The following is a 131,416-nucleotide window of genomic DNA, read 5'->3' on the forward strand; positions in this document are numbered from 1 at the left end:
TAGAAGAATTCCGAATAGACATCTCGAAATTCTTTGTGGTATCTGAATCTAATAACTTAAGACCCAGGTGAATGAAAATAAAGTCACTTAAGTTTTCGAGCTTGAGTTGTCTTATTGCTGAAATAGTAGCAGCAAACGAATCAATTATTTTTTCTAAATTAGATGCCGAAGGACCGTTGATGTTGACAGGTTTCATCGAAAACAGCTGGTTTAAATATGACGTAGCTAATGCGCGTTTATCATCATATTTCGCGATCAATGCTTCCCAAACTGTGTTGTAATTTTCTGCGGCAGGTATAACTCCCGCACAGATCGACTTTGCCTTTCCTGTCAAATGACTAAACAAATAATGAACACGCTCAGAATCCGTAAGTTTTTTATTCTCATGTATGACACGCTTAAATGTTTCATAGAAGAATGGGAAGTTTTGAATATCTCCATCGAAAGAAGGAAGTTCAATCCGAGGGATTTTAATGGAGTCGTCCTTACATGAATGGCTCGAATCCCTGGATGTCGAAGGGCTCGGAGCAGGTGCATCAATTTTTGAAATTTGACATTTGATTACGCAGTAGAGATCTTCAAACGCATTCATTGCGTTGTAGTTGACGATGTACTCCGGGTCCAACTCCAAGTTCAGAAGATTGACTTCATCCATCAACTCTATAAATTCTTTTCTCAGTTGATCGACCAATCGAGCTTGCGCGATGAACTGCGAGAAAGCCTTCTTGTCACTGCTTAACTTTGGAATCATGTCATAAATATTTTGTAAACGCATGAAACATTGAGCACGTTTTGCTTCCGCGAGCTTAAGTCGCGTTGCCATGGTTACCTAGTTATTACTATGACAGCACGAAAAAATATGAACAATTTGTGCTAAGATGCACAAATAATTATAAATTATATTCAACTTGTATAATACCTTAATGCAAGTCGAAGGAAAATGAAGTAAATACGAACGTTACGCTTGTATAATACCTTAATACAAGTGTAACCTTCGCAATAGGTTAATTACAGTTTATGAAAAACTGAGGCTTTTAGAAATAATTTACCCGTAGCTTTCAGTTTAGTAGAGTGTATTTAGTAACTTAAAATACACTGAAATTATATACTTAACGAATATGGTGTGCAAAAATGTTCCGTGAAAATTATGTCACAATATGACAGTTACAAAATACGAAAATTATTTGTAACGCATTTATAAGGTAGCGTGATGAATAATCCCACACGCTACGCGTAAATGAAATATGAAATAAAAATAACAGACAATAAAAATAAATTAGTTTACTGACCGTACTTTGAAATAGAATTATGACGGGAACATTTTTTTGAAAATTAAGAAACCGAAAGGAAATCCGAAATTATATTTTGTACCTACGCGATTCAGTGAGCAACAAGGTTATTATGTAATATTTTTAAAGGTAAATTTGGAATCCGGTTCGAAGGACCAAAAAATGGGGATGCGGAAAAACTTACATGCACTGGTTCTGCGTTTTCCTCCTTATAGAGTCTCCAGTCTCCACTGATTCGGCGGCACTTTATTTTGTTGTATGTATACTTAATTATAGGGATCCCTTTGGTTTCATTTTCTTCAACACACAATATATCGAATCGAGTTTTATTTTACTTTTTATTATCGCCTTGCCGTCTATATTGAAAACCCGACAAGGAGGTCAGAATTCATAGGTTAAGTATTTAATACGTGGCGCAAACATACCTATTTACTATTGTTTGAAAATGTATATGTAAATACGGCATACGAATAAATAAAAAAGTAAAACCTTTTTAAAAATTAATATATTTCTTATAAAAAAGGGAAGTTACAGTCATTATTGTTACCTAATCATCTGCCAATATTATTGCTACCTATTTAATGCACGCTTATGACACAACTGCAGCTGCAAACATCTGCAAGCTGCGGTGTCGCCGTATTTATGAACAATTAGAATTTGCGCAATAGTTTATTACTAACTCACATTTATACACGGGTCTATCGCGAATTTATTTTATTACCTACCTTTATTTACCGACGTTTCGACACAGAGGTTTCACTGGTCGTGATCGCGGCTAACTGATGTCCCAGCACAATGTCAAAACAAAATAAATTCGCGATAGACCCGTCTATAAATGTGAGTTAATATGTGTTCAAAACGCGCGAGCTTTTACTTAAGTATCTAAGTTTTTTAAAGTTGCATTTGGATAAGTAATATAAGTATGCAGTCCTTTAGTCTATCACGGAGAATAGAGAGTAAGATGACTTGACAATCTGAAACCAAATAAGTAGGTAGGTATAAACACATCGGTTAGATTTCTACTCCTTTCTCAAAATGTGCCTGGGATGGTATTCCACCCTATGTCATTTTGCAAACCCAGCGCCACGAGTTACCGACACGTTGCTCTAACCATCATCTTCTCGATCTCTCATCATTACACATTCCTCCCAGAGTCACAGCCAGGGTCTTCACCAGTTCTCTGACTTGCTTCTTGTAATAAACCAAACTGATATAAACAGCATACATGACCGCATGTGAAAGCGCGAATAAGAATTTATCTGTACTCTGCTTTTCCTTTTTCGGTTGCGTGAAAAGAGCCCCATTCAGAAATTATTAACGCAACTGCAGCAACTTCTAAGACACAAGATATCGCTTTGTAGATTCTCATAAACTTTGCAGGATATTTCATATCTTCAAACCAGAAATTCGTAGCGCAGCTGAGATATATGATTTTACAGATTGTGTGGAGCAGGTTAAATGGGGTCTCATTGTTTCCGTATAATGTATACCTACGTTGGATCTTTGCTGCCATAAAAACGTTAAGTAGTGCGTAGTAGTAAGTAGTGCTAATGATTCTACAAATCATGGTCTATATTCGGTAGGCATTTATGCTTTTACCTATATAACAATTCATTGCCGTAAATACGGAGGTAATAGGGATTAAAATGTAGGTGGAAATTGATGGCATAATGAAAGGCGTGGAAAATTTGACACGTGAATTTATTTTTCTTTCAATAGGTAAAGAAAAAATAAATTCGATTTTAAAGCGAAATTAATTTTTATTTTCTAAATAAATATGTACATACTGTTGATTATGTACTAATTTGACTGCTAGAGGAAAAAAAAAGACAAGCCAGAGGATATCAGATTTTGTGGTGGTTTATCCTTTCATAATATACAGCATACACTACGTTGATAATGAGATTTAATACACTTGCATTGATTAATTCCTGTCTATTATACAAGTCACACTGTAGCCAATTAAACCTGTAATTATTATAATAGTAACTTCCCTAATCGCTCTATTGAGGCAATTGTTGCGACTAATTGGAACAAAAAGGGATTTAAATAAGTGTTCCGTGAGCAAAATTTTGTACGGAACACTAAAAAAAACAAAAAAACTAAAATAAAAACTCAAATATTTATTTAAAACAGTCCAATATACAATTAGTAAATACAAATGCTTACAGCTACTAGATCCGTTCCGTGTCATGTTAGTACAGACAGTCGCCATCAGATATATCGGAGCGGCCAAGGTGCTCACAAATATCTGAGCACGCCTCTATTGTCAGGGCGTTAGAGTGCGTGTTCAGATATTGTGAACACCTTGCCCGCTCCGATATATCTGATGGCGACTGTACACTATAACTGGTCTTCCTGCATTGTCAAGAAGTAAATCAGCCTTTACTCGTTTATCGCACAATTTAATGCGATTCCGCTCGCCACTCTGGTGTGTGATCGAGACAACGCTATGTTCGTATATAGCGCTGCCCCGCTCGCACACTGGAGCGGCTTGCGGATCCGCATTTAATGTGAAAACCATCTTAGACATGGCTAAATTAAGCCGGCAAGATAATATTCTGAAACAAGACATGTGCATATGCAGACATGCTAAACTGCTTTTACACATATATGATATACAGGGTGCTTCCTGTAACAGGAGCAATAAATTAAACTGTAGGCTGTACTCCTCAAACTGACCAACATTTGTTCAGCAACTTTTGAAAATAACTCGTGTTTTGATTTTTATTACACTTTAAAATTTATTCTAAGACGCAATGTAGGTATTGCAAATTTTGTTATGTTTAAAGCGTGACAAGCAACGTCGAACACACTGATGTCAGCGTACATTGAAGGCAATATTTATTTTGTATGAAAAAGAGGAAGTCTAAAGGATTCGTAATTTTTAAAAGTTGCTGAACAAATGTTGGTCAGTTTGAGGAGTACAGCCTTTAGTTTAATTTATTGCTCCTGTTACAGGAAGCACCCTGTATATGTCTGTCTTATTCAGTTACCTTGATTTACTCTTGTTTTGTTTATGTCCAAAAAGGCCGCTTAAATTTTTTGACAGTATCCGTCACCCTAATGGAAGTCAGTAGAAGCCACAACCGAGAATAGACAGCTAAATTACTTAATTAATGCAATATAATAACACACATGTCTTTATTTCTATTCACATTTGTTTTTTGCTGTATCACTTTTTTGCGGCTATGCAATGTGCAGTTAAATGGGCATTTATTAAGAAATTATTGGGTCGGCGCGTAATGACCCATTTGCAAGATGTTCTTTGTGTATTTTGATTGCCCACAAATGCCTTTATTGCAAAACGTCTTCGTCCATAAAATGCCATATTTGCAAAATATCCCGTTTCAAATGTTCGCCATATTTGCAAAAAGTTCAGTTCAATAATTACGTTATAGTCGACTTTAATTTGTAAATTAGCTTCTATAATAAAGTTGTAACATCTTTTTAGACCTTTCAGTTTTCATTTTATATACCTAATAGATTTTTTTACAAACAGAACGTTTTGCGAAAGTGGCACTGAACGTAAAAAAGCCTGTTTTACATGTGTGGCAAGCCTCGACAAGCCTGAAGGGACGCAGCTATGCGATGGAATAAGATAGCAACATCGCTTGCTCCCTCTAACGCATAACTGCGTCCCTAACGCTTGTCGAGGCTTGCCAAGTTGCCACGCATGTCAAACAGGCATTTTACCACATTTCGTTGGTTTAAAGTTTACGAATGATCGGACATGTATTGACTTACATCAATTCATGATTCACACTTATTTTCTTATAAAAAATTCAAAAAAATTGTAATTTGTACTAAATCATGAAATAAATAAAGAGAAAAGGGATCTATATCTACATTATCTACACAAACAGTACAGTCAACGATAAAAATAATATGTTGTGCATAAAAAAGGTTATTCTTACGAATATTATATCATGCTGACTGAACAATATGACTAGACTAGAAGCACTAATAAATATAAATTTTGACACAATTTTCTAAATGTACAGACAAATGCAAAATTGGCTAAACGTACCGATTTTCAACAGAAAACGACTGGGATATACACAAACGCAGTCTTAAAACACAATACATATTAAACGTCAATCAATAGCCGAACAAACCAAGAAAAATATAGTAACTTACCTACATATTGAAATTATTGAACATTCATACATATTGATAAAAATGTGAGTTAGGTACTTCGAGCATTTCAGCACTACTCTCCTGGCCACTATACAATTAATTTTGGGCAGTATAAGTATAATAGCCAAAAACTACCGGTAGACCAATGAAATTAGATTTTTTTTCGAAAAATTAATTCCCTAAACGTTTTTTATGAATTTAATTTGATTGGCGCAGTTTGAACGTTTGTATCAATTGTTTATGAATATAGACAATCATAGAGGTTAGTGTTGCCAGCGGGTTTAAAAGAGACGTCCACATTATACAATTTATCTGTTATCCGCGACAAAACCCCGGTCTATTATTTTTTGTCACCGCGTCGATTATTGGGGATATTAATTAGGGTAGGTAATTAACGAGAAAAATTGTATTGTTTAAAGACTTTAAAGTATAGGTGAACCAGGATCTATTGAGGGTGCGCCATGTTACGGAAATTTGTTGGTACTAATTTCTAGCAATGGCAACAATTTTAATAATAGACAACATCTACCCTCTATGATAGTTGTCAATATTGACAATGTAAACATTGCTTTGTCTAGTTTCGTGTGAATTATTATTAGACTGCAATAATCATGCCGAAAGTTTTAGATTTTACAGAGAAAAAAGTTGTAAATAGTGTATATAGTTATTTATTGATTACATAACATAAATTAGAAATTAGAAAACATAACGAAATTAGCATTTGAATTGACGGGTAAGTTTCAAACTTATGGATAAATGTCACTATAGTCAGGTCGTCACGATTAGTTGATGTCTTGTAATAATTTGATTTGTGTATTAGGTGTATCGCATGCATCGGTATCACGGATTGCTAGCGAAGGGCGGCGTTTATCTAAATTGAGTCAGCCATTTAAGCGTAAAAACCGAAGAAATATCCAAACATCAAACTTCGCACTTATTAAACTTGTCGGAATAAAACAAAAATCATCTGCCAATTTCCATTGTCCCCACTATACAAATTGTTGCTATATAAAATTCAAAACGAGCGCCCTCTTGACAATACTCCCAAAGTTCTGGTTTACCTATATCTCCAGATATGAATCTACGGCAATTCTCATTTTGGACTTTAAAACCTATAAAACAAGGTTCAAAACCCTACTGTAACATAATCCGGCGGTACCAGGGTATCACGAGATGCGGAAGTAGGTCTGGTAGGCGAGGCCGAGCGCCGTGGTCGTGAACCACGCGAAGAGGGACCACCAAGTCGCGAACCCGAACACACCTCGGTATACTTCTTGAGTAAATACCTGCGAATACAATTAAGAATGTCAAATCAAAAAAAAATCATTCATAACCTATAGGTAATTTATTCGTAACCTAGTATTTTTAACACGCTTTTATTAGGTCGACCTGGGGCCCATTTCTCAGTCTAATATTATTAGTGTGTTGTCATGGCAACCCATACGATTTGACAGTTCGTGGACTAATATTATTAGTCTAATATCGTTTGAGAAATGCGCACCTGGGGCCCATTTCTCGAACGGTATTAGTCTAATATTATTAGTGTGTTGTCATGGCAACCCATACGATTTGACAGTTCGTGGACTAATAATATTAGTCTAATATCGTTTGAGAAATGCGCACCTGGGGCCCATTTCTCGAACGGTATTAGTCTAATATTATTAGAGTGTTGTCATGGCAACCCATACGATTTGACAGTTCGTGAACTAATAATATTAGTCTAATATCGTTTGAGAAATGCGCACCTGGGGCCCATTTCTCGAACGGTATTAGTCTAATATTATTAGTGTGTTGTCATGGCAACCCATACGATTTGACAGTTCGTGGATTAATAATATTAGTCTAATATCGTTTGAGAAATGCGCACCTGGGGCCCATTTCTCGAACGGTATTAGTCTAATATTATTAGTGTGTTGTCATGGCAACCCATACGATTTGACAGTTCGTGAACTAATAATATTAGTCTAATACCGTTCGAGAAATGGGCCCCTGTATGTAACTAATTATGTAATGGAATCATGTAAGATAAATTTGATCCACTTCCCGGTTTCCGATTGAGCTGAAACTTTGCATACACATTTAAGTCGGGTGACAATGCAATATTATGGTACCATCGAGCTGATCTGATGATGGAGACAGGAGGTGGCCGTAGGAACTCTGTGATGAAACAACGCAACCTAATTGTGTTAGGGGTTTTTAGAATTGTCTCGATGAGTATTAGTTGTCTGTCGTAAGAAAAGTACAGTCAGCGATAAAAGCTTGTATCAAAAATGAAATTTTTGCTAAAAACTTATTTACTCTAATGCATGTTAGTTATAAGATGAAATGTTTTGAAAAGATGTGTCCCGCCGAGTTTCTTGCGGGTCCCATATTGTTATATATCCACCTCCAATTTAAGGAGGGATTTAAATCTCAGGCCGACGTGTATGGTCAGAACCGGTGTAGCTTTATTTGACGTTCATAAGCGCATTCTAATATGCCTTACTTGAAAAATAAATCTTTATACCGAACACTTGCACCCTACTTACCTTACTTACTTACTTAATCTTAAGATTCTCCCAAGCCATCTGATACTGCTCTAAATCCAGTCCTTCTGGAAGGACCTTATGGTCCTCTGGACTGCACATTTCGTCCCTTTCATAGAACAGGTCGGACCATCCGTAGCCGCCTAATGTTTTGTACATGAGCGCGAAGTATCTTTATACCGAACACTTGCATTCTACTTACCATCTTAAGATTCTCCCAAGCCATCTGATACTGCTCTAAATCCAGTCCTTCTGGAAGGACCTTATTCTCTGGACTGCACATTTCGTCCCTTTCATAGAACAGGTCGGCCCAGCTGTACCCGCCTAGTGTTTTGTACATGAGCGCGAAGTAGAGACACATTATGATCGGGCAGATGTATTGGAGCGCGACTACGCAGAGATAGTAGAATACTGAGGCCACCTGCAGAAGCAAATATAATACAATTTAATATGAACCCGACTACAGTTTCCTTCCATACTTATGTATGATCATTGTGACCTACAGAAATCAGAAATTATTTATTTGCATTGATACAGTATGGGGATGTTATGTTACAATATAATTATAGTCTATCATGTACCTAGCTTGCATGCAAGCGTGCCAATTCATCATTATAATCATAAGTTTAAATAAATATAAAATGTCAAATTGAAATAATTGAAAAAAATTTACATAATAGGCATATCACAATACAATTAATAACTAAAGATCACTAATTTAAATATTGCTGGTATTCGAGATACGACTTTACGCTGTAAAAACAACGTTCTGAGAGCCAGTTTGTCAAACTGCGTTTAAAAGCGTTTCCCTCTAGCAGCTTTAGTTCCTCCGGGAGATTATTATATACAATGATGCACATATTAAAAACATTTTTCTTGTATATCATCTTGCGACTACGAGGGTGGTATAAACGGTTCATAACGTTTACCCTGGTTCGCCTTTCAAGGACTTCGCCACGTGTTTTAAAGTACGAGTGATGTGATCTGACAAATTTACATATTTCTCTTAGGTATAGACACGGTAAAGGAAGGATTTTTAGTTTCTTGAAAAGGGGACGCAGCTTTCGTCCTCCCACGAATTACTGATGACCCTGACACACTTTTTTTGTATTTTAAAGACACACTCACAGAATGACCCTTAAACCGTTTCGCAAAATGCCCTTGTTGTAAATAATCCTATCGCGAAACGTACCGTCTGCAAAATGCCCCATTTGCAAAAGTTTAATTTGCAAAACACCCCTTTTGCAAAATTACCATGTCTGTGTAATAACTTATCACTCCCTCCTTCCCCCACATACAACTTTACACTTTAGATTTTTGTTTTAAAATTCAGATATACTTTCCTGCGTCCTGTGCCTGAAATGTAAACCTTGTTGCAACGAAATAAGATCTATCGACGGTTTTATTTTATTTTACTGACCTGATTATACCTAGTCCAATTTCTATATCCAACATTTGAACAAATTTCTTTAAAGGAGACCCATTCTACTTATCCAATATATTGGCTCAAGTTTTTATACTACATATTTGCGTAGCCATTTTGTCGGTGGTTCTAATAAATTTGATGAAGTTACCCAATTTTTTTTACCAAATGCACATTCGACAAAGACATTGGACAGATGGAGTTGAGTCTTCGTTGCGTCATACCGAAGTACGGCATTAGCCAGTCAAATGTAGGACCAATGTTGCCACCAACGTCAGTCTAATCTAAACCTTCTTACAACTAGATAAGGTTGCTGTTACCTTTTTCTGCAAATCCACGTTAGTAATACGCCCAGCCTCTTTTTTCTGCGCGTCTAATCTTCTTTGCGCCATGTCTAAATACGCTTGCAGTTGTCGTGGCATCAGACATAGGCGTAGTACCACTGTTGCCACTAGCCAGTCAAATCTAAACCTTCTTACAACTAGATAAGGTTGCTGTTACCTTTTTCTGCAAATCCACGTTGGTAATACGCCCAGCCTCTTTTTTCTGCGCGTCTAATCTCCTTTGCGCCATATCTAAATACGCTTGTAGTTGTCGTGGCATCAGACATAGGCGTAAGACCACTGTTGCCGCTACTAGAGTCAAACGGAGGGTGTCGAACGCGGCCCCTGTCATTCTGTAAAGGAATTTAACACAAATTAACTCACATTTGAGGAGTGTCTTTTCAAAAGGGTTTATTTTTTCCTGGAATCTATTTCTAAATTGGACCTTAAGTTTTCTTGAGCAAGGTTCTCTCTAGAAGTACCGCTAAGAAAAAAATGAACCCTTTTGAAAAGACACTCCTCATTTATAGACGGGTCTATCGCGAAATTTATTTTATTACCTTTATTTACCGACGTTTCGACACAGGTTTCACTGGTCGTGGTCGCGGCTAACTAGCGCGATTCGCGAGATGTTCGCGATAGACCCGTCTATAAATGTGAGTTAATATGTGTTCAAAACGCGAAAGATTTAAATATTATTTTTAACACAAAGTTTAGCAAGAGAAAGTGGTTGAGTTAGATCATCTTTTCCTGTATCATGAAGTCTAGTGAACGTCAGCTCGCGTTCCGTCGAGTGTAAACAATACATCAACGGAGCGGCAGCTGACCTTCACAAGGCTTCGTCAGCTTCGTGATATATAGCCTTTACCAACACTAAGAGTTATCACAAGGGAGCTTAGGAAATGAGTAACTGATTTTGTAAATCTCTACTATGGTTATCGCATATTTTATTATAATACGCCTAATAACTTAATAATTTTGGCGATTTGACATACGGCAACTTCAATAGGGAACATTACGCGAAACTCTGCGTAGGGGGCGCCACTCCCACAATAAGTCACAATCTAAGGGTCTACCGCATATTCGAGCTGAGTTTCGATCTCGTGTTTCCCGGTAGGTTGTAAACAAACCGCCTTGATGTATCAATGTCATATTTGATTGTATGTGAAAACTTGTCAAAAAGTTTAAGGCACAGTATGTATAAGTTTAAGTTACTCTATGGTTTACGAAAGGCGCTAGTGCTGCACTCTGGCGGCAAAATATTGCAGTAAAACTCCCTATTGAAAAGTGTAAATGTGGCTTTCCATCAGCGAAGGGTCCTTATCCACACGGATCATAAGGACCCTTTAGGCATGGAACGACACAACCGGTACTCACAAAGGTTTATCCATGCCGCTGAAGATGCGTACGGTTAGATAGTGCCTCGTCACGGGCCGGACCCACAGTAGCGCTAGCACGAAAGGCATTGCGAAGTTTGCGTTCAGGAGGAAACTCTTCAGTTTGTTGTCGCCGTAGTATCTGGAATTAAACATTATTTTTAGGGTTCCGTGCCACAAAAACAAATAAACAGGTAGCAGTTATTAAAAAAACCGGCCAAGTGCGAGTCGGACTCGCGCACGGAGGGTTCCGCACCATCAACAAAAAATAGAGCAAAACAAGCAAAAAAAACGGTCACCCATCCAAGTACTGACCCCGCCCGACGGTGCTTAACTTAATTCGGTCTAAAATCACGTTTGTTGTATGGGTAGCCACACTTAAATCTTTATTTTATTCTGTTTTTAGTATTTGTTGTTATAGCGGCAACAGAAATACATCATCTGTGGAAATTTCAACTGTCTAGCTGTCACGGTTCGTGAGATACAGCCTGGTGACAGACGGACGGATGGACGGACGGACGGACAGCGGAGTCTTAGTAATAGGGTCCCATTTTTACCCTTTGGGTACGGAACCCTAAAAACGGAACTCTTTTAGGATCACTCGTGCGTCTGTCTATCGTCTGTCCGACCATTCCCCCCTTTATCTCCGAAACTACTGGATCTAAAATACACAAAATAGTTCTTTACCTATACATGACAGGAAAACCTATTAGAAATGTGCAGTCAAGCGTGAGTCGCACTTAATGTACGGAACCCTTGGAACGCGAGGACTCGCACTTGGCCGGTTTTTTGAGGTAAAGAACAGAATCAGTAAATTTGTAAATTTTAAATTTAAATGTATATTGTAATTAATAATAGTTTTAACTGTAATTAATTTATTTTATAAAGGTAACATATGCAAGACTAAATTATATTTTAGTTCTCTTTTACATTTGTATGCCAACCGGCAAAACATAGCGCTCAAATGTAACCTAAGACCCATGTATACCTATGTTTTACAAATAAAGCATTCTAATTCTGAACCTTACCATAGAGAAAAAAATACATAGAGTGCTCACTCCATACATCAGTTTTAGTACCAAAAAGACTATTAGCATCTAGCATCGAGTAGCGGAACTATCAGTACTGCTACTTGACAATAGATGTAGCACCGACCGGAAAGTCTTATCTCAACAGCATAAGACTTTCCGGTCGGTGCTACATCTATTGTCAAGTAGCAGTACTGATAGTTCCGCTACTCGATGCTAGATGTAGACACTGAAATTAATAGTCTGAACTGATGTATGGAGTGAGCACTCTTGTATTTTTTTCTCTATGACCTTACATAGAAATGTAAAAAGTTAACCTTAACGAGTCCCAATGCATCCTGGCCACTCGGAGACCAGGGAACGTGAACAGAGTCCCGATGATCGCTGCCCAGATGGCGAATGAAAACTTCAGGATCAACTTCGATGCTGGCCCCCTGAAATAAGAATAAAACTCTATTTTCTGGTGATATTCAATGATTTACAACCCGGTCTGATGCTGCAGGTGTCCATGGGCGACAGTAATCGCTTACCATCAGGCGATTCGTCTGTTCGTTTGCCTCCTATATCATAAAAAAAAAGATAATATTTGTATTCTAGTACTAGCGACCCGCCCTGGCTTCGCAAGGGCAAGGCACGGGTTAACAAATTATACATAAACCTTCCTCTTGAATCATTCTATCTGTTTAAAAAAACCGCATCAAAATTCGTTGAGTAGTTTTAAGGATCTAATCATACATAGGGATAGACAGACAGAGAAGCGGCTTTGTTTTATACTATGTAGTGATGATGTATGTATCCTCAATAACTCGGCAAAAGCTGGCGTGATACCGCTCTAGACCGAGCAAAGTGGCGTGCTCTTGTGTTGGAGGCCAAGACTCATTTTGGATCATCGCGCCAGCCAAGTAATAGTTATTTGTACAACAAGAGATCAAAGTTTGATATTTCTTCGAGTGCTTATTTTGAGTCCCGTGCAAGCGAAAGATTCTATACTAATTTAGAATCTTGAGCGTAGTAAGGGACTCAAAAGCGTACGAGATGTAAATAACTTTGATCTCGTGTAGTTCACAAAACTTTTCACCTCAGCAGTGAGAACATATTAGAGAACCCGAAAAATGTATTCCTTTTTCATCACTTACCTATTCACTCATGTTTTCTTAAGATATACCAACAATTAAGTTTTCACCTCAGCAGCTCGAACAAGGGTACTTTGCTACTTAATAACAGTGAGCAAAATCGCATTTTGTTCATTTTGTCTCACTCAGTGAGCAAAATGCGATTTTGCAAAGTACCCTTGTTCGAGCTGCTGAGGTGAAAATATTATTAAATAGAATAATACTCACACAGAAGAAAGTCCCTGGTTCTCCAGAAACCTATGCGCGTTCTCATAGAAGCTGTCATAAGCCGGGTCCACACCGACCTCCAGATGGCGCTCGTCCACGATCAGCACCATCATGGCGAGCAGCAGGAACACGCAGAACGCCACGATGCACGTGGAGCGCTCCCCGATAGACTCCTCGCTGGTGAAGTACTGCTTGGTTAGGGTCAGCAGAATCTTACTGGGTACGAGTTAAAGGTTGCTTTTTTAAGTTTTTCGTAGGATTTATCCCCAGTTTAGCTAACACAAATCAGGATCCAGGATTTAGTAAGGGAACGTATTGGTCTGGGGGCCTACCGCGAAAACAGATATTCGCATAATGCTAATTTACTCTCATTAAGACGTAATTAGAGTGACAGAGAAAAATGCCCGCAATTAACGAACTTTCGCGGTTATAGACCTGTACGCAATGTCGCTACACAAGTTATGGAATGTAGAAATTAACCCTTTTTAGGGTTCCGTAGCCAAATGGATAACAAAACGGAACCCTTATAGATTCGTCATGTCTGTCTGTCTGTCTGTCCGTCTGTCCGTCCGTATGTCACAGTCACTTTTCTCCGAAACTATAAGAACTATACTGTTGAAACTTGGTAAGTAGATGTATTCTGTGAACCGCATTAAGATTTTCACACAAGAATAGAAAAAAAAAACAATAAATTTTTCGGGTTCCCCATACTTAGAACTGAAACTCAAATTTTTTTCTATCCTAATATCATTTTTTTCTAAACTGAATAGTTTGCGCGAGAGACACTTCCAAAGTGGTAAAATGTGTCCCCCCCCCCCCTGTAACTTCTAAAATAACAGAATGATAAAACTAAAAAAAATATATGATGTACATTACCTTGTAAACTTCCACCGAAAATTGGTTTGAACGAGATCTAGTAAGTAGTTTTGTTTAATACGTCATAAATCGCCTAAATACGGAACCCTTCATGGGCGAGTCCGACTCGCACTTGGCCGCTTTTTAAGTTTTTCGTAGGATTTATCCCCAGTTTAGCTAACACAAATCAGGATTCAGGATTTAGTAAGGGAACGTATTGGTCTGGGGGCCTACCGCGAAAACAGATATTCGCATAATGCGGGGATCTTTCTCTTTTAGTCTCATTAGGACGTAATTAGAGTGACAGAGAAAAATGCCCGCAATTAACGAACTTTCGCGGTTGCAATGTCGCTACACAAGTTATGGAATGTAGAAATTAACCCTTTTTTCTGGCTTTTACTGCTAAAATTAACCCTTTCATGATGCGCGCGACTACAGCCCAATATCAACTTTTGTGCATTCCGACAAGGTTCACAATGGCGAGACGCACACGTTCAAAGGGTTTAAACAAACGGGGTATAAAATATTTGTTGTCCTACATCCTACAGACAAACTCCACATTTGTAATGATAAATGGCCAATATAAAGGCTTATGTGGCAGAATGAAATGGATGTAATGTTTGGTGATTCAACGATCATGGGAAAATACTTCCTACACCTACATATCTCAGTAAGCGCTGGTGGCCTAACGGTAAGAGCGTGCAACTTGCAATCAGGAGGTCGTGGGTTCAAACCCCGGCTCGTACCAATGAGTTTTTCGTACCTACGAAATATCATTTGAAATTTACCAGTCGCTTTTCGGTGAAGGAAAACATTGTTAGGAAACCGGACTAATCCCAATAAGAGCCTTGGTTCCCCTCTGGGTTTGAAGGTCAGATGGCAGTCGCTATCGTAAAAAATAGTGCCCCCGCCAATTCCTGGCCAATATGCCGGGACAATGCGAGGAAGATGACCTACATATACTCAGTGGCACTGTCAATGAATATGTTTTTATTTAGGTTTTTTCTTCAAGCTAATTGTTAAAGTGATATTAATTTCCAAAGGATACAATGAGAAGAGAACCACCAGCAAGCACCACACCATACTCAGGTTGAACTCATCCTTCAGCGGAAATATTGAAGTGTACATCTGAAATTGAAATATGCAAATTAGATTCATGGTTCAAAATATTGCTAATTGCTCAATGCACAGGGTGCGTTACGGAAGGAATTCCTTTAACAGGTTATTTTGCTAACAGGCTATCTGTCTATATCAGGGGATTTCAGTATATTTGGTAGTGTGACTTTCTTTTCTGGTCCTCTTTGTTTAATCCTTGAAAATAAAGATAATGCTCGAATCTAGAGTCAATAATTTGGTATAACGGTTCCCAATGTTCATGAAATAACACAGAGTTTGGGCATGCCTGGTCTATATCATACACTGTTGAATAATGTTCTCACTTTCTTTCGTTCTTTCTGCATTGTAAGAATATACTGACTGTTGTTTAGATTTAATTGAATAAATAAATATTATTTATTAATAATAGAAATCTCACCTCTGACAAAATATACACAATACTTGTGTAAAGTGAAAAATCTACTATCCACTGATACTCGGTGTAATATCTCAAGTGTATCACGTCCAGAGCCGTCACCGGTGCCGTCTCCAGCTGTATCTCAAGGCTTCGCGGAACATGAAACATCTCCGGCTTCCCATTCGGCTCATGTTTCCCCCCTTTCTTCCCCTTTGGCTTGTCTTTAGGCACACCCGCCAAAGCCTTCAACTCATTGTTATCAGGATACAAGTACCGGTACAACCCTGTCGAACATAATAGCCACCTCGCGAACGAATAATTCCCGAGTTTTTGAATCACTGAGACCATTATCAGAGTTATAACGAGTTGAGCGCCGAGCAGAGCCTAAAAATAAATAAAACGCTTGTTATAACATGAGCTAAACAGTGGAGAGCGATATGGTTTAACTAATGTACTGACCATTTTGGGCGGTTTTTCATTGAGCAGTTATTTATACCGTCTAAATTCAATAAATTATTTTTAATTCTATTCGCTATAACCTCAATATTCTACACCCACACAAGTATTATCCGACCATTTGGTAGAGCAACGTAGAAGTGACAGCAGTTGGCAGAGAAAAAGCAAGCTATATGCAATTTCATATGTGTAAAAAAGAGACAGCTGAAAATGACATTGACATTTATGCACTATTTAAACCGATCGGGTAAGAATAAAAGAAAGTGTTTACGACTATGGCTAGTCGTGACAATTTATGTAACAACGAAATATTTTAATGATAAAATTGTACAAAACATACATTTTTTTAAGGTAAAAGAGATTTAATTTTAAATTAAGTTATTTATTTTATATAGTATTAAAGTTTTTAGCCTAAAACAATATTAAAAACTAAGAAATATTTTCTTTAGAATCTAACTTCATAAACGAAATTAGATCAATTGAGCGAAAGAGATAGTGAATAAAAGAAAGAAATGGAAAATAAAATGTGACCAGTTAACATTTTCTCCCAATAATTGTGTTGTATTTTAACCACTTTTTAAGAGTGCTACACTGCTACATTTTTATAATTATTTTAAAATCTTTTTATTGAGTGTCTTCTTTATATTTATTTTCTTTGCTAACATATTTTGTTGAATTATTATAAAAAGTTTGCATATAATATTTTCTTTACCGTGTTTTCTATTTTGCATCATGTAAAATGGACAATCCTATACATGAATCTAGTATAACTGGATTGGGCATGAGTGGTGGGGATAACTGACAGAACGGGATAGTCTTATGTATCTTTCAGTAGGAGTAGCAGCGAAAGCGCTATTATTGTTTGTCCTTGTCACAGTCTCACATCTTGTTTTATTCCCCACCGTAAATTGACCACCGTGATTGGTCGAATCATGAAGTTATAATGTTTTAAACTGGAGGGAACTGTCACTTTTTTTGCCATACTAATTTGAACCTTATCACCGAGACAGAAAGTTGTTCGTACCAGACTAGAGAAAACGGTCCACTTGAGATAGAAAAACCAGAGCCCTGTGTCTCACTCGCACATGTTGCCAATGTTAAAAAGATACCACTGTGGTAGAAATCATATCAATATACTACTGAAATTAATTACCTTCTTATACAATTTTAGTGCTATATTCAGATTACAGTTCTGATAACTTTTAAGTAATTTGTAAATAATTATGATGTCAATATTATTAACTGATTAAACCAAACATGCGCACAACAAATAAAGCATTTAAATTTAACATGGTAGAAATCGTAGTAACTTTGAATATGAATTGGTATCCCAAACTTTTCGTGTATTTTCAAAATACGTAAATGGCGCCGCTCAGAATTTATTCGTAAAATATTAAAAAAAATGGTTAAAAAAATGTTGTGTGAGGGGTTGTAGAAGTGAAAGCTATGCTGATTGTGGAATATCTTTTCACAGGTAAGTCACAATTATTCAATTTTACGATAAAAATACAAAACGATATTGTCAAACTCATTAGGGTGACTATGATGTCGGCACGATGTGGATCGATCTTGCAGAATTATTATTACATACTTAATGTAAAAAAAGTTTACATAAATAGGTATATCTTTATTTCGGCATGTTTAATTATTTGAGTGACGTAATGAGAGCTATATAATTGCCAAAATTTAAATCCAAAGTCCTTAAACATTACAGATTCATATTTATGTGATTTAAACATAATATTTAATTACTGAAACGTTGGTTCAAACTATTTACATATATGTAATCGATTCTATATAGACTGAACACACATTTCCGTCTGTAGACAAAGGCGGCAAATTTGAAAATTTTGTTGCAATCACAGATCTACGATGAGTACGATGACGCTTACGCTTAATGAATAGCTGAAGTGTGGAAAAGGGAAGCCATCACGTATATGAACACACCATGAGTATGATATTGATAGTGATAGGTAGTTTGTAAAATTATTAAGAGCATAAATAGTGAACCAAAAGGGCCCTCCACACCCGTGCGCGATTCGCGGCGCGAAGCCGCGATTCACGCACATAGTCTAGAGGGGGCTAAAGAGAATTTAGAATTCTCTTTGATCTAACTCTAATATGCTTATCTTAGTGACAAGCGCCTTAGTTAAAAACTGTAATAGACGGGTATACCGGTCCGCGACCCTGGACATCTGTCTCGCTCTCACATATAGCTGTGTTTTTAATGGACGTACGGCGGACCACCTTCGTCACAATTATAGCTGGTCAACCAAATCTTGTCATTAAAAAAAGGCGCGAAATTCAAATTTTCTATGGGACGATATCCCTTCGCGCATAAATTTTTCAAATTTGCCGCCCTTTTTCTACTGTCAAGATCTGGTTGACCAAGTATAACAATGATCGCGATCCAATACGCTCATCCCATCTGTAACAGCTTTTATAACTGACTTACTTAATTAAAGTGGTATCCAGACGGGACTGATCAAATCAGTCGATTTGATCAGGAAATTTGCATTCCATAGATAATTACTATGAAAATTGGCATTTATGTGTCTGCACCTGCTGATTCGATTGGAGAATTTCATCAGATTGGCGAAAAATTGTCTTGTCTGGATACCACTTTAGTAAGGTTGTGTGAAGCGTTTTACAGAAGAGAAAAAAATCTATATCCATCCCTTTTCTGGAGCATTTATACTAGCATAGGGAAAAGACAGTATGATTCTCTACGACTATGCACGAATGAGAAAAATTTTTGGCCAAACTATACATTTAAACTTATCCTAATATCCCACATACATATGACTTATGGTCACCCTAATTAGAACGAGATGCAAGGCTCTGGTTTGACTTCTCATGTGGACACACTTTTTGGCCCGTGTACTCGATCCAGTTTATTCTCTAGGTCCGTGGGTCGAATTCATTTGTTGCCCACCATAATGCGACGCTATGATTGGTCGAATTTATATGTTTTGTCCCTCACTGAGGCACGCTTAGACCACTTCTATAGGATGCTACCTTCTATGATCCTATAGAATAGACATAGTGGACTTTCTAATCTTGAGCTGGCACTCCAAAACAGCTGTCGCATTGCGCATGGATGACGTGCCGCGCTGGAGATTCATCGATTGATTTCGTTGCCGTTTATTTCGTCGCCAAAGTCAGTCGCGACTGATGCGACGGAGCCGTGTGTAGTTATTTAGTTTAGCAGTGTGTGGTGACAAACGTGCAATATGGGGTCGTTGTTCCGGAGTGAGGAGATGACATTATGTCAGCTCTTCCTGCAGAGTGAAGCTGCGTATGCCTGCGTGTCCGAGTTGGGCGAGTTGGGGCTTGTGCAATTTCGCGATGTGAGTGTTCGAGCATTGTCATCCGTGTTCTGAGTAACCGTACGCCCCTTTTGTGCATGGTTCACATGGTTTACAGGTTTTCCTAAGTTATACGGGCTAATCTTTGACCTACTTTCGCTTACGACTATGCCTTCTAGATACGCTATGAGTATTTCGTACGGTAGATACAACAATGGTATACTATGCCACTTTTATTAGGTATGTGGGTAGGTAAATGAATTATGCAACAAGTATTTAAACATAAACAAATATTTATAGTGATTTTTTATGGAAATAATAAATTATTAGATCCACTTAAATCTATTTAATAATATCTCAATAGGTATACTACACCTACATAATAAATGTCAGTACATTTTACATTGTTGAGCAGAAAACCTATTTTTTTGAGATAGTGGGAAAACCACATGCATACATGTATGGAAATTATGCTAACCAGTTTCTGTTAGGATAGCTATAAATGTGGCCATACCAAACATGGTTATGACTTATGATAATGCATAAGAAGATGTCTCTATTATGAATACCTTAAAAGGAGGATAAAAAAATATGTGTTACTGGGATCAAATTACCATAGCTAGGGTGTTATTTTGCATTGAATTTACAGGCTACAGTGTATAAGGGAGGCCATGGGTTACAAAAATTACACAAAACTAAGAAAGTAGGATGAATATAGCAACAATATATTATTTACAGTCAAGTGTAAAAATATGGCTGCACAAATCATCTCAAAAATATATCCCATAGCTCTTATGTCAGCGAATTACGAACTATGGGCGTTTTTTTTGTTGTCCCCTACACTTTTTTTTTTCAAATTTGGAATTTTCTATGTTATTTCTACTCAGAATCACGAGCTCTTTCTATCCTAATAGGAGAAAAAAAGTGTCCCAAAATTTCCATACATTTTTCGATCTTTCCATTCCGCGAGCGCCATACAAAGTCCATGAAAAATGGTGACGGAATGGAAATAAAAACCTTAGGACACTTTTTTTCTCCTATTAGGATAGAAAGAGTAGAAATAACATAAAAAATCCCAAATTTGAAAAAAAGTGTAGTGGACAACAAAAAACAAATATATCACTGTATCTCATTTAAATAACACAATAGTTTCAGAAATTGTAAAGAGGTATATTTAACAATGTCTACAGTTTAGGTTGATATATTGTACATTGTAAATCTAATTTTAAAAATGCATTACTAAGCAAGATATTTCTATTATCTTCCCAAGTAATGGTCATTTTCTATAGCTTTTACAACCACTTTACTATTATGCCAAAAATGTCTATTGTGCTAGAAAAAGAATTGACTGTTTGTAATTCTTATTGTTTCCAAATAAGATCTACTAGTAATACATTACTAGCTTTTGCCCGCAACCTTGCCTGTATAGTATCTACTATCTTCATCTAAATCAATTCAGTGGTTAAAGTGTGAAGAAGTAACACAGAGATATTTATAATATTAGTATGGACTTGTATGGTTCAAATGAGCTTGGCTTATGACTGCTCCAAGCAGTTGTTGACACATTCAGTGCCAGCGCGAGCTACGCGCTTCAACCGCAGCCCATAAAACGGGAAAACCCGTATGTATCAAAAAGTGCCCACAAACAGAGAACCTGCCTAACCGGTCTCTAGCCATGAATGTTTTAAACGCACAGTCTAGTGAGCAAAAAAAAGACCATGCCATGCGTTAACCTGGTAAAAACCCACATGCTTGCGCAAGTACAGTCGCCATCAGATATATCGGAGCGGCCAAGGTGTTCACAATATCTGAACACGCACTCTAACGCCTTGACAACAGAGGCGTGTTCAGATATTTGTGAGCGCCTTGACCGCTCTGATATATCTGATGGCGACTGTACAAAACAAATTCAAATTGAGCTTTGAACTCTTATAGAAATAAAAGAAAGTTGCAAATTAAAAACACAAAAATTGCTCTGGGTCTTACAAGGAGAGGACAATGTGGATTTGTCATTGATTTTGTTAGACAGTAAAAATTCTGTAGGTATTAACTATTATCTATTCTGTGATATTAGTATGGAATATGGATAACAAGCCCTGCCCTAGCGCCTAGCCTTATCAATAATCAGTAAAGCTGTAATTTGATTGATCTTTTAGTTTCACTTATCCTTTGTAATCAATCAATTAATGATGATAACGCTTAATCAATATTTGATAACATCATAGAGGCATGTGACTTGTTACCAACATACATATAAATTGTTATATAATGATATACTTTATTTTGATTCTCAAGATTTTCTTAGGCATACAGAGTTTTCCAAAAACTGAAAACCTGCTTAAAATATTTTACGAGAATAGGTTGAGATATGGGAAAGGTAGAGGAGAACAGACAGACATACAAAAGCATTTTGGCCAAGCTGAAACCGAGATGCTTTGTGGTCGCTCTGTCATCTTATTTTTAAACTAGCCTAACTCCCTTGTTATAAATGGACTTTTCATCTCGAATAAAAGAACAATAACAGTAATATAATATATAAAAAACACGTTTTTTCTTAAAACAATACATATATCATAAAAATCATTAGTTTGCCAATAAAGTTTAATGATAACCAATACTTCAATGTAAATAAATCATAACTTTAAACTGTTAATGTCCGCATTTAACAGGCAATCTTTACACTTACATGCTAATGCTCAGTCATTCATTCATCACCAGTCATTGTATACCTTACTGCAAATACAATAAGGTGCATTAGTGGTCATTCATGACTTGTTATTAGTACCTTAATTCTGATGGCGCTAAAATAATTTTGAATATTATGTATTGGCTTAACACATTAATTGCCACCCAGCCAAACAAGACATCCGCGCCAGGACACAAAAAAATCTTCATATAAAGCTGTAGTACCACGATCCCGACTATCCGGTCGTCCGGCCTGGGAACGAAATCATAAAATACCCGATAGTCGGGTTTTCGACACTGAATGTGTTAAGTAAAACCATCCACCAACCACCAATCAACTTTTTGGGCATAAAGGTTCCTAAGTGGATGTTAGACATAAGCCTTGTCTCCTCAAACATTTTATTAAACTAAATAAAATTATTATACCTGACACTATACAGATAAAATTGAATACCCACAACCTCATGAATCTAGTATTAAACTGGATTGGGCATGAGTGGTGGGGATAACTGACAGAACGGGATAGTCTTATGTATCTTTCAGTAGGAGTAGCAACGAAAGCGCTATTATTGTTTGTCCTTGTCACAGTCTCACATATTTTTTGTTCCCCACCGTAAATTTAGTATGGATAATGGTGGGCAACAAATAAATTCGACCAATCATAGTGTCGCATTGCGTATATTTTGTCCCTCACGGAGGCACGCGTATACCACTTCTATAGGATGCTACCTTCTATGTACAACCTGCATCGGTACAAACTATTAATTTGGATGCGAGCAGTCAGATTGTCAAACCTGTTATGGTAATAGGACTAATAGGTATGGTAACGCTGACTAGTTTCACTCAATTGTCTAATTACGAGACCTGTTCAGCTGTCACGGCCAAGGCTAACAAATAGTTGCTATACTCACATTGCGTCTGAGGCATTTAGAGCTACAGATGCATTGCGTATTGTTTTCGATTTTCTCGAAAACGTTCGTATTTGTCATGCTACCTCTGTCAACCTCAGTACTTTTTGTACCGAGACCGACTGAAATAGCAAGACACGTTCGTACGTTTCCATGAAAATACGATGGAAGATAAATATGCACTACATCTGTATGGAAACGGTGGGGAAAGTTGGGGCTCCCTAGGATTCCTCGTAATCAAATGCTGCTTTCTGCATACGACCTTCAAACCGTCAAGAAAAAGAGCGTATTCCCATCTTAAAGGCCGGCAACGCACTTGTAACCCCTGTGGTATTGCACTTGCAGGTGTCATTGCTTACTATCAGGCGATATGTCTGCCCGTTTGCCTCCTATAAAAAAAACTTCCGTCCTTTCACAGAAATGACAAAAGTGACGCTCAGTAACTACGTAGTAGGTGTGATATAGCATTCGTAACATCACGTTGAAGTCAAGTGTCCTGTGATTTTACTTAAGATTACAGAATAGATCTCTTATCAGTATCACGGATCTAGTTCCTAATACATTCTTGTGAAATGTGGGTCGTGCTGGCAAATCTCAAGTGTCTCGACTTACTCGAGTCTCATCTTTTTCTTGCTACATCAATATTTGTTTCACTTTTCAGTCATCGAACTATGCTATACTTATAGGATTCATATGACAAGTTCTATTTGAAACGTCTAGAATTTAAACTTGAAATATATTTTTTATAGACTAGCTACCCGCTCAGGCTTCGCACGGGTTGTTTATATACCTAAACCTTCGTCAAGAATCACTCTATTGACAGGTGGAAACCGCATGAAAATCCATTCAGTAGTTTTTGAGTTTATCGCGAACATACAACCATACAGACAGACAGACGCGGCGGGGGACTTTGTTTTATAAGATGTACTAGTGATACAGAGTTCCAGACAGATCCCACTTCAAAGAAATTGATATTGATTTAAACATTATTACTGAGTATATTCAAGTTAAGTGACCTTCAATATCGTTCAGTTCAATCACTCCACCGCCCACATACATTTCCGACCTGTATAATACAAATCACAAGCAACATTTATTACCATTAGTGAGCTTTATGTTATTGTAATAAGGCTTAGGAATGACCACTTAGTTATGTATTTAATGGTCCAATTAGATCGTACTACGAAGTGACATCTCGTACTCGTAACGAAGTAATGAATTATTGGATATTGAAATGAATCATAATAAGTGGGCACTAGACGCGTCAAGTAGGCGTCTCTTTAGACTCAATCATTTACAAAATATATTTGTTTTAAAATTGCAACTTAATTCTTGGCTTGTTTAAAATTAAGATCCAATGAATGTACCTAAAGTGTCATTCTATGGAACTTGCTAACTATGTAAACAAACCGCCATATTAAAATTGTCCCTAAATGTCAATTTACTAGTGACATTTGTTTACATAGTTAGCAAGTTCTATAGAATGACACTTTACAGAGTCTATAATGTTTCTTGTCTAGTTTAGTCTTAGGCCTTAATACCTATCATCCTAATTAGAATTGGAAATGCGTGACTAATTTGGGATTGGAACATTATTCGAAGTCTAATACTAAGCTAATTATTTATTTCTCCCACAGTTAAACCCAGATGTCAATGCCTTCCAACGCAAGTTCGTCAACGAGGTCCGTCGCTGCGACGAGATGGAGCGCAAACTCCGGTACCTCGAGAAGGAGATCCGACGAGACGGGATCCCCATGTTGGAGATCCCAGGGGAATGCCCTGAAGCACCTCAGCCTAGGGAGATGATCGATCTTGAGGTAAGGACAACACAAATCATGATTCCACTTCTTTTATGTATTTTGTTGCTTAGAGAAGATGCGACGAGATGGAGCGTAAGATCCGCCTCGAGAAGGAGAATCGACGAGACGGGATCCCCATGTTGGAGATCCCAGGGGAATGCCCTGAAGCACCTCAGCCTAGGGAGATGATCGATCTTGAGGTAAGGACAATACAAAGCATGATTCCACTTCGTTTATGTATTTTGTTGCTTAGAGAAGATGCGACGAGATGGAGCGTAAGATCCGCCTCGAGAAGGAGAATCGACGAGACGGGATCCCCATGTTGGAGATCCCAGGGGAATGCCCTAAAGCACCTCAGCCTAGGGAGATGATCGATCTTGAGGTAAGCGTACACTTAGAGAAGATTTGACTAGATGGAGCGCAAACTCCGCTACCTCGAGAAGGAGATCCGACGAGACGGGATCCCGATGTTGGAGATCCCAGGTGAATGTCCAGAGGCACCTCAGCCTTAGGGAGATGATCGATCTTGAGGTAAGCGTACTCTTAGAGATCTGGCGATATGGAGCGCAAGCTACTGTATTTTAAAGCAATGGAATTTAATGTAACGGTTCGTAGAGACATTCTACCGCTTCAAATATCTTCGAAGGATGTTCGATATTGAGACAATGCACATTGCGCGCTTGTCTCAACTTCCTCCGTCCATTATAGTAGATAATTAGTTAATTACGTCCGTCGTCGGTACGTATTAGTTTCCCTTTCGCTATAAACAATACTACTGTGCTAGAGGCAACCTTTTTTAAGGTCGTTAGGTTAGGTTAGTAAAAACCAAAACCAAAAGCCATGTCAAGGACATCACTGTATTTATTTACAATTTGTCGTTCTTGCCATTAGTATTGAAGTACCTAAGTATAATTATATCGCATGATATACAGTGGAATATCTCGCGGTCTACGAAAACACAATATTAATTGCCTCTCAGTTATAACAATTATGCTGTGACGTCACGATGACGGTTTTTCTCAGCTAACAATACCTACTGCTGTCATTATTTTCACACGTGAGATTCGTATGAGATACGACAATTTTAACGTAGGCTAAATAAATACCTTGACGAGTAGAATATTTTTCTAATGCTACTGATTTATAGTAAGTCCGAAATACAAGTAGGTAAGTAGGTACGTGTCAGGCAGGAGGTTTCCCAAAATTAGCTACAAATGATCAAAGTTAAACAGGCGAAATCGCAATCATCGCTGAAAGTCTTGACGATTAAGACACTAACCGCCACTTGCACCATCTCACTCCCAAGGTTAACTGGTTAAATCTGGAGTTACCATGGTTACCAGTACAATTTGACACTGGGTTAACGGTTTAACCGGTTATCCCCGGGTTAGTGGGATGGCGCAAGTGGCGCTAAGTTAGATCGTTCTATTTATAGTTACCACTATTATTTACCGTAAAATGTATGCCCAATTGACACTTATACAAAAGTTACATCTTGATTCTTTTCACAGGCCACCTTTGAAAAGCTGGAGAACGAGCTGCGCGAGGTCAACCAAAACGCCGAGGCCCTCAAGAGGAATTACCTCGAGCTCACAGAGCTGAAGCACATCCTCAGGAAGACTCAGGTGTTCTTCGACGAGGTAAGAATCATCACATCCATCCTTTGCTGATAGGAGTGATAGGACAGGGACAGACTGACTTTGGGGCTGGCGTTAAATTAGACGAAACCAAAAAGGTGTTATTTGACTAAGGAAATACGGCTTTGTTGATTTTCCTACGTATTCCTTGCTGATAACCTTTGACTCGTTAAAAGACTTACATTTATTATTGAGCCCCTTATAGGTGACAGACCGATTAAGCACTTGCTAAATAGACTGACTTTGACGGGGACTATATACAGATAGTCAGAATAATTTGTTGAATAGGTTATAGATATTAAAAAATAAGATAATATGAAAACGTACAGAAAACCTGACGAGAATAAACTCTAAAGTATGACGAACACGACGACAAACACAATATCGTTTATAGTCATTTATAATCCATCCGTCCCTTTCTAAAATGAACCTGACAAAATGTAAAAAAATATATACGTTTTTAACAAGCGTTATATAACTATAATTATTATTCAGCAATTTGTTTAAATGACCGTAGTTTCTTGACGACCTCAGCGCCTTCACAATCACATTTTTTACCAATCACATCACATGACAAAAAAATCAGTTACCTACGTAACGTTTTTTGATATTGATTACACGTAATTACAGCTTGATAACTTTGATAAGATACAGTCTTGACACGAGACGTGGTAAACATGAAAATTGTAAAACATGTTTGATTTATAATTATACCTCCATAACATAAACTTAGTTCTTATAGATTTATGATCGTTTTAAGGCCTAAGAGGCTTATCTTCAAGCTGTTTATATGAATTTTCGTTTTTACAGCCATTTGACTATTGAGAGCTAAAAACAGATAACACAAAAAGTTTAATGACTTTAATACAAGGTCGGACTGTTGTAGAAAAAAACTAGCCCCACCTTCAGACTTTTATATTTATATTATTTTTACCATCTTCTATTTTATTAATTTTTTGGTTGGTCAGTGTTTCATAAAATCTATATTAATATAAACTTAAGATTCACAAGCACTCGACAGTTGTACTAATTGATTGTTCCACACTTTGGTACACTTGCGATTGTCTACTAATTGGCAATTAAAAGTTGTTCTACGTGAATTTCGTTGAAATCGGTTTACTATTTAATGTTAAGACAGAACAACAAACAACAATACTTTCCTACACTTGTTTTTCTTGATGAATCTTACCATTTTTCTTTAAAAAGGTTGTGGGTCTTAACAATGCCTTCGCCTTTGCTCAAGGAACATGAAAATTGGGCTTCAAAAACAATTTAAAATACGTATAGACGAAGGCGATGCTATACTGACTTAATAACACACGCAGTCAATGTCACATTCCTGTTTATTCTACGTCAGCGATAAACGCTCCATTGTTGCCAATTTGTCAAACAAAACTGTTTAAAAGGCTTGAAATCGATTCCAAAGCAAGGCCGCGCGATCAATCAAAGTTTAACGCTTATGTGACTCTGGTTGCGTGTCATTGACCTTGGCGCCATTTCGGCGCGTGTGTGTCCAAGATGGCGGACCCGTCGCGCGAGGAGGAACAAGTGACCCTGTTGGGGGAGGAGGGGCTCATGGCGGGCGGGCAAGCGCTCAAACTGGGGTATGCCTTAATTTAAACGCTCTCTATGCGCTGACTTCTACTTTTGATAACTCACTGCACTTGTCGAGGTCAACGCATACCAAAGCGATGTTGTTTTTCAGCGCTTGTACTGTGACGCTGACACAGGAGTCTACCGGTCACCACTCAGGCAAGCATTGGAGTCAGCCGGTTTATAGTACCTATATCATGAACGTAACACGACAACTGTGTGGAATGAGCTTAGTAGACCATCCAAACGGCCCTTTATAGAGCGTGCTAACCAAGCTGCCTGAGTGAGATACTAACTAAAACATACTTTATTTTTGAAGTCCATAGGTTCGTCAATTGGTTCCTTTTATTTCCATTCCGTCATGCTTTCTGTATCGTTTGTGCATGTCATTTATTTTATTCATGTCGTAGAACACGAGCGTTTTGATACACTGTATTTTAAACACAATCACGACTAACAGCAAACGCTTCGTAGCTAGGCACCGAGCTGGTGCTATTTTTTTACTACAACAGGAATCGGCGAGCCTGATCCCAAGGAACTCAAACATCCCCAATGCATACGGGTACCATCGCCCACACTGTTAACTGTAGCTTGGTAGACCTTATGCTTTTTGTAATAAGGTTCACGAACTGTCAGTTAACAGTGTGGTTGTGGGCGATGGTACAAGCAATTTTTAGGTTGTTTTTTGGGATAAAGTAGTCGCGAGTGCCGCGTATCGGCAACCTTCGGTTCAACAATTATCATCAGCTTCAGGGGTGTGTCCGTTGATGTGTATGTTTGTCCGCTAGCACGAGGGCGGGGCCGGTACCACTGAGTCCATGACGCGAGCGCTGATATCCGACGACCAGAACAGAAATGTCGGTCACGTCCAACTGGGGTACGTATGTGTACATACGGCACCAACGTTCTAATAAAGTTACACTTGATACTAAAGGCGGGTACACACCGAACGAGCCGCCTCGCGAGGAAACTGCCGCGCGAAGCAGCTCGGTCTGTGTGGACCCGCCTTAAGCCGAACGCAGCTTTTAAGACTTCTCTATCACATTAATGTGATTCGCATGCCGCTCCGGTGTGTGAGCAAGACAGCACTATGCACGCTAGAGATGTCCCGCTCGCACATCGAAGCGACTTTCTGATCCGCATCCAATGTGAATGCCTTAAGCCGAACGCAGCTTTTAAAAATACAGTCGCCATCAGATATATCGTAGCGGCCAAAGAGCTCACAAATATCTGAACACGCCTTTGTTATTAAGCCGTTAGAGTGCGTGTTCAGATATTTTAGAGCACCACGGCCGCTCCGATATATCTGATTGCGACTGTACTGCCACTTTTACTATACACATTTGATCATCTTTAAATCTTGCTTTTATATCCCAGAATAAGTTCAGTTACCTACTCCAATTTGTTCAAACGAACGTTCAAGCAATTAAATTTCAGTACAATAGTACGAGGTCTCTATCCCTCATATTGACTTTCATATTGATTGTAACGGTGACAAGGTACGAAAAGGTACGTAAATTAAATTATTTGACTGAAAAAAATTAGAATGAAATTGGCTAATCGAACTTTAATAATACAGTCTATTTAAACACAGCTTATTTTAAACTGCCATCAACACACTTACGTTATTTTATGTTTTTTCACAAAGCCTGTAAAAAAACCAAACAATCAGTAGACTCTTACGTAATTTACCTATTTTCACCAAACAGACCCAATTCACGTATTTATAAATCACACGTATTTCTGTTACAGTCCAAACACTCCAAGGCTTGGCAAATCACCAAAGTCTTGAAAGTTGCGTGGCGGTTGCTAGGGAACCGTATGATGGTTGTCGGTGGCTGTCAATGTTTGTGTTGTGACGTCAAAATCATGTTTAGATTAGAGAGCGCGACGAGACAATTAATTATACTGTGTTTAAGAAAATAATTATTTTCATGCCGCGATTTTCTATATGACGTCTCTGCAGAAATGAAATAAACCGAACGGTTTATTTCTGGCATAATGACACATGCCTCATTTAATTGCGAATAGGCTTACTAATGAAGAATTTAAAATTGTGTTTGTAAATGTATTTACATAATATATACATACATAAGTAAATGCTGCTTGTTTCGGGCGTTCTCGCTCTCTAGTCTTCACCCTGCTTTATCTTCAAGTGTCTGCATTCACGAAACCACCGAAAGGGGAAAAGTAATTAATTTTAAAACAACATATCATAAACAAATAGTAGTTTGTGTTACAAGGGATCAAAATGATATATTTCCGTCAAGGGCATACATTGAATTCTGAATGAAGCGATGGATTCTAAAGTAGAATCCTGAGCGTAATGACTAATGAGGGATTCAAGTGTTAACGCCCAAGACGAAATAATTTTGATACCGTGTGACACATACTGCTTTTCACATCAACTATGAGGAAAATAAAAAAATCTTAGTGTTGACACAATCTGATGCTTACACAGATTATTTAAGCTAAAAAAAGAATGTGCAAAAAATGTGAAAATTGTGCGCTTGAACAGAAAAGTGCCACTTTGATCCCTCCTAGCAGGGAAGAAAAAGCTCTTTTCTGAATAGGAGGTGTGAAAACGTAATTTAAACAGTTGGTATGTGTTATTGCCTTGATAGGCAACGTAGAAAAGAAAATAGAAAACTTACTTTCTGTTAAGAAAATTTCATACAACCATTTCATTGGTATCATTATTATGTCTACAGATGTAGTGCATAATTGTTTTCCACCGTATTTTCTCTGAGACGTTCGTATTTGTCATACTACTTCAGTCAACCTCAGTTTTGTACCGAGACTGACTGAAACAGCAATTGAGACACCTTCGTACGTTTCCGTGAAAATACGAAGGAAAATAATTATGCACTACATTTGTACGCTAGGCGATCTCCACAAGATAACGGTGTTATTTTGAGTTCACCTCACATCTGACGCGCCGACAATCAATCAGCCAGTTTACATAAACCTGACAGTTTTACTATTTGACGAAAGGTCGCGTGCACGTGCTAATATTTACCTTCTTAGATAGATAATCAGGTTTATGTGACGTATATTTAAAGCTAACTTGAACCTTGATTTAAATTTTGCGTCATTGTTTTGGAAAACTCGTGTTTAAAGTCCAAAAGTCAAAACTTATGTCCAAAAATGCACGAATGATCCAAACCTTCACGCTATTCTCTTTGGAAATGGAAACTTAAACTATGAATATTGTTATAGTCACTCTTAGATAGTTTATACAGAGATTTCATGTAAAATATTAGATAGAAAGGCTAAGATCTGCCAGTAGACTAAAATTAGGGCTAAGAAATATGTGTTTTAATTAGAAGAAAATTTGTAGTAATCTAGTGAACGTTAAAATTGATCCTCACTTGTGTGTGGCTACCACCAGGTTAGCACTGACATAAACGCTATCGAGAACGTAACTTTCTATGCATCTGACTCGTACTCGCATATTAGTGCGAGCGAGATGTATAGAAAGTAAATTACGTAGACGTTAGCGAAATATGTCAGTTTTGACACTGTCAGAGCCCTATATGGTACGACTACGAATCATCGACGTTTAATCGTAGATATTGTGACCTAGTTTAGTTGTATAGAAATATGAGTTTCCCAAAGTAATGACGACAGCATGTTAAACGTAATTTAGCTGTAAATAAGGACTAATTTTAATTGACAATGAATGATCAAAATAACAGCTACCAGTAGAAAAGAGCTAACTTTTTCTTGCTTGCTGTTTAGTATGCGGGATAAGCAGGAGTCATTGGAATTCTTACCGTGGTCAGTAATACATAATTTACACTGTAGTTGGGTAATGTGTGCTATGTTGTGGGTAGACACATTGAGAAATTTGAACAGTACAATAAAATGTCGATAAAGCCAGTGTCTACCGCGAAAATCGTTTTTATTTTATCAGCCTCTCTAGCGCTTGAATATATAGAAAAGTTAACGAAATGTTTCGTGGTAGGGCCTTCGGAACGACCCGCCTAAGAGGAACTTGCGGCGCGAGGCAGCTCGGTGTGTGAGAACGTGACTCTTTCGAGGCAAATGCACGCGCGGCCTCGATACCTCAGGCTGCAGTCAGCAGCAGAGATAGTTGACCCCCCCTGCAAACAAATTTCTATGCAGTGGGCTATTTTACTCTGGAGCTGACTGTACAGTGAGCAGCAGAAGTTGCTAAGCGGGCGAGGTGTTCAAAATGATCTTGACGCGACTTTATTGTTCAGAGAATAGAGCGTGTCAACTTAGCAACTTCTGCTGCTGACTGTACGTCTTCACGGACCGAGCTGCCTCGCGAGGCATATTCTTGCTAGGTGCCTCCTTCTTTATGGTCGCGCCTATTCTCAAATAGCGAGCGAGCGATTTCAGGTTTTTTTAAAAACTCTAATATGAGAAGGCTCTGAGTCATCTTTGGACATTTAGAGTATTAGACTGAATTAGGCTCAAATACATATATAATATATCTATCGATATTTGGATTGCTGATGAATTTCTCAATGCTGTCCGTACTGTGTCGCATTTTTATATGGTCTTAGATTATATTATATAAGTACTACAATTATAAAACTGTGAACTACTCACTGCTTACTAACACTTCACTGTATGTATAATTTTATATACGTGTATATTTCTTCGATAAGGTTACTTGGACATTTTTTTAATTCATAATTTTAGGAGCTTAGTCGCTTATCTGGACTTCAAGAATAGATGTGGAACTTAGGTGCGATTTGTAAATGCTGTCAATTTCCGGTCATCCGTTATTTCTTGACATTTTGATATTTATAATTTACATGTCAAGAGATGTGGGTTTATTTTGAAAAGGTTCTAACAGCGTCTTGGTACGAGTGCCTTAGATATTAATATTAGATTATATGTTTTTTGTGTATTTTTTTTTTCAGTATATCCGTGTTATTCATTCACGTAAGCTAATATGATATGATGCGTTATTTTATTGTATATCCATGTGCCTATTCATATTACATATATATACCTAACAGGCACAGGTGTAATAACTGATAATGCCTGTGCTACCTGCTCAGAATATACATAGTATTGATACGCTAAATATATGGCTAAATCCTGTTAATTGTGTGCTAAATAGTTATATTATTAATCGATGTATATTATTTTAAACTTCAACGTTAATACGTACTACCTATCTACAGAAAAAAAATGCCTCTGAAGCATGGTATAATAATATACTCCGCCTGGTACTCTCTTCCGAGATTCGCGAATGACCTAACTGTCACTTGCCTACGTCATCATGCTGTTTACAGGTTCTCAAACTTTAACATGTGGGAGAATTTTAACCAACGGTGAAAATGATTTTAACGGCATTAATTTTAAGTTATTCATGTAGAAACATAGTAAAATAAAACAAATCTATACTGCCCTTTTCACTCCTACTCTTACAGTTCCGAATAGAACAGCCAACCATTTTCGTAACAAAACATTAATTACCAAGCTTACGACGTGAAAAGTTTGGAAAACACTGCGACTGCTGACACTGAGCGAGAAGGAAATAACAATTAACACGCGTTCGACAAGGATGACGGTCAGGGACAACATGGCGGATTGTCAAATGTGACAGCGCTATCCTATGTTGCCAGTAGTGTAAACAGAATTACCCGAACGTCTGAAATTTCTTTCGTGAATCGGAAGATATTGCTAACGAATAATGAAAAATGACGTGTTATTGTAAAATTTAAGATAAAATACATATAAATGAAAATTATAAAATTATAAAGAAATATTTTAACTTATTAACCATAGATATAATGTACCCATGTAACATGTTATGTTGAAATAAAGTGGCAATGTTATTGTGACGTAGGCAAGTGACACTCTGGGAAGAGAAGACCATGTTTTATCAGACTATGCTCTGAAGTCAAGATAAACAATCAAGGAATTTGATTTCTGTGCCATTATTATCTTGTCACAGTGACATTAATATGAAAGTCGGTAGGGTTCTCATATTTATTGTCACTGTGACAAGGTACGAAGTGGTACAAAATTAATTCCTTGACTGTACGTGTACCTTCGTTGATTCCTTGAGTGTTCTTGAGTGTGCTTAATCCTGTTGTAAGTTTTACATGCGGATCTCATATTTAAAATACATTGGTAAAATCGTAATAAAGGAAATATCTGAAACTCAACTCAAGATTTATTAAAACGCGTAACATTCTTTGCAAGTCAGTCTCAAGGCGACGTAGATGAATTCTGCTAATGAACATCAAGACTTATAAGTATGTACCTACATCTAATGGATTTTTAGTTCCTCATAGCACCAAGTGACCTTGAATGTGCCATCATTAATAGACCATTCTTAAACCTTATTGCAACGGCATAAAGGCTACCATTGGTCATAGAGATCGTGTTTATGAAGCCACGAGCGGTACCACATCCACACAGTTAACTGAATTATTTTAAACCATATCGCGAAGACATAATGTCCACCGATGGTCAATAATGTTGCTGTTGTGTACATTTCTTCACTTTAATCCATTAGAATAAGGTGAAAAAAAAAATGTACATAACATATACATATTTATGAACTAGACTGTACAGGCTTTCAGCTTTGTTGAAACGGGCATGACAATAGCGGATCCGTCTGTCATGTGTCGTTAATGCTTTATCACACGATGATGTCATTAGCGAAGTGAATGGTTTACAAAAATAGAGCACATTTAAGCTAATTAGCTTACCACAGCTAAGTTTTTTTTCCGTGAACTTAGCACTGATTTCGCAGCGGTATTTTCGTAGTCATGTGACGTTGCCACACTCTGGCGCATGACAAGTCAGTGCAGAGTTACCTTGGACTCTGTTAATAAACTAAAGTAACTATTTATATTAAAATTATTTTACACGTAAGTAGGTACCTACTTATTATTAAGTCGAATAAACGCTCGATTCATGTATGCGCCAGTGTAATAGTTACTTGTAAACCAATAATAATAAAAAAATCGATTCCAAAATCCTCAAAACAGATCGAAACGTGTCAAATGTTTATTTAAAATGTTTGAAATAATTATAAATTGTTCGAGTCTCACGAGAATATTATAGTTAAATTAGAATAACTCTATCTAAAATCCACCGAAGGTCAATTAATTTCGGTGGATGACTGGATAGAACGAACTTTGTAAAAAAAAACTATTTTTGTTTGACCTTTCTGTTGAGATACCGCATTGTGTAACATACAGACAGACAAAAAAGTTGAACGTTTGTCATTGAACTCGGTGTATTATTGCTTACCTACGTGTGACGTCACTGTCACAGTCACAAGACCACGCGTTAATCGGTATTTTCCCTTTGTCATTTGCTCATTACTCATTTGTAGGTATTTTCCTGTTTTTATAATATCCCTTTTATAATTCGTTATTTAAAAGACTGAATAATATTTGAAGAGTCTAAAAGAAAAACAATAGTAAGTATTAAGTCAGCTATTTAGGAAATAGATTTGTTCCTCATGTTTTTCTAAAATAATTGTAAAAGTCATATCTACACTTAATGTTATAAAACAAGTTTGTTTTATAACATTTCCTCATATCATCATCATAATTATTCCTCTTTTACTTCTTTTTATTATGGTTTTAGCAATAAAGCATTTGCATATCTCTTCGCAGAATCATCATAACGGAACAAAATAAAAGATTTTATCTCAATCGATTCTGCGTAGGATCGATCGATTATGTTTTGAGATAAAAACCAAAACATTTTCTAGACGTGAGATATCGTATACGATATCTCACGTCTAGAAAATGTTTTGGTTTTTAACATAAGTTAATTAGTTAGTTTGGTTAATAACATAAGTGGACATTTTACGTTGTTACAACCTCTTTTTATGTTAGAGACACATAAAAATCACTATAAAATCATTCACATCGCACGGGATGGGATTAAATGATATATCATTTAATCCCATCCCGTGCGATGTGAATGATTTTATAGTGATTTTTATGTGTCTCTAACATAAAAAGAGGTTGTAACAACGTAAAATGTCCACTTATGTTATTATTAAATTGAGATAGAATTAAAAAGTGTGTAAGAAAAGTGTGCATTGCATATTATTATATGCGCAATATTCTGAATTTCGGTGGATCTTATGTCTGTTCGATGAGGTTTATTGCCAAAATTAGAAATACAATACAGCCTAAGTAAATATTTACAACTAGCTAATTCCCGTGACTTCGTCTGCATGGAATGATGATGATGATTGGTGACAATTGTCTGTCTCCGGTCCTCAATCTTATCTCCATAACAATTTTCATCTTAATCGGTTCAGTGGTTTAAACGCGAAGAGGTAACAAACAGAGTTACATCCGCATTTATTAATATTAGTTGTAGTTACTAGTTAGCCATTTTTCTGAAGGTTTCACTTTTTTAAAGTCATATGTACGGTTTTAAGTCCTATAAAATCACGTCTTTTATATGTATAACCATGCAGTACTGTAACTAGCACAGTTCCACTAAATGCTCATTAAGTGATGGTATTCATTACCATGTGATGGTTTCTGTTACACATAACGGTATCCATTTATTCTTACAGAATGACGTGCTTCAATATGGAAACCAGGTCACTTACTATCTTTGTAAAGAAGTATTCAGATCATATGACATAAAACCGTAACTGTCACTTAGTTACCAGTTTGGCCAAATCCTCGGTATTAAGCACGATATTTTTTGTCATAACCTTCTAGAAATTGGGACTATAATCCCGTGTCCCAAAATGGATTTTGGCTATTTAGATTCTTGCGATTTTCGAGAAGATCGTGACTGTCGAGTTACGATACCGCTAATAGTAAAAGTGCTACAAAATATTTGCGTAACTTATAACGTTTGTCATCTGTCGTTAGCGCTTTTTGATGACAATGATCTATATGTCAATTTTAAATAAATAACAGGTTTGCGAAACTGGTTTGCTTCTGAAAAACCCCGGTTTAAATTTCCTGTTGCAGATAGGTGGATTTATTTTCCCGTTTGTAACACACTTGACTTACCAATTATAGACCATAAAGCGTTGCAATAAGGTTTAAGAAATGTCAGTTAAATGCCGATTGGTATGTGCAGTTGGCGTAAGCAAAATACATTCTGCAAAAAATGTCGCTCTGTCTACGACAGAAATGGAGTATAGCGCTTCATATTTAATGCATTGTTATTTGTTTTAGCGGTTTTTATTGTATGTACAAGATAAACTTATATTATGTATGTATTTTCTGCTCACTGGAAAATTCTTAAATAATAAATATTCGATTGCTATAATAGTTACAGCATTTTATTGGTTTTAAATGGTCCTTCGCGGCATAAAGTCCATTTTACGACTACGGGAAATAGCAAATGGTCTATTACGCGTGCTAAAAGCTATAACGATTTTATAGCATTTTCAAAGGAGTTTTACTAAAGTACCTATAGCATGTGACGTAGAAATAACCAGCAAAAATCACTACGTCCTTGTTTTGGCACGTCCGGGACTATGTGTACTGATAACATTCATATTACGTTGGCACTGTTGTTAACTGCAGATATTATGTGTTTATGCAATAATATTGCACATCGGAGCGCGCAAAAATATTAGTCTCGTTCATTTTAGATCAAACGAAGGCTTGATCTCTATCAACCTTTACCGACCTTTAGAGGTACCGATTTGATGTAGGTATCCATGATACAAACACCGTGGAGGCACAAAGGATTAGCGGTTGTGTAGGATTGAGGGGAGAAGGGATTGTGCCTTTTGGCCGCTTCGCCGTCTAAAATAGTGTTTAGTTTTGTAGACTCGAATCTAATGTAAGTTAGTATATAAGCGATTTATAATATGGACATTATGGATCTTGTTGCCTGATTATTTTTTAAAAATAAATAAATAAAATTAGTTATGAATGGGCTAGCAATACAAAATATAGATAGAACCGGTTGGTTGGATGATGGAATGATGCAAAAATGACTACCAATTTTGTCTTGTCTTTTCCTTATTCTTAATGAGTTTTTATTGCTTGAAAAAAAAAACAAGGAAAGACTATATGAGCGCAAAAACCTCTCAAAGATTGAAATAATTTGAAATGGTTGTGTTTCCATAAAATACACATAGGTATACAAAATAACAAAACCGAAAGGTTCAAATTTAAAAAAGAAGTCAATGCCAACGTTGGGAACACACCCAATTATATTAAATATTATGATTTGTGTTTTAAGTAGTCGCACTGATAAATTATAAACTAAAATAGATGTCATATACTAAAGAAAAAGTGACCAAGCCTACCAGTGGCGGAGGCCGGCTTGGAATGAGCGTCTTCAGCTTAGGGTGGAATCACATCTGTCAGCATCGAGCCGCATTTTATATATGAGAAATTGCTCGTTAGTATGAAGATCGCATCGGAAAGCCGAAAGCATGCGTACGCATCTTCATACTAACGAGCGATTTCTCATATATAAAATGCGGCTCGATGCTGACAGATGTGATTCCACCCTTATGCTGCTAACGCACGCCCTGGCTAGAACTCTGATAGGGTACTGCACAGGTCCAGGGCATTATCCGCGAAGCTGAAGGTGAAGACGTGTTTCTTTCTTTAGAATATGACATCTATTTTAGTTTAGGAGTCAAGAAATTTGATTTCAGTGCCACTTTGTACTTTGTCACACCGATAATTACATTGATTTGTTATTGAGACGAGACACGAAGTGGCACAAAGCCCGCACAAATCAAATTCCTGCAAATAGAAACGACATTGACATTGAATAATACTAGTAATTACGTATACAGTTATTTCAGAGGCATTTAATGAAAACACATTTGTTCTCATTATCAGATTCTATAACTTCGTTATCTAAATTATTTTCCTTATCAGTTACCTTTACTGTTAGGTTTAAATAATTATAACTTTGATTATTTTGAAATTTCGCATGAAAATCAGATATATCAGCTAGCTTCAAATAGATAGTCACGGCGAAAGTGGGCAAATATATCGTAACACACCTTTGTTACCATAGAAATAAGGATGTGTTCCGGTATATTTGGCCACTTTAGCCGTCACATCTACCTAATGCTGACTACTATTTAATAAGGTATGCCATTGCTTGAAGGTTTGTATTTACTCGTAAATTCTTCCCAGATTCATATGGAAAAGATATATTATATTTGTTTCAATAATATGTATTCTGAGCTGAGCTATTTTGTATTCAATGAGACATTGTTCTAAAAAATGAATACATATGCCGTGGTTTACCTAAACCACAATACGTTATAGCAGTCATTTATGACTATTTGAATGAATAACACGAAACTAACAATCGGCAGCAGAGTTCACCAAGCGGTAAAGGTGCAAAATTCTCCAAAATTATCTGAGCACAATATATTGTTATGTGGTATGTGATCTGTAAGATCGTGTAGAGATTATTTTGACCTCACCGTCTGCTACTTCTGCTGCTGACGGCACATAATGAATTTAATTTCTGTGCCATTTTGTACATAGTCACTGTGACCATATTAAAATGACCTAGTCATGTTGATTGTCACTAAGAAATTATGAAGTGGAATAAAAAACATTTCTCGACCGTACAGTAAGCTGCAGAGATAACTAACCCCCTGCAAATAAAGTTTCTATGCAGGGGGGTCCAGGTATCTCTGCAGCTTACTGTACATGCACAGATATTTTATATCAAGCGTGTAATAAGAAGACGTTGCCATGTCGTAAAAGATAATCAGCCTTTGTTATAACGCCGTGAAAATACTCGTATTTTATTGTTTATTGACTGTTTCCGGGAAACGAAGGTAAAGTGATTGATAGTTTTGTGTGTTAAAACTTTTATCTAAAACTAGACCCAATGTACTTGAAAAGACACTTGAGTTGCTTCAAGGTGGTATTAAACACACATAAATACTGACAGGCGCTGCCTCTTCGTGCTACCTATAGCATGGGAAAGAGCTACAGTCACCTGCAATAACTAGTTACACAACGTAGGCCGCAAAAATATCTGACACGTTCTTATTTGTAGAGCCATAAGAGCGTGTCACATATCTTTGCGGCCTTCGAAGAGTAACATATTATTGCAGGTGTCTGTACACTTCCCCAACGTCCGGACACTATTGTCCCGTGTACTACGGGTAAGACTTACTACAAGGAACTAGTAAAACTTATACTCGAAGTTTTCGCGTGAAGTAGTAGCTAGTAGCCTAATTTATAAAAGTGTTTCTATAAATATACCTATCAGTGATTTTGTGCGTGTTATATTATCAATATTTGCTTTATGATGTCTGTCCTTTTGACAAGTACAAATAATAGCTTAAATGTCCCACTGTTATGTAATGTTACGTATTGTTTCATGCACACTACTAAAGAGGAAAACTCATAAATATGACCATAAAACTTTATTACGGAACTTAACCGTGTATATTTAGAAACTATTGTGTCGTTACCGTTATAAATAAAGTTAACTTAGAATTTGAATAAAATTAACGTAAGTAGATATTAACACATTCATTGCCACCCAGCCAAACATGACATCCGCGCCAGGCCACAAAAATTTCGTCATATAAAGCTGTTGTACCACGATCCTGACTATTTATCGGGTCGTCCGGCCTGGGAACGAAATCATAAAATACCCGATAGTCGGGTTTTCGGCACTGAATGTGTTAACGCAGTGTTAATGTTGTGAACAGTTGCTATCAGATATATTGAAGCGGCGTAAGTGCTCTAGATAATGGAGGCGTGTTCAGATATTTGTGAGCAGCGTGGCCGCTTGCTCCGACATATCTGATGGCGACATGTAATCATGTCAAAAGTGGCCTGTGCCCAGCAGTGGGATATATAGTTGGTCAAACCAATTTTTCAGTAAATACGAACAAAAAAGAGTATACTCATCCTTTTCTTTTGGGTGCTCGTATTAGTGTAAGACAGAGATAGTATGATTTTCTTTGTCTATGTTTGAAATGAGACAGTCCTTTGACAAACTATATGCAGTTGCAAAGATGGTGCCATTAAAGTATGCCTCACCAAACCGTATTACTACTAAAATAATCACTAATCACCAATCATACCCTTCTCTGTACCTATAGTTTACACTCCTTGATATTTTTGCATAGTCAAAATTATGCCCAGGATATTTAAAAAGGGCATACAGGTTCATAAGGCAAAAGTACGATTCTTTTAGTCACTGAAATCAAACTATAAGTAGTCACTTAGTCAGATACAACATATATATTTCCTTGGCCATACATAAACAAAGGTATGTATTCAGAGTTTCAGACCCGTAGATATCGCAACTGAATTTATCAGACCCAATATAGATGATCCGAGTCTGAATTCAGTTAAGTCTGCGAAAAACCTACATACCTTTTAAGAGAGATCCCTTTTAGACCTTTCGTAACTCAATATTAATTCAGTCAATTGAAATCTCCTAACATGCGTAAACCAAGTGATCTAACCAAAGCATTGTCATAATAATAGCCCTGTTTATCAGCTATCTACCTCAGAACCAAAAAGACCCAACTCTTCCCTTTCACACTCTATTATACTACTTATCGCTATAGAATAATGGCGTAGAACCGCATGAACGTTTAAAAAGCCTGAGGATATAATCTACCGCGAATACCGAGGTTCGCAAGTTGCGGGCATATTTCTCTTTTACTACAATTAAGGCATAGAGTGACAGAGAAAAATGCCTGCAATTTAAGAACTTCGGTGTTCGCGGTTGGCCCCCAGGATTTGATAACACGCTTAATTTCACACAATTGAAGTGATTCACTGGATCAGGTGTGAATTCGCTGTATGAAGCGTTAATAGTCAATAGTCAAAATATACTTTATTCATGTAGGCCTAGCAACAAGCACTTATGAATCGTAACATACTTATAAATTATCTTAAGCTAATTATCAGAGCAATTTATTGATGTTATTATTTCATAAGAATAGTTTACACTGTACGGAATCCTTGATTAAAACGTGTAAAAATTAAATATAACCACTACAATTTTGCGGCAGCCTCCTCTTAACTGTTGCTTTATTAATGATACCTTATTTAGGTAGTAAAAATTGATTCAAAAAACGATAGCTATATAAGCCTCGGTGAAGGTCGTGGTTAGGCCGTTGTTACCATTATTTGTATAATACCCAATTGGTCAACGTGAAGACGAATATTGGAAGAACTAACATGAACCCTAACATGGACACACGATAAATCTGCCAAGGTTGCCAGTGAAATCAACTAGACCGAACACACATATTTTTATGTATTCCGCAAACTGGCTCATCGTTACCTAAAAATCCAAAAATGACAAACAATAAAAGTTTCAAGCAATGAAAATATCACAACCAATCATACTAGAATAGAGCTTTTGTTATTAACAATTGATTCAACTTTTTTAAAGTCGTGCAATTTTTGGCATAGTAAAGGGGCCAGGGGGGCATATCCCAAAATGTGGAAAGTTGTCAAAATTGCTGACATAGCTTAGAAATTCGCACATTTTTGAAACCGTTTTAATGTACATATTTACCGATAGTTCTCTTCGCGGTTTTTTCCCTAACCAACGATAACTGTTATCAATATCAATAAGAATAAATTACAATATCGTACTGTTATCTTGTGCAGTTGACGTCAAAGATATGTTTACACTTTTGCACCTTACTCCTTTGTAATAAGGCGAAATTATAAATATATCTTTGACGTCGACTGTATGTTACATACGGAAAAATTGTTTCACGAAGGATTTAGGTCGGGATTCCATAGACACCGAAGTCAAAGCTATAATTTTGCTAGAAATGTAACTTACACTCAGGAACAATGACAACAGGTAATTTTGTTCAATTCTGCATACAAAGAGATACACGCATTTCGAGTGCTGTTATTTTTACTATAACTTACATATATGTATAATTAGATACTTTGAGTTTGAACCAGTAACTGGCAACGTCTTCTTGTGAAAGAACATGAAACAACCTATAAATGTTTTAAGACAAATATTCAATTTTAAAGGGTGTTTTTGGTGTTTATTTTTGAAACTGTATATTAGGTTACCATTTACTAGAGATCGACCACACTAAGTTTTCATGCCAAGTGGCAATCCTATGGGATAATATGTAATTATGCCACTGCACTGCAAGTCAGTGTAAACTTAGCGTGGTCGGAGTCTAGTAAGTACATATGTTATACATATATAAAATGGTACCTAATTCCTTTTTATTTAAAATAATCATTATTTACTGTGTTATTATGGTATTGTATGAATTTTTATCAAAATATAGCATCATATCATATACTACGTTTAAGCATGATCCAAAAGTTTATTTTAATCGTAGACATAAGTAACAAGAAATTATCAAATTCATAACTCCTGAAGTCTTTAAGATAAACTTTTCCATACTAGACAATGTATTTAGAACTTTCTTACTTTTTGCGAATCTCCAATATTTCTTGGTTATGTCTATGTTTGCATCACTTATTAATCATATTTCCAGTCAAGCAGTTAATGTATATTGTATACATTCACTTTAATTCCTGATTTTTCTACCAAGAAACTTATATATATATACACCCTTGGAATTTGCGCGCAAACAAATGCTTGAGGAGCGAAATATGACCTTGAGTTCCCGTATGTACCTACTCCATCCCTTCAGAGTGACCCTTGGAAATAGCTTGATAACTTTCAAGGAACTACATTTTGCTAACTTCAACTGGTCCTGCAAAAAGGTCCAAAACATTTTTCATTCGTGAATCTCAAACGTTTGCCTTGCATTCAATCTCCAATAGCTTCTTAAATTGAATCATAACCACTTGGATATTCTAACTTGATTTCTGTATAGCTTCGTCGCTGGCGTGATTCTCCGTGAACGCATACCAGCTTTCGAGCGTATGCTGTGGCGCGCGTGCCGCGGCAATGTCTTCCTGCGTCAAGCTGAGATCGACACTCCTCTCGAGGACCCGTCTTCCGTAAGTTCAAGCCACAGAATAAATATAAGCTTGTTACGAGTTTGTGATACTGCGAGCCATACCAGCTTTCGAGCGTATGCTGTGGCGCGCGTGCCGCGGCAATGTCTTCCTACGTCAAGCTGAGATCGACACTCCTCTTGAGGACCCGTCTTCCGTAAGTACAACCCACAGACTAAAAATAAACTTGTTACGAGTTTGTGATACTGCGAACCATACCAGCTTTCGAGCGTATGCTGTGGCGCGCGTGCCGCGGCAATGTCTTCCTACGGCAAGCTGAAATCGACACTCCTCTTGAGGACCCGTCTTCCGTAAGTACAAGTAGTACAACCCACAGACTAAAAATAAACTTGTTACGAGTTTGTGATACTGCGAGCCATACCAGCTTTCGAGCGTATGCTGTGGCGCGCGTGCCGAGGCAATGTCTTCCTACGTCAAGCTGAGATAGACACTCCTCTCGAGGACCCGTCTTCCGTAAGTACAACCCACAGACTAAAAATAAACTTGTTACGAGTTTGTGATATTGCGAGCCTTCTTGCGAGAATTCATTAGTCGCTCAACAACGCGCGGTTATTCCCCATATTTCTAACCGTCATTTTCTCCACAGTCCGACCAGGTGTACAAGTCGGTGTTCATCATCTTCTTCCAAGGCGACCAGCTGAAGACGCGCGTCAAGAAGATCTGCGAGGGCTTCCGTGCTACACTCTACCCGTGCCCCGAAGCGCCCGCGGACCGACGTGAAATGGCCATGGGTGTCATGACACGGATCGAGGATCTTAACACGGTATGAACATCCAAAGACCCCCCTAAAACTTCCGTAGCAAACGGTTGGGTCTCTTACTAGTGTCCCTAAGTCGTTGGTCTATCTTATGGGAACTGGTGGTAATAAAGAAGACCTGCGAAGCACCCGCGGACCGACGTGAAATGGCCATGGGTGTCATGACACGGATCGAGGATCTTAACACGGTATGAACATCCAAAGACCCCCTCAAAACTTCCATGGCAAACGGTCGGGTCTTCTGACTAGTGCCCCTAAGTCGTTAGTCTATCTTATGGGAAGTGGTGGTAATAAAGTAGATCTGCGAGGGCTTCCGTGCCACCCTCTACCCGTGCCCCGAAGCGCCCGCGGACCGACGCGAAATGGCCATGGGCGTCATGACACGGATCGAGGATCTTAACACGGTATGAACATCCAAAGACCCCCTCAAAACTTCCATGGCAAACGGTCGGGTCTTCTGACTAGTGCCCCTACGCGAAATGGCCATGGATGTGATGACAAGAATCGAGGATCTTAACACGGTAAGGATTTAGACACTCCAAAAACTGGGGTAAGAAGATCTCTATAAACAATATAAACTCACAGTTAATGGTTTATTCTATAGGATGTATTAGTCATTAGTCAATAACTTAAGAAAGCCATGGGTGTGATGACAAGGATCCATGATATTAACACGGTGAGAACTTCCAAATACTTCACACGAAGTAAAAGTTAAAGACCTACCTAGCTTCTGTCACAGTGAATGGTCTTTTACAGTACATATGGGGCTACTTTTCCGCACTAGTGCGTAAAATAGCACTTTTCGTGCGATGTCGAAACTTTAAAGTGCCATATGTACTGTAAAACGTTGTTCGATACACGTGCGAATAGGTAATTCGCAACTCGTGTCGATTTAAAACACTCCCTTCGGTCGTGTTTTAATTTATCGCCACTCGTTTCGAATTTCCTCTTTTTCGCACTTGTATCGAAAATAACTATAAGTCTGTTTTGAGATTATGTTTCACTATTGCTTTAATACAGTCGGCGTCAAAAATATGTCTACATTTTTGCACCTTATTCCTTTGTAATATAGCAAAAATGTAAACATATAATTGACGTCGACTTTACCTTTAAACATTAATGGCGTTATTCAAAAACGGCTGCTAACTTAATCAGTTGATGATCGTCGTTTGGGACAATCTATTGTTATGCCATAGAGAGGGACAAACGACCATTATCAGCTGACGTTTATGAATAACGCCGTAAAGTGTATATTACGTTGGTCCTGTCACAACTAATATCAAAACCGATAATTTACTTCATACATTATTAAAATACTGCTTTTAGCATATTGGGGTCAAATCATTATATTATAGCTTAGACAAATCACATGCGACGTGCACGAGCAAATGGCCTCGAGTGTAATCGCCGGTAAAAAGGTACGGCTTTGACACCGTTGTCACATAAAACATGTACCCATTATTGCGGGATAATTGCGTATGCGCAGGCCCTTAGCTATGTAATATGTTACGTTCTGAACATTATAAACATATTTATATAATTAATTACAACTATTTACATAATTACATAACGTAACTATTAGTCAAACCCGTTCCTTATCGCTACCGGTCAAAAGTGTCCATAATGCTCACGGCATTGCCCCGCTGGATGGCTATGGACAGCCTCTGCACCAGAAACGATTCGGAGCGGGGATCCTCTCCCTTTTGCCTAAGTATTTATATTGCTTGTCAAATACAAAGTCTTATGGGTTTTCAACAAAAAAAACTCGAATTATACTCTGAAAATTCTGAAATAGAAATGATATGTATTTGCTGTGTCGTGTACGTACCTAGAATACGTGTCTAATTCTAATACCATTTTTACAATATTTGAAAAAATCGTTTTTTTTAAGCTTAATGTAATTGTAAAAAATTTTTACTTACAATAAGTTTAAAAATTGAAAAATTTCCTCTCTTAGGTTGACACGAACTCACGACCACTGGAGGCACTGGATCACTAGCCCAGTGCTCTGCCATCTGAGCTACCAAGCCATCATCCATGGACAGCAAATATTTCCACCATATAGCCCCTTAGTGAGGCTTAGCGACATCTACCGTAATAGTGCTACACTTCTTAAACATTCTTTTTTTTTATATATGGCTCTGTATTAATTATTTCCACCCTCCAGGTCCTCGGCCAGACGCAAGACCACCGCCACCGCGTGCTCGTCGCCGCCGCCAAGAACATCAAGAACTGGTTCGTCAAAGTCCGCAAGATCAAGGCCATCTACCACACCCTGAACCTGTTCAACCTAGACGTCACGCAGAAGTGCCTGATAGCCGAGTGCTGGGTGCCGGCTCTTGACATGGAGACTATTCAGCTGGCTTTGAGGAGGGGAACGGTAAGATCACTATTATCCAACTTATATTCAACCTACCCTAGTTGTGACACATACTTATTCAACCTGGATGCCACTCAGAAGTGTCTTATTACTGAATTCTTGGTGCCAGCTCTTGACCTGGAGACTATTCAGCTGGCTTTGAGGAGGGGGACGGTAAGATCACTATTATCCAACTTATATTCAACCTGCCCTAGTTGTGACACATACTTATTCAACCTGGATGCCACTCAGAAGTGTCTTATTACTGAATTCTGGGTGCCAGCTCTTGACCTGGAGACTATTCAGCTGGCTTTGAGGAGGGGAACGGTAAGATCACTATTATCCAACTTATATTCAACCTGCCCTAGTTGTGACACATACTTATTCAACCTGGATGCCACTCAGAAGTGTCTTATTACTGAATTCTGGGTGCCAGCTCTTGACCTGGAGACTATTCAGCTGGCTTTGAGGAGGGGAACGGTAAGATCACTGTTATCCAACTTATATTCAACCTGCCCTGGTTGTGACACATACTTATTCAACCTGGATGCCACTCAGAAGTGTCTTATTGATGAATGCTGGGTGTCGGCTCTTGACTTAGAGACTATTCAGCTGGCTTTGAGGAGGGGAACGGTAAGATCACTATTATCCAAAATATTGTCAACCTGCCCTGGTTGTGGAACGTACCTTGAACTTATTCAACCTAGATGCCACTCAGAAGTGGCTGAATGCTGGGTACCAGCTCTTGACTTGGAGACTATTCAGCTGGCTTTGAGGAGGGGAACGGTAAGATTTTCCAACATATTTTCAACTTGCCCTGGTTGTGGAACATATCTTGAACTGGTTCAACCTGGATGCCACTCAGAAGTGTCTTATTGATGAATGCTGGGTGTCGGCTCTTGACTTAGAGACTATTCAGCTGGCTTTGAGGGGAACGGTAAGATCACTATTATCCAAAATATTGTCAACCTGCCCTGGTTGTGGCACATACCTTGAACTTATTCAACCTGTATGCCACTCACATGGAGACTATTCAACTGGCTTTGAGGAGGGGAACGGTAAGATCACTATTATCCAACTTATACCAACTTATATTCAACCTGCCCTGGTTGTGACACATACTTATTCAACCTGGATGCCACGCAGAAGTGTATTATTGCTGAGTGCTGGGTGCCAGCTCTTGACCTGGAGACTATTCAGCTGGCTTTGAGGAGGGGGACGGTAAGATCACTATTATCCAACTTATTTTCAACCTGCCCTCGTTGTGACACGTACTTATTCAACCTGGATGCCACTCAGAAGTGTCATTGCTGAGTGCTGGGTGCCGGCTCTTGACTTGGAGACTATTCAGCTGGATTTGAGGAGGGGGACGGTAAGATCACTATTATCCAACTTATTTTCAACCTGCCCTAGTTGTGACACATACTTATTCAACCTGGATGCCACTCAGAAGTGTCTTATTACTGAATTCTGGGTGCCAGCTCTTGACCTGGAGACTATTCAACTGGCTTTGAGGAGGGGAACGGTAAGATTTTCCAACATTTTTCAACTTGCCCTGGTTGTGACACATACTTATTCAACCTGGATGCCACTCAGAAGTGTCTTATTGATGAATGCTGGGTGTCGGCTCTTGACTTAGAGACTATTCAGCTGGCTTTGAGGAGGGGAACGGTAAGATCACTGTTATCCAACTTATATTCAACCTGCCCTAGTTGTGACACATACTTATTCAACCTGGATGCCACTTAGAAGTGTCATTGCTGAGTGCTGGGTGCCGGCTCTTGACATGGAGACTATTCAACTGGCTTTGAGGAGGGGAACGGTAAGATTTTCCAACATTTTTCAACTTGCCCTGGTTGTGACACATACTTATTCAACCTGGATGCCACTCAGAAGTGTCTTATTGATGAATGCTGGGTGTCGGCTCTTGACTTAGAGACTATTCAGCTGGCTTTGAGGAGGGGAACGGTAAGATCACTATTATCCAACATATTTTCAACCTGCCCTGGTTGTGGAACATACCTTGAACTTATTCAACCTGAATGCCACTCAGAAGTGTCTTATGAGTGCTGGATAACAGCTCTTGACCTGGAGACTATTCAGCTGGCTTTGAGGAGAGGGGGGTAAGATTACCCAACATACGCAGCATCAAGAACTGATCGTGAAAGGAAGACCAAGGCCATCTACCACACCCTGAACCTGTTCAACCTGAATGTCACTCAGAAGTGTCAGACGTGGCTCACTCCGCGATTTCGTCGCGTCGCTGCAACTACCTACTAGTACATGCGGCCCACACCAATTTTGGTGTGTAGCCATAGTAGTTGCCGCGCACCGCTACGGAACGGACGCCTGCTTGCGCTTGCGCCACCTAGCGATCATATCTGTCGTAATAAACGCGTTTTGTTAGAGAGTTAATCTTCTGTACCTAGTACTATTATTTATTCTGTGGAAGTGTCGAGAACGCTGCAAACAGACACTTTCAGCATACTTTCATGCACCAAGAATGTACAGATGGGATGGGTCATACTCACGCAGAAAAACAACCAATGTTTCTTCAGTTCCCAAAATGATGGCCTACTTTCTGGTTGTCAGTGATATCCACCTAACCAGCCCCCGAAGTACTTTGGCCCGTATCAAAATTGTAAAGATTTGTTAACTTTCGGGGAACAGGAGAGACTCCGAGTGTCTTATAAATTTTTTTCAACTACAATTTGCATTTTAACTATCTTCAGACTTATATCGACCGGGATATGAACCGTGATTACCTTTTGTATTGTTTTCGAGCTCCCGATATTTCGACGCTGTTACATGCATCTTGTTCACGGATAACTGAAGATAGCGGGTGGGTGTCAAAGTTGTGTAATATTGTTCAATATCGGGAGCTCGAAAACAATACGAAAGGTAATGACGGTTCATATCCCGGTCGACATAAGTCTAGTGAAACTAGCCGTGAATCATTCAAAACTGTAATAGGCTACATGACTAATTTTTTTTTATGGTATCAATCGATCGGGTTTGTTTTTAGGATCAAATGTCTATATGGGACCCATTGCATTAAAGTAACACAAAAGTCAGAAATTGTAGTCAAAGTCCGACAGTCGCACTTCACTCGCGAAACGCCCTATACAAAACGGCCAGAGGCCGTGACGTCATCGCCCTTCTTTTAGTATGGACAAAACAAGAAAATTGCGTTTTTGTCGGTGAAATATTGCGTTTATGTATATAGTTGCTATACAATATTTTTTTGTATGAGATGTAAGGAATCGAATGGTACCCTTACTTTTATCGTTTTTGGAAGTTAAAAAAAACTTAAATTTTGAAATTTTCAGGTCCTGTAATTTTGTAATTTTTCAATATTTTATTTTAATATCCACATTATTGTGATAAATTGCTCGTTTATCTATTTTACTAGATTTTGTTATAAAATTCAACATCAGTCTTCATCCCTATTAGCATTTTGTTACAGAAACCTTGTATTATTAGTTTTTCTTGATCAGGAACGTTCCGGAAGCTCAGTGCCGCCAATCCTGAACCGGATGGAGACTCTTGAGGACCCGCCGACGTACAACCGCACCAACAAGTTCACGTCCGCCTTCCAAAACCTCATCTACGCGTACGGTGTCGCCACCTACCGCGAGGTCAACCCTGGTGAGACATTCACCCCTATTCGCTAGGTGCTGCCCTCATTTTGGCGGACTTTATACGTTAAATCTTATGGAGTAAAATTAGTTAAAGCGGCTGCCGCTAGTACTAATGTCGGACATTCCATAAGATTACCTGTGTTTGTGACGATCAGCGCCACTTCCCCCTCCACCGACTTGCCAATAACACACCGTCAGGTGACAACCGAAACTCACTAATTACTACCACAAGTTCACCGCCATAGTGAACCATACTAGTACCAAAACAAAGTTTATTTTTTAGTAATTAGTGAGTTTTGGTTGTCACCTGACGACATTCGAAGGCTGGAAGTGACCCGATAAATCAAAATATTTTTTCATTCAAATTAGAACTCCACCTATGTCACATGTAGTTTCAATTTCAAAAACCCTTCTGCTCGAGTTATCGGGTTTGACCGCCCACCCTTCGATTGTACTCTGCCAAGCCAGTAGAAAAAGGTGCCAATTTTGAAAAATAAAGACGCAAAAGACCGATTTGCTATACTGAATTTCGCGCCTGTTCCCACTGACAAAGTTGGCTTGCTACCTTGCTAGAGTATAGTGACTATTGCGCGCGCACCCGAGCTGCACGGCCATTGTTAGTAGCAGAAATAGGCATTAATCGATTAACTTTTTATTCAACTAATTAATCGAATAAAAAAGTTAATCGTAAAATTTTATCGTCGATTAAATTAATCGCGATCAATTTAGTCGACCTAACATACGATTGAAATTGAATTAATCTGAATATTACTCGACAGAATTTTCGATTAACACGTTCACTGTCCCAACTGTTAGCTGTCAACCTTACAGCCTTTTAATAGAGGCTTGCGGTGACCCATATGTGAGGCACGGGACAGTGAACGTGTTAAATTTCGATTGAAAGTTGACAGATGGCAGCCAAACACTCATAAAAGTCGTCATGGATGTCGTTTTATAGGTTTCAGGGAGTGCCGGTTTCGAAAATGATGACTATTTTGCAATCCAAGATGTCTGCCGTGCACTTTGTCATAAAAACCGTAATAATGGGTGTCGTTTTATATGTTTTAGGGAGTGCCGGTTACGAAAATGATGACTATTTTGGAATCCAAGATGTCTGCCGTGCACTTTGTTATAAAAGCCGTTTTATAGGTTTTAGGGAGTACTTACCGGTTTCGAAAATGATGACTTCAACTTCAACTTCAACTTCAACATTTATTCAGCAAATAGGCCACAAGGGCACTTTTACACGTCAACATTGAATTTACATACAAGCAAAATAATAATAATTATACATCAACAATTATTAAATACAACTACAACTACCAAATCAGACTAACGTAATACAATTACTTAGAGATGTATAAGGTCTCTTAATGTCGAATTACATAAAAAAACTATAATAATAATATTAAAATAAAAACAAAACAGATACATGGAAAAAAAATCTAAACTTATTTAGAGGTGTAAATGTCTCTAAGTGTCAGAACTAAAAAATAACATAGTTTATCAAATTATCCTTAGAGATGTATAGGGTCTCCAAGAGTCACAATCCTGTATGATTAACACATTACGAGGAAAAAAAAAAACATACGAGAACCGAATGAGGCGTCTCACTGCAATTAAATTAAAAAATAAAGTTACTAAATATATTCGTGTTAGCTTAAACAGACCCGTCTCCACAAACAGCACCCGTTCACGAGTACGACGCGTATCTCAGCCATCGCCTCCCTCAACCTTCATTCGGGAAAGTGACAACTATACTATAATGAAACTGTTGTCCCCAGCTCCGTACACCATAATCACGTTCCCGTTCCTTTTCGCCGTGATGTTTGGCGACCTGGGCCACGGGGCTCTGATGGCCGCCTTCGGGTTCTGGATGTGCTACAAGGAGAAACCTCTGCAGGCCAAGAAGATTGACAGCGAGGTACGTTTCTATAAATCATAAATCATTTATTTTTCGTGATAAACTAGTTAAACATACAAAAGTAACATGATAAAGGTTATAAATTCATAATTACATATTGTTTACCACGAAATGGGCTCGCCTCAGCATAATGCTGACCCGAGAGTCGGCGCTGATCTTCCGGCGAGTCCATTTATTGTGGGCCAATTGACAGCGAGGTTCGTCCTTTATTTATACTGCCACTTGTATTAACCCTTCGTATGTCTAAGCACTGATCAGTGCGAATAAATTTAAACCTATTAGATTTAGATTTAGATTTATTTATTTCATAATATAAAATTACAATATAAATTATTTTACACTAATCTATACGAATTTATATTATGATCGTCAAGTAGGAAAATAACAATTGATTATAATTATACAAATGTCAAGTAATACACAATTTAAAACCCATTATAAGCAATCGATTAATTAACTAAATTATTAACAATGTCAAATAATATAAAATAAAAAAATATAAAAACAACAATGTCAATATGGCTAAGCTAAGCACGGATATCTCATAATGATCGTCAAATTAAAATAAAATAAAAAAATAAAAAACAGGTCAATAGAAAACTAAAATGATAAACAGGTCAACAGAAAAATAAATTACATTCAATTTGGATTATTACATGTCATTTCCATATATTCATTTACAGAATATAATGGATTAAATAAATAATAATAATAAAGACATTATAGGACATTATTACACAAATTGACTAAGCCCCACGGTGAGCTCAAGAAAGCTTGTGTTGTGGGTACTCAGACGATATATATAATATAATATACAAATACTTAAATACATAGAAAACAACCATGACTCAGGAACAAATATCTGTGCTCATCGCACAAATAAATGGCCTTACTGGGATTCGAACCCAGGACCGCGGCTTCACAGGCAGGGTCACTACCCACTAGGCCAGACCGGTCGTCAATACCTATACCTATTGTAATTACACAATGGATTTAAATTCATGCGCACTGAACAGTGCTTAGACATACGAAGGGTTAAAGAGAATTTGAAATAGAGGCGGATTGTCAAAGTAAATTATTAGCCACAGTACATTTACTGCCATCAAAAAGCGCAAAAAAGCGCTGGTGGCCTAGCGGTATGAGCGTGCGACTTGCAATCCGGAGGTTGCGGGTTCGAACCCCGGCTCGTACCAATGAGTTTTTCGGAACTTACGTACGAAATATCATTTGATATTTACCAGTCGCTTTTCGGTGAAGGAAAACATCGTGAGGAAACTGGACTAATCCCAATACGGGCCTAGTTTACCCTCTGGGTTGGAAGGTCAGATGGCAGTCGATTTCGTAAAAACTAGTGCCCACGCCAATTACTGGGATTAGTTGCCAGGCGGACCCCAGGCTCCCATGAGCCGTGGCAAAATGCCGGGACAACGCGAGGAAGATGAGTACATTTACTGCCATTATTCGACAGAAGATTAAAACTGTTAGAACGCTATTTGACTTTGATCTTTATTCTTTCACTGATATGTGTCAATTTGTTAAATGTAACACTGAGTTAGATTAGTTACTGAGCGAAATGAGCGAGTTAAATCTGCACTGAGTCGAAGAATGAGTGAGTTCAGTCAATCGTTCACTCGTGAACGACACATGTCTATTTACGATGACGCGCCGCACACGATAAGCGTGGAGCGTATCATAGAAGCGGTTGTCTCTTTTTATCGAGTGGTGTCAGAAAGTGACGTCTTCTTGATTAGCTAATACGATGATAAACTCGCCCATCATATGCCCGCAGATAATCAGTTTATGTATTGCTCTCATAGGTACACTGGCGTTCAAAAATGCACGGATAGATGTCGACCGTAATGCCTTAATATTACGGTTGAAACATATCCATGCACTTTTGAACGCCAGTGTACCTAAATGCAGTGCTCAAATAAAGACGCATTATATGATTTATTCAATATTTATTCGTGATACCATCGCGCACACCGTTAACTGACAGTTCGTAAACCTTATTACAAAAGGCATAAGGTCCACCGATGGACAGTTGAGAGTGTTGCCGTTTGTACAATATTTTAGCCTTGAGTGTTTGTAATAAGTTTTAAAACTGATGGATTTAAAAATAGATAGATAGATCGATATAATTTGTTTACAACAATACAATATTTGACAAAGTAAAATTCCACAGTTTAATCAGTTACGTTGCACGAAGCAGTTACGTTGTTACTAAAATAAAAATAAACATGAAACGTGATTCTATTAAAGTTAAGTGTGTTGTCAACTAATTATAGTAATTATATAAACAGAAAAAAGTCAAATAAAGAATAGATTAATTATAAACTTTTATAGATTATAATGCACTAAAGTAATTTTTTTTATTTGGTAGACTAAAATGACATTTCATAGTATGAAATGACACATGATGTTCATACTATGAAATGTCATTTTAGTCTACCGAATATAAAAATAGACTCTAAGATAAATTAGGGTGGATTCAAGACCTATAGACCTAACAAACCACCACCACTACCACCGCCAACAGTATTAGGCAATACATTTGCAACAACAGCATCCTGTCCAAGCAGACTCACGGTCGCACCTAATACGGAACCCAATCCACCTGTACCACCTCCACTACCACTTGTACCACCTCCACTACCACCTGTACCACCGCCGCTACCACCTGTATTACCGCCGCTACCTGTACTACCTCCAGTAACGCCCCCAAGAAGACCAGGCACTAATCCCCCGCCGCCAGAACCCCCAGTAACGCCCTCAACGACTCCAGGCAATAATCCCCCCCCACCAGAGCCTCCAGTAACCCCTCCCAGGACTCCAGGCAATAATCCCCCCCCACCAGAGCCTCCAGTAACCCCTCCGAGGACTCCAGGCAATAATCCCCCTCCACCAGAGCCTCCAGTAACCCCTCCCAGGACTCCAGACAATAATCCGCCATTACCAGAACCCCCTGTACCGAGCAGACTAGGCAACACATCAGCGGTCAGCAATGGCTGGCCAAGTAGACTCAAATCTAAACTTAACAGTGATTCTAACGTAAGAGTGCCATTACCGCCACCACCTAGTAGCGGTAACACGTTGAGATTGAGCAGGTCCTGATTGAGCAATGATATGTCTATACCTAATAGAGATGCTAACGTACCACCATTACCGCCATTGCCACCTGTACCACCACCGGTACCTCCATTACCACCGTTACCGCCGGTACCACCTCCACTACCACCTGTACCACCTCCACTACCACCGGTATTTCCCTTCCCACAATAATGTATAGTAGTATAAATCAGTGCGTTCGTCAGTTTGTTAACCACTTCGCCGAGAGCACACTCGGGGCTTTTCTCCGGTTTGCTGGGGGCGTATGAGTAAGGGGGCGGTGGGGCGTAGTACGATGGGGGCCCCTCGTACACTTTGCGGGGCACGAAACGGCCCCATGTCACCTGCGTATAGAAAAAACGATACATAAACAAGTTAGCCGGCCTTATCGTTAACAAGCGATCCCTTCCAGACTGCCCTTTGTTAAAATTCATTACAGATAAAATAATGATTATTAAATTTATTTACGCAAATGTCAAAAGTTTACATTGATTAATTTACAAAACTAATACAATTCTAAGGCCTAATATTTAACTATACGATTGTACAAAAAATATTCATTAATTATTATTAAAATAATTAACTTCCATCCATATTAAGGGAGTAGAAGAAAATACATAGTTCTTTTAGCCCAAGTAAAAATCGATTAATTAACCAAACACATATATTTCGTATACAAATGAATGAAGGCAGAAATTCCAAAATTATAAAAAGCGGTATATGAAATTTATATTAAAACTTGGTTCATACGAACACTTGTTGTAAAAAGTTGTTTGTGAGACCTTATTTTACACATAGTTATAATGAATTGTAAATTAAAATTATTAAGAAGCTAAAAAATGGACTTACCCCGCACAAGGATGCTATTGAAGCCAAGAAAAGAAGTCTAAAATAGACCATTGTTACGAACTAGGCTACCACTCCATTCATGTGCACTTTTATACACAATTTAAACAACATTGCTTCACACACCTGTCTTATTATGGTCTAGTACAGTTAACTGCATAAGTATCTATATTTGTAGAAACCTTATGGCTATGAAAATAAAGTATACAATTCTAAGCATGTTTTTGTTGTCAACTGTACGCTGATAGATAGTAAACACGACCCGAAGAAGAAATTTCATAAACGCATAGATTACGCACTTTTAATAGATATTTGTTTATGTATCTAGGCGTAAGGAAATAACAAAAAGTCACGTACAGTTGATTAGAATATGTGTCAATAGGTGAATAGGTTAGTTTCATAGTTAAATTAATTTGTTTCATAGCAATGTGAACTAACGAACTAATTTACATGCACTTTAACTGGTTTTAGAATTTATAAGATTAGAAATATTTGATGTAATTTTAATTTCGTTTTTAGTGATCCGAAAATGATGCGATAAAACTTTAACCAAACTATTTAATAACAATGTCAAAATATTGGAGTATCAAATATTCCAATAAAACTATAGTAAACAATAATTTAATAAACGAACACAGTACACTTTCCATAATTAAGTATACAGAGGTACTACAATACAAATACTAAACTAAATTAATAACTAGCTTAAATCTACAATAGACCCTTGAGGCATTGTACCAAGGATGCTGGCGGCATTTCATCGCTGTATCGCAATGATGATACGTTGTGCGAGGAAGCCGCCAGCTCTTCGGTCACCAGTTACATTAAACTGTACAAAATTCGAATAGAATGCAAATAGTTTACGTCGAAGGTATTCTAAAATATCCTTAGGTAAAGTGTCATTCTATGGAACTTGCTAACTATGTAAACAAACCGCCATATTGATATTGTCAAAAAATATGAATGTCACTAGGACTTTTGTTTATATATAGTTAGCAAGTTTCATAGAATGACACTTTAACAAGGTTTTTTTGCTAAAAACATTAGCTACAACTTAGAAAATATATATCTACATCACTACATAGTATAAAACAAAGTCGGTTCCCGCTGTCTGTCCCTATGTATGCTTAGATCATTAAAACTACGCAACGGATTTTGATGCGGTTTTTTTTAATAGATAGAGTGATTCAAGAGGAAGGTTTATGTATAATTCGTTAACCCGTGCCGGGGCGGGTCGCTAGTATACAATAACTTTACAATTTTGATACCTAAAAATTTACATTTTTCTTTTTTTTTAAGATCTGGACGATATTCTTCGGCGGGCGCTACATCATCCTCCTCATGGGCCTCTTCTCGATGTACACCGGCCTCATCTACAACGACATATTCTCCAAGAGCCTCAACATCTTCGGCTCGGCCTGGCGCAACAACTATAACAACTCGACGCTGTCAACAACCGCCATGTTGCAACTCAATCCGGACTCGTGGGACTACCTTCAGACCCCGTACCCGTTCGGAATTGATCCCGTGTGGCAGGTAATCTTTACAGCAACTTGAAGATAAATAAAATCAAAGATACATACGGACATATTCTCCAAAAGTCTGAACATCTTCGGCTCGGTGTGGCGCAACAACTGTAACAATTCGACGCTGTCAACAACCGCCATGTTGCAACTCAATCCGGACTCGTGGGACTACGTTATGAGACCCCGTACCCGTTCGGAATTGATCCCGTGTGGCAGGTAATATTTACAGCAACTTGAAGAGAAATAAAATCAAAGATACATACGGATATATTCTCGAAAAGTCTGAACATCTTCGGCTCGGTGTGGCGCAACAACTGTAACAACTCGACGCTGTCAACAACCGCCATGTTGCAACTCAATCCGGACTCGTGGGACTACCTTCAGACCCCGTACCCGTTCGGAATTGATCCCGTGTGGCAGGTAATCTTTACAGCAACTTGAAGAGAAATAAAATCAAAGATACATACGGACATATTCTCCAAAAGTCTGGACATCTTCGGCTCGGCCTGGCGCAACAACTGTAACAATTCGACGCTGTCAACAACCGCCATGTTGCAACTCAATCCGGACTCGTGGGACTACCTTCAGACCCCGCACCCGTTCGGAATTGATCCCGTGTGGCAGGTAAGTCGCAACTTTTCGAAGTGAAACACATCACAGATACACAGGGATACATTCTCGAAGTCTCGACATCTTTTATAGGCGCAATAGCTACTAATATGGTATCATCTTGGGTCGTCCCATTCGTTTTTCGTCAAGTTCTTAAATTAGTCCTATTCTGCTTTCGTCACTCATTCTACATTGAAAGCCACTGACGATTGTGACGAATGTAGAATGGGTGACGAAAGCAGAATAGGACTAATTTAAGAACTTGACGAAAAACGAATGGGACGACCCAAGATGATACCACTAATATGTGGTCGCTTATATTGATCGGAAAGATGGTGCAATTCTCATAAGCAAATATTCAAATAAGTTATGCTATAAGGGGTCCACTGATTAACAGTCCTGTCATCGGCCTGTCAGTTAGAACAAAAAGTTGACAGTTCCGAACAACTGACAGGCCGATATCGTCCGGCGGACTGGTAATCAGTGGGCCCCTTTAGGGTTAGAACGCACTGCGATTAATTTCTTGCGGTTTCAGAACTCCAAAAAGTGTAACGTAGTGTAAGCGCGAGCACTTGCAAGGTTGAAACTGCAAGATATCTAATACCTTTAAATGAGCAATTCTTGTTTATTTATTTATTTATTTATATATATATATTTCGGGGATCTCGGAAAGGGCTCTAACGATTTCGATGAAATTTGGTATATAGGGGTTTTCGAGGGCGAAAAATCGATCTAGCTAGGTCTTATCTCTGGGAAAACGCGCATTTCCGAGTTATTACATGTTTTCCGAGCGAAACGAGCACCCAGATATTTAGACTTAAACCGCAAGAAATTAGGCTGTAGATGTAGGTATAGTTTGTAGCTTTCTAATAGACCCCGAAGGCTAATCCTATTGTCTATTGTTAAGAAAAACCGCTCGTGCCACGTGCCACAACCACCTGCATAAAAAATCGGCACTTCGGTTACTGAGTGCCGGCGAGTCGGACGCTACAGAACCAGTCTAAAATGTGTCATCGAGATGCGTAACAAAGGCGCGTTATCGGAGAGCGCACCTACACTGGTTTTTTGAGCGTTGGACTAGCCCGCGCTCAGGTGCCAAATAGAATAATTAGGACCCTTTTTTGCAGGTAAGTAGCACGTGCGGTTTTACTGAAAAATAGACAATAGGATAAGCCTTCGGGGTCTACTAGAAAGCTACAAACTATACATCTGTGGTCTGTGGGGCACACATTAAATGTTTGTAGCAAGTCGGTAGTATTCATGCATTTTTGTTGGCAGCTCGCCGAAGCCAACAAGATCATCTTCATGAACGCCTACAAGATGAAAATCTCCATCATCATCGGTGTCTTCCACATGTTATTCGGTGTCTGCATGTCGCTCTGGAACCATCTGTGAGTACTATTAGTACCTAGTTCGCACCGAACAGAGACCTAATGATACATATCAACCTTCCGACATTCGAAGTTGCAAAAACAAACAATGTATACGGACAGAGAGTGTGGAAATGCGTCTTACCGAGCACCTTGAATAGATTTTCATTGGAACTATTAAAACTTATAGAAGGACGGACGAGTAAACAAGCTAGAAATATTATTAAAAAATACCTACTTAAAATGAGAGGGCAGTGCACCGAAATCACTTAATTACGGCCTTGTCTATTATGTACCTAACCATTAAAAATGAATTTGTAAATAATTTAAGACTCCTTAACTCAAAAATCTTTTTAAGTTAAGATTAGTAGTTAAGTTTAGTAAGTAATACAATGTCTTTTTACTGAAATAAACAGTTTAAATATTAATTTTTTTTTTAATATTAATAATGTGAGCCTATATACGTCCCACTGCTGGGCACAGGCCTCCTCTCATGCGCGAGAGGGCTTGGGCTATAGTCCCCACGCTAGCCCAATGCGGATTGGCGACTTCGCATACACCTTTGAATTTCTTCGCAGATGTATGCAGGTTTCCTCACGATGTTTTCCTTCACCGAAAAGCTAGTGGTAAATATCAAATGATATTTCGTACATAAGTTCCGAAAAACTCATTGGTACGAGCCAGGATTTGAACCCGCGACCTCCAGATTGAAAGTCGGACGTCATATCCACTCGGCCACCACCGCTTCAGTGATACATATTACATACATACATTTTAAACCTAGTTGGGTACCCAGCCTCGAAACCAATCTGATCAACTTCCAAGTCGAAATTATATAAAATTCGAAACTATCAAATATCTTGTTATTTCGTCTAAGTCGTTAAAGTTCGTTGATCCGTCACTTTACTATTTGACTAAAACAAAGCCGGTGTCTGTTACCTATTCTCGCTTGACTGTACCTATGTACAGAATTCGGTATTTAGATAGTTTGAACCTCAAGAAGGATTCGTCACAGAAATCATAATCAGAAGCTTATTTCCAGGGGTCGGACAAAAAGTGCGGATGACGTAAAAATGACGTAATCTTGCACACAGGATGATGTTTGAGTTTGTGTTTAAACTTCCGTGTGACATGTAGTAACAAAGTAGTATTAATGAAGTAACAAAATAATCGTAAATAAATCCATAGAATTAATAATACAGGTGGTAGGGTGATGTAGTGAATAAAATAAATTTCACGAAACTTGTTACCATAAGGTATAATTATTTGAAATTAGTTAGAACACTTCGAACAAGTCTGTGGGATCCTCAGATAAATAGGTTTAATAGTCAAAAGTGGGAACAGTAGGTAAGATTAGTAAAAATAAAAAAAGATAATTTGATGTTATTATACTTTTATAGCTAAATTTTAGCTAAATATAATCGTGAAGATACAATAGCTAAACAATAACGAAGTCAATTTATTGTTCATCTGATTGACAATGTGTCAGTCAAAAACGTACTTACTCATTTCAAGTGGCTATATCGATTAATAAAGAGGTTGATAAATGATAAGTGATAATTGTTTATGAAAATCAAAAATACTATAGTGCGTCAAGCAAATCTTGTCAGTAGCAATGTACTGCAAATTAAACTAGGGTAACACTCAAAGAGCAGAATTGCGCTAAAAAAAGCAGCAATGTACATCGAACCAAACCGTGTTTATTTTTCCGCCCTTCATACGTCAGTTCGAGAGAATTATCATAACCTCAAATTTTAGTAATGTTTACCGTCAACGAGCATGATTGTACATTGTAGGCACCTTAGCTTTGCTTCAGGTCATGCATAATCTTGGTATTTAATGGTGACAGCAGAAATTTCTCTTGAAATAGAAACGATTCAGAATGTAAACAATAAGATGATGGCTGTCATTCACGATCCACATTCCACAGATAACACACACATGACACGCGATTTTGGAATTATTCGAACACAGTGTTGCTAACCCGCGATTTTTCAAATTTGCCGGCTTTTATTACTGACAAGATTTGGTTGATCCAGTATATTTGAAATCATCCTTTAAGTGGTTTGATGTCATCCGCACTTTTTGTCCGACCCCTGCTTATTTCTAACATATATTTGATTGTGACCAGGTACTTCAAGCGGCGCACGAGCGTGTACGTGGAGTTTCTGCCCCAAATCGTGTTCCTAGTGCTGCTGTTCTTCTACATGGTGCTGCTCATGTTCATCAAGTGGACCAGCTATGGCTCCACGCCCCCGTTCTTCGGCGACCCAAGTCAGTACCACAGTATGGACACTCCCTGCCTCCCGTTGAAAGTGCCGCCCACCCGCTCTCGGATAAGATAAGATAAAGATAAAAGTGCCGCCCGCCCGCTCTCGGTTAAGATAAGATAAGATAAAGATAAAAGTGCCGCCCGCCCGCTCTCGGTTAAGATAAGATAAAGATAAAAGATAGTTTATTCAAGTGCCTCCCGTTGAAAGTGCCGCCCACCCGCTCTCGGTTAAGATAAGATAAAGATAAAAGTGCCGCCCGCCCGCTCTCGGTTAAGATAAGATAAGATAAAGATAAAAGTGCCTCCCGCCCGCTCTCGGTCAAGATAAGATAAGATAAAGATAAAAGATAGTTTATTCAAGTAGGCATAATTACAATGCGCTTATGAACGTCAAATAAAGCTAGCCGGCTCCAACCCTACACCTCTGCCCCGAGAAGATTTCAATCCCCCCTCAATTGGAGGAGGGTATCCCAATATGGGACCGGCAACAAACTCGGCGGGACACATCTTTTCAAAAATAATTACATCTTCTAATTAACATGCATTACGAGAAAATAAGGGAAAAAATAAAATTTAAATTACTATAGAATTCATGCAATTATACACATAAGGTGTAATAGAAATTTGATTTAGAAAATATACATATGTACATGGAATCATACAAATTCGTTGTTACCTCACAGTTACCCTACAACACAGACAATCCAACCTCTAGACATAGCATAGTCGCGCTACCCCCTCTGCCACACATACGGTAGCGTTACTCCATCTTCGAGTCAATCCCGTGCCGTGATTGGTCCGTGTCTTTGAACGGACCAATCACGGCACGGGATTCGCTCACCTCTTCCCCCCGCACCCCCGTATTTTTGGCAGCATCGGTTTCATGAAAGAATTGGCCTAAGCTCAGTCTAGAGGTTGGATTGTCAGTGCCCTACAATGTCTTATCTCACTCACACAGGCATGGTACGCTTTCACCTACACGAGCTTAGGCTGTGTGCGTACGAACGCGCTTGTTTCATACTTTTTTTTTTTTTTTTCAATTTATTTGGGACAAAAAACAGTAACACACAGGGTTAAGACACAGAAATAGAATACAAAGGGTAATAAAGTGTGAGCCCAACAACATCGTCCACAGATTACTAGATTACCTACTGATAAATCTAAAATATAGCGCTAGGTAACAACATAAAGCTAAAAGTAACAAAGCTACGATTACAAAATAGGTTTGTGAATACAGTAACAAATTCATATTAGCAGGAGTAGTCTATACAATGTAACGAGCGAGTAAAAACAGTTAAAACAGCATGGCCCATCGGAGCGACATTTTAATTATGTTTTGTTTGAAGCAACTGAATCAAATTATTTTATCGCCAGTGTCCGAGGTGTGGTACCAGTTCATCAGGTCGACGAGGAAGACCCGACTTTTTACCGCTAAAAATGTTGTTTGGTCTAATCTTTCCATCCAAAGTCATGAATAGAAAAGGTTATAATTGAAATACAGTCAGCGGCAGAAGATGCTAAGCGGGCAAGGTGTTCAAAATGAGCTTGACGCGACTTAATTGTTAAGAGAATAAGAGCGTGTCAAGGTAATTTTGAACACCTCGACCGATTACGCTTAGCAACTTCTGCTGCTAACTGTACCATTAAATAACCAAGCCTCGCAATTGAAGTGACAAGCAGTGTGTATGATACAAGTATAAATAACCATTTTATTCTGCTCTCACATCGGTCCTCATCCAGCGCCTCGTCCGCCAAATTGGCTGCCTCAAAATATTATTTTACAGTACATATGGGGCTACTTTTCCGCACTAGTGCGTAAAATATCACTTTCCTGCGTATGTCGAAACTTTAAAGTGCCATATGTACTGTAAAACGTTGTTCGATACACGTGCGAATAGGTAATTCGCACTTGTATATCATAATCAAGCTTTTCAATCTCGTACCTTCCTTAGGCAACTCAGCAAGCTTCGTTGCCTAAATACGGTACTCGACTGAAAAGCTCTCCATTATATCACGATTGTATAAAATACTATTTACAGCACATCTGGTGCTACATTACGACACCGGTGCTATAATAAGCACATTACGTTACTGCGTCGAAAATTTAAAAGGCCATATGTACTGTAAAACGTTGTACTATACACGGGTGAATAGGTAATTCGCAACTCGTGTTTTATAATTCGCCACTCGTTCACTTGTATCGCACTATTATTTTTTATTTATTTGGAAATTTAATTCAGGCAACAAGGCCCATATTACAAATACCTTACAGACTAACATACATATGTATTTTATAAACTTAAAACTAAACACTAGCTATTTAGTCGATAAAACGGCGTGGCTCCGTTGCATCGGCTGCTCCTGTGTCGGATTCGGCAGTTTGCCCCGGAACCTCCGAAACACGACACCCTTCGGCCAGAAGGCCGATTATATTCGCAATATATAATTTATTAATCTGTACACGTTTTCCTACAGAGTACGTGACGACCAGCGCATTCTGTGCACCCTCGATCCTGATCACGTTCATCAACATGATGCTGTTCAAACAAGACGCCAACGACCCCTCGCGGGAGATGTGCGCCGAAAACATGACCATGTTTGCCGGCCAACTGGGCATACAGAAGGTAAGACAGACAGACACCAGCCTAAACCATCAACATGATCAAACAAGACGCCAACGACCCCTCGCGGGAGATGTGCGCCGAAAACATGACCATGTTTGCCGGCCAACTGGGCATACAGAAGGTAAGACAGACAGACACCAGCCTAAACCATCAACATGATCAAACAAGACGCCAACGACCCCTCGCGGGAGATGTGCGCCGAAAACATGACCATGTTTGCCGGCCAACTGGGCATACAGAAGGTAAGACAGACAGACACCAGCCTAAACCATCAACATGATCAAACAAGACGCCAACGACCCCTCGCGGGAGATGTGCGCCGAAAACATGACCATGTTTGCCGGCCAACTGGGCATACAGAAGGTAAGACAGACAGGCACCAGCCTAAACCATCAACATGATCAAACAAGACGCCAACGACCCCTCGCGGGAGATGTGCGCCGAAAACATGACCATGTTTGCCGGCCAACTGGGCATACAGAAGGTAAGACAGACAGACACCAGCCTAAACCATCAACATGATCAAACAAGACGCCAACGACCCCTCGCGGGAGATGTGCGCCGAAAACATGACCATGTTTGCCGGCCAACTGGGCATACAGAAGGTAAGACAGACAGACACCAGCCTAAACCATCAACATGATCAAACAAGACGCCAACGACCCCTCGCGGGAGATGTGCGCCGAAAACATGACCATGTTTGCCGGGCAACTGGGCATACAGAAGGTAAGACAGACAGACAGCAGCCTAAACCATCAACATGTTCAAACAAGACGCCAACGACCCCTCGCGGGAGATGTGCGCCGAAAACATGACCATGTTTGCCGGGCATCTGGGCATACAGAAGGTAAGACAGACAGACAGCAGCCTAAACCATCAACATGATCAAACAAGACGCTAACAAGCCTAAACAAGGTGTGTGTTGCTGTCTTAGAAATATGGGCCGGAGCAGTGTTGGCAAAAAATCAATTCGAATTGACGATTGAGGATTGACCGATCAATTCGAATTAACGATTAGTAATCGTCAATCTTCAATCAGTAGATTTAGAATTAGTTTCGTCAATCGTCAATTCGAATTGATCGGTCAATCCTCAATCGTCAATTCGAATTGATTTTTTGCCAACACTGCTTCGGCCCATTTAATTTTAAGAACCCTTATTATGTACCTGTTGCACAATAGTATTTTATACAATCGTGATATAACCGAAAGTTTGCTGAGTGAGTGGCCTTATTGGGTACGAGATTAAAAAAAACCGGCCAAGTGCGAGTCGGACTCGCGCACGGAGGGTTCCGCACCATCAACAAAAAATAGAGCAAAACAAGCAAAAAAACGGTCACCCATCCAAGTACTGACCCCGCCCGACGTTGCTTAACTTTGGTCAAAAATCACGTTTGTTGTATGGGAGCCCCACTGAAATCTTTATTTTATTCTGTTTTTAGTATTTGTTGTTATAGCGGCAACAGAAATACATCATCTGTGAAAATGTGTCATCATGTCTGGTGACAGACGGACGGGCGGACGGACGGACAGCGGAGTCTTAGTAATAGGGTCCCGTTTTTACCCTTTGGGTACGGAACCCTAAAAAACGGCATTTGATTCGATTTACTACTGTAACTCTACCTAACATCATTAGGAAAATGTTTGGTTTCCAACAGTGGGTGTAGCTACGCGCCTACGCCTACGCCTACGCGCTAATGGACTAATTATTCGTAATTCTTATTACCACCAAAATCAGTTCAGTCAGTGTTGCCTTTAGTACAAACGGCAACACTCTTAACTGTCCATCGGTGGACCTTATGCCTTTTGTAATAAGGTTTACGAACTGTCAGTTAACAGGGCGATGGTATAGTTTGTAGCTTTCTAGTAGACCCCGAAGGCTTATCCTATTGTCTATTGTTCAGTAAAACCGCACGTGCTACTTACCTGCAAAAAAGGGTCCTAATTGTTCTATTTGGCACCTGAGCGCGGGCTAGTCCAACGCTCAAAAAACCAGTGTAGGTACGCTCTCCGATAACGCGCCTTTGTTACGCATCTCGATGACACATTTTAGACTGGTTCTGTAGCGTTCGACTCGCCGGCACTCAGTATAGTTTGTAGCTTTCTAATAGACCCCGAAGGCTAATCCTATTGTCTATTGTTAAGAAAAACCGCTCGTGCCACGTGCCACAACCACCTGCATAAAAAATCAGTACTTCGGTTACTGAGTGCCGGCGAGTCGAACGCTACAGAACCAGTCTAGTTTCATCATGTTAATATTTGATATGTTAGCATAAAACGTGCTTAAAAACCTAAATAGGTCGGACCCAAAAACCAAACGTATTGAAAAGTGCTATGGCTTAATATCTCTGCAACTACATAATTATTTCCCATTAGTTGGCTTTTGGCCTTCGCAATTAAGATACTCAGGGAAGCTGCAGAAAGCATGCACCTTTCTTACGTTCCGAGCCTTCGGCCCTACGCGAAGCTCGGCCTTCGGCCTTTGCAATTAAGAATCTTGGGGAAGCAACAGAAAACGTGCACCTTTCTTACGCTCTGGGCCTTCTGCCCTACGCGAAGGTCGGCCTTCGGCCTTCGTAATTAAGAAACTTGAAAAAGCTGCAGAAAGCGTGCACCATTCTTAGGCTCCGGGCCTTCGGCCCTACGCGAAGCTCGGCCTTCGGCCTTCGCAATTAAGATACTTCGAGCTGCAGAAAGCGTGCACCTTTCTTACGCTCCGGGCCTTCGGCCCTAAGCAAAGCTCGGCCTTCGGCCGTCGCAATTAAGATTCTTGGGGAAGCTACAGAAAGCGTGCACCTTTCTTACGCTCCGGGCCTTCGGCCCTACGCGAAGCTCGGCCTTCGGCCTTCGCAATTAAGATACTTCGAGCTGCAGAAAGCGTGCACCTTTCTTACGCTCCGGGCCTTCGGCCCTATGCGAAGCTCGGCATTCGGCCTTCGCAATTAAGATTCTTGGGGAAGCTGCAAAAAACGTGCACCTTTCTTACGCTCCGGGCCTTCGGCCCTACGCGAACCTTCGGCCTTCGCAATGAAAATACTTGGGGAAGCTGCAGAAAGCATGCACCTCTCTTACGCTCCGAGCCTTCGGCCCTACGCGAAGCTCGGCCTTCGGTATTTACAATTAAGAAACTTGGGGAAACTGCAAAAAGCGTGCACCTTTTTTACGCTTCGGGCCTTCGGCCCTACGCGGAGCACGGCCTTCGGCCTTCGCAATTAAGATACTTGGGGAATTTACAGGAAGCACGCACCTTCCTTACGCTTCGGAGCGTCGACCCTATGCGGAGTTCGGCCTTCGGCTTTCGTTACTAAAATACTCGTGGAAGTTGCAGGAAGAGCCCATCTGTCTTAAGCTCCCAGTCTTTGCTTCTCGTAAAATATTGTTTCACAACAGTAGCACGTGTGCTCCGGGATTTGCAAAATTTTCGTGCAAAATTAAAATCATCATCAAAGACCTGCCTTCTACAGTCATGATAATAGTGTCTTCTATTCAAAGTCTCAAGTTAAATCTTCTAATAAACAGCACAATATGTTTATTCAGAGTACCTGAGCATTTCTCAAATAATTTGTACATTTCGATCACATCTTAGATTTCTATAAATATTGGTATGCTGGTAAAGTACATGAAGCTGAACAGTTTCCACCATATTTCCCAAAATGTCCAAGAAAGTTTGTATGAAACATTCCTTTTTTGTTACCAAATGTTTAAGGAAATCTAGTCAATCGTTCAAACCGTTCCTTTCGTATTTGACACTTTCGCAATTGAAAATAACGTAAGCGCCACGTATGACGTTGTCGTATATAGCTGCAAAGAGAAATGTCATTAGCGCGATGTAGAACATTTCGTATTTTCTCTCCAACGATACAATTAAACATATAACTTATATATATTCGTATGATCGCCTTAAAAAATCCTTTCTTTTAATATCCCATTCAATAGATTTAGACAATTCATTTATCTTTGCGTTATACTTATATTTTGTAAAATCTTGTCCTACCAAATGAATAGTTTAAACCATATTTTGTGTACAGTTTTAGAATCGTCTTTCAAAATCCTTTATTTTAATACCCAACTCGATAGGTTTATTGGTTTTATTTTTGTTTCGGTTGCACAATTTGCAGTGCATAATCCGCCATATTGGTTTTGTGATGACGTCACATAGCCTATGTTACTCGGGACGACGTAAGGATTCCAATGATATCTCAAACACCTAAATCGGTTCAGGCACTTAGCTGTTACGGTGTAACAAAGAAACTTACATACCCACATACAAACATGAACCCTGAAAACAATACACTCTTTTTTTGGGGCAGTCGTGTAAAAACAAAGTAGCTTCCCTCTGTCTGTATGCTTAGATCTTTAAAACTACGCAACGGATTTTGATGCGGTTTTTTTTAATAGATATAGTGATTCAAGAGGAAGGTTTATGTGTAGTTTGTTAACCCGTGCGAAGTCAGGGCGGGTCGCTAGAGTAATATTTGTTATTTCTTGCAGTTCTTCGTGGTGGTGGCGCTGCTGTGCGTGCCCGTCATGTTGCTCGGGAAACCGTACTTCATCATGCAAGAGCAGAAGAAACGCGCTGTGAGTACACTCGTCTCTTTCACTCTTACCATGGCATGTTGCAAATGTATGACAAATTGTCAAAAAAAAAATGGAGGGATTAAACTAAAATTAAAAATGATTTCGGTTTTTACGCTTTCACTTGGATAGATGGAGGTGAGTTTTTGAGAGTATATAAGAACCTAATTAATGTAAAATGTTATAGTAAAATAATTCGACATAAAACTATTTATATGAACTTCTAAAACATGCGTGAAAATGGGTCATTCTACTTTTTCGTGACCATTAAACTATTGCCAGAAAAAAGTATGATAGATATTGAATTCGTGTGTAAAAATTGTATTCCCAAATTGTACCTGAACCAAATCGTAGGATTTTTTTTACCAAAATTCATATATTAAGTAATACTTATTGACTAACGCAAAAAGATGGGAACGCAGTGGTAAAATAAATATTTTCATACATAACCGGGAGTAAACCGAGGACCACTGAGTTACTGTGATTTAAGAACGTTTACAGTAGTTATTTATCGAACAAAGCTATCGGGATCCCTAATTATTTTATATCATTTTCAGGTTGCATTTCCACATAATATATATGTTCGCGATAAACTCAAAAACTACTCAACGGATTTTCATGCGGTTTTCACATATCGATAGAGTGATTGTTGAGGAAGGTTTAGGTGCATAATTTATTAACGGTTTACCCGAAGCCGGGGCGGGTCGCCAGTATATCTCTAAGTAGGAGGTTGTTGCAGCGCGCCGGTCACGTGAGCATCGAGGCCGGGGCCGGGGCCGGGGCCGGGGCCGGGGCCGGGGAGAACGGCGCGGCGGGCGGCGCGCTCGTGCCCGCACCCGGCCACCACGACGAGGACATCACCGAGGTCTTCATACACCAGGTATTATAGCGCGCCGGGCACGTGAGCATCGAGGCCGGGGCCGGGGCCGGGGCCGGGGAGAACGGCGCGGCGGGCGGCGCGCCCGTGCCCGCACCCGGACACCACGACGAGGACATCACCGAGGTCTTCATACACCAGGTATTATAGCGCGCCGGGCACGTGAGCATCGAGGCCGGGGCCGGGGCCGGGGCCGGGGAGAACGGCGCGGCGGGCGGCGCGCCCGTGCCCGCACCCGGACACCACGACGAGGACATCACCGAGGTCTTCATACACCAGGTATTATAGCGCGCCGGTCACGTGAGCATCGAGGCCGGGGCCGGGGCCGGGGCCGGGGAGAACGGCGCGGCGGGCGGCGCGCCCGTGCCCGCACCCGGACACCACGACGAGGACATCACCGAGGTCTTCATACACCAGGTATTATAGCGCGCCGGTCACGTGAGCATCGAGGCCGGGGCCGGGGCCGGGGCCGGGGAGAACGGCGCGGCGGGCGGCGCGCCCGTGCCCGCACCCGGACACCACGACGAGGACATCACCGAGGTCTTCATACACCAGGTATTATAGCGCGCCGGTCACGTGAGCATCGAGGCCGGGGCCGGGGCCGGGGCCGGGGAGAACGGCGCGGCGGGCGGCGCGCCCGTGCCCGCACCCGGACACCACGACGAGGACATCACCGAGGTCTTCATACACCAGGTATTATAGCGCGCCGGGCACGTGAGCATCGAGGCCGGAGCCGGGGCCGGGGCCGGGGCCGGGGCTGGGGCGGGGCCGGGGCCGGGCGGCGCGCTCGTGCCCGCACCCGGCCACCACGACGAGGACATCACCGAGGTCTTCATACACCAGGTATTATAGCGCGCCGGGCACGTGAGCATCGAGGCCGGGGCCGGGGCCGGGGCCGGGGCCGGGGCTGGGGCGGGGCCGGGGCCGGGCGGCGCGCTCGTGCCCGCACCCGGCCACCACGACGAGGACATCACCGAGGTCTTCATACACCAGGTATTATAGCGCGCCGGTCACGTGAGCATCGAGGCCGGGGCCGGGGCCGGGGCCGGGGCCGGGGCCGGGGCCGGGGCGGGGCCGGGGCCGGGCGGCGCGCTCGTGCCCGCACCCGGCCACCACGACGAGGACATCACCGAGGTCTTCATACACCAGGTAATCTAAACAAACCTACTAGTATTAGCTTGAGAGGAACTTTCGGGGGAGGTGTAATGTGGTGAATGTCCACTTTTAGTGTTTAGCAGTAACGCTTTGGTTTACTGCGACATAAACGCATATTGCTTGTGTCAGCGCAACCTAACGTGTATAGAACAATAGGCATTTAGAGAATAAACGTTCTGAATGTTTTTATACTAGCACACATAAGGTGTTTGACTTCTACTCCCATCACCTGCTCGAAACCAACAGGCACTATCTTGTTATCTGATGGCGACCCAGACCAGTAAACCAAAGTAATAATGAAAAAAAAAGTAGTGTGTAATGTGGTGAATGTCCACTTTTAGTGTTTAGCAGTAACGCTTTGGTTTCACACACCTTATGTGTGCTAGTATAAAAACATTCAGAACGTTTATTCTCTAAATGCCTATTGTTTTATACACGTTAGGTTGCGCTGACACAAGCAATATGCGTTTATGTCGCAGTAAACCAAAGCGTTACTGCTAAACACTAAAAGTGGACATTCACCACATTACAAGCTATTAACAATCTAAATAAGAGCCTCGGTAGAGAGTACCATTTTGTACCATTTGGAGTTGACACTCTAGGTCCATGGGGTCCCAGCGCGCATAAGTTGTTCGCAGAAATCGCGAAGCGTCTGGTTGACGTAACTGGTGACCGAAGAGCTGGCGGCTACCTCGCACAACGTATCAGCATTGCGATACAGCGAGGAAATGTCGCCAGCATCCTTGGTACAATGCCTCAAGGGCCTATTTTAGATTTAAGCTAGTTTTTAATTTCTTTTAGTAATACACTGTATATATCTTGTTTGTAAATAAATGATTAAAAAAAAAACAATCTAAAATAAATATAGATTATCTGGGTGACCGAGCGAACATATAATAACTCGGAAATGCGCGTTTTCCTAGAGATAAGACCTAGCTAGATCGATTTTTCGCCCCCAAAAACCCCGATATAGCAAATTTCATCGAAATCGTTAGAGCCGTTTCCGAGATCCCCGAAATATATATATAAATAAATAAATAAATAAACAAGAATTGCTCGTTTAAAGGTATTAGATTAAGCTAAGTACTTCAAGCATGTAATTTGAATACTATTATAAGAAATAAACAGTTAAAAAAAAGCATCACTTCTTAATGTCATTTCATTCGCGCGCTAGTATTAGGGCTCATTTGGACAGCGCGCGAACTCGCATGCGATTTTAGTTACATTGCGGACCGTTGAAATTACAACGATTCAGCCGACCGATCGAATAACGCAATGTAATGAAACTCGCATGCGAGTTTCGCACCGTCTAAATGAGCCCTTATACAGATTTTGTTACCTGCAATAATTGAGAAAGTGAATATATGTCATAGTGAGCAACTTTTATTATGGGACCGACCCCGAAAACGTGAAAAAAAATTTTTTCAATTCAATTCAATTCTTTATTCGTTCATCACAGGTACATAAATAGATTATAACTTAATATTCTAAGGAACAGCCATGATGTGCCTTTTGGCGTACGAAATAATTTCTTATTATCTAACTATATACATTTTTTTTTACATTATTTACATGGGTAATGAGATTGGCATATGCAAATATAATTTAGTGAGTCAATTCATATACTTATACAAAAAAAAACTAAAAAAATGTCAAATGTTCATGTTATAACTATGCTAGGAATTAAGTATGCTAATAGATTACAATTACAATTCATTATTTTGGCATATGTCAATATCATTAAAATAATCATCATCATTGGCCTTTGCGTCTATTCCAGACGATTTATGGACTATAGAAATAATAAGGACTTAAATTGATGTATTGGTGCCGTTTGCCATGATTGTGGTAACTTATTAAATAACTTTGGTGCCATCACCAGTACGCTTTTTTGCATCAAAGCTGTCGTAGTCCTAAATTGAGTGTTTCATACATTTCCGCTCAACTCTATAGCTGCTGTTCGATGCCACGTTGGCGCAACTACGCAGCGACGCCATTTTTCATACCGCTAACTTAACGCCAACGACTATTGCAAAGTCCTTAGATTGGCCTTCTAACTAGAATATAGAAACATGTATTTACATCTCGTTATATCTTCAGGCCATCCACACGATCGAGTATGTGCTGGGCAGCATCTCGCACACAGCCTCGTACCTCCGTCTGTGGGCCCTGTCCCTCGCCCACGCGCAGCTGGCTGAAGTGGCCTGGAACATGCTGCTCCGGAAAGGTAACTATATACTATAGGTGGCCTAGACTCCTAGACACATCTCGCACACAGCCTCGTACCTCCGTCTGTGGGCCCTGTCCCTCGCCCACGCGCAGCTGGCTGAAGTGGCCTGGAACATGCTGCTCCGGAAAGGTAACTATATACTATAGGTGGCCTAGACTCCTAGACACATCTCGCACACAGCCTCGTACCTCCGTCTGTGGGCCCTGTCCCTCGCCCACGCGCAGCTGGCTGAAGTGGCCTGGAACATGCTGCTCCGGAAAGGTAACTATATACTATAGGTGGCCTAGACTCCTAGACACATCTCGCACACAGCCTCGTACCTCCGTCTGTGGGCCTTGTCCCTCGCCCACGCGCAGCTGGCTGAAGTGGCCTGGAACATGCTGCTCCGGAAAGGTAACTATATACTATAGGTGGCCTAGACTCCTAGACACATCTCGCACACAGCCTCGTACCTCCGTCTGTGGGCCCTGTCCCTCGCCCACGCGCAGCTGGCTGAAGTGGCCTGGAACATGCTGCTCCGGAAAGGTAACTATATACTATAGGTGGCCTAGACTCCTAGACACATCTCGCACACAGCCTCGTACCTCCGTCTGTGGGCCCTGTCCCTCGCCCACGCGCAGCTGGCTGAAGTGGCCTGGAACATGCTGCTCCGGAAAGGTAACTATATACTATAGGTGGCCTAGACTCCTAGACACATCTCGCACACAGCCTCGTACCTCCGTCTGTGGGCCCTGTCCCTCGCCCACGCGCAGCTGGCTGAAGTGGCCTGGAACATGCTGCTCCGGAAAGGTAATCTAAAGAAAGTAATGAAACACACGGATGACGGTTGACAAGTAACGGGATTTTATTTGAAAGAAGACCAGATGCATAGACACATGTTATACATATTCTTAACTAGATGGCGCTAGTAACCCTATTTCAAGCTTATTTTGATATAAATAACAACACCCCCACTATATCAAAATAACAAATAAACTAATATATAACAGGTGTAAACCAGTGAAACAATTTTTTATTTTATTGTAACAGCAATTCTACAGGCAAAAACACAAGTTATTAAATATGTAACTAAATAGGTATGTAAAATGATTTATTAACAAGAAACATTAATAAAAAATCATTTCTGAACTACACCAAGTGTTTTCATAAACCTATAATGTTTCACCTCTGGTAAACCTTTTGTTAACAGGTCAGCGTGCATGTTAGCGGTTGGCAAATACTTTGTTTCCACAATATCATTATTAATTACTTCTCTAATGAAATTATATCTAACATCAATATGCTTAGAACGCTTATGTGACTGATGATTATTTGCCAGCTTCAATGCACTCTGACTGTCATTGTATACTACAATTTTATTACTAAAACCCATCAGTTCCACTTCAAGGTTTTGCAAGTAAATGGCTTCACGGCAAGCTTCTGATAAAGCCATGTACTCACTCTCACATGAGCTCAAAGCAACAGTCCTTTGCTTTTTGCTCTCCCAAGAAATAGCAGAACCAGACTTCATAAAACAAAAACCTGTATATGACCGTCTGTCAATGGCGTCACTCGCCCAATCTGCATCTACAAAACCTACCAGTTCTGCTTTTCCTTTGGAATATTTCAAACAATAGTCTTTTGTTCTCAATAAATATCTTAAAATTCTTTTAGCATAGTTCCAATGAACATGTGAATAACAGTTATTAAATTGACTTAAATAACTAGTAGCATAAGAAATATCAGGTCGAGTTAATACTGATAAATACATCAAACTACCTATAAGTTTTTGATATGGCAGTTTTTCTTCACTATTATTTGTTTTTTCAACATTCAATTTACATTCTATAGGAGTCTCAACAGGATTGCAATCTTCCATATCAAACTTTTTCAACAACATCTCTATATAATTCTCCTGATCTATAGTAATGACATTTTTATCTTTATTTATATTAATTCTCATGCCTAAGTATTGTTTTACTTGACCCAAATTCTTTAATTTAAACTTTTGACTCAGTGCCTTTACAAGATTATCTTTTTCTGTACTATGATTTGAAAATATCAAAAAATCATCAACATAAACACCAACAATAGTTTTCAAATTATTGTTATGATTTTTTATAAATACACAAGGCTCAAGTTTACTCTTAGTATATCCTAAGTTACACAAGGTTTCATCAACCTTTTTATACCAAGCAAGTGATGACTGCTTTAAGCCATAAACAGCCTTTTTTAATTTTACACTTTATTTGTATCAGTGACAGGAAAACCTTCTGGCAAATGCATAAAAATGCTTTCTTTAAGGTGACCATTAAGAAAGGCTGTCGTGACATCTAAATGAGTGATATCCATTTCTAACTGTACACTCAAAGCAAACAGTAACCGCAAAGTTGAGTGCCTAATAACAGGAGAAAAGGTTTCTTGATAGTCCACACCAATCTTTTGTGTAAAACCTTTAGCTACAAGCCGCGCGCGATATCTCACTCTATTGTCACAATCACGTTTCTTTTTTAAGACCCACTTACACTGCACTACACTCGCGTTATCTGGAGCATCGACAACTTCCCATACCTCGTTGTCTTTGAAAGACTGCAGTTCATCTGCCATCGCCTGCAACCACTGTTGTTTCTCAGGTCCACTGATAGCGTCTGCATACGTCATCTCATCTTCTCCCACGTAGCTGCTGGTGCATGTATTTGCAAAACCATACCGCTCAGGTTTTTTCCTCTGTCGCTTCTGTCTCTCTTCATTGACAGCGGCCAAACTCTCCGTGACCTCTTCTAGTCTCGGTGAAGCATCTTCTGAAGACAATTGATTCTCAGATTTTAACTGTGACAGAGCATCTGTTCTATAAGTTGTCTCTTCTAAAAACTGCTGCTGTCCTTCCTCTTCATGCTGTTCACCTTCATCATCCACATCAAGGTACTCTGATTCAGACTCACTGGAGTTAGACTGGTTAATCGGCTCTAATTTAACCACAGATTCCTCTGTCAACTCCCCCACTGAATCTGTGTTTTCTATACAAACTGTGACTGTATCCTCATTCTTCTTCTCTAAAATCACTACATCTCGACTTGTTGTGATTTGGTTCTTTACTGGATCATAAACTCTGTAGCCTTTTATGTTCTCAGGAAATCCTACAAGTATGTGTTTCTTGGATTTTTTGTCCCATTTTGTCCTTTTTTCTTTCGGGATGTGTACCATGACAGGGCTTCCAAAAATGCGCAAACCTTCTAAATTAGGCTTTTTTCCTGTCCACATCTCGTATGGAGTTTTTTCTATCCCCGACGCTACTGACCGGTTCTTTATGTATACGGCAGTATTGGCAGCTTCTGCCCAGAATCTTTTATCTAGGCCGGCTTCAAACAAAAGACACCTTGCTCGTTCCACGATCGTACGGTTGCTTCGCTCGCTAAGACCGTTCTGCTCGGCTGTGTAGGGGTTGGTTTTCTGGTGCACTATGCCTTCATTCTTTAAGAAATCTTCAAATTCTTTACTACAGTACTCACGGCCTTGATCCGTTCTTAAAAATTTGATTTTCTTGTTTTGACTGTTTTCTACCATTGACTTGAACTCCTTAAAATAACTTAGTGCCTCACTCTTGGCTTTAAGGAAATATATGAAGGTCATTCTGGTAAAATCATCAACAAAAATAATGAAAAATCTGGCACCACCAATTGAATTTTTCTCCATAGGACCACAGATGTCACTATGAACAACTTGAAGGCTCTCTGTGGCTCTTGTGCCTTGTGAGAAGGGTAACCTTGACTGTTTTCCTTCACAGCACACTTCACAGTTTAATTTACTTCCCGTGAAAGTTCCAGGGAAATCTATTCCATCCACCAATCCGTGCTTCATCCTGTTCAAATCAGCGGAGTTAATATGACCAAGGCGGCTGTACCATGTCTGACCATCAGCTGTTGACGAGGATAACATACAGCTCGGTGTTGTTTTTAGTTTCAACTTGTAAACACCGTTGACTAGGTCTGCTTCTGCCACTAAATTCCCTAGTTTGTTGCGAATCCAACATTTCTTAGGACCGAAATTTACTGTATTTCCATTTTTGGTCAATTCACTGACTGATAATAAGTTAGTCGTAAGCTCTGGCACGCACAGGACATTTGTCACGTTCACTTCATAACCGTGACTTGTCGTAATTTCCATATCTCCGGAACACAAAACAGGAACTTTTGTACTATTTGCTACGATAACGTCTGGAATATCCGGCGAAAACTCTTTATTTTGCAGCCAAGTTTCATTCGCCGTAAAGTGCTGACTCGCACCGGAATCCACGTAAAAATCACTTTTACTGAAGTCTCCACTAAGAAAAACAACGCTAAACGCGTTTGTCTGCTTTTTCTTGTCTGTTTTTTCATTTAACAGTGGACATTGGCTTCGATAATGCCCTGCATTCTTACACCTGTAACAGGTTATGTTCTTCGTGTTTACATTTGAGTTTGACGTTTGAGAGGTTTGTTGTCTATGCTTGCTAGTGTTGTTACACTTCTTCTTCAAGTAACTTTTTGCAACTAATGCTGAATTGCATTCTGTTTCACTTACTTGACTTGATTCCATATCGAGCAATTTGGTTTTTATTGAATCGGCCGTTATGCTGATTCCAGAGTGCTCGATGGCCATAATCATAGGCATAAATCGTTCTGGTAAACCAGCTAGCATCAATGAACCTACCCACTCATCATCGATTTTGAAACCTGTACCGGTTAATCTCTGCGAAGTTTCAACCATTTGTGTCACATAATTCGTCATATTTTCACAGTTTTCCAATCTGATGGATATTAAATGACGAAGCAAAGTAATTCTCCGCGAAAATCCTGAATCGTCGAACAAAGTCTTCAACGTTGCCCACAATTGCTTCGTGGTCTTTGCATTCTTTATATGCACAAATAATGATGAATCAATCGTCAAAATCAGTTTAGCTCGTGCTTTTGCATCTGCAGTTTCTACTGCTGCTGTTGCAGTCCCGTCTGCTTGCGGTTCTTCCTTCAGATACTTGTTCGCGCCTTCAAGTATCAGCAAATTTTCTACTGCGAACGCCCAATCGTCGTAATTTTCGCGACCCTTAAGCTTCGGCACGTTCGTCAGAAAATTGGAAGTCATTTTCACGCACTAAACACGAAAAACACTAGTACTTTTTAATTAAAATACGGGATTAAAGCCCATAACCTCTAAAGAAAGTAATGAAACACACGGATGACGGTTGACAAGTAACGGGATTTTATTTGAAAGAAGACCAGATGCATAGACACATGTTATACATATTCTTAACTAGATGGCGCTAGTAACCCTATTTCAAGCTTATTTTGATATAAATAACAACAGGTAACTATATACTATAGGTGGCCTAGACTCCTAGACACATCTCGCACACAGCCTCGTACCTCCGTCTGTGGGCCCTGTCCCTCGCCCACGCGCAGCTGGCTGAAGTGGCCTGGAACATGCTGCTCCGGAAAGGTAACTATATACTATAGGTGGCCTAGACTCCTAGACACATCTCGCACACAGCCTCGTACCTCCGTCTGTGGGCCCTGTCCCTCGCCCACGCGCAGCTGGCTGAAGTGGCCTGGAACATGCTGCTCCGGAAAGGTAACTATATACTATAGGTGGCCTAGACTCCTAGACACATCTCGCACACAGCCTCGTACCTCCGTCTGTGGGCCCTGTCCCTCGCCCACGCGCAGCTGGCTGAAGTGGCCTGGAAAGGTAACTAATATACTAATTACTCCATTTGGAAAAAAATCTAAAAAAATTATAGGTACTACAATTTACATCTTGAGAATCGGTTGAGAAATGCGACTTACATATTGGACATTAGATAAGGTTTGCAATAGACAAATATAATATAGAGTTAACGCATTCCAAAGTACGGTGGGATAATTGGCCCTTTTGACCAATAAGGGCAAGCGATATGTCACCCGATAGATTGGTCTAAGTTGTAAAACTTTTACTATGGGGACCCGGTTGTCAAAAGCTTGTAACTTTTAATACAAGCGGATGTCACTTTTTGACAGCTTGTGTTAGAAAGGGACTTCCACTTGTATATCAAGTTACAAGCTTTCAGAAACGGGCCCCAGGTAGTCACAAATCTTTGTGTGAAAAAAGTTATTGCCGCAAAAAGTAGTGCGAGTTGAAACGTGACTATATATGTAGTTTTTTTCGATACTAAGTTCCTGTGTCGCAGATCATGAAGGTTTTGTTATTGTGGATGATTTTGTGAGTTTTTTATTTGTTTCCTTATGTTTTTAGGGTTCCGTAGCCAAATGGCAAAAAACGGAACCCTTATAGATTCGTCATGTCTGTCTGTCTGTCCGTCTGTCTGTCCGTCCGTATGTCACAGCCACTTTTCTCCGAAACTATAAGAACTATACTGTTGAAACTTGGTAAGTAGATGTATTCTGTAAACCGCATTAAGATTTTCACACTAAAATAGAAAAAAAACAATAAATTTTTGGGGTTCCCCATACTTCGAACTGAAACTCAAAAATTTTTTTTTCATCAAACCCATACGTGTGGGGTATCTATGAATAGGTCTTCAAAAATGATATTGAGGTTTCTAATATCATTTTTTTCTAAACTGAATAGTTTGCGCGAGAGACACTTCCAAAGTGGTAAAATGTGTGTCCCCCCCCCCTGTAACTTCTAAAATAAGAGAATGATAAAACTAAAAAACAATATATGATGTACATTACCATGTAAACTTCCACCGAAAATTGGTTTGAACGAGATCTAGTAAGTAGTTTTTTTTTATACGTCATAAATCGCCTAAATACGGAACCCTTCATGGGCGAGTCCGACTCGCACTTGGCCGCTTTTTATTTTCGATACTAAGTTCCTGTGTCGCTGATCATGAAGGTTTTGTTATTGTGGATGATTTTGTGAGTTTTTTATTTGTTTCCTTATGTTTTTTTTGTGTAGGTACTTATCGTTATTTTCACCCCCAGGTCTGCAGTCTAGCGGGTTCTCGGGCGGCATATTCCTGTACCTGGTGTTCGCGGGCTGGGCCGCCATCTCCGTGTCCATCCTGGTGCTCATGGAGGGGCTGTCCGCCTTCCTGCACACGCTGCGTCTCCACTGGTGTGTATCATGGCTCCTGTACAGGTCTGCAGTCTAGCGGGTTCTCGGGCGGCATATTCCTGTACCTGGTGTTCGCGGGCTGGGCCGCCATCTCCGTGTCCATCCTGGTGCTCATGGAGGGGCTGTCCGCCTTCCTGCACACGCTGCGTCTCCACTGGTGTGTATCATGGCTCCTGTACAGGTCTGCAGTCTAGCGGGTTCTCGGGCGGCATATTCCTGTACCTGGTGTTCGCGGGCTGGGCCGCCATCTCCGTGTCCATCCTGGTGCTCATGGAGGGGCTGTCCGCCTTCCTGCACACGCTGCGTCTCCACTGGTGTGTATCATGGCTCCTGTACAGGTCTGCAGTCTAGCGGGTTCTCGGGCGGCATATTCCTGTACCTGGTGTTCGCGGGCTGGGCCGCCATCTCCGTGTCCATCCTGGTGCTCATGGAGGGGCTGTCCGCCTTCCTGCACACGCTGCGTCTCCACTGGTGTGTATCATGGCTCCTGTACAGGTCTGCAGTCTAGCGGGTTCTCGGGCGGCATATTCCTGTACCTGGTGTTCGCGGGCTGGGCCGCCATCTCCGTGTCCATCCTGGTGCTCATGGAGGGGCTGTCCGCCTTCCTGCACACGCTGCGTCTCCACTGGTGTGTATCATGGCTCCTGTACAGGTCTGCAGTCTAGCGGGTTCTCGGGCGGCATATTCCTGTACCTGGTGTTCGCGGGCTGGGCCGCCATCTCCGTGTCCATCCTGGTGCTCATGGAGGGGCTGTCCGCCTTCCTGCACACGCTGCGTCTCCACTGGTGTGTATCATGGCTCCTGTACAGGTCTGCAGTCTAGCGGGTTCTCGGGCGGCATATTCCTGTACCTGGTGTTCGCGGGCTGGGCCGCCATCTCCGTGTCCATCCTGGTGCTCATGGAGGGGCTGTCCGCCTTCCTGCACACGCTGCGTCTCCACTGGTGTGTATCATGGCTCCTGTACAGGTCTGCAGTCTAGCGGGTTCTCGGGCGGCATATTCCTGTACCTGGTGTTCGCGGGCTGGGCCGCCATCTCCGTGTCCATCCTGGTGCTCATGGAGGGGCTGTCCGCCTTCCTGCACACGCTGCGTCTCCACTGGTGTGTATCATGGCTCCTGTACAGGTCTGCAGTCTAGCGGGTTCTCGGGCGGCATATTCCTGTACCTGGTGTTCGCGGGCTGGGCCGCCATCTCCGTGTCCATCCTGGTGCTCATGGAGGGGCTGTCCGCCTTCCTGCACACGCTGCGTCTCCACTGGTGTGTATCATGGCTCCTGTACAGGTCTGCAGTCTAGCGGGTTCTCGGGCGGCATATTCCTGTACCTGGTGTTCGCGGGCTGGGCCGCCATCTCCGTGTCCATCCTGGTGCTCATGGAGGGGCTGTCCGCCTTCCTGCACACGCTGCGTCTCCACTGGTGTGTATCATGGCTCCTGTACAGGTCTGCAGTCTAGCGGGTTCTCGGGCGGCATATTCCTGTACCTGGTGTTCGCGGGCTGGGCCGCCATCTCCGTGTCCATCCTGGTGCTCATGGAGGGGCTGTCCGCCTTCCTGCACACGCTGCGTCTCCACTGGTGTGTATCATGGCTCCTGTACAGGTCTGCAGTCTAGCGGGTTCTCGGGCGGCATATTCCTGTACCTGGTGTTCGCGGGCTGGGCCGCCATCTCCGTGTCCATCCTGGTGCTCATGGAGGGGCTGTCCGCCTTCCTGCACACGCTGCGTCTCCACTGGTGTGTATCATGGCTCCTGTACAGGTCTGCAGTCTAGCGGGTTCTCGGGCGGCATATTCCTGTACCTGGTGTTCGCGGGCTGGGCCGCCATCTCCGTGTCCATCCTGGTGCTCATGGAGGGGCTGTCCGCCTTCCTGCACACGCTGCGTCTCCACTGGTGTGTTCTTTATTTGCTTTCATAAGATAAGATACAAGATCATGCAAAATTGTATACAATAAAATAAACTTAGCCTAAATCATGCATAACATTCAAAATGAAATTCAGAATAACATAAATTGACAAAAGGCTGATACATGTCCTAACTAACTTAAAGATGTCACATTAAAAAAAAAAAAAAAAATAATAACTTTATAATTATCTTTTATTAAATGAAGCAAGAGCAGTAATTAGTCATACAATTTAGCAAAATACTCATCGAGACTGTAAAATGGTCTCGTACCCAAATAGCTTTTAAGATTCTTTGAGAATACTCGCAGGTCTTCAGATTCTTTAATTTCATCTGGTAGATGGTTAAATACTTTAATTGCTGTATAGTTGATGCTTTTTTGGAACTGAACAAAATTCGATGTGTATCATGGCTCCTCTAGTAGTCGCCATCAGATATATCGAAGTCAAGGCGTTAAGCTTTGGATTCCTCCGAAAACGGTGCCGTCATATAGCGGCAGCAAAAGACGGCCGTCTTTACGGTGGCGACATGTGGAAAGTACCACGGCGTCATAACACACCGTCATCCACCAAGGTCAAAGCGGCAAATTTGAAAAATGTAGGCGCGATGGGATAACGTCCCATAGAAAATTTGAATTTCGCGCCTTTCCCTACTGACAAGATTTGCTTGATCATCTATAATTTACTTGGAGGATGAAATATCATCAGAAGAGGAAAATAATCGTAGTACGGAATCATTTATTCAAATCTCGTGTCATTTATTCAAAATGGCGTCACCGCTATCTAATAAAACGTTCACGAAACTATCGACAAGGTCATGACGGCCGTCATCTTACGTTACGTTGACAGTCAACGTAACGTAACGCCGTCTAGGAAACCGCGCCATCTTGTTTACATTGACAACGTTCTAGTGACGTCAGTCAACGCTATATAGCGACCGTAATATGACGGCACCGTTTTCGGAGGAATCCAAAGCTTTAGAGTGCGTGTTCGGGTATTGTGAACACCTTGGCCGCTCCGATATATCTGATGGCGACGGTACACTATCGGCGATGATAGACGATGACTGGCGGGCACGATAGTGTATTTAGGCAGGCGTGTCTCACTCCGCGATTTCGTCGCGTCGCTACAAGTAGGTACACGTCACAGACAATCCAACCTCTAGACATAGCATAGTCGCGCTACCCCCTCTGCCACACATACGGTAGCGTTACTCCATATTCGAGTCAATCCCGTGCCGTGATTGGTCCGTGTCTTTGAACGGACCAATCACGGCACGGGATTCGCTCACCTCGTCCCCCCGCACCCCCGTATTTTTGGCAGCATCGGTTTCATGAAAGAATTGACCTAAGCTCAGTCTAGAGGTTGGATTGTCAGTGGTACACGTACACGCGGCCCACACCAATTTTGGTGTCTAGCTATAGTAGTCGCCGCGCACCGCTACGGAACGGACGCCTGCTCGCGCTTGCGCCACCTAGCGGTCATTTCTGTCATAATAGACGCGTTTTGTTAGAGTGAACCTTCTGTACCTAGTACTATTATTTATTCTGCGGCCTTGTATAACGCGTTGGCACTGTTTGACTGGCGCGTTATTGCTTCGCGGATTAGCAAAGTAATATGGGGCATTATCTATGAAAAGGGACCTTACTGTCGATGGCGCTTACGCCGCACAGCGTTGCGTGGCATTGTATTTATACCGGAGCATCGTTAATAATGTCGTAAGCGCCATCGACAATAAGGTACCCTTTTCATAGATAACGTCACATATTTTATTTCCATTCCAGGGTGGAGTTTCAGAGCAAGTTCTACGCCGGCGAGGGCTACCTATTCCAGCCGTTCTCGTTCGAGGTGATCCTCGACTCCGCCGAGGCGGACGAGTAAACACGACCATCAGCCGAGCAACCGAGATCACTATGGCTAATTACACTATGTTTCTGTTTACAAGTATCTTAATATAAATATCTGGGAAACATAAAAACATAAAATGCGCGTTTTCCCAGAGATATAAGTTTTTGGCAAAAATTTAATTTTTGGTACAAGCTTTTATCGCTGACTGTACTTTTCTTACGACAGACAACTAATACTCATCGAGATAATTCTAAAAACCCCTAACACAATTAGGTCGCGTTGTTTCATCACAGAGTTCCTATGGCCACCTCCTGTCTCCATCATCAGATCAGCTCGATGGTACCATAATATTGCATCGTCACCCGACTTACATGTGTATGCAAAGTTTCAGCTCAATCGGAAACCGGTAAGTGGATCAAATTGAACTTGCAAGATTTGATTACAGACTGACAGACAACGGGACAGGTGTAACGGGACAAAGTAAATAAAAGCTTGTAAAAATCTATCTAGATGGGTCGCGACCTAGAGAAACTATGGGTCGCGAGCGAAATTTGAGTGGGCCTGGAAACATAAGATGCCGACCGATCGGGTTTACTAATAATATTTCATGTTCCCTATTTAAGACGGCCAAGAGCTGGGTCCCGAATTTGGCAGTTTTTGGGTGGTTCGGAGCAGGGATGTTGCGGATGCAGATTTTTTGACATCCGCGCATGCGGATATTTAAAGGCTCACATCCGCGGATGCGGATGTCAAGATTAGGTACTTAGAAAACGTCAAATATTTAATTTTTAGTATTTTTTTATTTAAAAAAACGAAACGTTTAGTATTTGAGCAAGAATATAGGTGCGTTATATTTAATAAACAGTAACTTCGCCGACTTTTCTGGATCTAGACGATTTCGTTATAGGTAATGACGAAATTACCTAGCACTTACGCCGCCGCTAAGACGTTCCTGTACCGACTTGTTCGACATCCGCATCCGCATAAGCTCGCATCGATTTTATGCGGATGCGGATGCTGATGCGGATGTTGAAAATAATGCGGAAGTTCCGCGGTTGCGGATACGGATGCGGATGTTCGCAACATCCCTGGTTCGGAGCCCAAACAACTTTGAGAACCACTGATCTATTCTATACTTACATTTAAATACAGCCGTTAGGCATCCAGTATAGTACTTATTTTATGTCACAGATTTGTTATACCTACATTTCGGATCATGCTAAAAACTTAAAATAATTCGTTTAACAAAATCGTACACTTTTTTTATTTATTGTATAAATCTGTTAGATAAATAAATGTCTATTGGTATCATAGTCGGTACTTTTTAAAAATCTAGAAGCATAGTCGAATAAATTGTTCGCTTAGATCTTGAAATGTTGCTTAGCCCAATTGATGTGATTGTAGAACTTTGGTCGATATTATAATAGTGAATACACGGACTTAAAGCCGCTTAATAATGAACCTAGTGTAATGTATTTATTGGTGTTATTTTCGCTTCCCTTGTAACGCTTAAGATAAGTATAATTGAAATCATAAATGCTGTAACTAAATTTTTTATTTTTTTATACCAGTTGAGAACTCAAGGGTACAAAACGTAGTCAAAGGAATTTTAAAAAGCTTAGTTGTGCGAAATTTTGTGACTGCAAACTTGACGGCTTTCGTCACCGTAGTTTCCAAAATTGCGAAAATTTCTTGGAAAATCTTCGGAATTTTCTCATACCTATTCTTTTGAATGAAAGTTGCCTTTATTCCCTGTGAAACTTTCCAAAAACTTTTTAAACTTTCGGCATCTTGCACCCCTGTAGAGCCATCTACTTCAGCTGTTAAAAAAGGCTACAATATTCGGCATTGCTTCAAGCGTCTTTGTAAATTCCTTTGCCTATGTACAAAATAACATGTTTGTATTGTGTACATGTTTTTTTTTATTTGCAATTTAGGAAATAAATGTGTGAATTAATAATTTTGTATTCTTGATCCCTTGTACTGTACTTAATCTGATGTATTGGTGTGCTCTCTCTCTAAGATAGTTCGAGTCATTCCAGTAGGGCAATAGTTCACATGTTGATGATCACAGTAATAAATGTTTTATGTAGTATGCAAAGAAATATAGTTTCATTTATACCCTATACTCCTAAGGCCCAGCCATACAAAACATCCAAAATTTTCCACTGAAATTTAAACCTAAATTGTAGGAAATAGAGTTGATTTTGCGTTGTTTGAAAATTGAACGAAAAAAAGCAAAAGCGATTCTGTTCCAATTGAACATGATTTAAATTAAATCGAACTGAATAGGTACTATAGGTAGGACTTTGGGCTTTAGGAGGCTATAACAGAACTTCCCCCTTTTTAAGGTAGGTAATATTTGGTTGACTTAGAACAGTGGCTAGGCTAGGTCATAGAGAAATATAGTAAGACAAGAGTGCTCACTCCATACATCAGTTCAGACTATTAATTTCAGTGTCTACATCTAGCATCGAGTAGCGGAACTATCAGTACTGCTACTTGACAATAGATGTAGCACCGACCGGAAAGTCTTATGCTGTTGAGATAAGACTTTCCGGTCGGTGCTACATCTATTGTCAAGTAGCAGTACTGATAGTTCCGCTACTCGATGCTAGATGCTAATAGTCTTTTTGGTAAAACTGATGTATGGAGTGAGCACTCTATGTATTTTTTTCTCTATGGCTAGGTGTAGGCGAAGCGGCCTTCGGCCTCGCACTAAAGGAGGCCCGCGGGAGCCAACCCTTTTTTTTACCTTTGGAATGGGAATACACATACAATTATTAAAGAAAATGCCTAGCAGATGCGACTTCGCCCACGGCTAAAGTATGTTCAGAAATATAGTGAAAAAATACACAAAGATATCTTTATTACACAAACTACAGAACAAAACATACACAAAGTCTAGTAAAATACGGAAATATTAACCCCTCGAGAAATTTAAAAGACTTCTAAGTCCCAGGGTTTTTTGACTTCATACATTTGTATGAAACATCCATCCTGGGACTCTCTGGACAGTTACATACAGCTCTAGTCCGTACTACTCGGCGACCGTCCAAGTTTTCATCTGTCCAAGGTCACCTTGACCTTGGGCGCAATGCAATGGGGTTGGGCGGACGAAGTATTTTACAAATGCGCCAGCATAGGTTTTACCTGCTACTCCTACGATTACTGACAACTTCTTGTTTTTTTTCGAATTGAATGGAAACCTTTGACAGTTGCCAACCCCATTTGGTAGCAAATCACTAGATACAAGGTTGGAAATCGGCAAGGTCATATTGGCCAGAAATGGGCCAGAAGCTAATATATTGGCAGTAGTGTAAAACGGGCTTCAGTAAACCGGAAATTCAGTCGTATTCGGCTCCGATGGTGATGCTGATGTCTCCAGGCAACACGGTGGTGCGGTGGTACCAGCGGTTCGTGTCCACCACCACTGCAACAATACATAGGTTTGTAACTAAGGTTTATTAGGGCAATTCCGGAAATCGGGTAATCCCCAAAATCATTCTAAAATCACTCATATTCCGTTGTAGTAAGAGTCAGCTTTCGGAATTATACGCCACTATTCGTTCATTCGGAAATACCCGAATACACCTTACGGCAGATTTGTAGAAGCACGAATTAATGTTAAACACGGGTCTTTATTGCAATTTTCGTATTCTGTGGTTGTAGTTAAAATATTCTTTATATAAAAAATACCAACGGCGATCCAAAGGTTTTTACTTTTTAACAGGTTCACTGCCCTATGTATCATATATGATATACTATTTAATAAATCAAGGGCTGTAAAAGTGTAAGTGAAGCATCGCATAATATGATACATGGTTTTCAATTTTGAAGTATACTTACGTATCTCCCCAGGATTTACGGTGAAGGTGATCCAGCGGCATTGATAGAGACACTCGGGCGGGGGAGCCAGCTGCCATTGCTTGTGTCCGCGTACCTGCGCCTGCCATGATACGTGCCGCACTGAATCTACCTGACAACATGAAATATTTTTTATCGTTAGCATATAATATTTGAGCCGTACCTCTTATTATGAGGTGCTGACAAGGCACTTTGGTATGAAACTGTAATGCTTACCTATACCACAGAACATTTGTCCTGTGGCTTACACATATATGCTGAATAAATGAGTGCATTGGGAAATTGGGTAAAGAAGCATCGTCTCACGTGCATATGCGCGCCCTGTCCAGGGCCGCCCATGAAAAGCCAGTCGGTTGCGTCGCTCTCGGCGGCTCGAGGGAGGAAGTAGGGCCGCGAGTAGTATTCGCGTAGCGCTCGCGTTTCGCCGTCTAGGCACGTGCTCCAACCGACGTACCTGCGGACACAAGATGTAATTTATGAACTGGACACCTAGGTCTGGTGGATTAGGGACTTTATTCCCCAGTTTAAATTAAATGTGTGAAAATAAATATGACTAAAGTCTGTTTTTTTATTCCGTAGACTGAAATGACAGTTAATAGTATGAACATGAAATGTCATTTCATACTATTAACTGTCATTTCAGTCTACCGAATAAAAAAATAGACTTTAGGTATAGTTAGATCAAAATAAGTCTGAAACGATTTTGATAGCACACGCAGTGCACTTGCACTTGCTTTCATAGAAGTTTGACGGTTAAAATAGCAAGTGCTATTGAGTGAGCGAGTAGTATTCGCGTAGCGCTCGCGTTTCGCCGTCTAGGCACGTGCTCCAACCGACGTACCTGCGGACACAAGATGTAATTTATGAACTGGACACCTAGGTCTGGTGGATTAGGGACTTTATTCCCCAGTTTAAATTAAATGTGTGAAAATAAATATGACTAAAGTCTGTTTTTTTATTCCGTAGACTGAAATGACAGTTAATAGTATGAACATGAAATGTCATTTCATACTATTAACTGTCATTTCAGTCTACCGATTAAAAAAATAGACTTTAGGTATAGTTAGATCAAAATAAGTCTGAAACGATTTTGATAGCACACGCAGTGCACTTGCACTTGCTTTCATAGAAGTTTGACGGTTAAAATAGCAAGTGCTATTTTAACCGTCAAACTTCTATGAAATTATGACATTAAATAACAGTTACCCTGCGTGTGCTATCAAAATCTTTGCAGACTCATCATGGTCTAATTCTTACTTTTAACATAAAAGTGGGGCACTATATTTGTAAAGAATATAACATAACTGGTCCTTAACGTGTGGACTCTAGGGCCACGTGGGGACGTAAGAGGGCTAGTAGAGCCAAAGTATAGTAATTAAGGCAAAGAAAAATGCACAATCAAATTCAGACGAGTTGTTTTACCAAGGATCTCCAGACAAGTTCGCTCGTCGCTCATCCATAGCGAACACCTCGCTGAGCGACCGCAGCCCCGAGTTGTAGGCGAAGAAGGAGCAGTCGCCAGTCTGCCGCCCCAGCGAGCCTTGTCGATAGAAGTCACGGAAGAAGTTGAAGTTGAATTCCTGCGGGGTATCAAAGATGGAAAAGGTAAGCATAAGACCACAATCTAAACTGATGGTAAGTGATGCTGATGCAGTCTATAAAAATCTCTTGATTTCAGGAGTTCGCGATATTTAGTGAAAGAATATATTGTTGTGTGTTGTGTGTTAAACTTTACTGCACACACACACACACACGCACATATATAGGTAATAGTGAATTATCACTAGAGGCATACCAGTCAACTATTAGGCTAAACTATAAAAATCATCAATTCATCAGTCATATCTAAAATATACCAAGACCATGGTATATACATATGCTAGTTCGAGTAGTTTTGAAGTATAGTATAAATCAAGTATTTTGGCAATAATTTCTTAATCTTTTGGAAATTTTAGCGATATGTATGCATTGTTTCTTACTGCCAAGTTTGTGAAAAATTGGCATGTTCAGAATATATCTTTCTTACTTTAATAGCTTTCCACTCCTTAGTAGCATCAGTAACTATGACCGGCACCGTGTTATACGCATACAGCTCCTCGAACTCCTGCGCAGAGACGTTGGCGACGCGCGTGACGTCATCGACGCCGACGCACATTGAGCAGTCTTCAGGGGGGCGGAACAGCGCCTTAGATGATGATGGTAAGGAGATGAGGCAGTTCTGGAAAATTGTATTTTCATTATTTATACTACAGCTGAGACAAAAAGGCATATAGCTCGCTTGATAGCAAGTAGGTTCTGTAGCTCATAGACGTGTATAATACAGGGGTGCCACATGCGCGTTACTGACCAATGACCATTGAAAACCAGTACCCTTTTTTCAGTGCCGAGTGGCCAAGATGCTCAAAAATATCTGAACTCGCACTCAATGCGTCAACGCCTTGACAATAATAGCATGTTCAGATATTTATGAGCACCTTTGCAGTTTCGATTTATCTCATGGTGACGTACAATTAGGGAATGCAAATCGGTTATTTTCGGTTATTTTTTGTATGGAAATAATCGGTTATTAACCGAAACCGCGGTTATTTCCATACAAAAAATAACCGATTTGCATTCCCTACGTACAATGAGACGTGCATTACTTTTCTATTCACACTATTCCTGCACTGTAACAAAGAGTCGCAGTCGTATTATTGTAAGTAGGTAGGTAGGTAGGTAGTAGGTACTGTAGGTAGGCAGGTAGGGTATTCTCCTACTAGTCAAATCAGTTTCTTTTTTAGAACTGTCAAAACGATTTGCTAATATGGAATTTATATGAAACATTACACAATGACGTTACGGTCAACTCACCTAAAAATACACATAAAAATTGTGTTGAAAAAAAACGAGGTTTTTCTAATACTTAATTATCTGGTGCTTTATTTCATGCAGCTTAAGTCGGATCCCTATTAGTCGGCAACATATAAATATTATACTACCTACACCCAAATCACTTCATACCTTTGACGATAGTTCCGAAAAAACCCACCACATAGCAGTCACAAAAAACAAAATGGCTACCGGAAGAAGAGCCCTACATTTCAAAACTGCCGCTAAAAAGTTAAGCTCAACTTTCTTCATGTCCACTTCCAAGCGCGTGATATTCGAATCTTTTAATTTTAACGCCTTTATTCTGCTCAGTATTTTTAAAACTTTCAATTCGGCAGCTTTTATTTTCTTTTCACACGCGTTCGGTTTTGTTTGACTCATTTTACGGTTGGGTTTGAACTGAAAAGGGTAGCCGTTGGCGGGAGGGTTTTATAAGCTGCGGTAATGCCGGTAATAGATTTAGACGCAACAGTAGCCTCGCATTTTCCATCAATTGACCCTATTTATGACGTTGGAAATAAGGATGGCACTGAGGATGGCACACGACACGATACGAGTACACAAAACATTTTCCTTTTTATAGTCAGGGTGGTTTGTTAATCACTTTACCACAGCTTTCCAAAAGGCTTTCTTTTTTCTTTGAAATCAGTGTGATGTAAATGCAAAGTAGAATACATGCAAAGCACCGGCCCACAATCTCTCTGCTTTGACTTAAGGTTGACTGGTAGAGAATGCTTTTGGCATTAAGTCCGCCTTTTGTACATAACTTTTTCTTTTGTGCAATAAAGTTTATATAAGAATAAACAAATAAAGTAATTAATACATAATTACATGTACATTTAATAATTTTAGTAATTTTATGTACATTTTGCGTGTGTCCTCGTGTCTTATATGATGATTTATTTGAATGATAATTATTTAATAGTTAGCATTATTTTCATAATTTGGAGTAGGCTTGTAAGTTTACTGCTTGTAGGTATTTCTCGCAAGTTGGTGCATACCTATGGTGAAAACATTGTTCAATTCGTCAGCAAATGTTGTTCACTTCACGAGTCTTGAAACCCTCGCGACGATCGCGATTCCACTTGGAATCATTCTCTTGTTCGACCGGATCTTAATATTAACATAACAAGTAGGTAAAACTTGCGGTGCTAATTCATCACCCAGATTATTTCTTAGCGTGTATCCCAACTCTAACGGAGTTCTATTGTTCCATGCAGTAAATAGCGAAGAGACGCATTGGGTGTGAAATTGGAATTCATTATCAGCGCGCGACACCGCAGCTGAGCTCGTTTCGCGAGCCCAATGATGCGTGAGTAAGAAAAATCAATTTGTCATGTGGTTTGGTAGGTATTGTGTATTAAATTACTTCTTCATTATAGATTCTTTAAACTATTTAGTTATTAACATAGGTTATACCTAATTAATATTAGGTACTAAGAAACTACTAAGCTAAGAGGGATTAACGACCAAATTAAATTACTCGTAATATTCTGAGAATTTAGTAGGTGTAATTTAAATCCTAATAGTAATATCTTAATGTTAATCCCGGGGAAAGAAGAACAAATATAGTATGTCAAACAAATTTTCTATGGGACGATCGATAACCCTTTGCACCTATTTTTTAAAATTTGCCGCTTTTTTCTACTGACGGACAGACTATAAATATCTTATTTTTAAATCCACATTCAATCGTTCCTTATTATTCCAATTCAATTCTAGCAGTCAGCACTATTCTCTCACCGAGTTCTAATCCTCTATGTATCACATATGATACATACGTAGCGAAAGGGTTGGCTTATTTTATAAACCAAGGTAAGTAACATCATACGAAAATTTATATAAATATTTTAATATTCTAATCATATTTAACGAAGCCAACTATTATAAATTGATTTATAACAATACATTATATTTTATTAAATAATATACAATACTTTACGACAGTTCACGATACAGCGTTTAAAAGTTATCTCAAACAGGCTCAATTATGTCATCGTTGTATCTGTCAATTTGACAGATGTGTCATGTCATGGAAGTTCGATACGACGCGACGGCGTACGGTTTATTTCGTTTAGTTTGTGTGGGTTGACAAATAATTAGTAACACGAAGTAAATAGAATCCAAGCAAAACCATGGCTTACTTGACGCAGCCTGATTACGTGAAGTACAAGTGTTCCTGCGGTCAACTGAAGCCTATCACAAGTCTTTACTTCTGTCGACACTGCTTGAAAATACGCTGCGGATTCTGCATTTGTCATGAGGTAACAGAATATGAATAAGCTTTTGAAAATCGAGCAATAACTCCTCAACTTCATGGAGTTATCATATGTACTTGGAAATCAGCACATATCTATTGTCTTTGTTCTTCAAAGTATGCCATGTATTTGCTGGCAAGCCTTGGACACACCTTTGCTTTTATGGTGTCCCTGCTGTGTTCCCATTCGGTAACAATGGGTCTGTTGACTGCGTTAGATAAATAGTAAAATGTGCTCTAGTTACTTTGCTATGAACTAACATTTTATGTGTTTGATTAAATCAAAGAAAGTGTTGATGAAAATATCTGATTATTTAATTACATGCTCTTGATTTATAAAAAAATTGGTTTGATGTGTAATGTAGACCTGTCTTGAATCATCAAGTTTTTGCTTAAGCAATTGAAAATTTTGTGTTGAAGGCTTTTTGTTAAGCTTAAAAATAAGCTCTCCATGACAACATTGTTACAAAAACTGCAATTTTAGAATCTATCCTCATTACTATATTGATTCCATTTTTAGGGTTCCGTACCCAAAGGGTAAAAAACGGGACCCTATTACTAAGACTTCGCTGTCCGTCCATCCGTCCGTCCGTCTGTCACCAGGCTGTATCTCATGAACTGCGATAGCTAGACAGTTGAAATTTTCACAAATGATGTATCTCTGTTGCCGCTATAACAACAAATACTAAAAATAAAATAATAGTTATTTGTACAACAAGAGATCAAAGTTTGATATTTCTTCGAGTGCTTATTTTGAGTCCCGTGCAAGCGAAAGATTCTATACTAGATTCACGAGCGTAGCGAGTGAATCTAATTTAGAATCTTGAGCGTAGTAAGGGACTCAAAAGCGCACGAGATGTAAATAACTTTGATCTCGTGTAGTTCACAAAACTTTTCACCTCAGCAGTGAGAACATATTAGAGAACCCGAAAAATGTATTCCTTCTTCATCATCTTACCTCTATTCACTCATGTTTTCTTAAGATATACCAACAATTAAGTTTTCACCTCAGCAGCTCGAACAAGGGTACTTTGCTACTTAAAAACCGTAAATCGTATTTTGCTCACTGGATGAGCAAAATCGCATTTTGCTCACTTTGTCTCACTCAGTGAGCAAAATGCGATTTTGCTCACTGTTTTTAAGTAGCAAAGTACCCTTGTTCGAGCTGCTGAGGTGAAAAATAAATATTTAAGGGGGGCTCCCATACAACAAACACGATTTTTTTGCTCTATTTTATGTTGATGGTGCGGAACCCTTCGTGCGCGAGTCCGACTCGCACTTGGCCGGTTTTATTCTATTTTTAAATCCCTTACTCGTAACAGGTGGACTCCCACTACTGCGCCTACTGCCTCGAAAACATGCCATCCTCCGAAGCCCGTTTAAAAAAGAACCGTTGCAGCAGTTGCTTCGACTGCCCCAGCTGTTTCCACACCCTCTCTACCCGGGCCACACTAGCCCAGCCTCGGCAGGACCCGGCGGCAGGGGCCGGGGGTGACGGGAAGGTTGGGGACGGGAAGCAGGCGAAGAGGGTGTATTATCTGTCCTGCTTTAACTGCAGGTGGACGGCTCGGGATGTGGGGATTCCAGATCAACCTGTGGGTAAGTAGTTTTATTATCATTAGTGCATGGTTAACATTAAATTTGTCAGATTCAGGTGACTACAACTCCTTTCTAAAGCTACGGACGTCAAAGGACGAGTTGGAGTTAAAGTTGTTAAACCAAATTAATATCTGCTATGTACTAACTTCAATAATAAAGCTTTATTACAATTACAACAATGTACTTTTATGTAATAATTAAACAAAATATTTTTTTTAAACGTGCAACAAGCCACTGACTAGCACCTGTCATATGCTACAATTACTGACAAACAGAGATTTTTCAAAGATTGTTGCATATGACAGATTGAACATGGGTTCACTATAGTGTTGTGAAAACGCTCATTTCAAGGCTTAAAGACTCGAACCCTTAAGACTCTTTAGGTTTAACGCCTCAAAGGCGGCAAAGAAGATTTCTTACATCCATACGCGTAAAATAAATAAATACAATTCTCAAATATAGTCGAGTCTTCAAGACTTACGAGTCTTCAGGGCTCGAGGCTTTAAGCCTAAAAATAAGCGTTATTCACAACACTGGTTCACTATTTTTGTTTCACCTGGGTTCACCTTTCATGTTTTTTGATAACAAAATTTTTGTGGAAAGCTGTGGTTTGTGCGGACCATGTAACTTGACCTTATTAGGATTACACAAGTTTCTGTATGATGTTTTTCTTCACTAAAAAGCAACTGGTACCTATACTTGGTCAAGCAAATCTAGTCAGTAGAAAAAGGCGGCAAATTAGAAAAATCGCGAATTAGCATCACTACGTTTGAATCGTTAGAAAATCGCGTGTCATTTACATCTTATCTGTGGAACTGTTTTGTTTACATTTCATCGTTGTTCGATGTACATTGCTGCCTTTTGTTGTTCGTTTCCTAAAGATACCATACTTTATTAAATTATACAACGGGACTTAATCGCGTATCTAGGTTTTAAGATTTACCCGCGATTAAGTCCCGTTGTATAATTTAATAATGTGTAAAAATCGTGAAAGTTTAAATCAGTGTTACCATACTTTAGTTTGCTTTACATTGCTACTGACATATCCTGCTTGACACAGACTTGTCAAATGTCTGTATATTTTAGCATCGGGTGGATGGCCAGAGCGCACCAGCCCACACGCAACTCGAGTCAACCAACTGCTCGACTACTACAAGGCTGTACTGCATCAAGAGAAACAAGAGAAGATAGAGAGGGAGAGGAAGAAGTTCGCCGTGAGAGGGAAATACATCACACTCACTGTAAGTTGACCTAAACATGACCATATCTGCTGATGACATCCAGATTATTCCAGAAAAATTTAGGGTTATACATCATCATCCTGTGTGACCATGGGTCTACTCTGTTCACTACATAGTATAAAACAAACTCGCTTCACTCTGTCTGTCTGTACGTATGCTTAGATCTTTAAAACTACGCAACGAATTTCGATGCGGTTATTTTTAATAGATACAAGTGATTCAAGAGGAAGGTTTATGTATAATTTGTTAACCCGTGCGAAGCGGGGGCGGGTCGCTAGTTATTTATAAGGGTTTGGGCTATATTTTCCACAGAGCTTACCTGTACAAAACCTGAATTTCATCAAATCTATACAAGTTTACTCTCACCTGAATGTGAAGACTGTATTCTGTCACAGACTAATGTCGTTTACAGAGTCACATAAAATCAAGTCTTCTTTCCAAAAAATATAATTAATATGACCGAAGCGTAGTGAAGGTCTACGTTTTGACTCGGGCATTTTGCTTTTGTATGTCCGGATGTTCTCCTCTACAGGTCGCTACTTAAATATAGTTGTTTTTTATTTTATTTTTTTATTTTGAAAAAATGAAAAATTTCGTATTTTTTATTTATCAAGCGCGGGTTAAGCGTATTCGTTTAATTTTTGTTTGTAGCTTTATGTAGTTTTAAATTTTTTGTTTATATTACATGTACTATACCTATATTTTAATAAATATTTTTGCCATACATTTATTCAGTTTTAAGCTCTGCTCGCGAGGTCTACCGCTCACAGAGCCACTAGTATTTACCTAATCCAGAATATATTATTGATACCGTATTAATATTGTATTTGCAGGACAAGACGGGCCTCACAGGTGCCATGGCTCGTAGCATCGCAGGTCTACCTCCAGCAGAGGGTTCTAGTCTCGCCTTAGCCGGGTTCACCCCAGCTGTCGCTAGTGAGGAAGTTGATGATCTGCCAGAAGACGCCTTTACTAAGGATGTCAACTTGAATCAGAGTGAGTTGTTATTTTCTCAGTACCTAAAAGGGGATAAAGGCAGGCATGGCTCACTCCGCGATTTCGTCGCGTCGCTACAAGTACATGCGGCCCACACCAATTTTGGTGTCTATCCAAAGTAGTTGCCGCGCATCGCTACGGAACGGACGCTTGCTCGCGCTTGCGCCACCTAGAGGTCATATCTGTCGTAATAGACGCGTTTTGTTAGAGAGTGATCCTTCTGTACCTAGTCTGTTATTTATTCTGTGACAAAGGAGTGATGATAGCGGTATCTTCTATGTCTAATTTTCATGGCTAAAGATCGTGACCGCCATAATTCCCTCTATTAGCCGATTTTTTGCCTTTCTAATAAAGCCCTGGAGACCGACTGGATAACATTTTCAACGGGTTTTGTCAAAACGTCGAAAGTAAAGATAAACTAAATAAACTTCGGATAGACCCGTTAAAAATTATGTTTTAGTATTTGTAACGCTTGTTATAAATGTTAACTTATCTACTAATCTTTGTCTAAGTGGACAAGAGACCTTGTAGAGTGGTGCCCTAGATATAATAAAAGAAAGAGTGGCCCACAAAGGTTTAGATGGTCGAATGATTTAACAAGAATAGGAGGTAAATGGATGCAAACAGCAAAAGAAAGAAACAAATGGAAAGCTATGGAGGAGGCCTACGTCAAAGGACGAGTTGAAGCTAAAGTTGATAAATCAAATTAATATAAGTTATGTACCAGCTTCAATAGTAAAGGCTAATTACAATTACAATCTTTCTCTAGTAACGAGTATGCCACAACGCCTGGCCGCGCCCGAATGGCAGCCGACTCAGGTCTCTCGCCTACATCCCATCGCCAAACTTCTCAGTGTGAAGCGATCCCAACGGTGCCGAGCGTGCGACCACAACCTTACCAAGCCCGAGTACAACCCTGGATCTATCAAGTTCAAGATAGAACTGCTGGCATAGTGAGTACTGGCATAGTTTCTAGTTGCGCCCTCTACTACGGAAGCAGAGTATGTGGCTCATAGTAACACTAAGGTCACTAAGTTACCTTAGGTTACATCCCATCGCCAAACTTCTCAGTGTGAAGCGATCCCAACGGTGCCGAGCGTGCGACCACAACCTTACCAAGCCCGAGTACAACCCTGGATCTATCAAGTTCAAGATAGAACTGCTGGCATAGTGAGTACTGGCATAGTTTCTAGTTGCGCCCTCTACTACGGAAGCAGAGTATGTGGCTCATAGTAACACTAAGGTCACTAAGTTACCTTAGGTTACATCCCATCGCCAAACTTCTCAGTGTGAAGCGATCCCAACGGTGCCGAGCGTGCGACCACAACCTTACCAAGCCCGAGTACAACCCTGGATCTATCAAGTTCAAGATAGAACTGCTGGCATAGTGAGTACTGGCATAGTTTCTAGTTGCGCCCTCTACTACGGAAGCAGAGTATGTGGCTCATAGTAACACTAAGGTCACTAAGTTACCTTAGGTTACATCCCATCGCCAAACTTCTCAGTGTGAAGCGATCCCAACGGTGCCGAGCGTGCGACCACAACCTTACCAAGCCCGAGTACAACCCTGGATCTATCAAGTTCAAGATAGAACTGCTGGCATAGTGAGTACTGGCATAGTTTCTAGTTGCGCCCTCTACTACGGAAGCAGAGTATGTGGCTCATAGTAACACTAAGGTCACTAAGTTACCTTAGGTTACATCCCATCGCCAAACTTCTCAGTGTGAAGCGATCCCAACGGTGCCGAGCGTGCGACCACAACCTTACCAAGCCCGAGTACAACCCTGGATCTATCAAGTTCAAGATAGAACTGCTGGCATAGTGAGTACTGGCATAGTTTCTAGTTGCGCCCTCTACTACGGAAGCAGAGTATGTGGCTCATAGTAACACTAAGGTCACTAAGTTACCTTAGGTTACATCCCATCGCCAAACTTCTCAGTGTGAAGCGATCCCAACGGTGCCGAGCGTGCGACCACAACCTTACCAAGCCCGAGTACAACCCTGGATCTATCAAGTTCAAGATAGAACTGCTGGCATAGTGAGTACTGGCATAGTTTCTAGTTGCGCCCTCTACTACGGAAGCAGAGTATGTGGCTCATAGTAACACTAAGGTCACTAAGTTACCTTAGGTTACATCCCATCGCCAAACTTCTCAGTGTGAAGCGATCCCAACGGTGCCGAGCGTGCGACCACAACCTTACCAAGCCCGAGTACAACCCTGGATCTATCAAGTTCAAGATAGAACTGCTGGCATAGTGAGTACTGGCATAGTTTCTAGTTGCGCCCTCTACTACGGAAGCAGAGTATGTGGCTCATAGTAACACTAAGGTCACTAAGTTACCTTAGGTTACATCCCATCGCCAAACTTCTCAGTGTGAAGCGATCCCAACGGTGCCGAGCGTGCGACCACAACCTTACCAAGCCCGAGTACAACCCTGGATCTATCAAGTTCAAGATAGAACTGCTGGCATAGTAAGTACTGGCATAGTTTCTAGTTGCGCCCTCTACTACGGAAGCAGAGTATGTGGCTCATAGTAACACTAAGGTCACTAAGTTACCTTAGGTTACATCCCATCGCCAAACTTCTCAGTGTGAAGCGATCCCAACGGTGCCGAGCGTGCGACCACAACCTTACCAAGCCCGAGTACAACCCTGGATCTATCAAGTTCAAGATAGAACTGCTGGCATAGTGAGTACTGGCATAGTTTCTAGTTGCGCCCTCTACTACGGAAGCAGAGTATGTGGCTCATAGTAACACTAAGGTCACTAAGTTACCTTAGGTTACATCCCATCGCCAAACTTCTCAGTGTGAAGCGATCCCAACGGTGCCGAGCGTGCGACCACAACCTTACCAAGCCCGAGTACAACCCTGGATCTATCAAGTTCAAGATAGAACTGCTGGCATAGTGAGTACTGGCATAGTTTCTAGTTGCGCCCTCTACTACGGAAGCAGAGTATGTGGCTCATAGTAACACTAAGGTCACTAAGTTACCTTAGGTTACATCCCATCGCCAAACTTCTCAGTGTGAAGCGATCCCAACGGTGCCGAGCGTGCGACCACAACCTTACCAAGCCCGAGTACAACCCTGGATCTATCAAGTTCAAGATAGAACTGCTAGCATAGTGAGTACTGGCATAGTTTCTAGTTGCGCCCTCTACTACGGAAGCAGAGTATGTGGCTCATAGTAACACTAAGGTCACTAAGTTACCTTAGGTTACATCCCATCGCCAAACTTCTCAGTGTGAAGCGATCCCAACGGTGCCGAGCGTGCGACCACAACCTTACCAAGCCCGAGTACAACCCTGGATCTATCAAGTTCAAGATAGAACTGCTGGCATAGTGAGTACTGGCATAGTTTCTAGTTGCGCCCTCTACTACGGAAGCAGAGTATGTGGCTCATAGTAACACTAAGGTCACTAAGTTACCTTAGGTTACATCCCATCGCCAAACTTCTCAGTGTGAAGCGATCCCAACGGTGCCGAGCGTGCGACCACAACCTTACCAAGCCCGAGTACAACCCTGGATCTATCAAGTTCAAGATAGAACTGCTGGCATAGTGAGTACTGGCATAGTTTCTAGTTGCGCCCTCTACTACGGAAGCAGAGTATGTGGCTCATAGTAACACTAAGGTCACTAAGTTACCTTAGGTTACATCCCATCGCCAAACTTCTCAGTGTGAAGCGATCCCAACGGTGCCGAGCGTGCGACCACAACCTTACCAAGCCCGAGTACAACCCTGGATCTATCAAGTTCAAGATAGAACTGCTGGCATAGTGAGTACTGGCATAGTTTCTAGTTGCGCCCTCTACTACGGAAGCAGAGTATGTGGCTCATAGTAACACTAAGGTCACTAAGTTACCTTAGGTTACATCCCATCGCCAAATTTCTCAGTGTGAAGCGATCCCAACGGTGCCGAGCGTGCGACCACAACCTTACCAAGCCCGAGTACAACCCTGGATCTATCAAGTTCAAGATAGAACTGCTGGCATAGTGAGTACTGGCATAGTTTCTAGTTGCGCCCTCTACTACGGAAGCAGAGTATGTGGCTCATAGTAACACTAAGGTCACTAAGTTACCTTAGGTTACATCCCATCGCCAAACTTCTCAGTGTGAAGCGATCCCAACGGTGCCGAGCGTGCGACCACAACCTTACCAAGCCCGAGTACAACCCTGGATCTATCAAGTTCAAGATAGAACTGCTGGCATAGTGAGTACTGGCATAGTTTCTAGTTGCGCCCTCTACTACGGAAGCAGAGTATGTGGCTCATAGTAACACTAAGGTCACTAAGTTACCTTAGGTTACATCCCATCGCCAAACTTCTCAGTGTGAAGCGATCCCAACGGTGCCGAGCGTGCGACCACAACCTTACCAAGCCCGAGTACAACCCTGGATCTATCAAGTTCAAGATAGAACTGCTGGCATAGTGAGTACTGGCATAGTTTCTAGTTGCGCCCTCTACTACGGAAGCAGAGTATGTGGCTCATAGTAACACTAAGGTCACTAAGTTACCTTAGGTTACATCCCATCGCCAAACTTCTCAGTGTGAAGCGATCCCAACGGTGCCGAGCGTGCGACCACAACCTTACCAAGCCCGAGTACAACCCTGGATCTATCAAGTTCAAGATAGAACTGCTGGCATAGTGAGTACTGGCATAGTTTCTAGTTGCGCCCTCTACTACGGAAGCAGAGTATGTGGCTCATAGTAACACTAAGGTCACTAAGTTACCTTAGGTTACATCCCATCGCCAAACTTCTCAGTGTGAAGCGATCCCAACGGTGCCGAGCGTGCGACCACAACCTTACCAAGCCCGAGTACAACCCTGGATCTATCAAGTTCAAGATAGAACTGCTGGCATAGTGAGTACTGGCATAGTTTCTAGTTGCGCCCTCTACTACGGAAGCAGAGTATGTGGCTCATAGTAACACTAAGGTCACTAAGTTACCTTAGGTTACATCCCATCGCCAAACTTCTCAGTGTGAAGCGATCCCAACGGTGCCGAGCGTGCGACCACAACCTTACCAAGCCCGAGTACAACCCTGGATCTATCAAGTTCAAGATAGAACTGCTGGCATAGTGAGTACTGGCATAGTTTCTAGTTGCGCCCTCTACTACGGAAGCAGAGTATGTGGCTCATAGTAACACTAAGGTCACTAAGTTACCTTAGGTTACATCCCATCGCCAAACTTCTCAGTGTGAAGCGATCCCAACGGTGCCGAGCGTGCGACCACAACCTTACCAAGCCCGAGTACAACCCTGGATCTATCAAGTTCAAGATAGAACTGCTGGCATAGTGAGTACTGGCATAGTTTCTAGTTGCGCCCTCTACTACGGAAGCAGAGTATGTGGCTCATAGTAACACTAAGGTCACTAAGTTACCTTAGGTTACATCCCATCGCCAAACTTCTCAGTGTGAAGCGATCCCAACGGTGCCGAGCGTGCGACCACAACCTTACCAAGCCCGAGTACAACCCTGGATCTATCAAGTTCAAGATAGAACTGCTGGCATAGTGAGTACTGGCATAGTTTCTAGTTGCGCCCTCTACTACGGAAGCAGAGTATGTGGCTCATAGTAACACTAAGGTCACTAAGTTACCTTAGGTTACATCCCATCGCCAAACTTCTCAGTGTGAAGCGATCCCAACGGTGCCGAGCGTGCGACCACAACCTTACCAAGCCCGAGTACAACCCTGGATCTATCAAGTTCAAGATAGAACTGCTGGCATAGTGAGTACTGGCATAGTTTCTAGTTGCGCCCTCTACTACGGAAGCAGAGTATGTGGCTCATAGTAACACTAAGGTCACTAAGTTACCTTAGGTTACATCCCATCGCCAAACTTCTCAGTGTGAAGCGATCCCAACGGTGCCGAGCGTGCGACCACAACCTTACCAAGCCCGAGTACAACCCTGGATCTATCAAGTTCAAGATAGAACTGCTGGCATAGTGAGTACTGGCATAGTTTCTAGTTGCGCCCTCTACTACGGAAGCAGAGTATGTGGCTCATAGTAACACTAAGGTCACTAAGTTACCTTAGGTTACATCCCATCGCCAAACTTCTCAGTGTGAAGCGATCCCAACGGTGCCGAGCGTGCGACCACAACCTTACCAAGCCCGAGTACAACCCTGGATCTATCAAGTTCAAGATAGAACTGCTGGCATAGTGAGTACTGGCATAGTTTCTAGTTGCGCCCTCTACTACGGAAGCAGAGTATGTGGCTCATAGTAACACTAAGGTCACTAAGTTACCTTAGGTTACATCCCATCGCCAAACTTCTCAGTGTGAAGCGATCCCAACGGTGCCGAGCGTGCGACCACAACCTTACCAAGCCCGAGTACAACCCTGGATCTATCAAGTTCAAGATAGAACTGCTGGCATAGTGAGTACTGGCATAGTTTCTAGTTGCGCCCTCTACTACGGAAGCAGAGTATGTGGCTCATAGTAACACTAAGGTCACTAAGTTACCTTAGGTTACATCCCATCGCCAAACTTCTCAGTGTGAAGCGATCCCAACGGTGCCGAGCGTGCGACCACAACCTTACCAAGCCCGAGTACAACCCTGGATCTATCAAGTTCAAGATAGAACTGCTGGCATAGTGAGTACTGGCATAGTTTCTAGTTGCGCCCTCTACTACGGAAGCAGAGTATGTGGCTCATAGTAACACTAAGGTCACTAAGTTACCTTAGGTTACATCCCATCGCCAAACTTCTCAGTGTGAAGCGATCCCAACGGTGCCGAGCGTGCGACCACAACCTTACCAAGCCCGAGTACAACCCTGGATCTATCAAGTTCAAGATAGAACTGCTGGCATAGTAAGTACTGGCATAGTTTCTAGTTGCGCCCTCTACTACGGAAGCAGAGTATGTGGCTCATAGTAACACTAAGGTCACTAAGTTACCTTAGGTTACACCCCATCGCCAAACTTCTCAGTGTGAAGCGATCCCAACGGTGCCGAGCGTGCGACCACAACCTTACCAAGCCCGAGTACAACCCTGGATCTATCAAGTTCAAGATAGAACTGCTGGCATAGTAAGTACTGGCATAGTTTCTAGTTGCGCCCTCTACTACGGAAGCAGAGTATGTGGCTCATAGTAACACTAAGGTCACTAAGTTACCTTAGGTTACATCCCATCGCCAAACTTCTCAGTGTGAAGCGATCCCAACGGTGCCGAGCGTGCGACCACAACCTTACCAAGCCCGAGTACAACCCTGGATCTATCAAGTTCAAGATAGAACTGCTGGCATAGTGAGTACTGGCATAGTTTCTAGTTGCGCCCTCTACTACGGAAGCAGAGTATGTGGCTCATAGTAACACTACGTTACTTTAGGTCGTATGACAAGACTAAAAGTATCAACCTTACCAGGGTTAGCCGGCACTCAGTAACCGGAGTTCTTGGGTGGTACCTGCCACACAAGAAGTGGCAAATTATTTTTCCATTTGTTCATTTTGAACCTTATTGCAATCTTCATAGAGTGGTAATTCAATAACCGGTAAAAACGGCCCAATCATTCTAGGCAGGTAGAAGCACGTGCAGTTTCACTTAACGATAGACAAAGGATAATTCGTTCGGGGCCAGTTCCGAATCGACAGACTATACCGTTTGCAAAAAGTTCCTCTTAACGTAAAACGTCCATTTAAAAAAAACGAGATTTCTGAAAGAATAAACAAGGCGCCACTTTTATGGGGGATATTTAGCGAATTAATCTTTATTTTATACACATTAGTTCTAACCTTATTTTATTCAGTAACCTGAACGACAATTACTACGACGTATTTGAAATTTTTTTATGAATGGTATAAGTTGATCAGGTTTGTTTTGAGGATCAAATATCTGTATGGGACCTATTGTCTTAAAACAATACAAAAATGACAAATGACGGTCAAAGTTACCCGCACTTTACTGACGAAACGCTTCTAACAAAATGAAATTACAATACATCGTAACGTCACCATGTAACGTTAGAAGCCGTTTCGATGTATAACAAGGAAATTCCGATTTTGTCGGTGAAATATTGCGTTTATATACGAGTATATTGTTACTAATTGCTATTCAATATTTTTATTAATAAAATGTAAGTTTTTTTTCCTTTTTGGAAGTTAAAACTAATTATTTATTTTCCCTTTAGCTACCACGTGCCTGAAGTAAAAATAATCTCCTGCGAGATCGTCCGTCCGGGGGGTAAGTCCACCTTACTCCTGAAGCTGACCAACCCGACGCCTCACGAGATGACCTTGAGGCTGCTGGAGCCTTCCGAGGTCCCTGCTGAGGACAGGGTGGATAAGGACACCAGTCTGGAGAAGAGTTTGGATAAGAGCCTGAAGATTGAGAAGGTAACTATGTCCAGTAGTCTAGGCCGGCCTGTTCTGTGGGTTATTCCCACTAGTTACCACCAAGTTGTTACCAGTGGTAACTAATGGGATTTTTTTCCCACCTTTTACCACTGGTAAGTACTGGGAAAAATAATTCATAGTAGTTACCAGTTACCACCAGCTCGGTTTGGTAAAAGGTGGGATTTTTTTTACCAGTAGTTACCACCAAAATTTTGTTAGAGTTAAATACTAATAAAAACAGTATAAATAAGGCCTGATTCGTAACGGATTTGAAAAATTAAAAAATCTGTTTCTGTCAGCTTAGTGGTTTAATTTGACAAAAATATATGATTTTATATTAAAAAAACAGTATAAAATTATCATCTCGTGACTATTATGGAAATTCTACTTTTTCTCCCACTCCTGCCGCAATTTTTGCCGAATGCCCTCCATCAGCCGTGCGACAGTGTCATTAGCCACTTTCCTGCTCGCTGCGTTCCACTTTCTCAGGAAGTATTGCTGATTGCTGGCAGTCTTACCTGTCTTCCGTAAGATTGATCTTTTGACCAGAGCCCAATACCTTTCGATAGGGCGACACTGTGGAATATTTGGCGGATTCAGTGCTTTAGGCACGATCTGGACATCATGTCGTTTGAGAAAGTTTAGGGTATCCGTTGCATAGTGGGCTGTAGCTAGATCTGGCCAAAATAAGGCCGAGGAATCGTGTTTTTGAATGAATGGTATTAACCGTTTCTTCAAGCATTCATTGATGTAAATGTCTTTATTGATTGTGCCAGTTGTAACATATGCACTGCTGCGATCGCCGCATGGGCAAATTGCCTGCCAAACCAGATACTTGGAGCCAAACTTCTCCATTCTTACGGTAGTTTCCGAATCTGGAAGATTTTCTCCATCAGCTATAACATAAAACTGATTGCCAGGAAGTGTTGAAAAGTCCGCCTTCACATAGGTTTCGTCATCCAAAATCAAATGAAAATTGTCTGTACCCAGAAAATCGTACAGCTTTCGAGACCTGGTTTTGATTGTTAGTTTTTGCTTTTCCGATGTTTTCGGCACTTTTCGCTTCTTTTTAGACTTCATACCAGCCCGTTCCTTGGCACGTCTCACCATTGACTGATTGGTAGAGTTTTTTTTAGCTATATCCCGTTCAGACATACTGCGGTTGTTGCGAATCGTCTTAATGATTTTCCTGTCTAGCCTAGGATCACGAGCACCACCATGTTCTACGGTTCGAGGCTTCTGAGCGGTAGACAAGGTCTCAAAGTATCGGTTTAGAACCGTATCAACGGTATTTCTTGGGATTTTTAATTGTTTTGCGATGAAGTGGTTCGGTCGCTGTGTATTTTCCATCCATTTGGCGACAATCTGATCACGGCGTTCACGTTGATTCATCTTTTTTTAGTTTTTTCAGCTCTTACGTAATGAAAAACGATGCCTACATAATTTGGAGACATTAGTAATGTCAATATTAAAAACAAAAGAGGGATATTTGTCTTTAGAGCTATGTGCCAGCATTTTGAATTTTTCAAATCCGTTACGAATCAGGCCTTAGTATAGTATAAATATAGAGTGATTTTATAAATAATAATTATAATTCGATTAGTGTTTTAGTAAACTGCCTTAAAAGTGATGAAAAATAGTTTGTCTTTTCGCGGATTAGCAAAGTAATATTTTGGGTTTTATTAATATGGATTTCCGCAAAGTAACGCCTGATTCTATTCATTATTTTTAGAGTTTGTCATTTGAAGTTTAATGCTGGTAACTCTATTCTACATCTGGCATTCAAAAACTTAAGTTATTCACTTCTATACAGCATGAACCAAGCTGGAACCCAAAAGAGCCTCCTACAGTGTTAACTCAAATTACACCGCCCGCTGTGACGCTCACGCTCGCGCCCAGAGATGACGCAGCCGAATATGATGATGACGCTCGACATGAACCCAGCCAGTGAGTTTCTCTGTATATTGCTATCTCTATCTCTCTGGAGCTTAGAGAGCCAACAGTGACGCAGTTCACCCCTCCCGCTGTGACGCTCACGCTCGCTCCAAGAGATGACGCAGCCGAATATGATGATGACGCACGACATGAACCCAGCCAGTGAGTTTTGCTGTTTATATTGCTGTCTCTATCTCTCTGGAGCTTAGAGAGCCAACAGTGACGCTCACGCTTGGTCATAGGGATGACGCAACCTATGATGATGACGCTCGACATGAACCCAATCAGTGAGTTTCGCTGTTTATATTGCTGTCTCTATCTCTCTGGAGCCTAGAGAGCCAACAGTGACGCAGATCACCCCGCCCGCTGTGACGCTCACGCTCGCACCCAGAGATGACGCAGCCGAATATGATGATGATGCTTGACACGGACCCAGCCAGTGAGTGTCTCTGTTTATATTGCTGTCTTTATCTCTCTGGAGCTTAGAGAGCCAACAGTGACGCAGATCACCCCGCCCGCTGTGACGCTCACGTTCGCTCCAAGAGATGACGCAGCCGAATATGATGATGACGCTCGACATGAACCCAGACAGTGAGTTTATTATTTACTTATAAAATTATAAAAAGGGCAAAATAAGGGACATTAAGCTACTCCACGAAGCTACTTATATCTAAGGGTGGTATTCCACCTGTCCAATTTGTATTTGCGTTTAATATTTTGCTTAGGGAGAGAGTGAGACGTAATGCATATTGAATTTTTATATTAAAGGAAAAAATGGAAAAAGTTACGCTTCCGGCAGGACTTGAACCCGCATCCTCCGCAATCCGTGCGATGCTCTTAACCAATTGAGCTACGGAAGCCTACCAGGACATCGCAAATCTTTCCATCCCTTCCTTTATGCATACACGCTATAAGGGTGGCGTATAGCGACATCTACCGAGAGACGATTACATCTTTTCACGGCACCGGAGTCTCAAGTTGCATTGAGAATTCACCAGTAACAATGTGCTAACCCATAAATACCCACCCATAAATTTGATATATCGCTCGCAGACGAAACTGCTTGTTAAAAAATTGATTTAATGCATATTGGACCAAGAAATTGGTCAGGTGGACCTAAGTCACGCGAGAGTGTCCCACTAATAATCCATAAATTTCTAGCATAATACTTTGGCGTAAGTCCAACAAGCTCGCCCTGCGACTCGACCTGACCACTGACTCTACCGCGCTAGAGGGCGCCCCGGCGCAGACCGCCCTAGCGGTGGAGTACTCGTACCGCAACACCGTGCCGCAGCCCGGGGCTCCGCAGAACAGGGACCACACGCTCTACGCTGTACTGTATCTGGATCTGGGCACTGTGGGCTCGGCTGGCCTTTAAATGGGGTACCTGGCAAAGGTTTGCATCAGGGATGTTGCGAATATCCGCATCCGCATCCGCAACCGCGGAACTTCCGCATTATTTTCAACATCCGCATCCGCATATTAACTCACATTTATGTCTATAAATGTGACCCTAGTGTGTGTGTGTAGACCCGTCTGGGTCTAACGCGAAATTTATTCAATTACCTTTATATACCGACGTTTCGACACAGGTTTCACTGGTCATGGTCGCGGCCAAATATAAATATTATATCCGCATCCGCATAAAATCGATGCGGATGTAATGCGGATGCGGATGTGGAACAGATCGGTACAGGAACGTCTTAGCACCGGCGTAAGTGCTACACTGCTAGGTAATTTAGTGATTAACCAAAAAACCTATTAGAAATGAGCAGTCAAGCGTGAGTGGGACTTAATGTACGGAACCCTTGGAACGCGAGTCCGACTCGCACTTGGCCGGTTTTTTTAAATAAAAATATCTAAAATGTAATATTTGACGTTTTTTATGTACCTATCTTGACATCCGCACCCGCGGATGTGAGCCTTTAAAAAACCGCATCCGCGGATGTCAAAAAATCGGCATCCGCAACATCCCTGGTTTGCATAGATGGCGCCGTCGGAGCTTGCGGCTCTAGTTTTGTCCTAAAGGGCTGGCATCCGGGCCGTACTATAATAAAAAAATACACATTTCTAGGAATTGGGACAGGACAGGGCAAGCTATGCTGGCGCTATCTTTACTTCGACCGGCCGACTCCATTGTGAGATTTGATAACGGCTTCATCTATTGTTTAGTTTGAAAAGCATATTATAGTTCAGCTGAACTTGGCGGTAACAGTAAAAATATATCTTTTTTGAGCTGATAATCTGATAATAATAACATATGAAGCATTATGATTATCTCTAGCTATGCTCTTAATGAATAATAGCTAGTCATTGGCGAGGCCGCCATGTAAGGTACTTATTCCCTACACTCTTACCTACCCATCGACGGACCTTAGGGTGGTATTCCACCTGTCCAACGTGTATTAGCGTCTCACATTTTGATTAGTGAGAGAATGAGACGCAATGCACATTGGACTAAGAAATTGATCAGGTGGAATACCAACCTTATATATTTGCAATAAGGTTCATGAACTCTCAGTTGGACCTAACCTTATTTCATTGTAATAAGGTTGGTTTACTCGTACTTGGTTAGTTAACATGTCAGTAAAGGTAAAATAAATCTCGCATATTGCAATCTGCATATTTTTGCTGGCAGCTGTATTTTTATAATTTGATAAACATAGAGCGAAAATTTAATTCATAACTTTATAACTGAAACGAGACTTCATCGCGTGGTCTGACGTTTCGAACGTGATTTTACGTTCGTGGTCACAAGCAGAATGGCGAGGAATTGTATCAACATTTTGCTGCGCGGGTTTTGAAAACTACCCGCACTTGATCTTGAATATTCACTTGTAACGTTGTTTCATTTTTAAAATTATGGGCGAATATATTGTTAGTTTAAAATTGAAATCGTTACAACTATTGAAAACTTAGTTGTTTGTTTTAGGCTTGAAAATAATTATTACAAGATAAATTTAACTCTATATCAATACTCATTGGAGTTATATGAAAATAATCGAATAGTCGTAAAACTTAACATTATGTTTATCGTAAAATATCCTACTAGGATAGTTTGTAGTCAAAGCTCAACTATAAACAAATCGTGTGCCTAAAAATGTATATGCTTGTTAACTAAATGAAATTACTCACGAAATTCCATTCTTACGTCAAAAGCTAAGTGTATGAGAGAATTTAGTTCGTAAATTATTTATTTTTATAGGTTTATAAAATGTATTTTTAAGTTTCAAAGGTGTGTTATCATAACTTTGGATGTGAAAGTTGCAAAAAGTTTGTTCAATGATCAGGAGAGACATGGGAACTTCTGAAATTTGGAAGGAATTAAAAATAATTTATATTTTGGACAGTTAACCATAGGAAATTTTAAGATCATACCAAGAGTTCATGTCAAGAGTTTTACAATTCCTTTATTGCTAAAAAAAGTTGTTGGCAGATAATAGATAACTATATTATATGAAAAGTTCATGGTAACACATTTATATTAAGCTTCAGGAGCAGTTCTCGTATAGATTTTAAAATGCTAGTTGTAGCAAACTAGAAGTGCAATATGCATTTTATTTTTATTACACAGCAGAGTATTGTAATATTGTAATCAAAATATATGTATAGCTTTACAAACTTTTATATGCACCAGTAAATACAGGCAACATTGTACCAATTAACTGTAACCAAATAAAATGTTTTGCATCTGAATCTATGTATTTTCTTTCGCAAATTATTTGTACACGATTATATGAAAAATTATTTGTACACGATTATATGAAAAACTCCATTAAATTATTGACAAAACTATGATATTGACACACTATAAATGCTTTAGGGAATTTCATAATGTGTATGCATTAAATTTTAATTGAAATAAAGTTACCCTTAATAAAATAAACTAATGTTGTAATGCTTTTATATCCAACTATATTTATAATTTCAAGATAATATTTATTTTTATAGTTTTTTTTTAATAATAATTTAGGAGTTTAGAGAAAATACATATTGTCTTATATATAAATAAGGGTATCACATTCATTCATCATCATATATCTTTCTGCAGTAAATAAAAACTTGGAACATATTAAATTGAATCATTTGTGTAGTTCATTTTGGAAGACAAGTACACCATTTACCTACACATTAATTTGCACCCACTCCCAATATAATATACTTATATTTTCACAGACATCCCTCCACCTGCTTTTTGGCTGAAAAGATCACATCATTAATGCCAACTCCATCATAACTGCTCCCGACAATAGAAATAGGGAGGTTATGGTCTCTTATGTACTTCCGGATACCATCCACCCTTTCATAGTGCCCTATAACATACTGTGGAATGCAATTCTTTAGAATATTTACATGCGAGTCTGTCGGTTGCTCCTTTATATTAAGAATGCTTTTAATTTCCTTCATGGCTATTCTTAGAAGCTCTTGCTCTGTCACATTGTCTCCAAATTTCTCCTTAAACCATCTGCCACCCAGCATCACGGTAAGGACTGTACCATTCTGGTCCGGCATGCAACATGAATCAAAAACGACTCCTAATATTGGGGAGTTTTCGATCGGAGGCACGAGGAACCCAAATGCCGGTGTTATAGGCTGCTGAGTTGCGAAAAACAAGTTGACTATGCCAACTGTGACGAATGGAATCTCATTGAGACTCTCAGCTAGTTGTGGGTGTTGTTTCCCAACTAACTTGGCTAAACAATGCGATGGAATTGAGGAATAAACATGATTCGCTTTAAGCTGTTCACCGGAAGCATTCTTAAGCACCACAGTACTGGAGTCAACAAACTCTAGTTCCTCTATTTTGCTATTCATTTGGATATCCACATTGTTTGTCTTGAGATGGTTGTGGAGAGCCGACGGAAAAGTCTCCAGGCCTCCCTTTATTGTGTAGACATTCCATTTTTCTTCCTGGGCTCTCTTTGCTAGCTCACTCAATTCTAAAATATCCTCACTGTTAGGTTTGAACATAGTCTTCATGAACCCCTTTAACACACCGCCATAGCTCTGTTCCCATTCAAAAAGGGTTTTCATTAAGAACTTTACAGATATCTCTTTGGCATCTCCAGCACATATGCCACAAATCATTGGAGAGATAGCATAGTCTGCTATCTCTTTACCAAATCTTCTCTCAACAAAGTTGTAAATAGAATCGTCTGTCATTTCTTTCTTAGGCTTTTGTTTTAAATCGGTAAATGCGGCGTAGATTAAAGGTTTCGAGAATGGTTGCTTAGTTTGGAAAACACTTTTTAGACTCGAAGGCAGCAGATGCAGGCTGTGGTTCACATAGATCATTCTATTCTTAGCAGCGGGGTGTTCTGGGGTGATGGCAGAGATGTGCTCGCTCAGACCTAGGTCTTGAATCATGTTTAACGTGTTTAAGCCGGTGGTGCCTTTCGGGCGAATAGTCCGCGGTCCCTGCTCGAAAACGTAGTCTTTTGTCTTGATGGATTTGATCCAGCCACCGCAGCTATTACTAGCTTCTAATAGGTACAGCTTCAGAGCATTGGAAGTGAGTAAATTGTTTTTAAGAAGGTAATAACCCGTGGAGAGACCTCCGAGGCCGCCGCCGAGAATTGCTGCCATGTTTGTTATCAGATTCTTATACGAATTAACAAGTTGAAACGTACGTATCTTTTGGATCCATTCAAACGGTAAATATGTTTCTAATTTCTTTGATAATTTTTCTATCGCATTTGTTTTGCAATCGTAAATATAACATGAGATAATTTGTTTGTGAACTGTCAATTTGACTTTGACAAGATTGACAGCTGTTTTTTTTTTTGGAGTTATGGCCTGGTTACAAGACCTTTAAGCCAAGTTTGACAGCTGAAATGTTTCTTTAGTGTTGCCCGAGTTCTTTCATACCCGTATGTTACCCATGTATCAAATGTGATACATTTATTGAGAGTAACTTTCCGTAAAATTAATAATATGCCACCTACTCATGTATTAAATGTGATGTTCATACGAAAAAATATTGCATTAGCTTAGTACTTACCTACAAACCATTAAATATACTTGGTCAACCAGATCTTGACAGTAGAAAAAGGCGGCAAATTTGAAAAATCTAGGCGGGAAGGGATATCGTCCCATAGAATATTTGAATTTCGCGCCTTTTTTGGCTGATCAGCTACAAGATTTGGTTGACCAGCTATAAGTTAAGACGGGTTTGGCAATTTATATAAAATGGAGTACTTACTTCTACTTACCTAAGTGTAATGCGTTTCAATTAAGTGTAAAGAATCCTTTCATTTAGTATTTTACAACAGAACGTACCTAACGATTGTCGTGCATAACAATATTATAAAGTCCTCATTAGCTCCACTGTGGTTCGAGCCATTGTTCAAACTCATTCGCACGCAACAAGCATTTAGAAAGCCCTATTAGTATTGTGTCGACGCCTAATTTCGCCGATGCAACATGATTGAAGGCACACATACTAATATGTTATGCTAAAATTGTGGTTACGATTAGTACTCTATGTAAATACAGTCGTTTTGTTATGTTTTATGTTTGACTATATTCTGAGAGGAGAGGTGAATACCCAGGTCATACCTACTCAAACTCATGTCATAAGGTACTATTACTCCTCAAGTTTCACTGGAATTTCATGTCGGTGGATCATTTATTTTAACAGTGTAGGTACCTATTTACGGAATAACAGTTTTTTCCGCAATTTCAGAATTGGCTCCATAGTAATTTTAATTACTACAATTGACCCACTGTACCTAGGGCCTATAACAAAATCATTCTGTATATTATATACCTAACGCGTCAGAGGTTAAGAGTCGCATGAACATAGCCGCAGCCATATGTAGCTAAGTAATCTAATCAAAGTTACGCTCTCATTTTAAAACATCATGAAATTTGCCATGAACATAGTACCAATATCTATGTCCTCTGGTCTTCGTTGTAATACGGCGGCGGGTTCGTAAAATTCTTAAAAACCGGCCAAGTGCGAGTCGGACTCGCGTTCCAAGGGTTCCGTACATTAAGTCCGACTCACGCTTGACTGCACATTTCTAATAGGTTTTCCTGTCATCTATAGGTAAATTTAAAATTCATTTATTTACGTTACACGTCCATCTTTGGGTCACAAACTTACATACCTATGTGTGCCAAATTTCAACTTAATTGGTCCAGTAGTTTCGTAGAAAATAGGCTGTGACAGACAGACGCACGAGTGATCCTATTAGGGTTCCGTTTTTTCCTTTTGAGGTTCGGAACCCTAAAAACTAATGAAAAGATGACAAACTTTAGGCCCTTAGGGGCCTTTCGCCTACCGTGAACATAGCAAAATCAAACATAGATGTCCTGACTGACTGATTCATCAACCCAGAGCCGAAACTACAAAAGATCTAATATTATAGAAATTTGCACACCAGGTTGCTTTTATAAAGTTACAAGAGATAAGAAGCGATTTTGAGACATTCAACACCTAAGCAGGTTGAAAAGAGGAAGTCCCCTTATATCGCTCTCGCACATTCGAGAAATATAAAGGCAGATAAAGAAATTCCTACTTTATTTTTTGCGGTCAGCCCTTGTCGTTCTCCACGCATACGACGTAGTTCACTACAGATGTGCAAATTGCGGAAAGTTTCCATAAAATTCTATAAATTCTCGGAAATTTCATGAAACTTTCACTAGGAAATATGGGAAATTTAAATTTAAAATTGGAAAGTTTCAATTCTCATACAAAACCGATACGACTCACCTATAATGCGGCATTTTGAGTGTGTCATAATCATAACCGCTACTAAAATGTCATTCAATAGAACTTGCTAACTATGTAAACAAACCGCCATACTAAAATTGACACTGAATGTCAATTTACTAGTAACTGTTGTTTACATAGTTAGCAAGTTCTATTGAATGACACTTTAGGTGATAGATTAAGTTATTGCTGTCTGTGTATGTGTATGTTATAAATCGCTTTCTGTTTTTGTTCCACTAACACTTAGTTTTTAATCTTAATTGTTACTAACCATTATGGGCCATTGTTGTCTTTTAAATAAATAAATTGAATTGAAAAATGCAAGAAATTTTCCGAATTTTTCCTACGTTTCGCAACTTTGGAAAGTTTCCTTAGGCACATCAGGTAGTTCGGGCCATTGTTGTCTTTTAAATAAATAAATTGAATTGAAAAATGTAAGAAATTTTCCGAATTTTTCCTACGTTTCGCAACTTTGGAAAGTTTCCTTAGGCACATCAGGTAGTTTATACGATGTAAATCTACATCCGGAACAGCCGATTATAATGCAACACTCGTCCGGAACTCCCATTAGTACCCCCTAAGGGGGTTGAAAAGAGGATGAAAGTTTGTATGGGGTTCTAGTCCCCTTATATCGCTCGCGCATATTCGAGAGATAGAAAGGCAGATAAGGAAATTCCTACTTTATTTTTTGCGGTAGTTCCTTAGTTCTCGTTGTTCGTTATGTCGTTCTCCACGCATACGACGTAGTTCATACGATGTATATGTAGGGTAGGTATATCTATAATACCCCTACATCCGGAACAGCCGATTAGAATGCAACACCCGTCCTGAACCCCCATTAGTACCCAGTTCCCTCCTAATTCGCCCGACCGGCGCTCGCGCCGATTCGACTGCGTTAAGGTAGGGCTTTCTATTGCGGTAATGTGTTGCACAAGCATTATATCACCGTATTAATTACTGTACAATGTTGATAGGTTTTCGACTAATTTAGGCTCTGGTATGCTGCTACTGGTACTAAAGGGCTACCGTGAAAATCGAAATTTGTAAAACAAATAACTACATATTTAGTATATAGTAAGGTACTTTTCTTTTAAGTTAACCATGTCTGTGCTATTTTCAACCTTTGGGTATTTTCCCACTTGGTACCTACCTGACATGATAGTCTACAGATGTATAATTTATAATAGGTGGGTGAGAATAGAACTGTAGAACTCATATGTAACGGATAACGGAAAACAGTAACAGTATCTCACAAAAGAGGCGACTGACGAAATGCACGAAAAGTCACGAATCTTTCGCAAGCTTTTACCAAAACCACTCACGTGCTATTTTTCAACATCGCTGATCATGTTCTACTTTATGATTGTACCGACAAAGCTAACTGCATTGCGACATTCGTGAAATATGATTCCCGAATCCCGTTTAGCAGGCTGGGTGTTTGACAGTTGTATCGGCATGATACAAGTTAATTAACAAGCTACAAGGTGTCAAAAGGGGTTATAAATTAGAGCTCATGAAAGTTCATATTTTTGCTAAGATGAGGCCAGTAATCGTTTCTAGACTCGCCAATTTGGCACAAAGAATATAGTTTAAATCGTTTTCAGGAGCGCCAAATACAAATAGCAGTAAGTCTCGGCACTTAATGGGTTAAGTAATTAAATAGTTTTCTTCGACTCAATTGAAATTTTTGACACTTTCTAACCTTACTGTTAAGAGGGATAGGGAAACAAGATACATTTCTCTATCCCTCCCTACTGGGAGGAAAATTCGGTTGAAAATTTCCTAAAATGGGATACATAGATACATCAATAACCTCTTAAGATTGGGCTACATTGGCCCAATTTGTGTTCTAGGCAGTTAGTTAAATTTCTTATAGGAATAGGAACATTAGGAAGTTCCGTCTACCGTCACTACCGTGCTTCCATTAGGTACCGGATGAAACTGCGCTGCAGGCGACACAACACAATATAGGTACCTATACCAAAGAGTAAACACAGCCTTTGAGATTGTAATCTCACATCCTTAGCTAAAGGCCAATTTGTTGCTTTATATTAGTGATTAATATATAGACCACCTCAGTCACAAGATATTTCACTGTTTTAACTTTGTTTCCGCTCCAAGGATCCGATAAGGCTGCGTTTCCACCAGAGATGTGCGAGGATGCGTAGCGAGGGTTGTGTTTGTTAAGGACCGCTACTATCTATCAAAATAAATGGCCACAAAACTTCCATTTGAGTTGGCAATAGGTATAGTAACAGCACCAGTCATGGGACATTTAAGAGGAAATTTTGAGTATTTGTGATATTTCCCTGATACCGGCAAAAGTTCTACCGCTTAGCGTGTTAAAAGATGAAAATCCTATCCATCTTTTATGTTTCAGGCGTGTTATATCAAAGATACTGCAATTAGTTTCCACATAATTTACAAATTAAAACTATGCCTTTTTTCTCCAGTCATGGACACCAAAGCTCCAGTAATGGTACCCCGGTAATGGACGTGGATCCAGTAATGGGCCCCCTATAATGGACATACCCTATCAGTATAAGATATTGGAACAGGGAATAAATTTTTGGCAAAAAACTAGTTATTAGTCATATTTGGTATAAGCTTTTATGTAAGAATGTATTTTTCTTTTCACAGCCAACTAATACTCATCAAGACAATTCTAACAAACCCAAACACAATAAGGTTGCGTTTATTACAGAGTTCCCATGGCCACCTCCTGTCTCCATCATGAGATCAGGTCCATGTTATCATAATATTGCATTATCATCCGATTTGCTTACGTATCCAAAATTTCAACTCAATCGGAAATCCGAAAGTGGCTCAAATTCAACTTCCAAGATTTGAACCACACTAACTAACAGGCATGTTAAATAAAATTTTGTAAAAACGATATTAATTTTTTCTACTCCCGTACTTTTATTTGTCATTTAAAGGGTCAAGACAAGTCTTTAGTCTATTCCCCAAAAAAGTATTTGTGCATACACGCAGTATCTTTTTGGCACTTTTACGATATTTCGTGTAATCACCACTTAAAAAATATTGTATGGAATACATTGTTGCCAACCTAATTTTAATTGTCATTTCTGCCAGATGAGTGAACCATAGACATGTTTTGGTCACATCATCATCATCATCATCAGTTTTCATCTTTATAGGGCTGTATCTCCTAAACCGTGCGTCGTAGCGCAAAAATAATCAAATTTTCGTTCCCCTTTGAATCCCGTAAGTAATATTTAAAAAACACGAAAAACAAAAAAAAAATTATAAAAAAGAAAGAAAAATGTTTATGGGTTGTATCTCCTAAACCGTGCGTAGTAGCGCAAAAATATTAAAATGTTCATTCCTCTGTAAGAAGCCCCTAATTAATATAAAAAAAACACAAAAGAGAAATAATAAAAAAAAACAAAAAAAAAATTATAATGCTGTATCTCCTAAACCGTGCGTCGTAGCGCAAAAATAATAAAATGTTCATTCCTCTGTAAGAAACTCCTAATTAATATTAAAAAAAAACACAAAAGAGAAATAAATAAAAAACAAAAAAAAAACTTTATAATGCTGTATCTCCTAAACCGTGCGTCGTAGCGCAAAAATAATAAAATGTTCATTCCTCTGTAAGAAACCCCTAATTAATATTATAAAAAAAATAAAAAAAACAAAACAAAACTTTATAATACTGTATCTCCTAAACCGTGCGTCGTAGCGCAAAAATAATCAAATTTTCGTTTCCCTTTGAAACCCCAAAGTAATATTTAAAAAAACACGAAAAACAAAACAAAATAAAAAAAAAAGAAAGAAAAATGTTTATGGGTTATATCTCCTAAACCGTGCGTCGTGGCGCAAAAATAATAAAATTTTCGTTCCCCTTAAGAATCCCACGCACTGAACAACCTATCACATTAGGACATTAAACAATCATCATCATCTATTCTTATTATTATTTCATTGCATTTCAAAGTAAGTGCTTGGTCGTAGAAATAGTATTGTATGCAACGTTGTTTAACTGAGTCAAAAAATACTCGTGGCGTCTTTATTAACAATTTTCGGCTTCACGCCACTCGCCTTTTTTGACCCCTCTTAAACAACGGTTGCATAAAATACTATATCCGAAGTCCGAGAAGACTTCCTGACATAGTTCGTAACTACATCTGTATTATTTAAACATGAAATTACGCCATGTCAAGCATCATTATGTAAATTGTAAGTTATCCCATCATAGGAGGTATGCAGTTTTAGAGCTCCTATAATGGGATTGGGCAAAATACCATTATTTTTTATACATCTCTAGAGACACAAAATAGTGTGTTGTATACCTTATTTCATGGTAAATGCAATTAACAAAACACATTCTAGTTTACACCAAGTTATAATTAATTACAATTTAATATATGAACTCACCTCTCTTAGCGAAGTTGTTAAGAATTCTTACTAGTTATATTTTTCGGTGACACGACAACTTTTGGGTTGACGCCAATTTCTTAAAAAGTAACCGAAATTAATAAAAATTCAAACTTAAACAGCTCTATGACTCTTATTTATGGTAAAATATTGCCAGTGTTCAAAAACTACTTTTAGATACTTATTTTAGAGGATTTGTGGTTTTATGTCCCATTACCGGTTCCACGTCCATTATAGGGTCCATTACATTACATCAACACAGGCAATAATTAAAAATTAGCAATGCTTATACTAAAAACAATAGACCCAGCAACAGTGTTGGCCGTAATGTGTAATTCTAATTAACAATTAATCATTTCCATTAACCATTAAATCCGCAATTAGTCAATTGCATTACGCATCAATTTAAATTAAGTTAATTAGAATTGAATTTTGAGACGTTTAATTACATTGATTGTCAATCTAAATTAACGTTTAATGCAATTAAATCAATTTTTTCATAAACTAATAATTAATGTTACTATTGCTTAGAAACTTGGAGCTAGGTATTAAAATTAAAAATATGCATATGAATACAAGCTTCAGTGAATTATCAGGTCGTGATATTTTAAAATGAGACAACAAAATGACCCTGAAACCTGGCAGTAGGTACCTACTGGAACTCAGGTTTGGTGCAACATAGACACACGCCGTTTAGGCTATTCGACTCGTCACAATGAGCACTTGGGACAGCAGTACCCAAGATGGAGCTGATGCTGAACCTTGGCTGTACCTAGTGGAACTCAGGTTTGGTGCAACATAGACACACGCCGTTTTGGTCATCCGACTCGTCTTGATGAGCACTTGGGAGAGCAGTACCCAAGATAGAGCTGATGCTGAACCCTGGCAGTACCTAATGGAACTCAGGTTTGGTGCAACATAGACAAACCCCGTTTTAGTCATCCGACTCGTCTTGATGAGCACTTGGGAGAGCAGTACCCAAGATAGAGCTGATGCTGAACCCTGGCAGTACCTAATGGAACTCAGGTTTGGTGCAACATAGACAAACGCCGTTTTGGTCATCCGACTCGTCTTGATGAGCACTTGGGAGAGCAGTACCCAAGATAGAGCTGATGCTGAACCCTGGCAGTACCTAATGGACCTCAGGTTTGGTGCAACATAGACAAACGCAGTTTTGGTCATCCGACTCGTCTTGATGAGCACTTGTGAGAGCAGTATCCAAGATAGAGCTGATGCTGAACCCTGGCAGTACCTAATGGAACTCAGGTTTGGTGCAACATAGACAAACGCCGGTTTGGTCATCCGACTCGTCTTGATGAGCACTTGGGAGAGCAGTACCCAAGATAGAGCTGATGCTGAACCCTGGCAGTACCTAATGGAACTCAGGTTTGGTGCAACATAGACAAACGCCGTTTTGGTCATCCGACTCGTCTTGATGAGCACTTGGGAGAGCAGTACCCAAGATAGAGCTGATGCTGAACCCTGGCAGTACCTAGTGGAACTCAGGTTTGATGCAACATAGACACACGCCGTATTGGTCATCCTACTCGTCTTGATGAGCACTTGGGAGAGCAGTACCCAAGATCGAGCTGATGCTGAACCCTGGCAGTACCTAGTGGAACTCAGGTTTGGTGCAACATAGACACACGCCGTTTTGGTCATCCGACTCGTCTTGATGAGCACTTGGGAGAGCAGTACCCAAGATTGAGCTGATGCTGAACCCTGGCAGTACCTAATGGAACTCAGGTTTGGTGCAACATAGACAAACGCCGTTTTGGTCATCCGACTCGTCTTGATGAGCACTTGGGAGAGCAGTGCCCAAGATAGAGCTGATGCTAAACCCTGGCAGTACCTAATGGAACTCAGGTCTGGTGCAACATAGACAAACGCCGTTTTGGTCATCCGACTCGTCTTGATGAGCACTTGGGAGAGCAGTACCCAAGATAGAGCTGATGCTGAACCCTGGCAGTACCTAATGGAACTCAGGTCTGGTGCAACATAGACAAACGCCGTTTTGGTCTTCCGACTCGTCTTGATGAGCACTTGGGAGAGCAGTGCCCAAGATAGAGCTGATGCTAAACCCTGGCAGTACCTAATGGAACTCAGGTCTGGTGCAACATAGACAAACGCCGTTTTGGTCATCCGACTCGTCTTGATGAGCACTTGGGAGAGCAGTACCCAAGATAGAGCTGATGCTAAACCCTGGCAGTACCTAATGGAACTCAGGTCTGGTGCAACATAGACAAACGCCGTTTTGGTCATCCGACTCGTCTTGATGAGCACTTGGGAGAGCAGTACCCAAGATAGAACTGATGCTGAACCCTGGCAGTACCTAGTGGAACTCAGGTTTGATGCAACATAGACACACGCCGTATTGGTCATCCTACTCGTCTTGACGAGCACTTGGGAGAGCAGTACCCAAGATAGAGCTGATGCTGAACCCTGGCAGTACCTGCAGGTTCAAGATGTGACGGATGACCTAAATACCGTGGGCCTATGTTGCACCAAACCTGAGTTCCACTAGGTATAGCCAGGGTTCAGCATCAGCTCTATCTTGGGTACTGCTCTCCCAAGTGCTCATCAAGACGAGTCGGATGACCAAAACGGCGTTTGTCTATGTTGCACCAAACCTGAGGTCCATTAGGTACTGCCAGGGTTCAGCATCAGCTCTATCTTGGGTACTGCTCTCCCAAGTGCTCATCAAGACAAGTCGGATGACCAAAACGACGTGTGTCTATGTTGCACCAAACCTGAGTTCCACTAGGTACAGCCAGGGTTCAGCATCAGCTCTATCTTGGGTACTGCTCTCCCAAGTGCTCATCAAGATGAGTCGGATGACCAAAACGGCGTGTGTCTATGTTGCACCAAACCTGAGTTCCACTAGGTACTGCCAGGGTTCAGCATCAGCTCTATCTTGGGTACTGCTCTCCCAAGTGCTCATCAAGACGAGTCGGATGACCAAAACGGCGTTTGTCTATGTTGCACCAAACCTGAGTTCCATTAGGTACTGCCAGGGTTCAGCATCAGCTCTATCTTGGGTACTGCTCTCCCAAGTGCTCACCAAGACGAGTCGGATGACCAAAACGGCGTTTGTCTATGTTGCACCAAACCTGAGTTCCACTAGGTACAGCCAAGGTTCAGCATCAGCTCCATCTTGGGTACTGCTCTCCCAAGTGCTCATTGTGACGAGTCGAATAGCCTAAACGGCGTGTGTCTATGTTGCACCAAACCTGAGTTCCACTAGGTACAGCCAGGGTTCAGCATCAGCTCTATCTTGGGTACTGCTCTCCCAAGTGCTCACCAAGACGAGTCGGATGACCAAAACGGCGTTTGTCTATGTTGCACCAAACCTGAGTTCCACTAGGTACAGCCAAGGTTCAGCATCAGCTCCATCTTGGGTACTGCTCTCCCAAGTGCTCATTGTGACGAGTCGAATAGCCTAAACGGCGTGTGTCTATGTTGCACCAAACCTGAGTTCCACTAGGTACAGCCAGGGTTCAGCATCAGCTCTATCTTGGGTACTGCTCTCCTAAGTGCTCACCAAGACGAGTCGGATGACCAAAACGGCGTTTGTCTATGTTGCACCAAACCTGAGTTCCACTAGGTACAGCCAAGGTTCAGCATCAGCTCCATCTTGGGTACTGCTCTCCCAAGTGCTCATTGTGACGAGTCGAATAGCCTAAACGGCGTGTGTCTATGTTGCACCAAACCTGAGTTCCACTAGGTACAGCCAGGGTTCAGCATCAGCTCTATCTTGGGTACTGCTCTCCTAAGTGCTCACCAAGACGAGTCGGATGACCAAAACGGCGTTTGTCTATGTTGCACCAAACCTGAGTTCCATTAGGTACTGCCAGGGTTCAGCATGAGCTCTATCTTGGGTACTGCTCACCCAAGTGCTCATTGTGACGAGTCGAATAGCCTAAACGGCGTGTGTGTATGTTGCACCAAACCTGAATTCCACTAGGTACACCCAGGGTTCAGCATCAGCTCTATCTTGTGTACTGGTCTCCCAAGTGCTCATCAAGACGAGTCGGATGACCAAACGGCGTGTTTCTATGTTGCACCAAACCTGAGGTCCACTAGCTAGATAAAAATTACGGGCGCCTTTATAAAATTACGATATATTTTTGTTAATTGATAATTATCAATAATATTTTTAATTGTCATTAAAAATTGATTTAATTTTTAATGGTTTGTGAAGCATTAACCATTAATTCTTTTTAATTTTTAATGGTTCGAAATAAATTAATATTAATGCAAATTGATGTTAATGCGAATTGACAATTAATTTTCCTTCAATGGTTAATGGTTAATTCGAATTAACCTTTTCAATGGTTAATTTTTAATGGTAATTGGGATTAACGTTCGGCCAACACTGCCCAGCAATAGTTACGTTATGATTACAATGTGCACAACGCTAATTTTGGACCATGGCGTAAAATTATCTATAATCGGGTCACAGGGCTCTATGACAGTGATGTAACTAGTTAACAATATAAATAAATATACAAAAAGCAGTATTTTGACTTAAGGGGGTTCTGATCTACCATTTCGCCGGACTTTCTGTTATATTGCTGGTTCTTAACTTCTTACACAAATTGACTAAGCCCTACAATAAGTTCAAGAAGGCTTGTGTTGTGGGTATACTCAGACGGTCTAGCATAAGTTGCGTTCTTGCGCGCGAGTTCATACTTGAAGTCGCACTTGATGTATGAAGTCGCGCGCGAGAACGCAACTCATGCTAGACCGCCAGACAACTATAGTTATATAGTATAAGTAGTAGGTATATAGAAAACACCCATGACTCCCGAACAAATATCTGTGCTATTTATTATTAAATTGTACAACGGGACTTAGGTAATCGCGTAAAATAATAATAATGTTTAATAATGTGTAAATAAAAATCGTGAAAGTTTAAATCAGTGAAATATCTGTGCTCATCACACAAATAAATATTTGGCATTAAGTGCGCCATTTGTACATTGTTGTATATATTTTGTGCAATAAAGTTTAAATAAAATAAATAAATGCCTTTACCATGCCTTTACCGGGATTCTCAGTACCATAGGCTTCATAGGCAGGATCACTACCGAGTAGGCTAGACAAAGACAGGTCATCAAAATTAATGACCCATCCATTTTTCTATCAAAATATATCTATCCCATTCGAATATGGGAGAAAATCGGATCGAAAATATTACAATTTGTTGTAAAAATATTTGTGTCTTCGGTTTGTTAATTTATATGTAGGTATATCAGCACTACCCATTCAAAGTTGTGTTGTAAGTATATACTTAACCTTCCTGCTACCCAAAGGTCTGGGTGAGATCGCTTGTTATCGATAAGACCGCCTGTTTTTACCTAATCTTAAGCTTGTATTTCGCTTTCTGTGTATTTTTTTAACTTTATGGTGAGCAATAAAGAATATTTACTTATTTACAATTCAGCAATGAAATGAGTTTAAGATACTGTTTGTAATTCATATACTGTGGCATGTAGCGGCATATATCTTACTGTATCTTTTGTCGGTGCTGACAGTTACGACTTACGAGCTTTCTTTCTCGTCTTCATCGTGTAAATGTAAACCAACTATCTTTGCACCCACTTGGCAGTAACAATGTATGCCGACGCCATACTTGACGCGGTTTTTGACATGAAAACTTAGCGTGGTCGAACTATGAGTTTGTTTGTTTGGGGCGCGCATTCTGTACTTGTTTGATAACTTTATGATTGACGTAAGCACGTGCTTATTATAAGATTTATAGATGTTAATAATAAAGGATTTGAGGCGTGTTTGTATGGGCATACAGTGTGGAAAGTTAACTCGGGCCCTGGAGGGAAACTACCTTAAATCCTTGAGCTAGCTCATTTTACTTAAAGGAGACATTCCTTTATTTTTAAAAAGAAACAAAACTGCATTCAAAGATTTTCTAAAACTCGCTTGCCTCGCCCGGGACTCGAACCAACTAAAATTTAAAAAACACACACACCCTATTTTATTATACTAATCGATAGTATTAATATTCAGGATAAAATTTCTCTAACAAACATTTGGTCTTAAAAATAAAAACAATCGTTAAATCTAACATTAACTTTATTTTACTATCAATTTGTTACACTTAAATTATTTAACTGATAAATTGTTCGAAATGAGCCCCGTGGTTCCGTCTACACAAAATTAGTCGCCGTTGAAATTCATTTCTTGTAGCCTTCATCAAAGTGTTGTGGTGTATGCTCCTAATAACATTTTCTACCGCAACCCTTAGCTCTTGAACGGTTTCATAGCAAGTTTCATAAATAACATTTTTTACATGACCCCATAAAAAGAAGTCCATGGGCGTCAGGTCTGGAATTCATGCAGGCCATCTAATCGTCCCGTTTGTACCTATCCAGGTATTGAAATGTTCATTGAGGTAAGCCCTGGCAATTCTGCTGTTGTGGGCAGGTGCACCATCTTGTTGAAAAATGATATTATTTCGTTCCTCTTCTGGTAGAAGGTTTAATTGATTTTGTAGAAGCTCCAATATTTCAATGTATTTTGCTGCATTCAGATGTCCTTCGTAAATGTGCACCAAAACAACCATATTACTTTTGATTCCACACCAAACATTAAACGAAAATCTGACCTGATTGTTCGTTTCACGGACACGGACTGGATTTTGACGACACCAGTAATGATTGTTATGAGAGAGATAACAGAATTGTTACGTGTCTTTTACTTGTTAAACCAAATGTTTGTTAGAGAAATTTTATCCTAAGTATTAATACTATCGATTAGTATAATAAAATAGAGAGTGTGTGTTTTTTTTAATTTTAGTTGGTTCGAGTCCCGGGCGAGGCAAGCGAGTTTTAGAAATTCTTTGAATGCAGTTTTGTTTCTTTTTCAAAATAAAGGAATGTCTCCTTTAAGTAAAATGAGCTAGCTCAAGGATTTAAGGTAGTTTTCCCTCCAGGGCCCGAGTTAACTTTCCACACTGCATAACCATGACCTCTCTAATCTGTATTTATGAGAGTCACGTATATTGATAGGTACCTACTTACTCAAAAGCTAATAAATAACACAGATAAATATTTAATATTTTTATGATGATTTGTAAACACATCTGTGTACAGCATATCTGGTACTCCATTATGACACCCTGTGCTATAATAAGCACATTACGTAACTACGTCGAAAATTTAAAGGTCCATATATATAATGTACCTACTGTAAAACGTTGAACAATACACGTGTGAATAGGTTATTCGCCACTCGTGTCGATTTAAAGCACACGATACTTACCCTTCGGTCGTGTTTTAAAATTCGCCACTCGTTGCGAATTTCCTATTTTTAACCGACTTCCAAATCTCAAAAGGAGGAGGTTATCAATTCGGTTGTATGTTTTTTTTTCTATTAAAGATTATTCACACTTGTATCGTCAGGAAACCGGAAAGGTTTATTCCACCTAAGTGCAATAAAAACCGGGTAATTTGTATATGTTATTTCAATTTGTGGGATTAGATTGACTGTAAATGTAGTTTAACCGATTCGAATCGGTGAGTTTGGTCCGATTCTAACTACCAATCACTTACCTACAAAAATCCAAAAAAATAACACATTCGGATAAAATTATTATAGATACTAGAGACCCGCCCCGGCCTCGCACGGGTTACTAAAAACCTTAACCAATTACACACCTAACCTTCTTCAAGAATCACTCTAATGATTGGTGAGAATCGCATGAAAATCCGTTCAGTAGGTACCTAGTTTTTTTTAAAGTTTATCGCGAACATACAAACCAAAAATACAAACACACAAACAGACAGACGCGGCGGCGGGAGACTTGGTTTTATATAGTGTAGTGATTGTGTTGATATGATTTTGAAGTAAAACTTTTTAAGTGGTTTAAGAGCTTAATTACGCATTTCCTTTACAACCGTCTAATAAAAAACGTAACTTACTGTTTATATCCTGTTAATTTACTTAAATTACTTAATTAAAATGTACCTATCTTAAATTTTTATGCAACTTTGTCGGTACGAGCGAGCGGTAAATGTAAAAGCATTGAGAAATAATTTAATACAAATTGTATGTAAATTTGTATGTAAAAGTTAAGCGCTGGTGGCCTAGCGGTAAGAGCGTGCGACTTGCAATCCGGAGGTCGCGGGTTCGAACCCGGCTAGTACCAATGAGTTTTTCGGAACTTATGTACGAAATATCATTTGATATTTTACCAGTCGCTTTTCGGTGAAGGAAAACGTGAGGAATCCGGACTAATCCCAATTCGGGCCTAGTTTACCCTCTGGGTTGGAAGGTCAGATGGCAGTCGCTTTCGTAAAAACTAGTGCCCACGCCAATTACTGGGATTAGTTGCCAAGCGGACCCCAGGCTCCCATGAGCCGTGGCAAAAAGCCGGGACAACGTAAGGGAGATGATGATGTATGTAAATTTAAAAACCGGCTCAAGAAATTATTTCACATATGTCCTTCATCTTTTACTAGTCCAATGCCTGCAAATCTAGGTGCTTTCTTATAATAACCAGTCATTCATTTTAAAAACCGGTCTGAAAGGTCAATATCAAACTAATTATAGACATATAACGCTATAAATAAAAACCAATATGTTTCTACATTCACCTCTACATTGCTTATGTCTAAGACCTTGGTGTTAGCAATGCGCAAGTTGCAAAACATTCCCGAAATTTTGTGAAAACTTTCACGAGAAAATTCTACTTAGAAAGTTCAGATAAGGGATAATTACTCAATGTTCTTAATTTTTGATGACTTTCATTTAACATTTACGTCAATCATTGGCGTATATGGTTGGCAATAAACGTGCTGAAAATTATACCGAGAACTTCATGGGAAGTTTGCAATTTTTGAAAATTCTCTTTGGCACATTGCTAGGCATACTGCATACTTACCGTAGTCAATATAACAGAGATGTATAGTCTCCTCGAGTTTTTTTCTAAAAGTTAATCGAAATTAAAACGAAGCGAGAACTACTTGAATTGTAAGTTCCCCAGAAACGAAGAGCAGCGGCGAATCTTGAATGGCGCGTATATGTCGTTTGTTCGGATCTATTCCCGACTGGTTAGATCATTTTCCCAAAATCATAATTTACCTGTAGCATAATTTCTATTCGCATTTTTTCCTATTCTTAATTTACACCAGACGCATTAATTCCTAGGTTAAACTTTTCTCATAATTAATACTTTCCAAGTCGTTTTATTCGCATTCTTTTTATTTCTTAGGCGATAATATTACCATGGTCCCACCGCACTGTTTCTTTTCAAAAAAACATTTAGTTTACAACTTAGTTAGACAGAGCCCCGCTTCGCGGGGCCCCTATTTCTGGGCTGTTTGCCCTTCGGGCATCTGAAGCTACCTTACGAACCTAACCTATCTACACTTTTTTCCCCAAAGTGTAATGTTTTCATGGACGTCACACTAAATTAATAGGTTAGGTAGGTTAGGTAGCTTCAGATGCCCGAAGGGCAAACCGCCCAGAAATAGGAGCCCCGCGAAGCGGGGCTCCGTCTAGCTAAGTTGTGAACTAAATGTTTTTTGAAAAGAAAGTGGGGTGGGGTAATCGATTTTTTGTTTAAAGAATAAACGCCGTAATAAATATTTGTGAGTGGCTAAATTGTCTAATGGGAAAATATGCGAATGGAAAAATCATGTTAGGAATTAATGCGTCTGGTGTAAATTAAGAATAGGAAAAAATGCGAATAGAAATTATGCTACAGGTAAATTATGATTTTGGGAAAATGATCTAACCAGTCCTATTCACTACGTGCGCGACTGTCACGCAACCTAGCATGCGCAATATATAACGAAACGTGCCGAGAAAAGATATGCACTGCCTTTTGCCCTTTGTCTCGTCTTGGCGGGGGCACGGCCGTGCCCCTAGATAAAACAATTCCAAAACTCATAAACGATTAAACGGATTTAATACGATTTTCAGCTATCAATATAGTGTTTATTGAGGAAGGTTTAGATGTATAACTATAAATTGAAATATGAAGATGTTTGCTAATGAGGTCGGAAAATATCACCCGGTCTAGGAACTTTAAAAAATCGAAAATGCTGCCTAAAAGAGAAAGATCCCCCCAAATTTGCGAATTTCAGTTTTCGCGGTAGACCCTCTGCATAAAATGCTGCCGAATATAAAATATTGCCGTAAGCCCTAACTAAATGGTAATGAAATTATCTTTGTCGGACCGTTTTGCTTTTTTGGCTCATTGGTATCAGTTTTGAATACCACGTCTCTCATTGCGGCATAGTCAATTAGGCCATTTTTAAAGGGCTCTAGCGCCTTAAAAAACAAAAATATCAAAAAAAGCAAAACGGGTCGACACAGATATTGACAATATAATCTGTGTTGAAAAAATCATTGCTCTAGCTTCAAAACCCACGGAGGAAACAGTCGAGTACGTTTGTATGGCGAAATGACCACTCCTGTTGGCTTTTAATAATTTAGCCTCCTAAGACCCTACGTAAAAAAATTTGTACATATTCCAAAAAATACTTTGAACATTCATTGAGTAACTAAGGGTTCCAAATTCAAAAACAAAACAAATGCTTCTGGGTCTCAGGAGGTAAGATATCGTTTTGATGTCAAGGGTACGTTCGAATTGGCGTAAGTAGTGTTTGCTTTACTCCTAAAAAGTCCAATTGGTGCACGAAAATAAATGCCTGAGGGCCTACCGCGAACCACGTTCGACGTGTTGCCTCCCTGTCCCACTTACGTGCAAATTTACAAGAGCGACAGAGAATACGTCGAATGTGGTTCGCGGTAGGCCCTCTGATATCCTGCCAGTTGAGTTCGCAATTTTTTACCTATTACAAAATTACAATCATATTTGGACGATTTAACCTTGGTTTACTGCAATTACTTTAAAATTAGAAATGAATTAATCGTAAATAATGACTCGCCTACAATGTTGTACATGTAGACTTTACAATACTTATGAACCGTCTAAGTGCGAAGCGCGAGCGAATCGAGTCCGTTTTAGCTTGGGCAAAAATGCTTTCGAATATCTTTTCAGTTGTTCTCCTCTACGGGTAGCATTTTTTTAATCGATTGGTGTGGTGACAATGGTTGCGTTTCACTTGCTAGAAAAGTTTGTTTAACCCTCGTGCCTTGAAACACTCACAACGCTCAGGATTCCACTTAGACTCTCTTAAGCATATACTTAAATTTATTTTAATTCCTACAAAAATACCTAAACGAAGTTATTGAGTAACTCGAAAAATAAATAAACTCAAGTTACTATTAAGCAATTTTGTTTTTATTACTTGAGTCAAGTAAAATAAAAATAACTTAATATCCTAAAACTGTTTCTGTAACAAGTAACACACATAAAAAAAATGAACATTAATCGTTAAAAAAAACAAGTGCAGTGATAT

General features: G+C 40.1%; 6 protein-coding genes and 1 non-coding gene across 7 annotated transcripts; 2 read left to right on the forward strand and 5 right to left on the reverse strand.

Moving 5' to 3' along the window:
• Positions 1-6,520: 6,520 nt before the first annotated feature.
• On the reverse strand, positions 6,521-16,427 carry LOC134649335 (transmembrane protein 161B). Its single transcript, XM_063504042.1, has 9 exons — positions 16,272-16,427; positions 15,834-16,196; positions 15,348-15,427; positions 13,445-13,660; positions 12,422-12,538; positions 11,078-11,218; positions 9,879-10,053; positions 8,157-8,375; positions 6,521-6,715 (listed from the first exon to the last, which is right to left on the reverse strand). Exons 1-9 carry the CDS (start codon positions 16,272-16,274, stop codon positions 6,596-6,598), a joined length of 1,434 nt encoding a protein of 477 aa, XP_063360112.1. The 5' UTR covers positions 16,275-16,427; the 3' UTR covers positions 6,521-6,595.
• Positions 16,428-19,327: 2,900 nt separating this feature from the next.
• Positions 19,328-84,848, forward strand: LOC134649346 (V-type proton ATPase 116 kDa subunit a 1-like). Its single transcript, XM_063504057.1, has 19 exons — positions 19,328-19,618; positions 24,807-24,986; positions 26,480-26,608; positions 28,987-29,075; positions 31,940-31,978; positions 43,986-44,112; positions 44,717-44,893; positions 47,055-47,267; positions 50,744-50,894; positions 52,672-52,811; positions 58,065-58,301; positions 60,179-60,291; positions 62,402-62,544; positions 65,018-65,166; positions 69,656-69,754; positions 71,643-71,765; positions 73,872-73,998; positions 80,940-81,072; positions 84,750-84,848. Exons 1-19 carry the CDS (start codon positions 19,502-19,504, stop codon positions 84,844-84,846), a joined length of 2,583 nt encoding a protein of 860 aa, XP_063360127.1. The 5' UTR covers positions 19,328-19,501; the 3' UTR covers positions 84,847-84,848.
• Positions 55,310-56,819, reverse strand: LOC134649688 (eggshell protein 1-like). The gene is made up of 3 exons (XM_063504515.1): positions 56,769-56,819; positions 55,519-56,263; positions 55,310-55,470 (listed from the first exon to the last, which is right to left on the reverse strand). Exons 1-3 carry the CDS (start codon positions 56,817-56,819, stop codon positions 55,310-55,312), a joined length of 957 nt encoding a protein of 318 aa, XP_063360585.1.
• Positions 84,849-88,160: 3,312 nt separating the features above from the next.
• On the reverse strand, positions 88,161-92,069 carry LOC134649805 (uncharacterized). Its single transcript, XM_063504635.1, has 6 exons — positions 91,681-92,069; positions 90,707-90,898; positions 90,103-90,260; positions 88,987-89,134; positions 88,663-88,792; positions 88,161-88,246 (listed from the first exon to the last, which is right to left on the reverse strand). The coding sequence occupies exons 1-6, from the start codon at positions 91,927-91,929 to the stop codon at positions 88,161-88,163; spliced, it is 963 nt and encodes a 320-aa protein (XP_063360705.1). The 5' UTR covers positions 91,930-92,069.
• Positions 92,070-93,618: 1,549 nt separating this feature from the next.
• On the forward strand, positions 93,619-109,286 carry LOC134649722 (dynactin subunit 4). The gene is made up of 9 exons (XM_063504552.1): positions 93,619-93,812; positions 95,128-95,404; positions 96,491-96,645; positions 97,479-97,641; positions 98,411-98,594; positions 105,769-105,973; positions 107,787-107,920; positions 107,966-108,070; positions 109,070-109,286. Exons 1-9 carry the CDS (start codon positions 93,684-93,686, stop codon positions 109,284-109,286), a joined length of 1,569 nt encoding a protein of 522 aa, XP_063360622.1. The 5' UTR covers positions 93,619-93,683.
• Positions 108,696-108,768, reverse strand: Trnas-gga (transfer RNA serine (anticodon GGA)). The gene has a single exon. It is a non-coding gene; the product is annotated as a tRNA-Ser (tRNA).
• Positions 109,287-111,951: 2,665 nt separating the features above from the next.
• On the reverse strand, positions 111,952-113,655 carry LOC134649347 (protoporphyrinogen oxidase). Its single transcript, XM_063504058.1, has one exon. It carries the CDS (start codon positions 113,492-113,494, stop codon positions 112,079-112,081), a length of 1,416 nt encoding a protein of 471 aa, XP_063360128.1. The 5' UTR covers positions 113,495-113,655; the 3' UTR covers positions 111,952-112,078.
• Positions 113,656-131,416: the final 17,761 nt, after the last annotated feature.

This window comes from Cydia amplana, chromosome 7 (assembly GCF_948474715.1).
Source record: "Cydia amplana chromosome 7, ilCydAmpl1.1, whole genome shotgun sequence".
NCBI lineage: Eukaryota > Metazoa > Arthropoda > Insecta > Lepidoptera > Tortricidae > Cydia > Cydia amplana.

Bases quoted from the DNA above. Each gene is read 5' to 3' on its own strand.
- LOC134649335 (XM_063504042.1), bottom strand. The intron at 15,428-15,833 runs GTGAGATTTCTA...TTTCAATTTCAG, and splicing joins TTGTGTATATTTTGTCAGAG to ATGTACACTTCAATATTTCC. The intron at 8,376-9,878 runs GTAACAGCAACC...TTGCTTCTGCAG, and splicing joins ACGTGGATTTGCAGAAAAAG to GTGGCCTCAGTATTCTACTA.
- LOC134649722 (XM_063504552.1), top strand. From the start codon at position 93,684: ATGGCTTACTTGACGCAGCCTGATTACGTGAAGTACAAGTGTTCCTGC. The intron at 97,642-98,410 runs GTGAGTTGTTAT...ATCTTTCTCTAG, and splicing joins GGATGTCAACTTGAATCAGA to TAACGAGTATGCCACAACGC. The intron at 98,595-105,768 runs GTGAGTACTGGC...TTTTCCCTTTAG, and splicing joins AAGATAGAACTGCTGGCATA to CTACCACGTGCCTGAAGTAA.
- LOC134649347 (XM_063504058.1), bottom strand. From the start codon at position 113,494: ATGGCAGCAATTCTCGGCGGCGGCCTCGGAGGTCTCTCCACGGGTTAT.
- LOC134649346 (XM_063504057.1), top strand. From the start codon at position 19,502: ATGGGGTCGTTGTTCCGGAGTGAGGAGATGACATTATGTCAGCTCTTC. The intron at 19,619-24,806 runs GTGAGTGTTCGA...TTTCTCCCACAG, and splicing joins GGCTTGTGCAATTTCGCGAT to TTAAACCCAGATGTCAATGC. The intron at 71,766-73,871 runs GTAATCTAAACA...TTATATCTTCAG, and splicing joins CCGAGGTCTTCATACACCAG to GCCATCCACACGATCGAGTA.
- LOC134649688 (XM_063504515.1), bottom strand. From the start codon at position 56,819: ATGGTCTATTTTAGACTTCTTTTCTTGGCTTCAATAGCATCCTTGTGC. The intron at 56,264-56,768 runs GTAAGTCCATTT...TTCTATACGCAG, and splicing joins CAATAGCATCCTTGTGCGGG to GTGACATGGGGCCGTTTCGT. The intron at 55,471-55,518 runs GTAGTACAGGTA...GCGGTGGTACAG, and splicing joins TCTTGGGGGCGTTACTGGAG to GTGGTAGTGGAGGTGGTACA.
- LOC134649805 (XM_063504635.1), bottom strand. From the start codon at position 91,929: ATGAGTCAAACAAAACCGAACGCGTGTGAAAAGAAAATAAAAGCTGCC. The intron at 90,261-90,706 runs GTAAGAAAGATA...GATACCCCGCAG, and splicing joins AGGAGTGGAAAGCTATTAAA to GAATTCAACTTCAACTTCTT. The intron at 88,793-88,986 runs GTGAGACGATGC...TCATGTTGTCAG, and splicing joins GACAGGGCGCGCATATGCAC to GTAGATTCAGTGCGGCACGT.